This window comes from Aedes albopictus, chromosome 2 (assembly GCF_035046485.1).
Source record: "Aedes albopictus strain Foshan chromosome 2, AalbF5, whole genome shotgun sequence".
In the NCBI taxonomy this organism is placed as follows: domain Eukaryota; kingdom Metazoa; phylum Arthropoda; class Insecta; order Diptera; family Culicidae; genus Aedes; species Aedes albopictus.
Window position 1 is genome coordinate 143,624,856 of NC_085137.1, and position 131,537 is coordinate 143,756,392.

At 39.4% G+C, this 131,537-nt stretch overlaps 1 protein-coding gene across 1 annotated transcript; it reads right to left on the reverse strand.

Annotated features, from left to right (window-relative positions):
- Positions 1-76,509: 76,509 nt before the first annotated feature.
- Positions 76,510-121,674, reverse strand: LOC109398524 (uncharacterized). Its single transcript, XM_062850574.1, has 2 exons — positions 120,755-121,674; positions 76,510-81,424 (listed from the first exon to the last, which is right to left on the reverse strand). Exon 2 carries the CDS (start codon positions 81,406-81,408, stop codon positions 80,254-80,256), a length of 1,155 nt encoding a protein of 384 aa, XP_062706558.1. The 5' UTR covers positions 81,409-81,424; positions 120,755-121,674; the 3' UTR covers positions 76,510-80,253.
- Between the last annotated feature and the right edge of the window lie 9,863 nt (positions 121,675-131,537).

The following is a 131,537-nucleotide window of genomic DNA, read 5'->3' on the forward strand; positions in this document are numbered from 1 at the left end:
CAAACTCTAACGAAGTTCGGTTGAGGTTGGAAGCTTTACCGATTTTTTTCTGTAAAACAAACATAACGGTTGAGATTTCGGTAAAACATTACCGAAGTCGGTGATTTTTTCTTAGTGTGTTGGAAACCTTGTGAATCCGGTGTTTGTTACTTTCAGTAAACATGAAATGACAAGCTCGCGTGTCATGCCTCGAGCCTGTGTGCTTGTCAACAACGCAATAGTTGCTTTGACAATATAGAAAGAGTTGTAACAGACGACGTTCGGCTGGTTCTGAGGCTTTCATGTTGGCTCGCAAGGCCTACAGGAAAACTCTCCGGTCTGTTGAATGATCCGGTTGGAAAAACCTTCATACAAATGTTTCCAGTTTGAGTGAAGTCAGTCGGTTGAATATTTTTTTTTTTGTAAAATCTAAGGATTTCCGAGTGAACGGAATTCGTTTGCCAATTGGCGATTTAACTACCTCTGATATGGAAGTTCTGGAGTTTTTATTCAGTACACACTTCTCTGGATGTGTGGATATCACATCTTCGGATGAACCTGATGTCTTCTCTTGTAACCATGACTCTTTGCCTTCGGCTGGGAGTATTGTAACTATTGAACCGATTAAGTGGTCACGAAATAGTTCCACTCCTTTCAAATCTCCTGGGGCAGATGGATTATATCATGTTTTGCTTCAGAAGGGAAGTATTTGTTTTTAGTTTTGATACAGGTTATGCATATTCACAAATCTTGGCAGGCTATTACTGTAAAGTTTGAATGCTTAGAAATGCTTAGAACGTATTGAGAATCATCACATCCGTGATGTTCATCTGGCAAACGTGCCTCTTCATGTGAACCAACATGCCATCTAATCTTTTAAGTCTCTGACTCTAACGCTCAGGTCCATTTACACAAAGTTGTTTACGATTCCGAGAAATCATTCACTAAAAACAATCTTGCTTGCTCTTCTTAGATATTGCGGGTGCTTTTGACAGCATGCCTTTCGAAGCCATATTGGAAGCTGCACTGAGTCATGGCATATCTCCAATGGTTTCCGTTTCTCAATTGTCAATAACCGATATCTTTTCCGATTTTACGTCAAGCAGTGATTTGGAAATTGAGTGTTTGTGGATGTCAGTGCAAACTGCAAACTGGACAAAATCTCATTTGCCGCAGAGATTTTTAAAAGCACTGTCATCATACTGCTATGCGTTTCAGAGCTTAACGAAACGATTTGCGATCAGCATATTTGAGCGCAACACGGATCCCAGAAATGAATTCCCAAAAAGAAGACGGGCTTCTGATGAGATGAACAGCGTGAGTGGTGCATATCTGTTGCTCTTTGATGCTCTGTGGTTATGGACATCACCGGGCATAACTCGATGACAGAAGTCTCATCCAGGCTCATTGCTGGTAATGTTTTTTTTTACCATTTGAGATGTTGACCAATTCTACGAAATCCGAATTGATTTTTTATTCATACTTATTAGGTCAGTAGCTAGCACGGTAAAGGATGGGCATGTTGTGCAATTCAGAACCCATTGTGATCCACTACCCTGTGCCCAGCAACACCTATCCCAACCTCCACGTGGCTGGAAACTACGAGCAACCTTATGGAAGATCGGGTGGGAACTTTGGTCGTGAGCTGACAGAGAAAAGTGGTTTTCTTCTTCAAACCTGAGCGTCTGTTCCCCAGGCGGAGCGGCTCACAACAGCGTCTGATCCCCATGATAGGGGCGGCTGATCAGGGAAGGACTCTAAGCTCAACTGTGCACTATGGTCCTCCGGAAAGTAGGGGGTTGGTGTCAGCCGTAAAAAACCATTGTAACGGAAAATCAGCAACAGAATAATAAGAACCGACAACGGTACTACCTAGAGCGACTAAAACAATCGGATGTCACCTCAGCATACGCGCAGTATCTCGAGGCCGCATTGCCAGACGAGGGCGAGCTCGATGAGGCCCCTCTAGAGGACTGCTGGGGTACAATCAAAGTAGCCATCAACGAAGCAGCGAAGAGCACCATCGGGTAGGTGGAACGGAATCGACGGAACGAATGGCTCGACGAAGAGTGCAGAACGGTTTTGGAGGAGAAGAACGTAGCGCGGCCGGTAATGCTGCAGCAAGGGACCCGACAGAACGTGGAACGTTACAAAAAGAAGCGGATACAGCAGACCTACCTCTGTCAGGAGAAAATGCGCCGCGTGGAAGAAACGAAGTGTGAAGAAATGGAACTGCTGTGCCGTTCCCAAGAAAACAGAAGTTCTACCAAAAGCTCAACGCATCCCGCAACGGCTTCGTGCCGCGAGCCGAAATGTTGACGGACGGACGTGATCGAAAGGTGGATGCAGCATTTCGATCAACACCTAATGGCGTGGAGAATGTAGGCAAGGGAGACCATGGCAAAGGAGGAAACAACTTCGCCAGTGCAGCGGAGGACCGAAATGAATCAACTCCCACGCTGAGGGAAGATAAGGATGCCATTCATCAGCTCGAAACCAACAAAGCAGCTGGTAAGGATGGTATCGCAGCTAAACTCATCAAGATGGGCCCAGAAAAGTTGGCCACCTGTCTGCATCGGCTGATAGTCAGGATCTGGGAAACCGAACGGCCACCGGAGGAGTGAAAGGAAGGGGTAATCTGCCTCATTCACTGCCACAAACCGTGTAATCTGGAGAAATATTGTTAATTCAGTTTCATCTTGAATTTGATGTAATACTAAATAAATGAAATGAATGCTCCTCAAAATCCCATTGAAATTCAAAAATATCACAAAATTAAGTTTACTTCCTCTTAATTATACTAAATGTCTTTCTATCACATTTGTTGAAGTGAAATTATTTTTTTTTGTTACAATATGGGAACAATTGCAGAATAACTACGCAACACTCGGTAAACTTAACGATGATGAAAAAATGTGATTATCCTCAACTACTTAAGCATACTGTTTTTGCCTTTCCTTATTTTCATCACTTCTGCACCTGAACTCCCGCACTACCGTTAGGAAGGTGAGAAGAGACTTCAGTCACACCACTACCGTTGTGGTTTCGCGCGGAGACTTCTGCACCGACCATGATTCGTAAGCTGCTGCGCTGTTGGTTACTCGTTACCATCAGAACTGTTGTGTTGTGGTTCCACCGCCTATGCCGCCGCCAGCCGCCGTCCCGTAAATCCATTTTATCCTTTGTGCAATCAAACTTAATGATGTTTAATATTAGATTACCAGACGCACTTTTTTCCTGTCCTTCGCTGCCGGCGAGAAGGAAGACAAGGTCCCGTCTGGATGGTGTTGTTACACTATTGTACGGATACACCGGATCCAGCCTGGGGTAAACCAGCTGATGTGCCACTTGAACCCCGGAACGGTCGTCGTTGCCGGTAGTCGTCGTAGGTAGTTATCTTTGGTGTAAACCAGTCAGTGACGAAGTGAAGAGGCGAGAATCCTACTCAAGACTGGTGGTAGGATCAGGTGTTGGAAAAATACCCATCTCAACTAATCTCCTGCGAAGGTTTACGTGAGAGCGTGTTGGAGGACGGTCGAACTCGACCACCTAACTGGAGGGAAAGTTAGTGTTTCTTCCATTATTGTTGGGTGCCTGAGTACTGTTGCAGCCTTGTCATCGTTGCCATCGTCCGATTTGACAAGACACGTTTTATTACCATGGCGAGTGTTGGGTAATTTTATCTCACTTAAGACTATTCCGACATGGAAACGTAGCGCGAAACAAGACCAATATGACGATAGAGAAGTGGTTCTGCTAAACCGAACTAAGCGCCAAAAAGATAATTACGAGATAATTAAGCTTAAAGTTCAACCACTCACAAATAAACAACAGCGGAGATTATTTGAAACTTTTCCGCACACATATAACTTACAAGCCTTCATTAACCATCAGAAATGAAGAATACGTGTAAATTATTTGGAATCATTGATATAATTACATTTTATTTCTTGGTACTTTGCACTCAGTTCACTCTGGCTGATCAAAAACATGAGAAAATGGTTAATAGTTCAGTTTGGCTGAATGTGTTTTTTTGTTTCAGATAAAACCAGTTGGATAGTGAAAAAAATCCCGATTTTTCATCGCCTATCAAATTGAAATCGATATCACTCACAATCCTTTACATGAATCAAAGAGGACGCGTATAATATGGTAGCACGAAGGTCTCAAAACAGTTAGAAATATGAACGGCAGAAGCCCTCCCAGCTCAGCCCTTCCCACCCATGCTTTTTCTTCATAAGCGGTGTATGTGGAGAGGCACAGAGCAAGAGTGATTATGTCAAACGATGTCCTTGCATGCCCTGAGGTCCTGAGATGCGAATGTGGAGCGATTGGTGTACTTCAAATTTATACTGGTCGAAGAAAACCATGAAAATGTTCTGCCAAAGTGCACTAAGTACATAAAAGTTATCAAAAATATGAAAGAGATTTGAACTTGGATCATCTGAGTGATAACCAAGCGCGACACCTCTAGGTCATATTATCTTGCTGAAGGTCAGTCGTTAAGTCTGAATCATGTTCTAAACATTCTTCTCAAGGATGGTTTTCGTGAAAACGTCATTTTTCGATCAGCCAAAGCGAACCAAGTGTTTATTTTTTTTCAAGCTTTATTATTCTAATTAGGCTTGTTGTTCAATGACGGCTCCTGTGTTAAATTACCAGTATGAGGTGTATCGACATAACGCTGGTATTAAAAACCAGTTGGTTTTTGTATTATTGAGAATAAATTGATTCCAAAATGCCTTGGACTTGGTTCGGTCTGGCTGAATGTGATTTGCAAAAATGGCGATCAGCGCCATCGAAACATAATTGGTTCTTCCAACACCCATATTTCTAATTACGTGTTCATTTCTCTCACAGATTGTTTCTATGAGTCGGTTAGAAGTTAGAAATCTGACGGGGATGAGGAGAACATGAAATGTTCATCACCTGGATCACAACTAAAATATTTCGCTGATTCTATCGAATGGTTAACAGTTCACTCTGGTTGGATGCAAAATGATGTTTTGTATGTTCCGCCAAACAGAAATTTTGAATTTACTCCACGAAGAGCTGTCAGAATTACAGTCAGGTTTATTTTTACGCGGTTTTGATTTACGCGGCCGCGTAAATGAAAACTCCATACAAAAAAAAATTTCATCGTCTTATTTTTGCATGATTCGTCGAGAAATGGTGAGACTTTTTTTACGCGGTTTTTCGAAATTTGAACTGAGTTTTTTTTTTACGCGGTACGTATCCCCCGCGTAAAAAAAAAACCTGACTGTACTGCATTTTTACATGGAAGAAGGATCATCAATTTCTTCATCCAATGGTAAAGAATACTCAATTTTTCAAAAAATGGTCTTTGGTTCGGTTTAGCAGAACCCCGACCAATTCATGGTATGTTTTTTTCTTTTATGTATTAAGTATTACCTCATTACATATTATGATAAACACAATTTTGAGCTATACCTCTATTTATAGGGTAAAATATGTGATTTTGGGCTTATTTTTATTGCAAGGGTAAATTGGTCAATTAACATCTAAATTAACGACTCATGCAAAATATTTCGTTTTACAAAATCGAATTTGATAGTTTTAAGCGATTTATGTTAGGTACGATATTTCCCATACAAGTCACCCTCCAAAAGTTGCATGCAAGTTTACTTACTAACTAAAAATACTTAAAGTTATCTAATTTTGTTTGCTAAAACGAAATATTTTGCACGAGTCGTTAATTTAGAAGTTGATTGACCAATTTATCCTTTGGTTGCCTAAAATGAAAATTTCCATACTTGCAATCAAAAAAGCCCAAAATCGCATATTTTGCCCAAAAATTTGAGGTATAGTTCAAAAGTGTGACGTGCTGGAGGAAATCTGAGCCCAGATTTGGATTCAGTGGCCCAAAATCCGTCAGAGACACATACGTTTGCTCTTGAGACAAAAAAAAAAAATGCTGCGCTGTGATTCAGAGATTCTCTCAGAGATTTCTCAAGAAAATTCTCAAGATATTCTTCTGCAAATTCCTCTGGATGGGTTTCTCCGAAAATTCCACCAGGTATTCCTTCAGACCTTTTTTTATGGATTCTTTCAGATTCTTTTCTGGAGATAATGCAGCAATTTTTCCAAAAAATCTCTCCATAATTCCAGCACAAATTACTCTGGAACGGAAAGGAATTCTTCTATGAATACCTGCAGAGGGTTCTCTAGTTCTTCCAGGTATTCTTGCAAAGATTCATTTAAAACATTTTTTGAGAAATAAATGTTGCGGTTCTTTAAAGAATTTGTCCATATTTTTTTTTGTTTCTGCAGGAAATTTCACTAGGCAGTAGGATTTTGTGTACTCTTCTCCCTAAAATTTCTATACAAGTTCTTCTAAGAATTTCTTCAGAGGTTGTTTCCTCAAGGATTCGGATGTTCTTCAGATAACCCTCCAGGGATCCGGCCGCGTAAATGAAAACCGCGTAAAAAAAGACCTGATTGTACTACTCAGTTGACTCACCTTGGTCTTCACCATATCGTGCATCCACAGCTTACGGAGATTGGTTTCACCAACTTGTCCAAAGTGCCTATGCCAGAGTTCGAAGTAATCCGTTTTCGACACCATTGCATTCTGCTCACGATTCCGCAGATGCACGTCCAACTTGTACAACGATTTTCCTCTCGTGCCCGTCGCAACAACTTGATCATTCCTCTCAATCAGGAGTATTCCGTTGACGAAAGTAACTTTCATGCCTTCTTGCTCTACTCTTCTCACAGAAAATAGATTACAGCTCAGCTTGGGAACATATAGCACATTATCCATAACAGCTCTCAGTCGCTTGCCGTCAACCAGCATTTCAGCTCTCACGGTTCCGGCCAGATTCGTTTCCATCGATTCTCCACTTTTGGCTACAGCAATTCGAACGGTTTCCGGTAATTTATGCAGTTCTTCAAAATACACTTCCGAGTTCAGTATATGGTTCTACGCACCGGAGTCTACATACCATTCAATCTGCATTCCGTCTTCAGAGCTTCCAACAACCAATGCTTCTTCATCACACGTGGCCAAAAACGCAATGTCCGCTTCCACACCAATATTCGCCTTACCTCTGGTTTCAAATTTGGGTCGGCGATTGTTCGGTCTACTTACTTGATTGCGGTTCCTTTCGTCCATTGGTATCTCCTTGTATTCCGATCGTTCATGGCCTATTTTTCCGCAGTTGTAGCACTTGAAATTCCATTTCTTGCTCACAATCGCCGACTCCGAGCTTCCGGATGCTTCACCCACATTCTTGTTCGCTCGCCTCGTTTCCTCATCCAGCAGTCGTGTTCGCACGAATTCCAGCGTCAGTCGAACCGGTTCCACAGTGTCCAATGCCGTAACAAGCGCGTCGTACGAAGAAGGTAACGTCAACAGGAGGTAACACATTGCGTCTTGCTCATCTATCTTCGCTCCGCTGGCCTTCAGATCATGTAGCAGCTTGTCAAAATCCAGGAAATGATTCTGTATTCCAACGCCTCCACTCATCTTCATCATCAACAGCTTCCGTCGCAAGAAAATCTGGCTGCCGAAACCTTTCCGTTGAAACACCTTCCGTAGCGTATCCCACATGTCCTTAGCGGTGGCCTTATCCTTCACGTACTCCAAATGACTCTCAGCGATTCGAAGCACGATGGCCGACTTGCACTTCCGATCCCTCTGGAGCCATTCTTCACGTTTAACGGCCTTTTCTATGCGGACTTCTTCGGTATCGGTCACCAAAACTCTTGCAAATGCTTCTTCCTCAATTGATCGTTCCACGTAGTCTATCAAGTTCCACTCTTCCAGCAAAATCTTCATCCGAAACATCCAGTTGTCGATGTTGGCTCCGTTGAACAGCCACTTCTTATCTAAACCGTCCATCTTGGAATTTCCGTTCAGATGAAAATGATAATGCGGGAACCTTTGAAGGAACTTCTTTCCTAGCGGATTTTCAAAAGGAACCAATAGAAATCTTCCTAAAAGAGTCCTTGGAGGAATTTCTAAAAATAATCTTGAAGGAATATCTGAGAGAAGCTTTGGAGAAATTTCCTAAGGAATCCCTGGAAGTTTTTTTCTGATTGAAACTTTGAAAGGATTTCTGAAGGAGTCTGTGCACCATTTCGTGAAGAAATTCTCGAAAAAAATGTTGGCGGGATCTTGAAACTATGATTTTTAGAAGAAATCCCTGAAAGCATTTCCGAAGAATTCCATGGGTGATTTCTGTTAAAAACTCTCCTACGGATTTCAGAAAATTAAAATCCATGGGGGAATTTCCGAGGAAACTTATAGACTTTACTTTTGATGAGTTATTTGAGAAACTCTGAAGGAAATTCTCAAAGAATTTTTGAAGCAAGTTATGAAATATGTAAATGAACTTTCAAGAGGAATTCGTGGAAGATCTTTTAGGAGGGAATTCCAGGAGGTTTGGAGAATTTCTTAAGAGGATTCCAAAGAAGGTTTCATGAAGGAGTCATTAGTTTGGTTTCTTGAGTAATCTCTAGAAAAATGTGGAGAAAATTCCCATTAAAACTATATATTTTCCAAAGAAATCTCAGAAGTTTCCAAAGAAACTCAGAGAAATCTGCAAAAGCATTCCTTGTGGAATTTCTACAATATTCAACAGAAAATTTTCTGAAGAAATGGCAGAAGGATTTTTTTTTTTTTGAGAAATACCTGAAGGTTTTTTTAGGAATCCATACCTGAATGAATCCTTATCTCAAAGAATTTCCGAAGTGATTTTTTAAAGATTTCTCAAGAAATTTATGATGGAACATCATGCCTTCATTTTCGAGTGAAATTTCTGAATTAATGCCAGAAAAAAGAGTAATTTCTTGAAAAAAAATACTGAGTCAATCGTTGACACATTAAGTCCATAGAGAACTTTCAGGAGGAATTTGTGGTAATATTCGCTGAAATATTTATATTATTACTAGCTAATACTAGCCCCCCCCCCTCCGGTTTACTGTCCGAAGGGGCCCAGTAAGTTTTCCGAAGCAAACCCCCGTCAATGCAGTCCCAAAAGGCAGTTCATGGACCAGATATTGGAGGAGCTAATCGGTATAATTCATACAAAAGGTAGTTGTCGTAGGAACATTCTGGGAAAAACATGAAAATTAGAGGCACAGAATGTTGATTAATTGGCAAACAAAAAAAAAACCAGATTAATCCACCTAGTGGTGATAGTGCCTTTCTCGTCGAATATGTACTCATGAACGTTTCGTCGACGTTAGCCAAAATATTCCTGAATCCTGAAAACACTTTACATAGAAAAGCAACAATTTTAACAAAGCCATCATCGATTTTAAAAAATTATTGAAAATTATTCACTTTTATAATTCCGCTATTTGATGTGCAGCTTGCATGGGTTTTGTTAAATTTTACGTTTGACCACTTCCGGCGGGACACCTGGAACCGATTCTGGTTGTCTCAATTATGGTCTGAGACTATGTTTTTGTCAACTGTTCATCGGGTTACCTGAAAAGCCGAAAATTAATGTGATCTGAGGCTATTTTCTTGCTAACCGTTCGGCAAATTTTTGAAAAAGCCGCGATTTTATGCACTATTTTCTTGTTGACCGTTCATCAGATTATCAAAAAACGCCGTTATGGTTTAGTTCCCTTCTATATTTTACCACTTCCGACGCGTTACTCGTCTTGTCACTAGTTCTGGAACACTACCGGTTATCCCAAATATGGTCTGAGATTATTCGTTGGTTAACCGTTTATCTTGTTACGGAATAAGTCATTGATATGTCGCATGTATTGGTTGTCTTTTACATTTCACCATTTCTGGCGGGACACCTGTAATAGGTTCCGTAACACACTGATATGGCTATTTTCTTGCAACTGTTCATCATGTTACCTAAGAAGCCGTGATTTGAAGTATCGCATGCATGGGTTTGGTGTCACTTCCGGCCCGGAATCGGTTGCGGAACACTACCGATACCCGGGTAGAGGCTAATGGCAAACAAAGGACAAAATAATAACTGGTTCTTATATCATATCTCGTTTTGCAGTTCTTCTGTTATTATGAAAAACTTAAAATGGCAAATCAATAGCAAAATATACAATCATAGCAAATCTTGTCATTGAAATGTTATTCATGAATAATGCTAAATAACACATCAATAACAAAAATTACTATCATTGTAAAACTTGCAATTTAGCACCTTTTATAATGAATTGTTCAAAATATCAAAATAATAACATAATTTACATTCCTAGCTAAATTTGCCATTCTTTTGAAATTGTGAGAAATTATTTTTTTATTCTCTCATGAATTTGTATACATTTACATTTACATATACATTTATATACATTAGGTACCATAACATATTTTACTCTTAATATACCATTAACTATTATATTATGTATTTCAAGCATAACTTTTCAATTCGACGTATCTCGCAAAAGTAAACAAATCTGGATTTTTTTCGTTTTGAGTTTTTAATTTCCATAAAATAAAACTGTTTTTACATTGATTGATGAACTTAAATTTTATTGAAGAAAAAAAAAAGAAATAGCTCATTTTACCTTTCTTCTGCTACTTTGAAATAATAACTGAATCTACCATTATTTTAAAATTGAATTTGAACAACTTAACCTACCATTATTTTGATCGCCACATAAACAGCTAAATTTGTTCTTATTCTGTTATCAATAACTCAAGAATGTCATATTTTGTTATTCACCGATAACAGTTAATTTGGGTCTTATTTTGTTATCAATATCTCAATAATAACTTATTTTGTTCTTCAATTTAATCCGCATGCTTTACCATTACTTTGTTATTACAATGGCAAAATAAGTTATTTTTAAGTTTTTCTGCTACCATTCTGTTTTAATGGTAAAATTTGCCATTCTTTTGCCATTAAGCTCTACCCGGGTAGTCTCTTGAATAGTCTGAGCCTATTTGCTTGCTAAAGTTTATAAGGTTATCAAAACAGCCATGGGTTTGGTTCAATTTTATATTTAGCCGCTTTCTGAGGGAAACCCGGAACTACTTTCGGCACTATTGACAGTCCATAATGTGGTAGCCTACTTCCTCAATAACCGGTCTTCAAGTTGTCGAAAAAGCCGTGATTTGATGTGGCGCATGCAAAAGTTTTGTCAACTTTTAAATACGGCCACTTCCGGCGTATTAACACCCGGAACCGGTTCTGACTCACTTCCGTTTCAGATATGGTCTGAGCTTTTTGCTTGCTAACTGCTCATCAGGTTATCGAAAATGCCGCAGTTTGATGTGTCGCATGCATGGGTTTGGATCACTTTTATATTTGACTACTTCCAGCGGGACATCCGGAATCGGTTCCGATACAGTACCGGTTCGGATATGGTCTGAGTCTTTTTTTATGCCAACCTTTCATTGGGTTATCAAAAAAGTCGCGCTTTGATATATCGCATGCATGGATTTGGTTCACTTTTATATTTGGCCACTTCCGGCGGGACATCCGGAACCGATTCCGAAACACAACCGGTTCAGATATGGTCTGAGACTGTTTTCTTGCTAACTGTCCATCAGGTTATCGAAATTGCCGCAATTTGATGTGTCGCATGCATGGATTTGGTTCTCATTCATATTCGGCCACTTCCGGCGGGACATCCGGAACCGGTTCCGGAACACAACCGGTTCAGATATGGTCGGAGACTGTTTTTTTGCCTACTGTTCATCAGGTTATTCAAAATGCCGCAGTTTGATGTGCCGCATGTATGTGTTTGTTACATTTTTATGTATGGCCCCTTCCAAGGGTACTGGTCCGGAATACGTAAATGGCCATAACTCCGGAACGGCTGGACCGATCTGAACCATTTTCAATACGAAACAATGGGACCAGATTCCGCGTCGAATGAACTGTCGGTCATTAAAATCGGTTGAGGTTTACTGCCAAAAAGTGACGTGAGTTTTTTTGTCCACATATATACACACATACACACATACACACATACACACACAGACATCACCTCAATTCGTCGAGCTGAGTTGATTGGTATATGTGACTTGACCCTCCGGGCCTTCTATCAGAAAGTCGTTTTTGGAGTGAACATATAGCCTTTCCAGTACACTTAGTGTACGAGAAAGGCAAAAATGAAATTATGAAAAAAAAACGCATTCTGGTGGGAAACGAACCCCCGACTCCGTATTTGTCAGACCAGTGCTTTAACCAACTAAGCCACGAAACAGGTATCGATTCTGCGGAATAGATAGCCAAACTGACTCCGAAGCCACACCATGAACACTCTTATTTTAACAATTCTCGGATGCTTATTCAAAACGACGTATCAACATAGGATTTGCATGTATTATACGTCGTTTTGAAAAAGTATCCGAGAATTCTATCTCTTTTTCGGCTTAGATGCCAATTTCTCAACACGCTCGCGGTTGTGCTTTCTAATTATACAAGCAAATTGGTTTTATAGTACCGAGACTAACCCTCGCACTCCATACACCTAGGAAACGAAACGTGAGTTTGAATCTCACCAGGATGCGATTTTTTATCACATTTTCATCCCTGAATTTGCCAATTAATCAATATTCTGTGGTTTCTAATTTTCAAGTTCGCTCCGATGTACCCGAACATTGGTAGGTACTTATGCATGTAAAGGGTAACATAGACATGCGTAGAAAGGGGCTGTCCATAAACCACGTGGTCATGGGGGCGGGGGTTCGGCCAATGACTATTTTGTATGGACAAATAAAAAAAATTGTATGGACTAATGACCACGCGGGGGGGGGGGGGGGGGAGGGGGGTGGTTCGAAAAGTCCCAAAAAATGACCACGTGGTTTATGGACAGCCCCAAACTTCTTGAATATTTTTTGGAACGTACTTGATTCAAGTGATGTACACAAAAAATAGTTTTGTAGAAGGAAACCTGTTTTTCTGTTTTACTTTCTCTTTTACTTTCAGTGCTAATTTGTCGCGATCTATGTCCCATAGATGTTTTTGTGGTCGCCATAAATTCTACTTCACGCCACGTACTATTGCAGTATACAGTAATGGAATTTCCACCGCCCTGCATTTCCGAACAGTCAATTTCTACATTCTCTTGTAACTTCTATACATCTTCTCCCATTCAGAGGGAAGTAGTTTTCCACAGCCGGAAGCGAAACGATGACTTTTCTAATTTCGCTAAAAGTGTTTCTAATTCGACCGGAAAAAGGGGACGTTGTCGCCGGCTCTAGTTGGACAGAAAAACTTTAATTAATCGCAGGGGTTGATTCCTTTTATCTCCAAGGCTGGCAACAAATAGCCGAAATAGCTTCTATCTTCAAAAGTTGGGAGACATCTTCGTTAGCAGAAATTCCCCCGGTTGGAATTCTCTGCCTTTGCCGATAGGAATGGCTGCCAAGCATAAAATCAAGTTTTCACTTTCAGCAGTAAGTCAGCTCTTCGGAGCTAATCTGCCCTCGAAAAACGCATTCATCACTTCATTTCCCAAACTCATCAGAATCACCATCGGAATGGAAAAACGAAATTGATGACGAATCATCATCATCCCTTCCGTTTGCAGCCCTTTTTGCCATTTAGGGCTGGTGGTCTCTGCGGAACTGTGTGGTGCGGAGCACTGGGTCTTCCGCCCACCCCACCATGGTCTCGGGCTTCCGAAACAAACCAGTTAGTGGCATTTAGCATTTTGCTTTATTCATTTATTTAACATGATTTATTTCGGTAGCAATATGTTTTTACACTTGAGAGGGTGCCTCACCCTCTGCCGCCGGTCCCTTATTTTTGGCCAATGGCAGCAGTTGGAAAATGATAACTTTTTGCTTTTCGCATCCGGTTCGGTTGGGCTACCGAACTGGGCAGGGGTTCTGTGTAATGTAATGAGGCTGAAGTTTTTTTAAGGTTGGTCCAGCTCTAATTTGCCACGTTGGCTCCCTCAGGTCATTGCAAATAAGTCTTTCTCAGCACAAATTTTCCAGCGGAAAGGATTCCAGTGGCATCCGCAATCTGTGTAAATTGGACCGGAATAAAGCTTGTTGCTGGGCAGAGAGAGAGGAATGTGGTCAAGTAGGTAGGTTGCGATTTGGTGCGCTAATGAAAAGGGTTTTCACTGCTGTAAAAGCTTGATCATTAATTAAAGATGATTGCGATTCAGCAAGCTCTCTCTTCGGGAAAAAGTGATGATTTTCGCACTTGAACGACAGAAACTTGTGCTTTTGAATTTCTATTGAATCTTGCAAATTTCTATTCTATTTTAAATATATTTAAACATTCGCTAAATTTTTCGTTTGATAAGTAGATAATTTTAAAATTATGTTGACCGATAAAAGGAAACTATTGCCGGGGCCGTGGCGCAATTGGTCACACGTTTGCTTCATACGCAGATGGTCATGGATTCGATCCCAGCCCCGGCACTTTCGTCAGTTGCTCTTTCACCCTGACAGCAGCTGACACTGACTCTCTTCTGAGCTCATGGCTTAAATGGACACGGATATTTGGACATCGGTGAACGGCAACCCATAATGGACCCCCAATCGCACTGGAAATAGGAACAACCAACAGCCACACATCAACATCCTCGTGCTCATCATTCTACCACGATAAAATAGAAAGTGAAAGCAGCGCAATGACAACCAGTTCGATTATAGTTACAAATAGAATAGAATACGCTGTACAAAGTGTAAGTACTGCTTCCAATAGAAATCGCTCACGCAGTGCGGACAATAGAGCTGTAAATTAGATTAAGTGATTGAAGAATAAAAAACCCAGATTAATCCACCTAGTGGTGGTAGTGCCTTTCTCGTCGAATATGTACTCATGATCTTTCCGTCGACGTTTGCCGATCCTGAGAATACTTATACGCTCAATACAATTTATGTTAAATTTGATCTTATGAAAAAAAATGCAGAAAAGGGAAATTTTTCATTCAATATTAAATTGCAATGAGAAGAGCGAGGGCTCAACCAGCCGCACCCAAATTGCCCAAGTAACACAGCTTGCTATATCATAGTTTAAAATACACGTTTCATACAAGTTCTGTTGTATTTTTCGTGCATTATTAACGTTATATTGAACACTTATATATTCAAAACAGCGCAAAAAATGGCGGCTTATAAAACATCTTTCAGGTTATATAAGATGTATCCCAATACACTAATAGTACTTATAAATGCGTTCCGTCCAGCTTTCATGTATTGATTAGCTCAAATTAAGATATTTGTCAATAAAAAAGCTTGTAAAATGCTTTAATAATACAATTATATTCATTGGCTTTAATTAAGTCACTTCAACGTTATATAACGGATGCACAACTTTTATATAACATATCACATGCATAAGTTGTACTTAGGCTATATGAAGGTAATATAACCTACGGGTATCATTTATTTAACAAACCATTTTTGATAGAAACTATGGATACGTACACTACGTAACAATTGGCAAAACAAAAGTGAAAATATACTCTTGCAAATTTGGAATAAAAATTAAGTGATATGTGGGAATGACCAAGTATGACATTTCGAAACCAATTCTCATAAAAGTTATGACATTGCATTGTCAACACTCAATAACAGTAGAGACATTCCACTTGCGGTTCGAGATTTATGGTGAAACAGTGGATTTAACTCATCCAAAATTCAACCGCCATTGCATTTAATTGTAAATTATAAGTTGAACCTACTAAATGGTACGGTTTGATGAAATCTTTTTCTCAATCCACACGAAAAGCAATATGGCAGCTCCTCTATGTGGCTAACAGTGCCGTTCAAAAATATTAAGATCAATTTCAATTTCAAACAAAGTCAGAAATATAAATTAATCTTAACCAGCCAGCCGCTCACTACTGGCTATGACTCAAGTAAGATTGAAAAATATGTAGTCAACATAAAAATAGTTTTCTTTGGTTCATAAAAAAAACAAGAGAAATGTTCCAATTTGTTACATATTTTTATTTGTGTATACATACTTTTGATCGGTACTGTAATCTGAACAAAATATACGAAACATTTGTCAACAATTTCAGTGTTTGGGTTTAGAAATAAGTTGAGATTACGCTTAAATTACATTCCGATCGCAACTCCACAACAGCTTGTGGAAGACAGTTTTAACAGCATTGATAATACATCAAAAATACATGTTTTCAACCGTACTACACATTAGCCATATTTTTGTTTAAGGAAAATCTTTACAACGTCAAAATAACTTATATATAACTACGTTCATAACAACACAACAGCTGTCAAAATATCATAACATTGCCAACAGTAAGTTAGTACAGTAGGTTAACCTCACTATCGTTGCAAGTTGGTTACGGTGGTTTATCGGAGGATTATAGTTAACGGAGGACTTCGGATGGTCCATGTTTACGAAGAATTACGAAGCCGTAATCAGATCTCTGAGACGTGGTCCTGAGTGGAGGGTTTCATACCAGCTGGAGGTTGAATGTGCGTTACCATCAACAGCAGCTGCAATCAATACCCGCAGTGCCGGCAATGTGAAATTGGTTCTCTTCGATTCATTCTAGAAAACGAGATCAACAAAATCTTGCTGGAGGACAGCTTACAGTTTGTTTTGGAAGGTTGATATGACTAGAGCGGCCAAATAGATTGAGGCAGCTGCTTTAGTTTTGCGTAAATTGACCAGATTTTACAATATTTTCGCTGTTTGGGCGACGGAGTTCATATCGTAGGATTAGGTTATACGATAAATGGATCGTTGATGATGGCCCGACTAAGAAGCAATCACTGGTCGCAAGAATAAAACACGGCATATTGTGATTATTCTTGAAAATTTAACTGGGTCTTAAAACAACTGCCTTGAACCGCTCACCGTCTATGCGCCTGTGAAACGGAAAAGTTATCAGAATTAGCATCCTAAAAATTCCCTAGCCAATTACAAATAGCTTCTTCTTGTTTTACGTTATAGTGTTGTGACATGATTGCATTATTTCGTGTGTTGGATTATTTTGTTGTTTAATTGTAATATAAAGGTATTTTATGCGTGGAATCCCAAATGATATTTTTGGGAGCTGTTTGTTATCGCCTAACATATTTAGAGCTAGATTCTAACACAAGATGTATTATGAATCGCTTATAATATGCTTAAAAAACATCTTTCAAAATTAAAATATCTAAAGATGTTTTCTGTGTTACTTGGGTGTGCACAGTAATTTGAGACGCAAAAGGAGATTGGAAAAAAAATTATTCAGTGTTGATGCGACAAATTATAATTTTCCCATGATAAGTTGATCTATTCTACTTTATATGTACACCGCACAGAGGTCTAGTTTTGGGAAAAGCTTACAGAAACTCAATTTTTGAACATGTATCTCATGGGTTACAGTATATCGAGCACTCGTCTATAATGTCATGATCATTGAATAGCTTTTAAAGAATTTGAAAATATTGATGTTGTATCTTGTTACGATACTGATTAGCTGCTGATTGAAAATATTGCATTTTTGATAATGAAAATAAACGAGTTTAAACGAGTGCGAAAAGCTGCCAAAACATAAGCACTATGGGTAATAAGTATATAGTAAAATGGTATGAAATAAAGTTATTTTGTTCGGACTTCGTTCGAAGAAATCGAAAAATGATGAAAATGCCATAAAAATGAAATTGAGATCTTAAAAATACTGAAACCTTATTCATTTAGGCTAAAACTACAGACCCTTTGTAGGTCGTTACCACAATATTTAAGCTCTGAATCAATTTAGAATTCAGTAGACACGTTCAGTTTTATGTTGTTTAGGATTGTTTAAAGTATAAATGCTTCAACTTTAGTTTTGACAATAATATAGCCTAATTGAAATTGGCTCAATTTTACCCCTTCTAGGGGTCCTGTTATCTCAAATTTTGTCTGAGACAATTTTCTTGCTAATCGTTCATCAGGTTACTGAAAATGCTGCTGTTTGATGTGTCGCATGCATGAGTTTGATTCATTCTTATATTTGGACACTTCCGGTTGAACATCCGGAACCGGTTCTGGAACACCACCGGTTCCGCTATGGTTAGAGACTAGTTTCTTGTTTACCTTTTATTATGTTATCAAAAAAGCCGCTCTCTGATGTGTTGTATGCATGGGTTTGATTCACTTTTATATTTGGCCACTTCCGCCGAGACATCCGGAAACGGTTCCGGAAGACTACCGGTTCAGATATGGTCTAAAACTGTTTTCCTACTAACCGTTCATCAGGTTAACGAAAATGCCGCTGTTTGATATGTCGCATGCATGAGTTTGGTTCACTATTATATTTGGCCACTTCCGGCAATACATCTGCAACCGGTTCCGGAACCCTACCGGTTCAGATATTGTCTGATATTATTTCCGGATAATCGTTCATCAGGTTACCGAAAATGCCGCTGTTTAATGTGTCGCATGAATGGGTTGTGTTTACTTTTATATTTGGCCACTTCCGGCGGGGCTTCCGGAACTGGTTCCGGAACATTACTGGTTCAGATATTGTCTTAGCATATTTTCCTGCTTACCGTTCATCAGATAATCGAAAATGCCGTGGTTTGATGGGTCGCATGCATGGGTTTGTTGCATTTTCATGTCTGGCCCCTTCCAGGGGTACCGGTCCGGAACACCTAAAGGGCCATAACTCCGGAACGGCTGGATCGATCTGAACCATTTTCAATAGGAAACAATAGGACAAGATTACGCGTCGAATGAACCGTCGGTCATTAAAATCGGTTGAGGTTTACTGCCAAAAAGTGATGTGAGTTTTTTTGTCCACACACATACACACATGCACACACACACATACACACAGACATCACCTCAATTCGTCGAGCTGAATGATTGGTATGTATGACTTGACCCTCCGGGCCTTCTATCAAAAAGTCATTTTTGAAGTGAACATATAGCCTTTCCAGTACACTTATTGTACGAGAAAGGCAAAAAGATGGAAGTTGCGTATGCTTTAAAAAAAACCCAGATTAATCCACCTAGTGGTGATAGTGCCTTTCTCGTCGAATATGTACTCAAGAGCCATAAGTCGAAGTGTTCTTGAGTTCTGAGAATACTCTAGAACGGAACATATCAAATTTTCTTTTGTCGCAGTGCTCGTTGACTTATCAATGGAGAAGCAGAGTTGATAAATAATTAATGTATTTGATGAAAAAATCGGATTTGGTAGGAAAATTTCTGGAGGACTGGGGATTTGGGGCATAATGGACACCCTAAGCAAATGAGTACGTTAGGCCTGATAACAGAGTAAAACTTAACATATTATCAGTTGACTTACAACTTCAGTTTGTTTCCTACGTATTTCAATCATTTACAGCAGGTAGAATGTCTTTATTGTGAAGAAATAATTAATTGTAAATCGTGTGTTTTTTAGGGCTGGCAGTGAAGGTACGGGGCGAAATGGACACTCATCGGGGCATCCCTGCATATTTTATGCTAACTTTTTGATTACATCGATCAGTTAAGTAATTTTCCCACGGAGATCGACACCACAGATAAAATACTCCATCTTAGACAAGTTTACGTAACATCAAAGTTAATTAAATATACTTTAGGCTAAAATAATCCAATTGATTTTTTTCCAAACACTCTTAAACGCCTAAGAGTATGCAATGCGCGTACATCCATTCGTAGTTGCCAGTGTTCATTTCGCCCCAAATCAACTACAACATTGAAATTTCTATTTTGAGTAAATTCTAATCACAAATAAAATACTTTATCCATTGCTAAATCTACGTATACATGCAGATAAGGTAGCAATTCACTTGTTTTTATGGCGGACACACTCATAATAGCTTATTTGCTGCTGCGTTGAAATTATAAGAATTTCACCATATGAAAGACATATTTCAATTTCAATGATATTTAGGTTATTTTGGAGGCATATGAATGGTACTTTTTGAAAAATAGAACGATGACTGACTTGTTTCTTTACACTTATACATTAAAAGTACAGCATAAAAGTCAACGGTTTTGACAAAAATAGAGGTGTCCATTTCGCCCCGGGTGTCCATTATGCCCCGATCTCCCCTCTTTATTTGTGCCCTTCCTCAAAATGATGAATTCCGAATAAAATTTCCTAGGGGGACCCTTCTTGACTTAAGAGAAAATCGAAATTTGTGTCAGCCTTATTCAGAAAAGCAACAATTATATCGAAGCCATAATCGAATTTGGAAACTTACTGATGGCTCATATTCCGAAGTTATGTATCATGTTAAACGTATAAGCAGAGCTGAAAAATATCAAACCTCTCAGTTGACTGCTTGACCACCTTCACTAGCACTGGATGCCGATCATTATCAAGATATATCGGCAAATTTTTTTCTGCACACTTTAGCCTTTATTTTATGGTTATAAGATTTATGTAAAATTTGACAAAAAAGTGCGAGCTAGTAAAATTTCTCATAAAAAAACCATTCAAATTCCAACCGTGTGACAGAGCGCAAGGGCTCAACCAGTTGCATCAAAATTGTGTGTAGTAATTTCAATCGCAAAAGGGGATTGATGCTATAAAATTAAAATTTCCCCATTCATCGTTGATTCCTCCTACTGTATAATTACGTCTCAGGAATCTAAAATGGTGTGATTTGACAAGATCGCTTTAATTTTTATTAAGATTTTGTTCTTTTACGCATATTTATCGCTTGCATTGATTTTGTTCACCTTCGTAATTTCAGCGATGCATCCATTTCTGTAACACTGCTGGTAATCTTAGGTGTGGTCAGAGACTATTTTCTTGCTGCCCGTTTATCTGATAATCCAACATCTTTGATGATTTGATGTTGCGTATGCATGGGTTTGGTTCACTTTTTTAACTGGCCACTTCCGGCGGGACACCTGGAACCGGTTCCGGAACACAACCGGTTCAGGTATGTTATTTGTGGATTGATTGGTAATTATCGGTGACAAATATTGGAAACAGCTTGTTAAGCGTTACGCGTTTCGACTTACTATTCTTCGGTCATCGCCAGACGCATTCAGTTGGATTCACCCCTTCAACTTCGTCAGTTAGTATATAAGCGGTTCAGATATGGTCTGAAACTATTTTCCTGCTTACCGTTCATCTGGTTATCGATAAAGCTGCTATGTGGTGTGTCACATGCATAGATTTGATTCAGTTTTTTAATTGGTCACTTCCGAAGGGATACCTGGAACCGGTTCCGGAACACAACCGGTTCAAATAAGGTATGAAATTTTTTCCTGCTAACCATTCATCTGGTTATCGAAAAAGCTGCTCTTTGATGTATCGCATTAGCCTGGTACACGGTTTATATGGGAAAATACAAAAAATGGAAAAACTCAAGTTCCTGTATACTTTTTGAGTTTCACTTTGGTCCCATATCAACTGTGCAAAATTTCAAATCGATCGGAAAAACTATATTTTAGCGCCCGCCATTCTTAGTTTTTCATACGATTTACTATGGGGAAATTTTACTCCCGCAAAGAAAAATCGCTAGGAGTCACCCCTAGATCCCTAAAAATAAGTCGACGAATGATTTCTGTAGAATACTTTACTAGGAATCAGACCTCCGAAGACAGCAAATCGATGCGACGTTCGTGAAAAAAGTTATAAGGCCTCACCCGACCGATAAAATAACGAGATTTTATTATTTATTGTTATTCCTTACATGTTAAACAGCGTTTGCATGCCATTCGGTTTTCAATCAATAACTTTTTCCACATGCCTCAGATCGCTTTGCGGTCTTCGGAGGGTTGGTTCCTCGTAAAATTTCCAACAGAAATCATTCATCGATTTATTTTTAGGGGTTAAGGGGCAACCTGTGGCGATTTTTCTTTGAAACAGTGATTTTCCCCATACTAAATCGTATGAAAACTTAAAATGGCTGGCGCTAAAATATAGTTTCTCCGATCGATCTGAAATTTTGCACAGTTGATATGGGACCAAAATGGAACTCGAAAAGTGTACAGGAGTAAAATGTCTTTTTGTGTCCCACGCTAGTATCGCATGCATGGGTTCGGTTCACTTTTTTTAATTGGCCACTTCCGGCGGGACACCTGGAACCGGTTTCGGAACACAACCGGTTCAGATAAGGTATTTTCCTGCTTACCGTTCATCTGGTTATCGAAAAATCTGCTCTTTGATGCTTCGCATTCATGGGTTTGGTTCACTTTTTTATTGGCCATTTCTTGCGGAACACCTGGAACCGGTTGCGGAACACAACCGGTTCAGATACGGTATGAAACTATTTTCCTGCTCACCGTTCATCTGGTTATCGAAAAAGCCGCTCTTTGATGCGTCGCATGCATAGGTTTTGGTTCAATTTTTAATTGGCCACTTCCGGCAGGACACCCGGAACCGGTTCCGGAACACTACCGGTACAAACATGGTCTGAAACTACTTTCCTGCTTACCATTCAACGCTTATCGAAAAAGCCGCTCTTTGATGTGTCACATGCATGGGTTATGTTCACTTTTATTTTTGGCCACTTCCAGCAGGACACCCGGAACCGGTTCCGGAACACTACCGGTTCAGATATAGTCTGAGACTATTTTCCCACTTCCCGTTCATCAGATAATCGAAAATGCCGTGGTTTGATGGGTCGCATGCATGGGTTTGTTTCATTTTCATATTTGGCCCCTTCCTGGGGTACCGATCCGGAACACCTAAATGGCCATAACTCCGGAACGGCTGGACCGATCCGAACCATTTTCAATAGGAAACAATGGGACCAGAGTCCGCGTCGAATGAACCGTCGGTCGTTAAAATCGGTTGATGTTTACTATCTAAAAGTTAGGTGACCTTTTTTGTACACACACACACACATACGCACACACATACATACACACACACACACATACACACACACAGACATCATCTCAACTCGTCGAGCTGAGTCGATTGGTATATAACACTTGACCCCTCCGGAGGCTCTATCAAATTTTCGTTTTTGGAGTGAACATATAGCCTTTCGGTACACCTTGGTGTACGAGAAAGGCAAAAATGGAAACTACCAGAGTATCAGACGAAAAATAGTTAACAATCTCAGATATTCTAACTTGCCTTTACCAGTGGCACATGCGATGGAAGCAAAAAGATGTAAATTATCAATAACCTGTCCCTGTTGTACTGATATCGACGATAGAGCTCCACGTTGGAGATCCAATTGTAAGGCCACCATGCACGAATTATATACCGCATGCATCTATTGCTGAAAACCTACAGCCGTTGAGTGTTCTTCACTGATACATACCAGGTTTCACTAGCGTATTGCAGCACAGATTTCACGTTCGAGTTGAAAATTCGGATTTTGGTGCGTCGACTAATCTGGTTGTTTTTTCATACATTTCTTAACCTCGCAAAAGCAGCCTTTGCCTTCTTGATCCGTGCACCTATGTCAATCTTGGTGCCACCATCGGACGCCATTTGGCTACCAAGATATTGGAAGCTTTCAACATTCTCCACTGATTGCCCAGCTACCGTAAAGCTGGAAGGGTTGACCGTGTTCACATCCAACGATTTGGTCTTGTTGACGTTGATGGTAAGATCTGCCGCTGAGGAGCGATTGGCAAGATCATTGGGTTTGCTCTGCATATCAGAGCGCCGTTGAGCTAGGAGAGCAACGTCATCAGCCAGTTCGAAGTCATTTAGGTGCTCCATGGAGGTGCCGTCGGAGAGTTGTATCAATCTTCTCTTGTATCCGGTTAAGGATCACTTTGCAGAGGACTTTGAGAACGATACACAGTAACATGATGCCCCGCCAGTTATCGCAAACAGTCAGGTCACCCTTTTTGGGTACCTTTACTAAGACGCCTTGCATCCAGTCGGCCGAAAATGTCGCGGTTTCCCATATGTTGCAGAATAATTGATGCTACGGGGTCAGCTTTGAGCATCTCAGCTGATATGCGATCGACCCCTGAGGCTCTGTTCGATTTCACGCTACGGAAATACACGCTAAGGTTTCCAAAGTGCTCGAACCAGCGTTTCAACTGGTCAGCCGGGTCGGTCAGTAATTGTCCAGACGTGTCTTTAACGGGCATCGCAGCATTCATCTTGGTCCCACTAAGGCGGCGTGAGACATCGTAGAGGAGACGGATGTCGCCTGTGTTTGCGGCTTTCTCACCTTCGTCGGCTAGGGAGTCCGCCCACGCTCTTTTGTCCCGTCTACATGAGCGTTTCACTTCCTTCTCGAGAGCCGAATAGCGCTGACGGGCTACGGCTTTGGCTCCTCGTGTTTTCGCTCGCTCTATCGCGGCTTTGGCGTTCCTTCGCTCCTCTATCTTCCTCCAGGTATCATCTGTGATCCACTGCTTTCTTCGGGTGCGTAGTGCACCCAAATTATTCTCGCCGGTGGCGATGTAGGCGTTCTTGATGGCGCTCCATTGATCTTCTATGCTTCCACCTTCTGGAATATTCGCAACACGGTTCTCTATCTCCTCGACGAAGGACCTTTTCACAGAAGCGTCTTCCAGTCGGCGTGTGTTGAACCGGCGCCCGATTTTCTCCTCCTGTCGCTGGATCCTGGCAATGCGCAGTCGGATCTCGCCGATTAAGAGATGATGGTCGGACGCAATGTTGGCGCTACGTTTGTTCCGCACATCAAGAAGGCTCCGTCTCCATTTTCGGCTGATGCAGATGTGGTCGATTTGGTTTTCCGTGACGCCATCACGGGAAACCCATGTCACTTTGTGCACTGGTCGATGAGGAAAGAGCGATCCCCCAACCAACATATCATTGTTGCCACAAAAGTCTGCAAACAGCTCTTCGTTTTCGCTCATTTCTCCGAGACCATGGCGTCCCATGACGTGCTCATAGTCCGAGTTGTCGGAACCAACCTTCGCGTTGAAGTCGCCCATGAGGATCTTGATATCACCTTTCGGAATCTTGTCCACGACAGCATTTAGTTGGCTGTAAAAGTTCTCTTTGTCTTGCATTTTGGCAGCATCGATTGTCGCGTAACATTGGATCATGGTAAGGTTTCGAACCCGTGTTCTGAATCTGGCTACAAGGGGCTGTTCATAAGCCACGTAGACCAAAACTTGGACATCGCAGACCCCCCCCCTTCCCCCTCTTAGACTCTTGTCCATACAAAAATTTTGAAATTTGTATGGAGCGTAGACTTTGGCCAGATCCCCCCTCACCCCAAAAAGTATACGTGGTTTATGAACGACCCCCAAGTATCCTATCATTAATAGGTTCCCACTTCATGGGCGTGAGCGCTGAGCAGGAAACCAACTCCACGGTGGCGAAGAGCGTGTTCACCTCGTAGGCCAGAGTATAGCAGAATTTGACCCGACGCCAAACTGTGTTCACCAAAGTTCGGCCAACGGACTTCGCTCAGTCCTAGGATCTCAAGCTTCATACGGCATGCCTCATTGGCTAGTTGTGCCAGTTTACCCTGCTGGGCTAGAGTTAATACAATCCAAGTACATACCAATTCTTGTCCGTTGTTTCGCGCTAAAAGTCGTTGCCGTTGAATCAGTTCGTAATCTTTCATTTTCAGTTTCTGTAACGATTTTTATTTGGTTTCGGAAACAGTAGGCTGTTGGCCTAAGGTCCCCTCCCCACCGTGGTGGGGCTGCCACCTTTGGTATAGCTTCCGGTGGAGGAGCATTTCATACTCAGCCGCTGGATGCTAGAACAGACGCTGTTTGAGCCGCACCTCCTTGGTGAACAGACGCTCGAGACGTACCTCCTCAATCTAGCTGAAGTCAGAAGGCTGTCAGTGCCTAGGCTGCACTACCAGCTAAGCACACAACTCTTAGCTGGCGGTCTTTGTCATCGCTTGACCCGTGGAAGCATGAGGTAGGAACCTGGAAAAACTACGAAGATTCGTTTAATATTACCAACGAAATTAAAACACAAATAAAAAACAATTGATGATGGTCAAACAGTGAGCCCACCAACACTGGATGAGGTAAACAGCGTTAGGCTAAGAACAAAATCTCGTGTGTACTTCAAGCGTAACACCAATGAATCCATCACATTCTTTTTAAGATGTGGGAGGATGGAGAACTGATCATCTTGGTTGAAACTGGTTGGTCTGTCTGAAATGTCCAGTCTACAAAAAGGGGACTGACTATTTTATAAATGATTTTTGAATGCTAGAAAATTTGAGCTTCATTTCACTTTCAAGCACTAAACCACAACTAAGAAAACGATTATAAAAACATCATGGAATTGAAAACTTAAACCATACTTCTATCCAACCACCTTTTTTCATACAACGATAATTTTCTCAGTCCTAAAAATAAAAGAAAATATCCCGCGGTAATCCAATCGGATTCACCTTTTCCAGCGGCTACGATTGAGCTGCTTTATGTCACCGATATCGGCAACCAATAAACCATAAACAAAATCCATTTAGGGCGGGATTAGTTTTTGATTCCTTTCCACGTTTCGCACTGGCCACTCCGTTGTTTGGTCCAGTCCGAAATGCCCATTTTGCACTTTTCCACCCACAAAATCTCTTTATCGCAACAAATAGACTGTGTAATAATTGAAAATTTTCTCTGGCGGGAAACTCCCTCCCTGTCCCCGGTGGCATGAGATCAGTTTGCAGTGGGCCGTGAAACTGAACTGGACCCAGCATCATACCTCCGTCGTCGTTCGCTGCTGTTACTGGAAAGAGAATGTCCTTTCGCAGTTTGGGTTGAACACGGTGGAGCGTTGGCGGCGGTGGTGGCACTAAGCCTCACGGTTGGATGGTCAAGTGGTGGTGAGCCAAGAAAAATCGACTGGCAAAACTGTCGACGATGAAAATGGATCGAAGAAGTTTGTTCCGAAAAACACATCCGAGTCGAAAGTTGTTGGTTCTGCGTTCACCGGATGGATGAGGCCCCCGGTCCGGATGGGTGACAGAGCACCAGATAGCTGGTTTATGCGAAAGCAGTAGATATATCTAGTGCACTGACGTAGGTAAGACGGGTGCGACATCCACGTCCTGCCTGGATGTGACGAGGTAGAGCTTATCTGCTGTGAAACGGTTTGGAAAAATATCGGAAAAATGAAATTGACCATTGCTCTTCGTCGGTTGGCTACTCTCACTCAAAGTAGATACCTAGTACTGAACTGCTGATGACGGCGAAGCTTAGAGAGGGATTGCTTGTTTTGAGAATACTGGGATGACCGCCACTCGTCGAACCATCCCCAGTGACTCTTGGACACTCGACAGTGGTGACTTCAGTGTTGCTCGCTCAAAAGTCCCCAGTTTACAACTGTCGACCGGGTGCGTCCCTTTCTTGAAATGGAGCAATTTTTCAAGCTCCATAGGGAGTATTTCAACTCGAAAATGGTCATTGCGCTGTGACGGGCTGACTGCGAAGAGCAAAGAACACTTCCCTTCACTTCGGCAGCTTCGGTCAGGTCCCCATCGTTCCCAACATGAAGAGATCGCCATAAATATCTTATTCGTTATCTGGCTCTTTTCAACGGGCAGTAGCAGTTCTTCCGACCAACCGGTCCAGTCTGGAAGCTGGGGATTTACTTTCATTATTTATTTCCCTTTCTGCTGCCTTTACTGGCACCGCGTCACACCAAGTCCCACCGGGATGAAAAACGGAAACTAAAGCGCCTCTAGTCCTCCTCCTGGCTGAGAGAAAAAGAGTTATTTTCGTTGAATCTGTAAAGTCCCTTTTCTCGAACAGGCTAAGCCTTCTCTCTGCCAGTTCGCTTTTTTTCTCATGGCATCGCAAACGTAACAACTTTTCTAATTCGTTTGATTTAAGTCGGGCTCTGGAAAAATAGAAATGGAGGAGATTTCCGGAAATGGCCGCATGAAAAGTTAAACCAACACGTAGACAAATATATAATGAATTTGTATTATTACCCTATTGAATCCGTCGCCAGATTTAATGCCATTGACTTTCGGAACTTTTTTTCAAATGTTGAGAGCATAAGCCTGACAATAATATCTTCGATACGAAAAAACGCAAAAAAATAATTAATAAATAAATAACCGAATACGGATTTTCCTCAAAATCTATGCGAGATACCCAACTTCGGGAGTTGGAAACTGTAAAGCGCATCTTGGTGTGAATCAAATGCACAACTTCCAAAGTGTCATTTTGAAATATATCTCCTTTTTGTAAACTTCGGTCGAATCTCTATAGAAATAACTTATTATTATTATTGTTATTATTATTATTATTTCTTTAGATTTATTAAATAATTCTTGACGAAATCTTTTAAGTAATACCTCGAGGGATATCTGAAGAAAAAGTGAATATTACTCAAAAAATATCCTCAAAAATTCTTAAGAAATTTATGAAGGAATTTCTATGGAATATATCTGGAGAAATTTCCGAATGAATTTCTGAAAAAATCCGAGGAGAAATTCCTACAGGTATCCTTGGAGGAAATCCGGGATGTTTTTTTGGAAAAATACGTAAAAGAATATCCGGAAGAATCTCTGCAAAAAAAAATCTGGCTCGTGATTCCACCATTGAGGAAATTTCTGGAGATGTTCCTTCGGGAAACACCAGTAGAGCCAAAGATGAAATCCCTGGAGAAAATCCCGAAAGATTTCCTTAAAGAGTTGGTGATGAAATATTCACATGAATTCCTGTAGAAATCTCTGGAAGAATGATCAAGTAAATTTAAAGAAAAAATCTTTGGTAAATTTTCTAAATAAAATTCTGAAGCATTTTCTGAAGCATTTTCTAAACAAATCCCTAGAAGATTTTCCGAACGTTTGTTCAAATCGCTGGAGAAATTTTCGAAGGGATCCATTGAAGCAGTAAGGAATTCTTAATTCTTCCTCATTTCTTAAGAGAAATTTGTGGAGATTGAATCCCTGAAAAGACTACTAGATTTATGGAATTCATCTAAAAATTTCTGAACGAATCACATATGAAGTTTCAAAGCAATCCATGCCAGATTTTCATAGATTTTTTAAATTTCCTTGGAAGATTATCTGAAAGCAATCTTTAGTGGATTTTTAAAAGTTTTTATACAGCAGTTTTAGTCCTTGGAAGGTTATGCATGGATGATTTACTGAAGATTTCTTTAGAAAAAAACATAAGAAAGAATGTCTACAGTAATTTCTGAAGTCATTAGGAATTGGTAGAAGATTTTACAAAAAAAGCCATGTAGATTCGTTTAAAGAATTTATGGGAAAACTTCTGAAAGAAACTTTTCAGAAATTTGTAGGAATCTGTGGAGGACTTTTAAAAGAATCCCTGGTAGAATTATAAAAGAATACCTAGAGGTATTTCAAATGGAGTCTCTTGAAGAGTTTCTTGAAGAATCCCCGGAAGATTTTTTAAAGAAATCACTGGAAAAAAATCTGAAGGAATTCGTGAAAGATTTTCCCAAAAAACCTGAGGGTTGATTTTCGACAAAATCTTTAAGGTATTTTCTAAAGGAATCCACGCAGGAATTACTGAGGAAATCTATTGAAGGGGTTTTCAAGGAATCCTCGGGAAATTTCTGAAAAATTCTGATTAACTCTAAAGAAATGTGTGAAGGAATTTGTAAAGAAATTCATAGAGGTATTTCAGAACAAACCTATTAAAAAAATCGTAAAATTTCTTCAAAAGCATTTTCAAAAGTAAAAAAAAATCGAATAAATTTATGAAGGATTTGTTGAAAGATTTTCTGGAGAAATTTTTGTAGGGAATTCTGGAAGATTTTCAGTTAGAATCCCTGGAGGAATTTTTATAAAATTTATGGAATAGTTTGTAAAGGAATTCTTAAAGATTTATTTGGAGAGGAAAGCCTGCAGAAAACTCTAAAGAAATTTTTGAAAATATTATTAAAAGAAACTCACAGAGGAATTTCTCAAGCATCTTCTAAAACCTGTAAAGAAAATTTATCGAGGAACTTCGAACTTTGATGACCTGCAAGACTTTAACTGTGTCTTAATATTAAAAAAAACACCTAATACGTAATATCGTCTACCCCCGTTGATTTGAACGACATCTCATGCAATCCAACGGGGTTCATTTTTTACTTTGAACTTCTAGTAACCCTGTGGGCATCGAAAAACATACTGATGGTTACCCATTTTGCTGTTTTGTTTTGATTCTGCGTTCCGTTTCACCCCGTTCCATGAGCAGAATGACGTTTGAACAATTTTTAGTTTGAACGATGTGCAGATTAACGGGGGTCAAATTAAAAAGTAAAAGACGGTACGGCGATTAGCGTGGGGTATGACTTTTTCAACAGGAATTGAATCATTTTGATATTTGGCATATGATATCCTACAAAAATACCGGAATTTTCAATTATTGAACGCTTAGAGCGCCACATAGCGGAAAAAAAAACTTTAGATTACCGTTGCCTTTGGGAAACCGAAACAATAGAATCAGGAGGTAACACTTGGCATTTTTTTTAATTTTAAATTTTTCGATAAGTCAGGCCAAAAATGGTACACTTAGCCTTTTTGGATTGTTTTACCAAATGTTGGATTTCTCGGCTATGCAGTCATCAAACTCCTTGGAACGACAACGAAAATCTAAGAGAAAATCTAAAAGAAAAACTGCCTAATTGAATACTCCAGTACAGTGCCAACAAAATAAGTGAAAATAATTTTCAAACTAACACTGAACAGCCTGCAACGACATGCTCGATCGTTTCTCCTACTGAATTGCACTTCCTGTAGCGGTCCTCCACGTCTTCGTGCAATATGTACCGCCGATAGTTCTTCGTCGCAATTACCCGGTCCTGGATGGCTACCATGAAACCTTCTGTTTCCGAGAAGAGGTCACCCCGCACCAGCCACGCGTTCGACGCCGCCTTATCGATGTACTCGAGCCCCAGTTGATGGGGGTGCGTCCCATGCAACTCCTTCTGCTTCCACGCTACGATCATCTCGTCAACGGTCTTGATGTCGCAGTTCAGCTGGTAATCCTCCTGCGCCAGATGCAGGGCGCTGTAACCGTGGTCAGCTTCACATACAGTGCGATACATTTCATGACGGTTCTGGCTTTCTATGAAATATGCCCGCAACCGCTGGATCTGGGAGACACATAGTGCCTGGATATTGGTGACGCCTCTTCCTCCTACTGCGCGAGTAAACAATTCGAGCAGTGATATGCCTTTTTAAAAAACACAACTACTCTACTCGCTAGTCTAAAAAGAACTGAACTTTATTTTCCTAACAGCTTTAACTACAATTCAAACTGCTTAATTGCACTTATCACCGTCGTCGATGTCGTCGATGTCGTCATCCGCTCCACGCGTGCCGTCAGCAATTCACGTTGCCCCGGTTCTTATGTTTTTGTTGCCACCTTGCAACATATGAATGGTCAGCAATCACCGTCGTCGTTACTGGTCAACGTCCGGCTAGCTCGGCAGCTAACTCGCGTGACAGGGTGACTCTCTCGATGGACGACTTTGGATAGCGCATGCGGTGCTTGGTGAACGCAACTCGTACTGCTCGTTCTAACGCCTCGAGGTCAGTCTTAGTCCACTTCACCACCCCAAAGCTGTAGGTCAACAGTGGCACAGCAAACGTGTTGATCGCCTTTATCTTGTTGCCGGCTGCTCCTCAGAACACAGTTGACACGATGCAAGAACTTGTCCTGCAGTTCCTTTTTGATCGCTGTGTGGCGAATACCTCTCAGTTGCAGGAAACCGAGGTATTTGTACGCTTCGCCTTCAACCATATTCCGAATCTCCTCCTGTTCGTTGACGCGGAAACAGCTGGCGTCCACTACTTGGCCCCGGCGAAGTACTGACTGACTGACTGACCGACATTTGTCAATTCCAAATTCCATCCTGATGTCGTTGCTGAACACCTTCACAAGCTGCAACAGTTGAGGCTGCATCACTGATTCCGCAAACAGCTTCAGGTCGTCCATAAAGAAGATGTGGGTTATTCTTGTAATCCTTCCCCCACTTTTCAGTTGGTAGCCATAGTTGCATTGGTTGAGTGCTCTGCTGAGGGGGCTCATCGCAAGGCAGAACCATAGCGGACTAAAGGTATCGCCTTGAAATATCCCCGTCCTGATGCTGAGAGTTCTGGACCGCAACACAGCTGTTCCGTCCGTATTTGTAGGGACGTGCTCCACATCCCCATAACGTGTTGCATCAACCTGATGACGTTCCCGTCTAGCTTGTACAACTGCAGTACCTTAAGGGTACGAGTGCGGTACTGAGTCGTACGCCTTCTTGTAGTCGATGTACGCCATGCTCATGTTCCTCTGCTTTTCGATGGCTTCCCGATCAGAAAGGCATAACAAAAACATAACATAATTATATTAACGGTTGATATCTATATCAAGGTTTGTTATATTTTGATATATTTGTTGGAATCGGTACGAAAACTAGTTTATATTATTTCAAGGTTCTAACAAAGTCAGTTACAATAAATGAATATGTGATTTGATCATCATTACATCAACATTATAACAAAATTAGTAATAATTTTTAAAATGCAATGTGTAACTAATCAATTTTTTTTGGTAATGTTTAGTGCGAAAATTAACCGCTGTATGGCGCCATTGTGTTTAGAAAATACACAATTGTTGATATATTTTATTATATGAACTACCAAAAAAGCTCATGTCTTCATCAAATTTGTACAGAAAGCTTATGACTTTGGAAGGTGGAAAATGAGGTAAGCAACTCCACCATTACGTGATGATATTGGGTACTTTTAAATGTTTCTTATCATGATCCAGATCACCTGCACAGTTCGTATGTTCAGCAAAGTTGTTCATGATTCTTGAAATTCTCGAATGGTGTAAAATTGTATACCCAGAGATGAGCCAGCCTAGGGCTGCAAATCTTTTTAATAAAGATAATAATAATAATAATAATAATAATAATAATAATAATAATAATATTGTATGCACAATTTCACTACTACGAGCTATTTGATATGTAAATCTCATTATTCTGCTGTCCTAGGAAGTTAGGATCATCACTCATCAGCGAAGTTGTCTAGAAGTCCTTGGCTCTCAAGTGGAAAATGTTATATGTAATTGAACTGCGGCGTTTACATTTGTTTAGAGGATTGTGTACATGTCTTACAGGTTGAATGTTTATTATGTATAGCAACGGAGAACTTTCAGGGAATATTTCGAGAGATAATAAAAGTATTTCTCTTGTAGGTCTTCTAGGGAGCTCACTAGAAGTTCTTCCAGAGATCTCTCCGAGAGTTTTCTCAACGATTCCTACATGAATTCTTACTGACGATTGTCTAGTCAAATATTCAAATATTTCTCCAAAAGTTCTTAACTAGATTTCCCCTAGAGTTCCTCTAGAAATTGTGGTTGGAGAATTCTTCAGCTACTTCTCCAAGGATTTCTTAAGAAAGGCTTCCGATAATTCCTACAAAAAATTAATCTAAATATTCCTATGGTAATTCCTCCAAGGAACTCCTCTAGAGATTTTTTCCAAAAATTTTCAAAGGTTTCCTTCAGGAATTTCTGCAAAAAATCCATAAGAAATTCCTCCACGTATTCTTCCGGGTAATCCTCTAAGGAATTCTTCAACAATTCCTCCATGACTTTTTCCATGACCTCCTTTTTGCATTCTTCAAAGAACTTTGCCCCAAGGATTTGTTGGAAGATTAGTTCATATACATGTTGAGATCCCAAGTAAACCACTCCTATGAACCATCATCTCTGATCATGTAACACGAAACCAATTCACCAATTACATTTCACCGACCAGATTACGTCACCTTTGATCTGTCGGAGCTCTCAACTTAAACTACTAATATGAATTCAATTGTACAGTATACAGATCATTCGTGATAAGGATTTCCCGCAAGGTTTAACTTAAGTTTTAAACCCAAAATATATTTCCTCCCTTAAGAATTTCTTCAGAGAATCCAAAAGGGAGATTCTTTAAAACATTCTTAGCCAATTACTTCAGCCTATGCATCAAAAATTCCTTAAAGGATTCTCCATCAGGGAAAATCCATCAAAAATTCTGAAGGATCTCAGTAATTAATTAAGTTCTAGTTTTAAAGTTAAACTTTTCAATCCAATTCCAATTTCTTCGAAATTTCTTAGTATGTGGTCACTCAGTCTCTGTTGTGAATATCACTACAATTAACTACAGCTTTTTACCGCATAGATAATCTGTGTATGCATATCTGCCGATTGAAATAGTTATGTACTAGCAAATTAAGTGAAGTTGTTTTGTTAAAGTTAATAAAATATTCAGTTCAACAGCGAAAGGAAGTGTTTTGATATCCCTTTGGATTCCCTGAACGCTCTGTGTTCGAAAACAAATTACTTCAAGTATTTATCAAAAGGTTTCTTTACAAATTTTATCGACAATTACACCAATGACTCATTATGGAAATGCTTTTTTCTATCCTTTTAAAAATTCCTTCATAAATTCCTCTCCAAGGGAATATTCCTGCAAGAATTTGCGGTGGGTATTCCTACTGAAACATTCATCACTTAAGCGCCATAATACTACTGAAAAACTTTGCAGAAGGAATATCATTAATTAACCCTAAAAGGGATACCTTCATGGCCTCAGTTTCGTCACCTCGCTGAGTGTGTTCCATCAAAGACGAGCTCTGAAAGGCGCCTGGGGTCCAATGGACCCCAGGTATCCCTTTTAGGGTTAATAATAATGAAATAAAACATGCCAAAAAACGCTTTAAACATTTAAATAAACGCTGGCGCAACTAGTCCTTAGTAACACACTTTTCACTATTTGAAAGTCATTAGCTATCCGTTAATCTTAGTTAACTTAGTTAATAACACGAAGATATAATTGCTATCAACTGTATTAAAACAGTTTCGTGTGACGTCCATTAGCGTAGGTACAGCGATGTGGGCTCCAGCTCCGAAGTAGTGAACGCTGGCTCTAGTGCACAACGAGCGCACACGACATTGAAGCTGTGGGACTAAATGGGCTGTAGTAACGTGCATGGTGACGTCATAACTGGGTATGATGACGTCATACTTTCCCTCTCCGGTAAGTTGGATCAGCGAGTCTATTTATAGAGGAGCTACCAATATGAAGAACCATTTCAGCATATATCGCCCCTCACTTTAAGTGCTGTGATGGCCTCACTGGTAAAAACGACGAGCTCCTGTTCTAGGTTCAAGCCGTCGTAGGTTCGAATCCCTGGGTTTTATGTATACTATGTGGAGAAGTTTTTTGATGCCAGTAACTTTTTACTAAAAATAAAATTTCACTCTAAAAATTGACTACCCATAAATGAGTTAATTTTTACACTATTTAATTTTTACCCAATATATTTATAACTGCTTTATAACAACATGTGATATAATTTGATTGATTTTTTATATCTCATTTTGTTATAAGCTTGTTATAATTGTATCAAGACCTGTTATAATTATGTTAAGACTAGAGCAATTTTAGTTATAATTTTTGTTATTTTAACACCTAACCGGCGAATTTTATAACTCATTCTGTTATGAAAAATCTTTGAAATAAATAACTAAATCGGTTATAATTTTGTTATGCCTTTCTGATCGGGTTGACCCACAATGACTGCGTCTATGATGATGACCTGGTCTTTGCAGCCTTGAGTGTTTTTGCGATACCCTTTTTGTTCCTCAGTCAACGCGTTGTTGGCATCGCAGTGGGCTTGTATCCTCCTCGCTATTATCGACGACAGCACTTTGTACAGACTTGAAAGGCACGTTATTGGTCTGTGTTTTGCTGGGTCAGCTGTGTTTTGGTCCTTCGGCAGAAGATAAGTGATACCCCTGGTAGTGAACTCTGGTAGCTGCGTGGGGTCTTCTAGCACCATGTTGAAGCATTCCGCCATCCGCCCGTGAATCGTCGTGAGTTTTTTATACCAAAAAATGTGCACGAAATCGGGTCCGGGTCTGGTATACCGGGTATCCTCACGTATATCCTGGGCGGTTACTACGACCGCGGTCATGTCTTCAACTCCATTACACTGTCGCTCTTCTTCTGCTAACCACATCCCATCGTCGCTGTGATGGACAGGGTTCTCCCATAGATTTTCCCAGAACTGTGTGACGTCGCCAATCTCCGGAAGGCCCTGGTCATAATCAGGCTTTCAATGCACACAATATATTAAAATATTTAAGTGACTTTTCTGGAGCAATTGACCCCAGAGAAGATTTTGAAAGAATCCCTGGAGGAATTTTCAGGAAATTTTCGAATAAATCCTCGGAAGATTGTTTGCACAGTATGCCTGAAGGAACAACGGTAAGAATTTCCATTATCCCTACTTATGAATATAGCGATACGGATTTAAACTAGCTGTATACATATAATTAAAGTAATAGGCGTACAAAGCAAGAGAAAAACAATAGCCGCAACACAGGGCCTTCTGCTTACGAATCAAAATCCTTATTAATCCAACTAGCAGTGCACAATGGTCTGAATCCACGTTTTAGCAGGAAAAAAATCCGTATCTCTGTTTTCGTTAATTTTAGGCATTTGGTGTCCTCAGAGAAGTTGTTTGAATTTGTTTGCTGCATCTTTTCCAAAAATTTTTGATTAGGGTGGTCCGTGTCTTAACTCAAATCTGAAATAGAACTTTTAAATTTCAAGTCATACGCGATCGAGTTCTTCAGCAAAGTTGTAGGCACTGCTATTTTGAGCAACTTTGCCGAATACGCCGTTTATCTAGCTCTTAAATTGAACATAGTAGGTCAATTTTAAGTTTTGACTTAGGGTGAGCCCCCCAAAAACGGTTTTTTTTGCAATAACTTTTTTATTAGATTTTTTTCGAAGATGTGAGCTTCGAAGCATTTGAAGAGCAAGTAATGACACATATTTGTTCTGAACATTGCACGTTGCTAGGTCTTGTCATTCAAATGTTATGGGTAATTTTGACTTAAAATCAACGATGTCTTTAAATGCTTATATCTCTAGGAGCTGGTAAAATAAAAAAAAGTTCTTTAAGCGGCATTTGGAAGGTCACATGTAAAGCCAAATTTGGAGAAAATATTACAAGAACGTTATTTTTTAAATTGGAATAAATCGACTCCAAAAATCCCCTTAAAAATTGAAAAAACTACTTATAACTCATACAATTTCAAAGATAGAGGCAAACTGTCTTCGGAAAAAATGTAGGTTTTTACCATGCCTACAAGTTCTCCATACACGATTTTTTTTGCAAAACGTGAAACAAAAGCTTGAAATTGATAATTTGGTTCTTAGGGGTACATGCTATGTTTTTCTAGGAAATCAGAACGATTATATTCTTTAAAAACAAATGATCAATTTCCAGCTTTTGTTTCACGTTTTACAAAAAAGTCGTATATGGGAAACTTTTAGGTATGGTTAAAACCCACATTTTTTCCGAAGACAGTTTGAGTCTATCTTTAAAATTGTATGAGTTATAAGTAGTTTTTCGTTTTTTTCAACGGGATTTTTGGAGTCGATTTATTTCAATTTAAAAAATAACGTTCTTGTAATATTTGCTCCACATTTGGCTTTATATGTGACCTTCCAAATGCCGCTTAAAGAACTTTTTTTATTTTACCAACTCCATGAGATATAAGCATTTGAAGACATCATTGTTTTTAAGTCAAAATTTCCCATAACATTTGAATGGCAAGACCAAGCAACATGCAATGTTCAGAACAAATATGCGTCATTACTTGCTCTTCAAATGCTTCGAAGCTCACATCTTCGAAAAAAATCTAATAAAAAAGTTATTGCGAAAAAACCGTTTTTGGGGGGCTCACCCTAAGTCAAAACTTAAAATTGACCTACTATGTTCAATTTAAGAGCTAGATAAACGGCGTATTCAGCAAAGTTGCTCGAAATAGCATTACCTACAACTTTTCTGAAGAACTCGATCGCGTATGAATTAAAATTAAAAAAATATTTTCCAGATTTGAGTTAGGACGAGGACCACCCTAATCAAAAATTTTTGGAAAAGATGCAGCAAACAAATGCAAACAACTTCTCTGAAGACACCAAACGCCTAAAATTAACGAAAACAGAGATACGGATTTTTTTCCTGCTAAAACGTGGATTCGGACCATTGTGCAGTGGTAGTGGATTAGTGCCTTTCTCGTGCCATAAACCATTTCATCATCATGAATTTTATGAATTGATTGAGGTACGAGGTATGACAATTAGTGTGCTGTCGGACTCTGGACGGGTCGGTCTTTGGCCGACCTATCATGGTAATGTGACCGTGGCACCCTACAGATGTAAATTTCTCGATTTTTTTTTTGCTTAGGTTAACCACCGGAGCACCTGAATTTATTTTCACAATTCAAAGATCAATTTGTTCATCAAACGGGAAATGTGGCGTCCATGGGAGCCGAAGTGATAAATGAATCACCCGGCAGTTTTCTACTCTTCTGTTGGTTCTGTTTCTCCGTGACTCGTTGAGTTGAACGGTTCACGAAGGACTACGAAGAATATACCGTAATTCGGGGTAACATTGATCAACATTTTCGATCTTTCTTGAATAACTATCTACATCACACGATACACAATACAACAACGAAATGTGTATTGTGTATCGTGTGATGTACAACGTTCTGTTTTCGCCTCGTATTTGATTGGCAGTTTTTGCAGTTCACATGCAGTAAAAATTGAACAAAGTGTTCTACGTTCATTAAGATCCGCCATTAGCACATTTGCAATAACTCAATTTACTACGAAGGGCCGGTGATAGTGCAATTCAGCGTATTTTGTTTCTGCAATAGCCGTGGTAACAACTTGCAAAACAATGGCGAACATAAGAGATTGCAAAAAAAAATGCTCTGCAAGCATCGACACAAATATCGATATCTTTACCATCTGCGAAGGTAAATGTGCCGGCTTTTTTCACGCACATTGTGCCGAGTCTGTAATAAACGTACTCACGGTTAATGTGGTCTGGATGTGTGACCCGTGCATTCAAAAGTTCCACAATATGCGAGATAGCATTCTACCTCACTCAAGTCAGCAAATTGCTAGGGGCATCTGGGGTAATACGCACTGTCGAGGCAAAACGCACCCCCTTTGTTTTTCAGGGATTATCAGTTTTAGAGCTTTGAAACCTTATCAGTCTAATAGAACGTCTTAATAAATGGGCATCTGGAAAATTTCACATATCTGCGTTACGTAACTAGTGAGAAAAATGAAAAAAATTGAAAACCACGATTTTGATGTAATTTTCCCGATCGTTTGTCGAATGATTTGATGGTGAAAACCGACCCAACATTTAATGCTGTTGTGTTTATTCAGTTCATTGAGGGCAATGCTAAGCATAGGAAAAATAACTTAAATAGTAATCTACGTAAATTATATGTTTTAAACTATTTTATTTTTTTCTATTGATTGGGGCAATATGCACTCCATTGGTTGGGGCAAAACGCACCTATAGAAAACAAGCTGTAATAATATCTATGAGTGCTCTGTAAGTAATCGCAAACAAAATTGAGCTATTGTTTGTCTTAAAACCTTATAAAACATGCATTTTGTCTAAGAAGTAAAAAGATTTCTAAACTCGACAGTGCATCTTGCCTCAATGTTGTGGTGCGTCTTGCCCCTTTGTTTGAGTGCATCCTGCCCCATTGTTGTAGTGCATTTTACCCCGAGCAAGGGTGCATACTGCCCCGCATAAACATACGAAGCCGTAATGTTAGTCTTTACAAAAAACGTTATTTTCAAGAGCTGAACTGTATTAAGGCTGAAATTTCGTTTGGTTTCTCTTAGAATGAAAGTATATGCAATGAATGCATGCATTAAACCAATAAATTATTGCCTTTTTATATGCATTTGGAAGCATCTTCCTTAAGTGGTGCGTATTACCCCAGAATCCCCTACTGCTAAATCGATCGAGGAAGAAGTGATGGACCTGAAGAGTACGGTTGCGGATATTCTGCAGACTCTCTCCAAAGTCATACCTGCAGCCTCTCCAACAAATGCGAATATTCATCATGTTCATCATTCGACTCCGAACTCAACGCGTGCGCACAGAAAGACGAATACAAGTGTTGCTGATGAGACCAACGCAGGTAGCAATGTGGATTTACAGCCATCATCGTGTGATACGGAAGGCGAGAATTTCTCATTATTCCTCTCCAACATTGACGTTAGTGTCACAGAGCAAGACATCCAAAAAAACTTAGCTCCAAAATGGTATAATCGTAGGACTGTGGATTTCGCATCGTTTAGGATAGTACTAGACAGCAAATGGAAATCTCGTGCCTTAGATCCTTGTACTTGGCCAATCAATGTTAAAATTAGAGAATTCATCAATAGACATAACGATACTTGGAGACCTGTAATATGCTAAAATTGATTGTTTTTCAATGTGCGCGTTTATGTGAGTTGATGTATGCTAGTTTTGTATTTCCAATATGTTGATGCTTGTGAAATCTGTGTTGAAAATGTTGTGTAATATTTTTTTTTGTATATTGTATCAGTTGATGTTGTATTATTTTTAAGATATTCAATAAGACTAACAAAGTCAGTTGAATTATTTGAATAAATAAATAAATAAATAAATCTTGTCGAAGAAAACGTTACATGTTTTAAATTTCAAACTCTACATAGCATTTAACATTGTAATTTCCACTTGGCTAGGTTAGCCTTAACAAACATCAAGCAACTGACATCAGAACATCTTTCCCATTGAAGCGTCCCGTTACTTGGGGTTCTTCTATACTATTCTACACAAGGATGTGATATCTCTTTAAATTACAATGTCCGTGTTTCCGTCATTATCTATATTGATTTAACCGTAAGATTTACACCACTACTTAGCTACTACATTCACTTTTTACACTTCACGCTTTACAACTACTGTTTTTTTCTGAACTGCCCCGAACTGAACTATTACTTTGAAACTGACCTTTTCTGAACCGAACAACGGTCTCGCAGACTGCCTTTGAACTGAACAAACTGAACCTTCGCGTTGAAACTGAACTCTCTGAACCGAACAACGGTCTCGCAGACTGCCTTTGAACTCAACAGCTCTGTTCTTCAACAACTCTAACGTCGAACCCCCCGATTGAAGCCAAAGCCTCAGTATTTATAGCCTAAATTTCCTAGCAAGAAGTCACGAAAATTTCTAACGTTGCCCAAACCATCTTGGGCGTGTCCAAAAACCATCGATGCCAAAAATAAAAAAGCTAAAAGTTAAAAACTCTATCTATCCTACTCGTTCTCATCATGATTACCATCCCCGCCTGACTTGGCCGTGTTTGAACAGAACCTATGAAAATTTTATTCCCAAGTCTAAATCTCCTAGCCACGCCTGACTTTGGCGTGTTTGAGCAAAACCTATTAAAATCTTATCCCCAAGTCCAAATCTCCTAGCCACGCCTGACTTTGGCGTGTTTGAGCAAAACCTATTAAAATCTTATCCCCAAGTCCAAATCTCCTAGCCACGCCTGACTTGGGCGTTTTTTTTTTTTTTGTTTGAGCAAACCGCTATGAAAATCTTAACCCCAAGTCTAAATCTCCTAGCCACGCCTGACTTGGGCGTTTTTTTTTTTTTGAGCAAACCACTATGAAAATCTTAACACCGAAACCACGCCTGACTTGGGCGTATCCAAAGTCGACCCCCATCATTGCCATCTTCGTCAACATCATCGTTATTATCATCATCATTATCATCATCATTATCATCATCATCATCATCATCATTCTTAGCCCCATCATCTTTCGGACTTGGCACCCAATTCTTCAAAACAATTGTTATTCAAATGTACCCTTGCTTGTGCACAATGAACCCTAGCCGGACCCCGGTCACGGATGTTGGTTGAAATTGTACTCCACATTCTTTTACTCGAAGTCAAAACAAAATCGAGTACAAAACAATTCCGGCGCCCCTATGCCGCCAATACGGTTTCGATTTTCAACATTCCTTTTACGGTTCACCGGGGTTCAAAAATCGAACCAAGTGAAAACAATCACGGCTACCTGAAACCATGCTCGGCAGATACAGTGCATCGATTTCAAAACCAAAACAATCTAGGCTACCTGAAACCGCGCCTTGATTTCAAAACAAAAAACAATATAGGCTGCCTAAAGCCATATGCGGCCAATACGGCGCCTTGTTTTCGCAACATTCTAGCGCGATCGATAGGATATCCGTTCCATGACATTCCTATCGACGGCCCACCGAGTGTAATCAGAGCTGCACCAAACCAACCGGACCCAACATGTACGATCATGAAAAACAAAACAAACGCATCGCTGCGCGGTCGCTGCCCCGCGAAAACAGGACACCGTACGGATGTTGTTTTGATCAACGTCCAGTACGAAATTTTAGATCAAAAACAAAACCTTTACAGGTTTACAATTGAGCCTTGGAATCGGTCACCGTCAATCAAACCCAGCGACCATTGACCCACCAAGCATATTGTGGATTTACCGGCTCGACTCACGTGTTTGAACACGATCGCACCCGGCCACCACCGGACGATGATGGGTCATAAAAACAAAGTCAGTAACGAATGGTATGTTTCCCGTTGCTTCCAATATACAGCGCGTGAGGTGGGTAGAACCTACCTAGAGCGTAGCTGTTGGTGTAAATTGAAATAAAAACACACCCAGGCAGCTACTCTAACGGGAGTGTGGGGGGGAAATGCATCTTTTTCTTTCACAGTTGAATTGACTTAGAATATCGGAAGGCGTGGGAATATTTAGGTCTATGCACCATGTCAAATATGCTCGTATTGCTAAGTTTTTGATACTGAAACTCATAAAATTAGCCGCCATCTTAAATTTGGGCCATCATATTGGATATTAGGCCACCATCTTAGATATTTTTATCGCCATTTCAGGACTCTGGATATATTTTCCATACCAAATATATGCATATTGTACGTTTTGGAGCCTAACGCTTAAAAACAGCCACTATCTTGAAGTTTGGGCCGCAATATAGGATTTTGGGCCACCGTCTTTGCTATTTTGGTTGCCTTTTTCGGATTGCGGACGTCATGGTTATAGAGCCTAAGCTCCGTAAAACAACTTTCAGCGAGAGTTTTGCTCCACCATCTTTTGAATTTTGAGCCGACATCGTGGATTGTATGGTCTCCATTGATAAACTCCGCACAAATTTCGCATGCTTTACAAAAATCGGTGCAATTTGATGTGACGCATATGATGAGATTGAGTTTAGTTTTATATATATGGCCAGTTCTGCCAGTGCTGGTCCGGATCACTGAAGCGGCCAAAACTCCGAAACGCCTCAAGCGATCTAGACCATCTTTAATAGAAAACACTGCGGTAAAATTTCGGTCGAACTGAGTTGATTGGCATATGTGACTCCACCCATCGAGCCTTCTATCGAAAATTTGGTTTTTGAGTGAACCTTTCAGTATACCAAAGGACGGTGACCATGATAACACCTGCCTCATCGACTATCGATTAGACATCTTCAGGGCTGCCCACAGTCACCTTTTTCCACTGAATTTATCCAAAAATGTCCTTATCGTGACATTCTACAATTCTCTTTTCCTGACGCATTAACACTGCATTGAAGTTAAAATCCAAATCCATCCCCGGCTTTGTCGCCAGCCACCCCTCTCGTGCGTTGTGTCCCTCCCATCCTAATTTCCTCCCCCGATCCGGATGATGAAGCCTTCCACATTGTGTCTGTGTCAGTACTGCATTAAAATTATAAAGGAAAATGATAAAATAAATTTATGTCGGTGCGTTTCCGGCTGAGTTTATCTGGAATGGAAGCGTGTCCCCAGCCCCAGTTCTGCTCGACGACTGACTCCGCCGACACGGATGGTTCTGCCTGCTTCTGCATCCATTTCAGCCATGATAGGACCACCTTCTCTCTACTCTGCTGTACTGTAGTGTAGTCAACCCCTCGGAGTGCCAGAGTCGCGCGTCCGACTACAATAGGATGGGGTACACCAGCAGCCAGCAGACGGTTCTTCTTCTGTTCTGAAGCACACTGACAAACACACAGTAATTAAGATTTTCGTCTGAGTCGTCCTGTTGTTGGTCCTCCAGGCTGCTGTGCTGTGCTGTGCTGGCTGGCTGGTGTCGTCATCGTCAGCGACTTGAGAATATACATCCTCCCGACAGACAACAGACAGATCTCTGCGCTCGGTGTTTTGGTCTTTTTTTTTCTTTTACTGGCAGGGAAGACTTTAGGCAATAAGATTGTTTTAATCCCGTGCGAGCAATTTACTGTCTGAAGAAGATTTTTCGCCCTCGTTGCATTGTTGAAAGATCTTCATAGTCTAGTAGAAATGTTTAGGTGGACTTGAACTGGCAACCCGCTGTAATATCAGAAAAAGGAAGAAAAAGCCGCGCATCGTAATAAATATGTTGTATAATGCCTACAAGAGGATCACCAACACGTTTCAACCAACAACTGAAGATGTCTGTTGAGTGTAGCTGATCTGGCGATACTGGGTTAGTTAGTTTTGTTTGGATATATATCCAGAATTATATAAGTAGCAATGCTTTGTACAACTTCTTTTTTAAATCGCCGAGAAATGATATGTATCTACAAAACTATCGTAACAAGTTATAGCTGAACTTCAAAATTTTCTCCCGTCCGTAGATTTTTTAACAATATAATGTCTTTAACGACTTACTGGAGTTTTTTCAGTAATTAATCATCCAATTTGTCTATGCCTAGTAGCAATCTTGGCATAGCCTGGATCCTGACGAATTCCTTGGAGGTATTTCCAGAGAACTTTCAAATGATGGATTTTTTGGAAATATCCTGGAATTCACTTGAAGGAATTTCTGGACGAATAGCTGGAATGAATTCAGAAAGAAATGTCTGGAGGAATTAAGGATGGAATTTATTGGGGAATTCATGGCGCATTTCCTAGAGAAATTAAGGGAGGAAACCCTGGGAGAATTCTAAAAGAGTCATCAATGGGTGAATTCCTGAAGAATTTCTTGGAGAAACTTCTCTAAACGCTTCTAGCATGTGAGTACTTGCATGTTTGGAGTAAGTCACAGTGACCGTAAAATAATAATATATAGGCTATATTCCTGAAAGAATCGCAGGAAGAATTTCTGAAGAAAATCCTTTGCAAGAGCTGCAGGGGGTATTCTTGATGGATGAATTCCTGAATAAATCTGTGTATGAACTTCTTAATGATTTCTCGGAGACAATTGTAAAAGAATTCCTGAATGATTTCTTGGAGGATTTCCCTCTTAAATTATCATAAATAATTCCAATACAAATTTCTGGAGAAATTCGTCTACAAATCCTTCAAGTAATTCAAAAAATCTTCAGGTAATTCTGGTAAAAAAAATCTACTGAAAAGATGATGGTTGGATTTCTGAAATTTCCGACCGAGCCTGAATAAATTTTTGAAAAGATCCCGAGAAGAATTGCTGAAGAAATCACTACAGGAATTCCTGAAGCAATACCTGAAGGAATTCTTGGAGAAATCCCTAGAGGAATTCCTGCAAGTATACCTGGAGTATACCTTCCCTGGATGAATCCCTGGATGAATTCCTGGAGGAATCCTTAGAGAAATTATGGGAGTCCCTGTAGAAATTTCTGAAAAAAAAAATCACTTGAGGGAGGAATTCCTAAACTAATTTCTGGGGGAATCCTTGGAGGAATTTCTGGACGAACTTCTGGAGGAATCCCTCAAAGACTTCCTGAAGAAAACCCTGGCAGAATTACTATAAAAATCCTCGAAGCAATTCCCAGAGCATTCCCTGGAGGAAATCCTGGAGGAACAACTTTCTAACAGAGAAATTCCTGGCGGAATCACTGAGAAACAATCCTGGGAAACCCCTAGAGGAATTTCTGGTGAAATCGCTAGAGGAATTCTTGGAGGCACCCCTAGATGAATTTCTTAAGTAATAATTGGAGGATTACCTACAGGCACCCCTGGAGAAATTCCTGGTGGAATCGCTAAAGGAATTCTAAGAGGGACCTCTGGAAAAAATCCGGGAGAAATTCCTAGATGAATTCCTAAAGAAATCCCTGGATGAATCTGTGGAGGAATTCCTGCATGAACACCTGGAGGAATTCCAGGAACTTAGGAGGAATGCCTGGAAGAATTTCTAGCCAAATCCCTGGCAGAATTCCAGGAGGAATTCCCTAAAATTAAAATTCCTGAATAAATTCCTAGAGGTAACCCTGGAAAAAACCCTGAAACAAGCCCGTGCACAAAGGGGGGGGGGGGGGGGGGGGGGTTGGTCAGGTTTTTGTGATGAAACCTCTTGAAAAATTACTGAAGCAGTCCCTCGAGAAATTTCTGGAGAAATCCTTGGAAGAATCCCTGAGAGACTTCTTAGAAAAATAGCTAGAGGAATTTCTGTTGAAATCCCTGGAGGAATCCCTAATTTCTGGAGGAACCTCAGGAGAAATGCCTGGAGGAACTGGACAAATTCCTGACGTAATCCCACGAGGAATTTTTGGGGTTATTCCGTGGAACTAGTCCTGGGAGACTTCCAGGTGGAATGTAGAGAAATACTTGGAGAAATTTCTGAAGGAATTTACAGAGATGAATTTCTGGAGAAATCATCGGACGTATTCTTGGAGGAATCTCAAGAAGTATCTTTAGAGGAATCCTCGAAGGAATTCCTGGTTAATTTCTGGAGGGATGCCTGGTGGAAGTCCTGCAGGAATCCGTGAAATAATCCCTAGAGGAATATCTGGAGGAATCCCTGGAGGAGAAATTCCTGGAGGAAACCCTGGGAGCATTCCTACAGGAATATCTGAAAATTTCTAGAAGGAATTTGTGAAGAAATTCTTGAAAGATTTTCTTAAGGAATCCCTGGAAGAATTCTTGAAGAAATTCCTGGGGGAAATACTGTAGGAATTCCCAAAGGAATTCCCGGATTAATTTCTGGAGAAATTGCTGGAGGAATTGCTGAAGAAATACCCGGGCTAATATCTGGAGGTATTCTTGGTGGAATTCCTGGAGGAGTCCCTGGAGAAATGCCTGGATGAAATCCTGGAGGAATGCCTGAATGAATCCCTAGAGAAATACCTAAAGAAATTCCTGGAAAAACTCCAGGAGAAATACCTGTAGGTATTCCTAAAAGGATTCCTAGAGAAATTCCTACAGCAAACCTTAGAGAATTCTCCAGAGGAATTCCTGGAAGATTCCCTGAATAAATTCCATGGTGAATCCCTGGTCGAGTCCCTAGAGGAATTCCTGGATTAATCCCTGTAGGATTTTTTGCAGGACTCCCTGCAGGAATTGCCAGAAGAATCCTGGAACAATTCTGGGAACTTCTGGATGAGTTCCATGAGGAACTCCTGCAGGAATCCCAGGAAGAAACCAAAGGATCAATTACTGAAGGAATTCCAGGAGGAGTTTTGCAGAAATCGCTGAAGTTCTTGAGGAAATTCTGAATGAATCCTTAAAAGAGAACGTAGAGGAAATCTTGGAGGAATCCCTTAGCAGTTTCTGAAGAAACTCCAGGAGGAATCTTGGAATCAATCCCAAGAGCAATTCCTAAGGGAATCTCTGAACAGTTCCTGGAGGAAGTCTTGAATTAATTTCAGGATAAGTATCTAACAGAACTCCAAGAAGAGTTCTTTTTTTATTCTTAATCACTTAACCTAATTTACGGCTCTTTTGTCCACTAGGGTACTACGTGAGCGATTCCAATTGGACGCTGCACTTCCACTTTGTACAGCGCCTATATGTATTCTATTCTATTCTACTTTATTGAACTGGTTGCTTTTGTGCTTCTTTCACTCTTCTACCCTGTCCATGGAAGAATGATGAGCACGATGATGCTGATGTGCGGCTGCTGTTCCTTCTCCAGTCCGATGGGGGGTCCATTATGAGTTGCGGTTCGCCGATATCCAAGTTTCCGGGTCCGTTAGAGCTATATGCTCCGAAGAGGGTCAGGTGCCAGCTGCTCTCGGGGAGAAGAGCAACTGTCGAAAAATTGCAAGTGCCGGGGCTGGGTTCGTACCCATGACCATCCGCTTATGAAGCGAACGTGTGGACCACTGCGCCACGGGACCCAACAAGAAGAGTTCTTGGAGGCGTTTTTTAAATAATACCGGAAGATGTTCCTAAAAGAATCGCAGAAAGAATTCCCGGGTGGAATCTTAGAGGAATTTTTGGAGGAATTTCTGGAGAAACCTCATGAGGAATCCCGGAAGCAATCCTTTTTTTTTATTTTTATCTGTATTAACGAGATTTTTAGCCCTGGGCTAGTTCATCTCGGGACCCACGCTTTACTTCCCTTCCGAAGGAAGAACTCACATTTTGTGAGTTTGTCGGGAGTAGGATTCGATCCCAGGTCCTCGGCGTGATAGTCAAGTGTTCTAACCATCCAACCAGATCCGCTCCGGAAGCAATCCTTTGGGAATCTCAGGAAATGTAGAATTTCTAGTTTCTGGTTCCAGGAAGAATTTCTGTAGGAATCCCTGGATAAAAAAAAGTTTTGTAGGAACAATTGGAAGGACTCCTAAAGGATTTTTTGTACAAAATGTTGAAGCAATTCCTGGCAGAAATACTTCGCAATTTCTAGCGGAATTCTGGAATGTATGGAGAAATTCCTAAAGAAATCTCTGATGGAATATCTTAAAGGATCTGTGGATAAATTCCTGAAGGAGACCGTGAAAATAGCACTGGATAAATCACTGGAGGAACCTCTAAAGATATCCCATGACAAATCCCCGCAAATATGCCTAGAATTCTTGCAGGAATCTCTGGAGGAATCCATGATTGAATGAATGCAAAATTTATAGAGGAATCTCTCATACTCAAATAATTTACGAAACTATAGGAACAAATCTAGCCATTTTTATTCCTCAAAACTGTAACGCCTATTTGCATATTCACATATCGGGCGACCTTGTCGCTTGAAATCAGAGTTTAAAATTTTCATTTTCAATGAGTGAAATTCAATGTGAATTTAGAAAATTCTCAACTGAAGGACCAAAAGAAAATTAATTTTGGTGAATAAATTTTCTCACTTATTCGTTCATGTTTCAGTTACTGATAATTTTCACTGAGAAATATAATTGTACCGTAACTCCCGATCATACTTCCAATCACCTTAAAACTTGTGTATCATGACATATTCATATCAGAAAGAGTGTTCTTCAAGCCATTTGTTAAGGGTGTTGATGTGCGTGGGTGGATGCAGATAGGCCCTACAAAGACAAAAACATGTCTGTTTACGCAAAGCAGATAGGCCCTTTTCAAATGTTCATCTAGATTTTATGACGTGACAGAGAATTGAATGACAAAAGAGAGGCATTCAGCTGACAATGAATGTGGCCAAACACGAATGAAAAAATGAGAATGTAAATCTTCACTTTCAATCTTCGAATTTCTCTGCTTAAAATTCATCTCAAGTCAGGCTCCCCCAGGGCCACCTCCAGAAAAAAAAACCCTAGCTACGCCAATATGCGAGCGGTTTATTTGACTCAAAGTCATGGTAATATTTCTGTGAGACACGCTTTCTAGCTCTCTCGGCAGCAGTTTTGTGTCATTAATTTCTTTAGAAACCACTCCTAAGCTCATCAAGTGCTTATTCGAAGTCCAATGTTGCACTAATCACTCTTTCTTATGATTATGAATCCCCAGCAAGCCAAAAAAAGGAATATCCCTGACAAGCCATTAGCAACTGCTGTGCCACCTACCATCATAATAAATTTTCAGCGACTTAACTCCGAGCGAAACCCATGTCGAGACCAGTATAAATCCAAGTCAAAAGGAAACTCTTTTTTGTTTTAATTTCCTTCTGCCATCGGCGTCGTTTCCGGTGTTCTTCCTAGAACTAATGCAAATGGAAGCAACTGCTACTCCACCGAATCAGACCTGCCAATAACTCATGATCCGAATGTCGTCGGCTAGCTTTTGACCGTCGTCTGTCGTTGGCCGCGACGACGTCGTCAATCCACTTACCTAGGCTACAACTGGAAACCATCGTCGTCTTCATAGAAAGCATTCCCGGTGATAGAGCGCTCGCCGTCCGTCATAGTGGCGGGCATTAGTGCTGGGAGCTCATTTTTTATCCATTCTGGGCTGCATACCGAGACATAGACACGACGACGGACGTCAAGATATGATTTATTCAGGTCGACATAAAGGCTTATGTTGGTTCATAAATTTCCTTCCCCGGTCGTCGTCCGACCTTCGCGAGACTTTGTGTCGTGCTTTGATAGAGGTGGAAGGATTTGTAAGTCCGATGGCTAAGACCAAGCCCACCCGTGGGCTTAATACTACACACGCAACAGCACGTCGTTATCGATTTTTAATTTCGTTATCAACCCATTTTCGCACCGGTCGTTCGTTTCCATGTGAGTAAAATAATGATCGGCCGCCTTTGCGCACCGGTGGTCTCTATTCTCTCCGTACCATCGGGTTTTTGCACTTCTGTAAATCATCGCAATATTTTGTGTATTTCTATGGGGTTATTGCAAATCTTATTCAGTATAATAATTTGTGCTCATGTTATGAAAGACTTCAGTGGGCTGGACACGTAGTGCGAATGTCGGAAGAAAGAATAGCGAAAACAATATTCAGCAGAGAACCCGGTAGAGGTAGGCGACTTCGTGGGCGGTCGCGAACTCGCTGGCTGCACGCGGTTGAAGAAGATCTACGATCCCTACACGTTCGGGGAAACTGGAGGAACATCGCCCAAGACCGACGAAGATGGTGCTCTACTATACGCTCGGCATTGGAGTAAAGTTACTTTGTAGCCAACAAGGTAGGTAGGTAGGTTATGAAAGATGGGGTTTTGGATAAGACTGAAAACTGTTAGTAAAAATTGAATTCAAATAAATAATTCCCTTGGAGATTTGTACCAGTTTTGGTGTGTTTAAAGATATCATTTTCTCAATAATTTATGATTGTATTTAATCCCGGAATTCAAGCAATCTTTTTTTAAATTATATGTTTGTTGCTTACTGTATGACTTGTAGGTTGAATTTTTATCTAAAATAATATCCATCTCTTCAATATTCATGTTGCCTTTCTCGCAAGAAATTTATCTGAATTTGAGATTATGAGCATCTTTTTTTAATAATTAGGTTTATTGAATAATTACATCCCTTGCATTTCCAACACATTTATAACGTAATTGTCTCCTTTACAACTTCGCGTAGGTCAAGATTCTTGAATCCTGGTCATAGTAGAAGCTGTCTTCTAACAGTCTGCGATAAGTTTGCGCAACCTTTTTCCATTAACGTGTATTTTAACATCAGCTAATTCTATACTCAGTCACAACCTTTTAGTTACAAAGCATCACTCGCAAATCTTAATATATATTGCGATCTTTTGGATGCTGGTATAAGAATATTTTGTTGGAAGCAGATTCTATGCGCTTGAAGTAGACTGCGTATTTGTCAAAGTACATAATGAGCCCACTCTCCTTTTTGGCACTTCATACAACAATTGTTGTATTTTAACATCCAACGCCTTGCTTTTTCTATAACGAGGAACCTACAATATGGCAGTCCTGCACACCGCCTATTTTATTTGGTGACAGCTCGACTACATTTTTTAAGATTTTTATCGGTATGATTTAGTTTTTACAAAAAGAAATAACTGTAGTGTTTCTATGATATCTGAGTTGAGTTGGGTACAGTCAATGCATCTTTGGAAAATCGTAACTACTTTTATCTAATCTCATACATACGCGGAATCACCCTGGAAAGCAATCGTGTTACTTTTCTTGTCAATACTGATGCTTGCAGCATATCAGAGATATGACACATGCATCAAAGCGGCCTGGTCTACTGCGTTGTATTTACGCGCAAAGATGATTCTTCGAAATACTTGGAGTACAGAATATTTTATTTCGGCAAGGTACTTCTCGAATTTACAGGGGAGGAAGGATGCGTGGACGGTGAAGTTACCCATTTCGCACACTTTCTTCCTAATGTCTCGTTTATTTAATTTATATTTTTAAATTTATATTTAATAAACCACCCACTGACGACCACCATTTTCAAAAACAGCAATCAAACCAAAACTCTTTTGCCTTTTTGAAATATACACGACAAAACGGAACGCGAGGCACAGCTCTTTCAAAGCGGAGGATCTCAGCCCGGAAAGTGAAGAAAGAAAACCTTGTGGTCACTTATTACCATCAAATAGTTTCTTTTCGGGTTAGAAAATACGCACATCTTCTCACCGGAATCTGCGTCGGATGACGATAATTTTGAAACTTGTCGGAACGAACTTCGCGAGTTATTTATTTGGACATTTTTCTAAATGTGCGAAACTAACTTTACTTGCTGCGTAGAAAACTCGGCTCAAGCATGTACGTGTTAAAACAGCAAAACTTACTGAATCACTATACATTTCTTCAAATATTAGTTTCGAAACGATCGGCCGAATCAAAAACTAAAGGTGCGATTATGAGCAAGCGTAACTATTTTTAAGAGAAAATCAATACATTTTCGATATGCATGATCCTAAAATTGGCGAAGAAGCGAAAACTTTATTCATAACATACTTAAGCTAAGCTAGTCAATTTAAACCTATTATTTTTCTGCGTTTGTATTGTCACTCTATCACAATTCTATGTCAGACAATTTGTTGTGTTATTCGTGTAACGATCTATGATATTGATTGGTTGAAAATTTCAAATATTTGATGCAAACTTAAATAAATTTCTACCTATACAAAACCAGAAAATCATTCTCTAGAAACTATATACCTGGCAACAAATCCATACTCATGTTCTTTCGTCTCCTCTTTACGCTACCCAGAGAGCTAAACGCGAGAGAGCGCACGAGCCTACAGATAGAGACCGTACTTTGCGTGTCTCTATATTCTAAGCCCTGCTACGAACCGTACGTAAACTTTTCGCTTTCGAGCCCTGCTTAGCAGCGACCGGTGCGGTTCGCTTCTTTGTTCGGGGCTCTTATTAACGTTAAAACGCTTGATTGAGCCCATGAGTGGGCTTGGTCTAATGGCGTTGTTCTTGGAGGGAGTGTTTCTACCTTCTTCAAGATCCGAGCCGCAATTGATGGATGGTGTTTCGTGGAGTTGATTTATTCATGGATGTGAAGTGTTTAAACTTTTGAACTTCAAATTGAAGAAAGCGTATTTTTCACAGAATGCTCTTGTTCTGAAAACGAACATACCTAAAAATATTTATTTGCATTACATCACATTTATGCTAAAACATAATCAACAATATTTCACCTCATCCTCAATACTTGGTTTACAACTGTCGCATTCCATCCTCAATCATGCCCAATGTTCGCCAGGTTACGTTCTTCAGGGTCCACACATCTAACACGTTGTGCTCCTCGCTTTCTTGTCCCAATCGCATCGGATTTTTTTTTTCAAAATGCCATGCTTACCAAAACTTTCCGGCTTTGTCTACCCACTGTACTCTGGGTTTGCCGAAAAGTGCAGCGAGCTCGTGGTGCGGATTGAATCTTGATAGCAGTTTTTTTCTGGAGTCCATAGTAGGCACGACTTGGAGATTTGAAGATGCATGCACGTAATTCACTACTTACGTTATGGCCAGCCGTTGGCAAGGAAACGTGGTAGATGAATTCCTCCCAGGGACAAACCCGTGCCTGGGGGGAAGGGGGTTTTGGGTGAACCAATCCCCCCTCCCATTACTGACGTTTCATTCAATAGGCGCCGCTCCGCCTTTTGCCGAAAATAGGAAAAACCCCTCCCTTGCCGCCTTGTCACTGAACGGGCCTACATGACTATGCTGAGGGAGGCGGGTTCAATTCCCGGTTGGTCCAGGACCTATTTGTAAAATAAATTTCCTAGACTTCCTTGGACGTAGAGTATCTTCATGCCTGGCACACGATGTACATGCAGGTCAAGCGCTCGGTTAGTAACTGTGGACTGGATGTGGTAATAGAAATCTTAGCTGAGAAGCATGCTTCGACCAAGTGAGGACATTACACCGAGAGGAAGAAGAAGACGAATAAGAGGAAAGATAAGAAGAAGAAGAAGAAAAAGAAGAAGAAGAAGAAGAGAATAAGAAGAAGAAGAATAATAATTCCTCCATCACCTCGAAAGTATGCCAAAGTCCATCTAAGGATTTCTCCAAGAATTTCATCTGTGAAGCCTTTCAAAGTTCCATTTCAGAATTCGTCCAGAAATGCTATTTAAGGTGAAACTGGAAGCATTTCCACATTTTTTTGGTTTTTGATTTTTTATAAAATACCGAAGCAATATTTTCAAAATCGGTTTTCGTACACGTGTCGAGTATGAATCGAGGTATCTTCTGATTTTTTTGAGGTGAAAATGTTTTCCATGTTTGTTGTAGTTGGAGGAAATGCCAATGCAGAGCCCGTAGCTTCCGGGAAGATAAGCTCAGCTCCCTGGGTTAGTGGGTTGGTGTCAGGCCCTGCGAGCCAGCCGTAAAAAAGACTAGCACCGGAAAATCAACAAGAGAAGAATGCGAACCAATACCAATGGCGACGATCACAGCGACGAAAAGGGACTTGCAATCGGAAGCTCGGTACGTGGAACTGCAGCTCTCAATTTCATCGGGAGCACCCGCATACTCGCCGATATACTGAAGGACCGCGGGTTCGGAATCGTAGCGCTGCTGGTGTGTTGGACAGGATCCATGGTGCGAACGTTTAGAGGTAATCATACCATCTACCAGAGTTGCGGCAACACACGTGAGTTGGGAACAGCTTTTATAGTGATGGGCGACATGCAGAGGCGCGTGATCGGTTGGTGGCCGATCGACGAAAGAATGTGCAGGTTGAGGATCAAGGGCCGATTCTTCAACATTAGCATAATAAACGTGTACAGCCCTCACTCCGGAAGCACTGATGACGACAAAGACGCATTTTACGCGCAGCTCGAACGCGAGTACGACCGCTGCCCAAGCCACAACGTCAAGATCATCATAGGGGATCTAAACGCTCAGGTAGGCCAGGAGGAGGAATTCAGTTCAGCGCCCACCAGCTGACGAACGAAAATGGTCTACGCCTCATCGATTTCGCCGCCTCCAAGAACATGGCCATTCGTAGCACCTTCTTCCAGCACAGCCTTCCGTATCGTTACACCTGGAGATCACCACAACAAACGGAATCGCAAAACGACCACGTTCTGATTGATGGACGGCACTTCTCCGACATTATCGACGTCAGGACCTATCGTGGCGCTAATATCGACTCTGATCACTACCTGGTGATGGTTAAACTGCGCCCAAAACTCTCCGTTATTAACAACGTATATTACCGGCGGCCGCCCCGGTACGATCTAGAGCGACTGAAGCAACCGGATGTCGCCACCGCATACGCGCAGAATCTCGAGGCAGCGTTGCCGGACGAGGGTGTGCTCGATGTGGCCCCTCTAGAGGACTGCTGGAGTACAGTCAAAGCAGCCATCAACAACGCAGCCGAGAGCACTATCGGGTACGTAGAACGGAGTCGACGAAACGATTGGTTCGACGAGGAGTGCAGAGCGGTTCTGGAGGAGAAGAATGCAGCGCGGGCGGTAATGCTGCAGCATGGAACCCGACAGAATGTGGAGCGATACAGACAGAAGCGAAAGCAGCAGACCCGTCTCTTTCGGGAGAAAAAGCGCCGCCTGGAAGAAGCGGAGTGCGAGGAAATAGAACTGCTGTGCCGTTCACAAGAAACACGTAAGTTCTACCAGAAGCTCAACGCATCCCGCAAAGGCTACGTGCCGCAAGCCGAAATCTGCAGCGATAAGGACGGGAGCCTCCTGACAGACACACGTGCGGTGATCGAAAGGTGGAAGCCGCACTTCAACGAGCATCTGAATGGCGAAGAGAATGTAGGCACGGAGGACCAAGGCAGCGGAGGAAATTACTATGTTGGTGCAGCAGAGGACGGGAACAAACCAACTCCCACGCTGAGGGAAGTTAAAGATGCATCCATCAGCTTAAAAACAACAAAGCGGCTGGTAAGGACGGTAACGCAGCAGAACTCATCAAGATGGGCCCGGAAAAGTTGGCCACCTGTCTGCACCAGTTAGTAGTCAAGATCTGGGAAACCGAACAGCTACCGGAGGAGTGGAAGGTAGGGATAATCTGTCCCATCCACAAGAAAGGCGACAAGTTAATGTGCGAGAACTTTTGAGCGATCACCATTTTGAATGCCGCCTACAAAGTGCTCTTCCAGATCATCTTCCATCATCTTTCACCTACAGTAAATGAGTTCGTGGGAAGTTACCAAGCCGGTTTCATCGACGGCCGGTCGACAACGGACCAGATCTTCACCGTACGGCAAATCCTCCAGAAATGCCGTGAATACCAGGTCCCAACGCACCGCCTGTTCATCGACTTCAAAGCGGCATACGACAGTATCGACCGCACAGAACTATGGAAAATCATGGACGAGAACAGCTTTCCCGGGAAGCTTACCAGACTGATAAGTGCAACGATGGACGGTGTGCAAAACACGGTAAGGATTCCGGGTGAACTATCCAGTTCATTCGAATCTCGACGGGAACTTCGACAAGGTGATGGACTTTCTTGCCTACTATTCAACATCGCGCTGGAAGGTGTTATGCGACGAGCCGGACTCAACAGCCGGGGTACGATCTTTACGAAATCCGGCCAATTTGTCTGTTTTGTGGATGACATGGATATTATTGCTAGAACATTTGGAACGGTGGTAGAACTGTACACCCGCCTGAAACGTGAAGCAGGTCGGACTGGTCGTGAAACCGGCTAAGACAAAGTACATGCTGCTAGGTGGAAATGCGCGAGACAGGACAAGCCTTGGAAGCGATGTTGCGATAGATGGGGAATGGGGATATTTTAGAGGTGGTAGAAGAATTCATCTTCATTCGGTTCCTTGCTAACGGCTGACAATAACGTGAGCCGTGAAATACAAAGACGCATTATCACAGTGGATGTGGTCAAAAAAGATTCACCCCCGCACCAAATGTACCATGTACAGTACAAGACGCTAATAAGACCGGTGGTTCTCTACGGACACGAGACATGGACGATGCTCAAGGAGGATCTGCAAACACTCGGAGTTTTCGAGCGACGCGTGCTAAAAGGACGATCTACGGCGGCGTGCAGGAGAACGGTATGTGGCAAAGTAGGATGAACCACGAGCTCGTTGCACTCTACGGTGAACCCAACATCCTGAAAGTGGCTAAAGCTGGACGGATACGGTGGGCAGGGCATGTTGCAAGAATGCCGTACAACAACCCTGCAAAGTAGGTGTTTGCTAGCCATCCGATTGGTACTAGAAGGCATGGAGCGCAGAGAGCACGATGGGCGGACCGGGTGGAGCGTGATCTGGCGAGCGTTGGGCGAGACCAACGTTGGAGAGCTGCAGCTGCAAATCGAGTACCGTCAAGGCGCCATTCACCGTGGGGGCTCCATTCACCGTGTGTCTTCGAATATTTTTTCATTATTTCCATATTATGATTGAATGATATGACAACTTCCCTTCAATTTCACCAATACAACACTAATGTATTGTTACCATGTCAAAACGCTCATTAGAAACATTTAAAAGTATCATTTTGACACTAAAGTGTGTTTACATGAAGCGGATTTCTGCTCGTTCACTGCATCCATAGTGAAAAAACGAAAACTGCGCTAAGGTGATTTAAGCGATAAACTAAATGTAGTAACGTTTTTATTCCACCAAGAAGCAATTGAATTCACATATCAGGTATGTATTTTGCATTACCGAAGTAAGTTTAACAAGAATGTACGATTACTCGTACTTTTTAAGTGAAACAAAAAGGCACGGTAAATGGGTACCCTAAAAATCAATGGTCTCCATTCACCGTGTCCCATATTGCCCCATATATCTAGAGTTTTGAACATTCGTTTGTCTAATTAAATCTTGCAAGTTATTACTTGCAATGAATTTAAACGAAGAAAATTCCCTTGCCTGGGTTGTTTTGATCATTTTTAAACAAAGTAGAATAAAATTTCTCATACACGGTGAATGGGTCCCTACTACCACGGAATTAGGCGACCCTACTACCCTTTACTAATTGTACTATATCACCAAATTTTGTGAAAAATTTTCTACTTCTGTGGATATTGCTTTAATTTTAACCTATAATGAAGGCAATTAAAAGCGGCACCAACAATGTTTATAAGACTGGTGTCAAATGACAGCCCTTATTTGCCCCGAATCCTCTTAGATCCACGGTGAATGGTGCCTTGACGGTATTATGGCGGCAAATTGTTGATTCAGTGTTATCATGAATTTGATAATGATGAACCTGAGCTTGTTAGGGGAATATCTGTAAGTAAAACACTGAAGACGACCTTACAGTTGAGGTCGAAATACGTATCTGTCCAAGTATGCAAATTTTAAGTGGAATTCAAAGAAACAGAAGTTAACATGATGAATTTGATCTTGAACTAAATAAATGAAAAATGTTGAGATTCCTTGAAGAAATTCTTGAAAAATTTCAGGATGGATTCCTGTATTTACATTCATGAAGCAATTTCTGAAGTTTTTTCTGGAGAAATTCCTGGATATTTCATAAGATGTCTTGAGAATGAGTGTTTTAGAGAATTTCTGAAGTGAAGGCATGTTTTGATGGATCCTCTGAATACCTGAGAGAACTGAAGAATCTTCTCGAGATACTCCTAGAATTATTTCTTGAAAACATCCTTGAGCACTCTGAAAAAACTCTTGAAAATTCACCACTGAAATGTCTGAGAGAATTCCTGGAGGTCTGAATAAATCCTAAAATGAATTTATTCTCGGAGAAGTCCTTGCAGGAACTCCTACTTTTTAGAATTTTCAACAGCGATTTCTGGAGAAATGACAAAGAATGATTCGTGGAGAAATTTAAAATAAATATCTGAGGAAATCTCTGGAGTAATTCTTAATGGCAGATAATTTTATTGCCCTTTTCTAGCTATATCCTGGTATGTCTGAAATAGACGAAAAAAATCAAATTTCGAAGACTTAAAGCCTGTATCCGCAATAATCGGGATACAGAAACACAGCTGTTACTGTGCAACGGATACATTAGAATAACTCAAATTTGGTCGAATAACATCTTAAGATGTGTTGATTACACCTACAAAATTTAATGTGAATCGGTGCAGTACTTTTTAACCCTTATGTGGCCTACTGGGTACCCGGGTACCCAGCGCCCATTTGAAAAGCACGGTGTAGAAAAAAGCAAAAAATTTGTCGGACACATAACGGTTAATGTAGCAATAAAAGAGTAGAACGTGCGCGATTTGATTTTGTACAGCCCCTAGTTTTGCTTGTCAGCACTGTAACTTTTGAATTTGGCAAAGAAAATGGCTGAAATTTTGAATACAAACATCTCAATCTACATTTGTTGCACAGGCAAAATTTCAAAAATATCGATACCCTATCAACAATTTTATAGTCGAAACATGTATTGGGACTAAACGTGATTTTAGGCCCTCAGACAGCAATTAGTCATCACCCTTTATTGTTTCGACTGTACTTTTGAAAGTACTATACCAATAATCATCAAATTTTGCAGGCGTATATTATGCCTACCTACCTACCTACATAATAGACTACCTTCTGTGAAAATTTCATGAAAATTGGCAGAGAAATTCAATAGTTATGAGTAGGCAAACATCGCACATGAAAAGCACGAAAAATTTTCACAAACACTCACCCCTACCAACATCAGTAACTTCCATACCAATTGATAAAAGTTGATGAAATTTTACAAGAAAGTGTCTCACACCAAAAAAATCTCAATTTTAAGGGCGACTTCAATGAAGAACAGACGTAATCTACCATGCCATAAACTAAAAATTGACTGAATTTTGAGTTACTTTTGATGCGATCGTTACAACGTACATGGTCAAATGAATATTGTGTCATTATGAGAAGAATGCGCTCATTTAAAAGTATTGACGTTCAATATTCTGTGATATGAAACTCAAATTTACACGATCCACGACACAAACACGGTGCATGCGCTGACGAAACGTCAAACTAGTTTATCAGCTTGTGTGGCTCGCAAATGGTGTGTCTATTTGTTTACATTGATTTTGGAGTTTAGTTTGTACCAATTATTGTGCGTTTAAGTTTCTGGTGAACATTGAATGTTATCCTATATTGTGAAAAACAACCAGTAGCAAAGGAATCGATCGAATTGGAAGAACATCAAGTGCTAGACGCTGTACCCTGATTTCCTGCAGTCGAAAAGTCCATGTTCCAGCTGGCCTTTACGCAAAAACAGTACAGTGAATATGATAAATAAATTGCTATGAATTTAAGTAAAACAAAGTGTTTTTTGATTCTGCCGGTAAACTAAGAAACTGGGTGGGATGGGAATCCCGTGCGGGTGAAATGTTTGTATGGATTGGGAGTAAAAAATATCGGGTTCAAGTTTGAGGTTATGTCGACGAGAAAAACGGTGCTGTAAAATTACTGCGCTGCATAGTTTTTGCCTCGTGTAAAAATAAAGTCTAACTTATTTTTGTGTCATTTTGCTCGCTGCTATATGTCGGCGTTGAATGACACAATATTACACGATTTTTTTCGAAGTGCGTAAGTATCATAACTGCTAACGCAATTTGAAAATTATCATCACAGAACTTTGAACTGTAGCGTAAAAGAACCATCTACTATGCGAATGAAAATTGGTCATGATTGTACAAAATTCTTAATACCACGTCTGTTTGTTTTTCATCCACAGTTAAAAGTATTACACCGATTTTTATGAAATTTGGCACAAATAATAAACATACACCAAAGAATTCTCAGTCAATTATTTGGTCCATTTTAACGAATCATTACAGAGCTACAGCCGTACTTCTGTTTCCCGATTATTGCAGATACAGGCTTTAGTATGTGACGAATTAAGAGATAAATATGTGAAAAACTTTAAAAAATTACCACTTGTTATCGTAACATGTTCTGTGGCTTAGCTGGTTAAAGCGCCGGACTAGCGATAGGGAATCATGGGTTCGAATCCCACCAAAACAAGTGGATTTTTTTCACAAATTCATTCTCTTGGAATTTGAGGAACAATCATTCAATCTTATTATTTTAAACCTTCAGGACGCGCGCTGTTGTAAAAAGTACAACTCTACCAAAAAACCTCGCTTATCGTATACAGCGCTAGTGCAGTGCAGTTTTGGTTACTTGAGCGCGCGCGTCCTGAAATGTAGTATATTTTTTACATGATATGGAAGCTAATCAAATAATTAGTAATTGAAATCCAATTGTCTATGAGACATTGGGCGAGGTTCAAGAATAAACTCAATCATGGTTGATCGGTGCTTAATTAGACGAGAATTAGATAAAAACACTAAATCTGTTAGTACACAGGGTTATATATTTATCCAAAGAGAAACCAATGCTCAAACATCTTGTTTGACTCGATCGAATTTTCATTAGTATCAAACTGATGTTAACACGGTAAGAATTCTGCACGCTCGATGTAAGGGAAAAATCCATTAACTATTCAACATCCCAATCAACATGATCAGAAATGTTTTTCCTTTGAAATCACAATGCTGTCAGTGTTGATTTCAGAACCAAAACAAACCCACCGGAGAAATTAACAGAAAATCACTTAGATTTGCACTACTGTATAAAGCAGTACGATCCAAAGTGAAAAGCTATTGGTTTGGTAATGACTGTTTTGGGCATGAAAGTAAATATAGATGACAGGCGGTAGAAACTGTTTCTCTTCGATATGCAGTTCTCTAACAGATGTGAAGTAGTGTAGTGGGAAAACAGATGATCGTAAATCTCAAGGTCCTCGTATCGAATCTGGGTGTGGTAAACACTTTTTTTTTAGTTCTAGTTTTGTAATCAAAACATTGTCAACAACGAATAGAAGTGAATTTCCATTTAAATGTTCTTTTTCGAATGATATTTGATTGATAACAAACTGATTAGACAGTAGTGCGAATTCAAGTGCCAATCAGGTCATATCAGAGTGCAGATTTTTTACCGTGTTGTTTCTTGAGTTCTTTCCTTGGCAAATATTTGACTCTGTGTACTACAGGCCAAACAGTTTTGATAACACAGCGCAACATTTTTTTGTCTCAAGAGCAAACTTATGTGTCTCTGACAGATTTTGGGCTACTGAATCCGAATCCGGGCTCAGATTTGCGCCAGTACGTCACAATTTTGAGCTATACCTCAATTTATAGGGCAAAATATGCGATTTTGGGCTTTTTTGACAGCAAGCCATTAAGCAAGGAAATATTTTTTTAAGCAATCAAAAGGATTATTGGTCAATTAACATCTAAATTAACGACTCATGCAAAATATTTCGTTTAACCTAATCAAATTTGATAGATTTTAGCATTTTAAGTTAGTATGAAAACTTGCATGCAACTTTTGGAGGGTGACTTGTATGGGAAATATCGTACCTAACATAAATCGCTTTAAACTATGAAATTTGATTAGGTAAAACGAAATATTTTGCATGAGTCGTTAATTTAGATGATAATTGATCAATAAACCTTTTGATTGCTTAAAAAAAATATTTCCTTGCTTAATGACTTGCTGTCAAAAAAGCCCAAAATCGCATATTTTGCCCTATAAACTGAGGTATAGCTCAAAATTGTGACGTGTTTGAGCAAATCTGAGCCCGGATTCGGATTCAGCGGCCCAAAATCCTTCAGAGACACATAAGTTTGCTCTTGAGACAGACAAAAAGTAAATTTTTGTTACGCTGTGTAATCAGATTAGCTTTTTTGAATGTGATTGACAACTTACCCTCCTCTGAGCACATGTTCTAACAAAACCGTATAATTTGACGACGACCAGGATGATGCCAATGTACTCCGGATAGATTAATTAGGAACAACAGCATCACGTGTTCTTCGTTTTATTTCTAATGAAGTAGAAAAGATGCTACAGCAATAGTACCTAAATGAGAAAAACGATTCATAGACTCTGTACAAACACACACTCAGCCAAATAAACCTAAGATTATCAAAAGGTCTAACTTATGAAATGTTCTTTAAACAATTCATAACGATTAGGATGAATTTCATAAGGTCGCTTTATGAACAATTCATAACGATTAGGATGAATTTCATAAGGTCGATTTATGGCGCAGAATCGACTCAAAGCTTGGTTTTCATACGCATTGAGCAACACGATATTCTCAAGTGTCGTAATGTCGATAACCGTGTGGATTGGGCACGAGCTCAGTGATCTCAACGTTCATGGATCAATTTCAGTCTACATTATCTTACGATGTTTCTGCTCTTTTCATATGTTTGTTCTTATGTAATTAGGTCATACCAAGCATCATGGACGGTATTCTTATGGCATCCATACTATGGCTAAATTTTAAAAGGTATTTTGATGAATTTCGATAGTTTATTTCGCTGAGAATAAAAAAAAAAACAATGCAGTACTTATTACTAAGCAATTGTAACACAATTAACTGTTAGAATTTCGGACAGAATAAATAACAACGACTCAACAGTTTCAGTTATTTAAAATAATTTTCTGTTTATTGTTTCGTTCATACGCCTTGCATTCCAGTTAGTTGACTCCGACCAACTGAACCATCACAAAATTTGTCACCTCAAACCTATCCATGTGGTTTTCATTTTCGCCATTTTTTTCTATCGTACACCGTTCTGAACTTTCCAGTACATAACTATATCAATAACATTCCTCCTACTATAATCGAATGACTGCTACTAGTTCGGTAGCACACCATTCATAGGTGATACATAGTCTTTCTCGCTTATCTACTCGATACCACAAGCATTATTGTTGTATATTCTTCGTGAGCAACATTTGCCAACTACCAGCAGAGTATTTAGTAGGTTCAAGTTTTTGTTTTGTTAGAAAATAAGCATTCAGTGTGTTTTTGTTGTCATTTGATAGATTGTATTGTGTAGAAAAAAGCACGCCCTCGTAAGGTGGAAAAGCTTGTTCTGTGTAGGTTTCTCCATGCGTCACTTATGCTTGTGACAATTCGTTCTGTTTCGTCATCATTATCATCAAAATTAGATATGCTCTTATTCATGATCATTTGCTATGTGCTTATCTGTTTTTACTATTATTTAATGGTTAATTATTGTTTTGTACATTTGTCTTTGTTTTAAGTGTTATTTGAGAATGTTCTGCCTCATTTTACAGTTTCAAGCGTATCAACGTAACTCCTATGTTCAAATAGAATTGCAACTGATGAATCAATCAACTGAAATAGAAAACTTTTGATTAGATATGTTCGTTCATTTTTTGCATTGTTTATTTTTGTCATACATAATTCATGCATAAGTTTTCCTACTAATCTACAGCAAATTTACACATGTCTTCGATGTTCGAATTTTCTACAGTTTTTTTGAAGAATTGTTTCAGTTCCAGACTAAAGTATGCTCTATTTACAAAACTTTTTCCCATTTCTCTTCGAGACGGAAGGCAAAATAAATCTCCATCTAACCTAGTTTGTCTCGCGGCACAGCAAGCAGCGCAATCTTCTCTCTACATAATTGGGTACAAGCTATTTACATCTCTATTACCGTGGATCTCACGACGTGGGGAGGAAAAACGCGAATGTGTACTTTTGTTCGCGCTGATGACTTATTTCCTTTTTGCTGGTTGCTTGCTACTATTACTGCCCGGGTTGCGCTCGTTATCGTTTAGTAAGGGAAGTTGAGTCCTGATTCGTAGAAAGGGGGAGAGGAGGAGAGAACGAGACGGCTAGAAAGAATAATGACATACCCTGCGTCTCATTACACTAATGAGTAGCAAACTAGCTGCAGGTCGTCGTCGTCGTCGGTTGGATTTGCACTGAGTTGAACCGAGTAGTGAATGAACACAACAGCTGCCTACTAGCCAACTAGCAGCAGCGTCGCTGGTACAATTTTGAAAGGGTAAGCTCAACTCAAGTGTCAAGTGTAGCAAAGTTTTAAGTGATTCTTGAACAACACAACAACGGAACGAAAGCGAGTGTGTGACTGGAATAGGGATGAAAACAGTTGGAAAATTGGCACTCTTGATGTTGCTACTGCTGGAATAGGAATTTGTGGAAAACTAGATTTTTCTTTAGCTCTGTGCCTTACACTTGGCTTCAGGGCTGAAGCGATGAACTGTTTTTGAAAAGTATGGTTTAAAATCAATTGCTCTGTTGACATTGATGCAAAGTAGAAATCTACTTCGTAATTTGCGCTAATTCCCGTCATATTAGACGGAAAATAGCCAATAATTACACAGCGCAACATTTTTTTTTGTCTCAAGAGCAAACTTACAGTATCGGACCATAAAAATGCACCAAAGCCGTTTTCTCATACAAACTAGTCATCTTTAGATTGCCATATCACAGTTATTTCTCAACCGATTGTTTTATATTTTCTGTGACGAACTGCAAAACATGTCAATTATTATTAACTGATCAGTACGCTGATAAATGTACATATTTGTAAATAGTTTGAATTTGTTAATATCATCTAGAATTAAGGAACCCTAAATTTAAACAACACATTACTGAATTTGTACCCGTCACCACAATAACACACCACACTGTACCTAATGAACCAACCCATCCCATAAGCACAGACGAAGAATTGAAATTGTAAAACACCCAACCCAACAGAACAATATAGACCTCCAAAGCAAACGGTAGCTATCCCGTGTTTCTCTCGATCGTTCTTTCCCGCGAATAAAGACAAGTGCTGTGTGGAGCAAATAGAATCGAGTTTTTTCCCCTTCCGAAACCGTAACCGTATCTGCAGTGGCCAACGGTGGCAATAAAACGGTCAAACATTCGTCGGTCGTGCGTGCATGCTTTGATCGCAGTGATCGTATCGTCACGATTTTAGTGTGGACTCGTGAAGCCCACATGTGTGCAGTGCAGAACGGTGATACATGTGGTGTCTCCCTGGTAATATTTCTTGTTCCCGTGATTTGGCGCACCGCTGTTGCTACAGCGGACAAGTAAAACCTCCGGTGGCCGGCAATTTGAGCTCCACGCTCGAACATTAACTATTGAAAAAGTTCGGTAATAACTATTGATACAAAAGTTACAGATATGTTGAATTTTGACAAAAAAAATGCACCAAGACATAAAATGTTATAGCAAAAAATGGTTACGTCATTTCATGGTGTCTTCAATAAATATGTTCCCTATGTGATGACGAATAAATTTGCTGAAGAGACCAACATAATTTAGCTTTAGGATTTTTTGTTACAAGATTTTCGGTCTTGGTGCATTTTTATTGTCAAAATTCAACCGTCTGTAATTATTGCATCAATAGTTATCACACAACTTTTTGAATAGTTTTTGAAAATTGAAATGTTTTGTAGTTCGTTACGGAAAAATGAAAACAATCGGTTAGGAAATAACTAAGGTATGACAATCTAAAGTTGACTAGTTTATATGGGAAAACGGCTTTGGTACATTTTTATTGTCCGATACTGTATGTGTCTCGGACAGATTTTGGGCCGCTGAATCCGAATCCGGGCTCAGATTTGCTCCAGCACGTCAGAATTTTGAGCTATACCTCAATTTATAGGGCAAAATATGCGATTTTGGGCGTTTTTGACTGCCAGTCATTAAGCATAGAAATATTTGTTTTAAACAACCAAAAGGTAAATTGGTCAATTAAAATCTAAACTAACGACTCATGCAAAATATTTCGTTTTACCAGATAAAATTTGATAGTTTTAAGCGATTAATGTAAGGTACGATATTTCCCATACAAGTCACCCTCCAAAAGTTGCATGCAAGTTTACTTACTAACCTAAAATGCTTAAATCTATCAAATTTGATTTGGTAAAATAAAATATTTTGCATGAGTCGTTAACTTAGAAGTTAATTGACCAATTTACCTTGTGACTGCTTAAAAAAATATTTCCATGCTTGATGGCTGGCAGTCAAAAAAAGCCCAAAATCACATATTTTTCCCTATAAATTGGCGTATAGCTCAAAATTGTGACGTGCTGGAGCAAATCTGAGACCGGATTCGGATTCAGCGGCCCAAAATCTGTCAGAGACACATAAGTTTGCTCTTGAGACAGACCAAAAGTTGATTTTTGTTACGCGGGGTACAGATATTCCTATTTACCTATGCCAATTGACTGTAGCGCCGAAAATTGAATATTTAAGCAAAATTTCACTTGACTTACGAGTTGACAAATTTTTTGACAGTTATTCCTACTGAGATTCATTCAAAAATATATAGATTTCACTGGGGATTTTCATAGAAATTTCTTTATGGATTCAATCAAAAATTTATATTAAAATTTCTTTTGAAATTTCGTCAGGGATAGCTTAAAAAATATATCCAGAGATTGCTTCACATCATAAAAGATTTTTTCAGATATTTCAGCAAAGAAAATTAAAAGTTTTTTATGAGTTTTACAGATCAGGGTTGAAAAAATCTCATTCAATTGAATGAATTTCTGCTGAACTGAATGCTTTTGACACTCATTTTCAGCTCCGCTGTGAGATACTTGAAAGTGAACGCAGAAAAATTCAACTACTTTGTGGAGGTAAATGACTGCACCATCATCAACACACGCTCTGCGCTGATGGATGCTTCATGTCAACACCGGCCGCATGAATGCGACCCACCCATAAGCAAGCGTGGTGAATTTTTGTCGTTTGAGTGCCGGTCACAGGAAAAATGTTGCTTTTGAACCTCGCCGTCTCCCCAGTGTGAGCGACGAGAGAATTTTTATTCTCTTTTCAATTGCCTCCGTGAAGGACAGGGGCTTTAACGTCAGAAGCGGTGTGGTGAAAAGACAAAAACAAAAACTCACGTTCGTTGGGAGCTTCGGAATTTTTGCAATCGTGTTACAGATATTCCTTTATTTTTCTTTAAATAATACAGAGAATTCTTCGGAAATTATTCCAAGGATTCCTTCAAGAATCTCTGCAGAAGTTCGTTTAGGAATTACTCATGAAATTCTTACAAGGTTTTTTTTAGGAAATTGCTTCTGTGGTTCTATCAGAAAAAACCTCGTAGGTTTCCTTCAGTGACTCCTGCAGAAGTTGTTTAGAAATTCTTCCGCGGATGTTGAGAAGTTTTTCCAGAAATTGCATAAAAAAGAAATTTGAAGACATCCCTAAATAACTTTCTTCCCTCAATGGAATTCTTGAAGAATTTCCTCGATAAATTTCTGAAGAATTCCTGGAGGATTTTCTGAAAGAAACCTTGTAGTTCCCGTAAATACCTATGAAGAATTTCTCAGAAGAATTCCTTATTCAACTTCTAATAGGATTGATACATAAAAATCACTTGGAAATTTCTAAAATAAATCCCGCAGAACCACGGAAAAAAAAATTAAAAAAAAATGTTGAAGTAATCTTTTGAAGAGTACCTGAAAGAACTGGAAATCCTGAAGAAAGGCCTGAATAAATCCAAAGCTTGATAAATATCTAACGGAATTTCTGGAGGAGCTTTTAAAAAAATCTGTAGAAGTTTCAGGAGACATTCTTCTTTGTCTTAACGAGATTTTCATCCAGAGGCTTGTCGAGAAACTTCTAGAGGAACTTCCGGAATAATATCTTGGGAATTTTGAAGAGACATTTTCAAATAGTTGCCTACGAGAATCCCCGAATATATGTAGTACTAGCTGAAGGAAGCTTTGGAGAAATTCCAACAATAATGTCTGAAAGAATTAGTGAACAATTTTTGAATTTGTTCAGGAAATCTCTAGAGGAATTAGAGGAAACAATCAGCGTATCCCCTTTCTTGAATTTCTTGAAAAATTTCTAGTAAAATTCCAGGAGAAATCCCGAAGAAATCTCCTAGAGAAAAATCAATAATATTCCTGGAGGACCAAACACAAGCACAGACTTCTGTACATAGCAAAAATTTCTGAAAATTTCACCCGACGAAAATAATTTTTGACATATAAATGTTTATTTCATCTTACTGAATTTAACATTAAACAATTTCTTGTATGGAATGTTGTACGCGAAATTCATACTCAGCAAGCTGTAAATTTAAAAACTGATGTAAAAATGCGTGCGATATGACGGGGAACTTTTGTTACAGGTTATATAATGTTACATTTATTAACTGTGTAGCAATCTTTTATTGAATTTCTTAAGAAATCTGGAAAGAATCTCAGAAGCATTTTCTGGAGAAACCAGTAAACTAGTTTTTATAATGATCTTTTGGGATTTTTTTTAAACTCTTGAAAAAGAACAACGTCACGCAAAATTTGTAATGGAATTCCTGAAGAAAACTCTAATGCAGTACATGGAAATGGATACATTCTTAAAGAATTCTTGGAGGAATCTTTGAAGAACTCTTGTGAAACGCATATAATGAATTCTTGCAAGAATGCCTCTTCCATGATAATTACAGAAAAATGTCAGGGGCTGAAAGTCTCTTTAATAAAGAAAAATCAGTCAATCAATCAAAAATGTCATGTAAAAATAACACAAGTTTACAAAATAAAACGAAGCTCGTGAACTTCTATCAACGACCAAAATTTTTAAGCAGTGCTTTTAGTGCTGATTTCGAAACCGTGCCTTAAAAAAAAATAGAAAACAGTTTTAGTTCAGAGTTTAAGTTCAATATCAAGTTTCACAACTTTTTAAAATATGGAATTATCTAAAATTCAAATATCTTGCGTTTTATTCAGCTAATTTTAAATCTTTTTCCATAAATAAAAAGCTATTTAAATATAATACCTTTCGATCTTCTGAACGCAGGTTTTGCGACAGATAGATGAAATTCAAGAAATTGACTGGTTTAAGGGACGATCGCCTTTAATTTTAGCAAAATTTCCAAAAATATGTGAAGAAATGTATTTTTTCAATAAGAAAAAAACAATTTAAAAACTCTTTTTCAACGTTCATTTTTTTGCTAGAAAAAATTGAACAAAAATCTATTTCAAATCATCACCCTTGTATGGAAAGTCGAATAAATTTCCGTTTTGCTGTATTTTTTTCCTTTGCGTTTTCGAACTCAGGGCATGATTCTACACCAAGATTGATCATCAGTTTACCGAGTTCAAAAATGCTGTAAACTAGGAAGGAATGATTCTCAAATAAGAACAATACTAAAGTCATTTCCAAAGGGGCGTTCCACTATAGGGGGTGCTGATATTTGGAAAGTTTTGATTTTAACATGACAGCACTGCGCCCGTCGATGCTACTCCAGTATCCCCAGACCAGCTTCACTTACACAAAGAGAATGAGATTATCTGCCGGGGACTACCAGGCATCTTAAGTGTGTGAGTGTTGGTGATCTTCTATTTTTAGGCGACAATGGCGCCTGCCACATCAGGTTGCACGTCAATGTGGAGAAGGGGATCGAAGTGCAATCGTTTGTGTCTACAGCAGATCGAATATACCTCTACATCTGCATAAATTCATGCGGACGTCGGAGTGTTGATGGGATATGGTTGGTGTAGGGTTATTACATTGGTGCGTGGATGCCAGGCGTAAGGTGATAGTTTAGTTTAGAGGCGCGTTATCCTCCATTCGGGACATTTGTGCAGTCAAAGTTGAGTGGATTGAACTCACTATTGGGTACTTTCGTTTCACCATGTTCAAGTTGAAGTGACAAGATGCCAGTAGAGTCAGATATATTAGCCACACAATGCTGGGCTGCGATGCAACTTTGTGTCCAAGCGAAAAGAAGAGAAACCGATCATGTTACAGGGGATGGCCAAAATGTTTGGGATAGGCAACTTTTTTTCTCCCACAAAAAAAATTCAACATGCTGTAACTTTTCATAGAGTGCATCAAAAAATCTCAAATTCTGACTGTTTGTCAACCTATTACATGTGCATCATTGGTACAAATTTGGGCTCGATTGATTAATATTTCACGAAGTTAGAACCGTTCGGGTAAAACACTATTTTTTAGACAACTCATTTTTGAGTTGTCATATCTCGGAAACCAGTGAACCGAATTGAATGAAATTTTGAACGTACACTAACAATATGTAAATGCTTCACAAACTATTAAAACATACGTACTTTTAAAACGTTGGAAAAAGTTATCATGGATAGACACTTTTTGGATTTTTCTCGAAAAAATGTAATTTTTTCACATCAATGTCAATAAATTTTAGTGTTGATATCCAAAGATTTTCTACTTCTGTTCTCAATTTATCTCTAATCAGATATATCAGAGCCTAATTAGATTGAAGTAAGAAAACATTTAATATTTTTTGGGTGGTATTGTAAATTTGACTTATTTTCCTCTATATTGGTAAAAATTTCAACCCGGTATAACTTAATTCGCCGTGAGAAAATATTACATTTAATAACGTCGTATTAATTATCAATATATTGTTGATAAACGTTAAAAAAATCATTCAATTCGGTTCACTGGTTTCCGAGATATGACAGCTCAAAAAATAGTTGTCTAAAAAATAGTGTTTTACCCGATCGGTTCTAACTTCACGAAAAGTTGATCAATCGAGCTCAAATGTGTACCAATGAAGCACATATAATAGGTTGACAAACAGTCAAAATTTGAGATATTTTGATGCACTCTATGAAAAGTTACAGAATGTTGATTTTTTTTTGTGGGAGAAAAAAAGTTGCCTATCCCAAACATTTTGGCCATCCCCTGTACTTTAGTCCTTATTTAAACTCAATCTAGAAATGTTCCAGAAAGTTTATTGTAACTTAATGATCTCCATCACATTTTCCATCGTTTTGTAAAATTACAAGTTGACTCCATCATGTAGCTTGTGTACAATAATTCGTACAACTTATTCTTCCATGAAAATTCGATTGGAGTTGAATGGAAAGCTGAGCGGTGAGCATGAGCATGAGAGATGAACATTTTAGAACTTTTGTGTAATTGTACAGGCAAATCAAAAATGCTCAATTTAAGAACATGGATATTTTTGCGTTGCTTCGTTGAATTGTTCTATTGCAATCAGCACGCAAGTCGAATTATTTCTATCAGAGAAGCTCATTTTCTGCGTCATTACCGTTGGAGCTTCCACTTCTAAAAAGATCCACCTACCTACACAGAGCATTACACACTCCCCAGCAAAAAGTAAGCCCAGCATCGCAATTACGACGCATTTCCTCGGGGTTGGCAGGCACAGCGCGCATCCAACAGCAGCTACCTGCTACCAACTCAGCGATGCCTAGCTGCTAGGAGGAAGAAGGTTGCTAAACTTTCACGTAGTTGTGCAATTAGCGTCAGATTCCGGTTCTCGCAGCAGCAGCACAAGTCAGTCAGTAGGTTGCTACTCCTGGGTCCCAGTGCCGTGCTGCTTTCTGCGAAAAGATAATAATTGCACCTGCAAAAGTCACGACCAACACACAAGGCGCACCCGTGTTACATGCACTTATCGCTCATTTCCCCTGAAGCTCCCGCTTTCCCTGAAGCTCTTTATTTCCGGTGAGGACGTGTTTGTGCTGCACATTGGCCCGGGGTTCTCTGACGACGACAACGGGATGGCTGTGTTGGGACTTCAGCCAGAGCCTGAATGGGATTCACCTAGTGCACGGGGTGGCATAGTGGGAAATTGCACCTATGCTACTTGTAGCGGTGTGTATGTGCTGATGACGGTGGGTTCAGAACAAAAGAGTGAACTTATTTCCCGGCGGGGAACAGGTATACTGACTGGTACGTACGTGGATGTGGATTGTGTAGAGTGGCATTTTTATTTCTGCGCTGTTGCCTTTTCTCGGAGGTGGTTCATGAGATTGCAGCTGGGCGGCTTAAAGGATTTTCGTCATCGGCCGTGATAGGGCTGTAGTCTTAGGTGCCACCTAATGTTTTCAGGCCAAAAAATTGAGTTGGCTCCTAAGCCTTCGTAAAAAAAAAAATAACGCTTCCGAGAATCTTGTATAAGTTCAAGGAGACCGTGCAGTTTTGGGAAAATAAAAATGACTGTATTAGATTTGTTCCTAGCTACGTAAAATATATATTCTTCCAGAAATTCGCTATAAAAACTCTTCTGAGATTCCCAAAGGAATTTCTCATAAAATTGCTTCCGGGATTCCTCCGAGAATTCCTCCAGCGATTCACTTGGGAATTTCTTCTGTGGTTCTTTCAGGAACAACTTCCAGGATTATTTAAAAAAACGCCAGAAACTCAGAAACTCCTCCAGAACTTTTAGCAATTTTCCATATCAATTACTCTTGGGATTGTTTCCGGGATTTCTCTTGAGATTTCTTCAGGAACTTCTCCAGGGATGCCTTCAGGAGCTGCTACAGGGATTTCTCCAAAAGTTCCTCTACGTACTTTTTTTTGGATTCCTTCAGGATTTCCTCAAGCTATTTCTTCAGAACTTTTTCCTTGGATTTCTTCAGAAACTCCTTTTGGAATTCCCTCAGAAATTGAAGAAGAATTGTTTCAGGATTCCTCTAGAGATTCCTCTAGGAATTCCTGCAGTGGTTCCTTCAAGTATTCCTCTTGAGATACCTCAAGGAATTCCCACGAAAATCCTCCAGAAATTCCTCCAGGGATTCCTCTAGGAATTTTTCCTCCAGGAATTTTTCCGGGGAATCTATCTGCAAGTTCTCCAGTGATTCTTCAAGAAAACCCTCCAGAAATTTTTCAGGTATTTCTCTAGGAATTATTTCAGGGATTTCTCATGGAATTCATGCAGGGATTCCTTCAGGAGTTCCTTTGAGGATTTCTCAAGAAATTTCTCTAGAGATTTCTCCAGGACTCCTTACAGGCATGTCTCCAGGAACTTCTTCAGCGGTTCCTCCATGCGTTTCTTCATGAGTTGTTCTAGAGAATATTCTAGGGATTGCTCTAGGAATTCCTCCAGCAATTCTTTTAAGAATTCCATCTGGCATTTTCTCTAGATTTTTTCCAATAATTGCCCCAGGGATTCTTCCAAGAGGTTCTCTAGAAATTTCTCCAAGGATTCCTCCAGGATTTTCTCAAGAGAACTCCTCCAGGAACAGGAATACTTTTATGAACTCAACAATAATTTACCGCAGGATTTTCTTGAGAAATTTCCTACAGTTATTCCATCAGAAATCACTACGGAAATTTCTCCATGAATTTCTCCACGAAATCCTCCTGGGATTTTTTTAGAAAATCCCCCAGGAATTCTTCTCGGAGTTTATCCAGGCATTGGAATAATGGAATAATTCCTTCAGGAATTCCTGAATAAAATTCTCCTGAGATTTTTTTAAAGAATTCCTTCAAGCATTTCTTAAGGAATAATTCAGAAAATCCTGTGGGTATTCATTCATAAATTCCATAAGGAATTGCTCTCAGAATTTATCCAGGCATTATTCCAGGATTTCATCCAGGCATTTTTCCAGAAATTCCTTCAGAAATTATTTCGAAGTTTTTTCAGTAATTTCTCAAGAATTTTTTTTTTCAAGGTATTCCTCCGGGAATTCTTCGAGAATTTCCTCTAGGAATTCCTCCAGAGATTTCTCCTGGGAACAATTTACGGATTTCTCCAGGAATTCCTTCAGGGAATCCTCTTAAGATTCTTCCAGAGATTCCTTCAGGAATTCCTTCGATGATTCCTCAAGTAAGGCTGATACAAATTTATTTTTGACTTTTTGTCCCCCCCCTTCAAAATTTTTTGGCTGGATTTCGCATTTTGAGGGGGCAGATGAAAAATATTTATCAAAATATCGGGTTTTGCTGAAAATTCTTTAACAAATCCGATGAGTTTTTAATATTTTTCAGAATAAATGTTTTATTATTTTTGTCCCCCCCCTCTCGACCGGCCAAAGAGTGGTGGGACAAAAAGTGAAATAAATATTTGTAACGGCCTAATTCATCCAGATATTCCTCCAAGAACTCCTCCTGAAATTCCTCCAGAAATTCTTCTGGGACTGCCTCTAGGAATTTCTTCAGAAATTACTCCAGGGATTCCTCTTAGAATTCCTGAAGTGATTCCTATGATTTCTTCCAGGAATAGTTCCTTGGAATAACCTTAAGAATTTCTCCAGAATTTCCTCCTCGGGTTTTTCCAAGAATTTCTCAAGACGTTTCTACAAAAATTTCTCCATGGGATTACTCCCCGAATTCATCTTGAGAATCCTCCAGGGATTACTTAAGGATTTCTCCATGGAATTCATCTAGGGATTCCTCCAGGGTTTCCATCTGGTACTTCTGCAGGAAATCCTCCAGGAATTCTTTTATGAATTCCTCCACGGATTCATCCAGGGATTTCTCTAGGAATTCATCTAAACATTGCTCAAAATTTCTCTAGAGATTCCACCAGAAATTCATCTAGGAATTTATCCTGGAATTGCTTCAAGCATTCCTCCAGGTATACTTTCAGAAATTTCTCGAGGAAATTCTCCAGGAATTCCGCCAAAAGTTCTTCCAGGATTTTCTCCAAAGATTCGTCTAGGAATTGCTTTAGGGATTTTCCCAGGAATCGCTCCAGGGATTTCTCTAAGAATTCCTCTAGGGATTCCTCCATGAATTCGGCCAAAACTTCCTCCAAGTATTTCTCCAGAAATTTTCTAGGAATTCCTCTTGGGAATCCTCAAGCGATATCTTCAGAAATATCTCCAGCGACTCCTCCCATAATTACTCTAAGGATTCCTCCAGGAATTCATCCAGGGAATCCTCCAGGTATACTTTCAGAAATTCCTCATAAATTAACGCCAGGCATACCTGCAGGAATTCCTTTAGAGATTACTCCAGGAATTCCTGCAGTGATTTCTCCGGAAAATTCTCTCTGGATCTGTTCAAAAATTTATTCTCGAGCTCGAGCAGAAATTTCAGAAATCCGTTCATAATATTTTCCAGGGACTCACCCAAGATTTTTTCCAGAATTACCTGAAGATTTGTTTAATTACTTGAATAATTTCTGGAGGAAATCCCCCAGTGCATTGTGTTGGAATACTTTGAGATAATCTTAGAGGGATACATGAATTAGGAAATTCTCCAAGAAGTCATCCAGGAACTCTTTCAATTGTCTTCTAGAAATACTAAGGAAGTTCATCCACAGATTTGTTCAGGAATCCATGAATTCCTTCAAGAATATCCCTACAGCTCATACAAAGGAGTTCCTTCAGAAATTTGTCCTTTGTTTCATTCAGGGTTGTTATTCTTTTACAATCACCGTGACTTATTTTAAACATATAAGTACTTACATGCTGGATGCGATGTAAGACATTTCTCCAGGAAATTTCAGGAATACAGGAATTCATCCAGGGTTTTCACCAGAAATTACTTAGAAAATGCTCTATGAATTCTTCTAGGATATTTTTTCTTAAATTCTTCCAGACATTTTTTTAATACATTCCAGCAATTCATTCAGGTATTCCAGGTATTCCATCATTTGAGAGTGCTCCGAAAATACCTCCATGATTTTTATGAAATTTTCTCCAGGGATTGCTTTTAGAAATTCCTATAATGACACCTCGAGAGTTTCCTCCAGTAAAAGTTTTAAGGCTTTTCCGAAAATACATTCAAAAATTCTTCCAAGGATCCTTCCGGGAATACATCAATTGACATTTATGTAAGATTATGTTCTGAGATGATTATATCCTGTGCAGGAGTATATGATACTGTTTTTAGAGAAATTTCCACAAGTATGTACTCGGAACAATACAACTGAAAGTTTATCCTTAGAGGAATAGTGATTCAGGTTATTTCAAGATTGCTAATAAGTATAGACAAATTGGTCGATTAATTCTGAAAAAAACTCCAGTTAGTCATAAAAGACATTATGTATACATTTTCAAAAAAAAAATCTTCGTACGGGTTTTCATTGTGTTCTCCTGGAGAAAATTTTGTAGGAAGTCATGAAGAAATATCTGGTTTAGTCCTTAAGGACAGACTTGTTAGAATCCCAAAATGGCCACCACAATGGCCGTATTTTGCACCTACTCGCGATTTCGAAAGCACAAATCTCTTCGTTAACAAAAGCAGCGCACCTGAGCTTCTTATTTTAAGCTAAGGGGCTGTCCATAAACCACGTGGTCATTTTTTTGGGACTTTTCAACCCCCCCCCCCCCCGCGTGGTCATTTGACCATACAAAAATTTTTATTTGCCCATACAAAATGGTCATTGGCCGAACCACCCCCCCCCCCTCATGACCACGTGGTTTATGGACAGCCCCTAATTACAAGTGAGCAAGAACAGAATAATACAATGCACTGTTGTTTGAAGCTTGCTTCTTGAGATTTGTGCGTCTAAAGTTCTGATGCACTGTGGAAGCGGGATTTCAAAACGTTTGTCCTTAAAAGAGTTAGTAGTTTTTGAAAGAGTTCAGCCACAGACAAACAGACGTAACACCTTGAACGATTTTCATGGAAATCCATCGCCCAGTTTACACTACCATCACCTGGTGGAAAAGTTGCACGAATCACTGTGTTGTGCAATATCGTCAACAGAAGGCGCTAGTGTGAAACGTCAAACGCATGAGAATACGATGCGCGCGCCTCTGGTTGTGAAAGCCACAACTATGAAAATTTAAAATGATCGTTAAAAGCGTGATCGATGGAAATTTCGCAAGTGTTACGTCTGTTTGTCTGTGGTTCTGCTATGATTTTGGTACGATTGTTTTGGGATAGTTAGGAGTTTCAATAACTTCTGCAGGAATTCCATTGCAAATTCTACCAGCATCTTTTTTCTACACGATACTTGAATTCCACAAAGAAGTACCTAACAATATTTTGCATTTATCCTGCTAGAGGTTCTTTGGGATACCAATCAAAGAATTTCTTTGGGGCCTGCCCTCCCTCCCCGGTTTTTCTTTAGCTACGGTAATGGTTGTAGGGTCACCATAGTCCATATCGTATTCAAAATTTGTTAAATTGTGTGCAGCAAAATGAACGGGCCTTTTTTTTTAATGTTGACTTGCAATCTTCCAAAATCGACAACACCAACTCGCATAGAGAAGGTTCTCTAGTGAAGTAAATAATCAAGCTAACATCACCAGTTCGACTCGCAAGAGGACGTTGTAAGCCTATCGTCAACTTCGGTAAAAGTACGGACGTCTATTCTCTTCTCAGTAAGCAAACCGAGCAGTGCCGCGCATCCCTGCGTATTCCATTGCACAAAGTATCAAATTAAACACCCGAGCATTGTGTTCTGCAGCCTGCTGTTGTTGGTGGCGGTAACCATTCTTCTAATTTTGTGACGACAAACGGTGGCAGCGGACGAGTACGGTGATGATGACGACGATGATGATGATTGCGTGCTCTTGTTCTATAGGGTTGGTGAGGTCGTGCTCTGCAACGACAACGATGCGATGGTTAACTACCGAACCAGTCAGTAGTGACACTGAATGTGAACTCTTTGTCGTGTGTCTCATTCTGCCATCGTCGTCATTTGTGTCCCATTTGGACCTGCCATCCAGTAGTCAGTACGTCCCAACTCCCGAAATGGGTTGATTGAGGCGATTACGAAAAATGATGATGTTGCTACTGGTTCTGTGGTGACGGATATGATGAAGGTTCATTAGGGATGCGCCTCTGCATCTAGCTGTTCCGAGGAACTGACTGCGTTTGGAAGAGTGCATCACGTCGGTCGTAGTTATACTGTGGTTTGGAAGAGTTGAAATGGCAGTGGATCAAATGTGATGAATTAGTTGGCTTCCGTTTGCGGTCTGGCCAGGATTGGCTTCTAAGTGTTTCTCACGGGGGACAGATTAGAGGTTGAACGTGGTTAAAGGGTATCTGCTTAGAACCTAATGGTGCAATGGTGCTGTTTGGGAGCCTGATTTATTGATTGAGGCTGTCCAGTCCACGCACCAGTACGAATCAATTTTTTTGGAACTTTTGCACAAGATCCTCTTAAAATTCTTCTGAAAGTTATCAGAAGATTTCACCTGGAAGAATTCATCCGGAGTTATCTATCGGGAGTTATCTTGAAACTCCTCCTTTTTTTTCAAGAGCTCCTCCGGAATTTTCGGTAAATTGTCCAGAAACTTTGCCGCACAATTCAATATGGTAGTAGGGAAAGTTTCTAGGCCAACGTTGAGTTACATATGTTCAGAAAACACCCCATGATGATTAGAACAATGCAGCATAAGTTCCTCTATTATTCAAGGAAATCATATACCGTCAAGACGTCATTCACCGTGGGGGCTCCATTCACCGTGTGCCTTCGAATATTTTTTCATTATTTCCATATTATGATTGAATCACAATTGAATGATATGACAATTTCCCTTCAATTTCACCAACACAACATTGTATGCCCCCACGGTGAATGGCGCTCTGACGGTACATACGTATTTGTTCGAAGGCTTCTATGGAAATCCCTGGAAGTATTCTCGAAGGTATCTTTGACCAAGATATTTTGAACTCCTACAAATTGCTCTGAATGGTGCTTTAAACGAAGTTTAAGTTTTCCTAAGAAATCTAAAGTGTATTCAAAGTCTGCCTGAAGTCAAATGGACGCTGAACTATTTTCTGAAGGATCCCTAGGACATGCTCCTGTATGAATTCTGGGACAATCTGTAAAGAAATCTCATTAACCCTGAATTGACTTGATTGATAATTGAACCCCTGGTTGAATTGACGCAAGAAAAATTTACGGAGGTACCTACTTCTGAAAGGATTCCTGGAAAACTCTTTCAGAAAAAAATCTCATAAAAAGTTTTAGAAAGAAATACCGAAGAAATTCCTGGAGAAAATTTGGGGAAATTCTATAAGGAACTCTTGAAGAATTTACCAGATGATCTTTTGAAGGAATTTTTGTAATACATTTCCTAATGATAGTTGACGTTGCTACAGGTTCGACTCTGGGATTCTTTGATAGTTTTCCTTTGAGTTCTTGGGATATTAAACATTCTTGAACCATCGAAGTCTACATTGACGATTGTTGTTTTCAAATGACATTAAACTCGAGATATGATTCACATATTGACCTCATAGGTCATCGGATACATCTTTAGAACATCTGTAGCCCTTGTAATACTGTTTATATTTTCTGAATCTCTCGATGGATTGTCCGAATCCGTCCTAACAAAATATGATTTCTCGATATAATCATCACGGATGATTTTCAATTATTTTATCGTTCTTAATTGCACCAATACTTGAAAATCTGTAAAATGTTTGTTATGTCTACGTACTGCAAACAATTTGGATGATCTGATTGAAGTCATGTCTTGACTTCAGAGAATCGTTGGTTGACTACAATGAGAGTTATTTGCACGCTGAAAACAGCGGTTCGAACAGAAGAAAGTAAGTTCCTCAACTAGATTCCTGAGTACCCGGGATGACCTAGTTGAAGTCAAGTCTTGAGTTCATTGAGCTGTAGATAAACTGTAATCACATATTTTATCTATGTAGAAGCTCTGTGCACTACTTAAACCCATATTTTATTATGTGTCAATAAAAAGGTCTCTCGAAACTGTTCCTAGGAAAATTTGATGATCTAAGCGAAGTCCAATGTATTAGGTATACGAAAACCCCGTACGAAGGGGGGAGGGGGGTCTAAAGTTCCCAACTTTTGCGTGACGTACTAAATGGATGCCCCATATTAGTTTCTGGAGCTAACCGATGTTTTCCGCTTGCAAATAATTGTCTGAATGTTGTCCATCTATGGTTCTCTGAAGTCAAGGAATGACGTTAATCAGATCGTCTAAATTGTTTGCTGTACGTTGACATAACAAACATTTTACAGATTTTCAAGTTTTGGTGCAATTAAGAGCGATAAAAATAATTGAAAATCATTCGAATCCATACCGAGAACGTATAACCTCTCTGCTACGATTCAACAACACCCATCACAGAAGAAGAGCCCAACAAAGATCATCGTGACGGAACTGTGTCTCAACCAGTTCACAGGAAACCCATCTTCCAGCCGGTCTCTCCTCTATCCACCCCCGCCCCCTACGCGCACCCATGAAATTTACACATTATCCGTTTTGCCAAAGCTGGTTAAATAATTCTGTGAGCTACTACCGGTTCCATTGTGGCTTCCACTATTACTACCATTGTTGCTGCTGCCGCTGCCATTGGAACTGCTGCTGCTTCCGTTGCTGCCGCTGGGATTATTATTCTGTATTTGCTGATTATCTAAATTATTAGCTGAAGCGCTACTAGCACCGCAACCGTCGTCGTTCGGCAAGGGATCCAAAATGTTGGAGCTTCCGGGACCTTTGCCGGCAAACTGATGCGATGTCGTCGTCGTCGTCGTCGACGGCTGATGATGATGACCCAACAAGGATAACGACGACGACGGCAACTGGCTGTGCGATTGATGATGATGTTGTAGCTGCTGGTGATATGGCGAATTATTAATCATATTTATGTTGTTTGCTGACGAGGCCGCCGTGCTGGGAACCGAGGACCACGTTCCGTCGTACTTGGACTTGATGAACAATGGCTGCTCGGTTGAACGTCCATTATCGCCGAAATTGAGTTTATTATCCTTATTGTAGCCTATTTTGTTGTATTTTGTCGTTCGCTTGATGGTGCCGAAGAGGGGCGTATGTGGAACGCTTACACTGGCCCCGGAGGACGACGCCGGAAGTAGATTACTGCTGCTGTTTGCGTTGAGATTACTCACGCTGGAGCCGCCATATGGTGACCCGGGAAGGCCAGGCGAGGCCGATGCCACCGAGGTCTGGCTGTGGCCCAGGTTGTTCATCATGTCGGCCATCCGGTTTTCGATGATGTTCATCTTCTGGCTCTTCATGCTGCCCCCGTACGAGCCCCCGGGCCGCTTCGGTTCCACCCCAGCAGCTCCGATGGACCCGTTGGGCGGTTGATGCAATTGTTGCTGATGGCGCAGTTGATGTTGATTTATGAAATTATTGTAATGGCAGCTCGTCGGGGCCGAGTAGACATTTTTCCCATCGAATTGATTCTGGGCGAACATCGGTGCACCGGATGGCACTGACGGCGTCCCGTTGGAACTGGTGCCAATGCCGGCGACGTGATTGCCAGTTGAGCGACCGACCAGGGTGGTGGAAGCATACGCACCGTAGTTATCGTAGGAGGGTGATCCACCGAGGTCGTTTTTGAAGGATGAGCAACCGGCCACCTCGGCGTAGTCGGGCATGTTCAGGGGAGACAACCTGGAAGATGAAAAGATATTGGAAAAAAATAGTTGTTAGCAAAAATTGTTACAGATGTAGTAACTTTATGGATTTGTATAAATATTATAGGACTTTTGTATCCGCAGCAGTTTAACCATTAGTGTTTAGGATAATGTAGGATCATGCTGTGGGTGACAGGTTCGATTTCCGGTCGTTCTAGAAACTTTTCGTCATGGACATTTCTAGCTTCCTTGGGCATAGAGTATCTTCGTGCCTGCCACACTTTATACACATGCAAAATGGTCATTATCAGAGGATACTTTAAGTTAACCCTCGAGCAGTCGCGTCTTCGACTACCTGCAACGGCATCACGTTCCACAGTGGTCCAGATTTGAAAATACGTGGCAAAAATTGCCAAATCATAGTAGTCTGCTAGTTTTAGCCTAAATTATTATAGCTTGAAAATGGCTCTTCCAGTCTTGACAAAAATCAAATACAGCTATTTAATCTTGTCCGACGTTTCGGTCTCATTTAGGACCTTCTTCAGGGACTCAATTATTGCCGAGTCCCTGAAGAAGGTCCTAAATGAGACCGAAACGTCGGACAAGATTAAATAGCTGTATTTGATTTTTGTCAAGACTGGAAGAGCCATTTTCAAGCTAAAATCTATCACAGTCGAATCCAAAAAGTAAATTATTATATTGAAACATTATTGAACTCTCATTTTCACATTAATGGCATTTTCATTATTTTTCGATTTCTTCGAACGAATTCCGAACAAAATTGCTCTTTTCCATACAATTTGGCTATACACATATCATTATTGGGCTAATGTTTTGGCAGCTCATGGCAGCTGCGATTTTCCTTAATCAATTCTGCATACTTAGACGTGCGTTTGAACCGAATATCTGCACGGGGAGTAGCTGGGAGCGATTTTTTAGTCACTTTGAAGTTAAAGTATAATAATTTCTCGTACTAATAATATGTGATGTTATTTTGAAGTCAAAAGTTATATTTTGATCCCTTTTTCCATTGCAGGTGCCTAATATACACAAGATCTTACGAATAAACTTCTGGATGACATAGAATTACTTATATTATTAGACTTTTGTAGTGGTTGAACTTGCTTGTGTTCTTTATCAAAAAATTAGCAATTTTTCATCAGCAGCTATTTAGTGTTGTAAAAAGAAACAAAATCATGATTTCCAATTTATTTAAAACACAGCCAACGCTTCTGATATTGTAGATGAATGATCGATATACTGAAACCCATTTAAGAGAAGTTTAAAAATTGAGTTTTTGCCAGCTTTTCTCAAAATTGGACCATTGTGCGTTCACACTGTGAATCACAAGCGTGCATTTTTCATGGTGCGTGTACTCAGTACACGACGCGACCGCTCCCGGGTTAATTAACATGGAAGTGCTAAAAGAACATTTCAGCTACATACTATTATCGGTGCTGCAGTCTTAAGGAATCAAAACGACTGTTTTAGATTTGTCCCGACGTTTCGACTCCCATTCGAGTCTTCTTCAAGGGCAAATTCTGATTAGTTGTTTAGAATGGACATACCGACTAATCAGAATTTTCCCTTGAAGAATACTCGAATCGGAGTCGAAATGTCGGGAAAAATCTAAAACAGTCGTTTTGATTTTCCAAGATTGCAGCGCTGATAAAATTAGCTGAAATCACACATATCAGTCGAACTATTTCAAGTACCGCTAATGGTACACTTTGCATCAGGCTTTGTTACAGTTTGGACGTTACGCTACAGAATATATAAAAATTGGCTGGTATTTGTATACCGGGATGTGTCTTGACCCATCCGTATTTGCATAACTCTTTTGACTTTGCACTGGCCTAGGGTTCAACGTATTGGTGAGAAAAAAATTAACAGTCGGAAGGTCATCCCGGTCGAGCTCAACGATACAGCAGTTTAACTTCAGCACGACTTGGCGTCCAACATCGCCATTATCTTCGAAGGTACAGTCAGGATTCGTTATACACGGTGCCACCCACTTTACGGCCACCGTGATTACACTGCTGTCTTTCAACCAATTCAGTTAATTTTTGGAAGGTAATTAGCTTACGATATGCCGAAACAACATACACAGTTCAAAATTGTTACATCGAGTTCACTGTAACAAAATGACCTCCATCGCTTTCATCACAATTCTTCATCGGATTGTAAAATTAAAGGTTGTCTGCAGCATGGAGCTTGCTTACAACTTTGCGTGCAAGGAATCCTCTTATATAAAATCGAATAAAATGAAATGGAATGGACAGACATGTCAGAATCTCAAAATGGCCGACTCTGGGACCTACTCACGATTTCGAGAGCACATTTTTTTCGTAAACAAAACCAGCGCACCTGATCTCCCGAGCAGAGGAGCATATCAAAATAATAACAACGGAATCATAAAACCTGTTTTTATATATTGATTTGTTATTATTAACTTATTGAAGTTTTACCGCTCCATAACATGTTTTGTTGGACAATCATATTTTGTTATGATCGTGCTATTGGTATATATTCTTTACATTACATTTCAATAACATGTTTTGTTGTAGCATATGTTCATAATAACTAAACTGTTATTGGGACTGTAAAAATATTTGATCTTTAATAGCACAACAATAACAAGCTTTGCAATCAAAACCAAGGTTGCGACCATTCATTTGCAAAGATTTACATTCATTTGCTATTATCTCAGTTCAGAAGCATGCTGTCGAAAAAACAATGTATGGATGAATTTAACCTTGTAGTTTTATCTGAAAGTTTGCATGCTTCTGAACTGAGATAATAGCAAATGAATGTAAATTTTTGCAAATGAATGGTTGCAACCTTGATCAAAACTACACCATTTGAGATTAACGTTGTTCACAGTAATCCGTGAGGAACTGATGAGAAAATACAATTTCTCAGCCTTTTGTTTTATAAGCACTTTGATTTTTTTTTTTTGTCTGTATTAACGAGATTTTTAACCCTAGGCTAGTTCATCTCGGCGCACTTTGATAAGTATACCTGTTTTTTTTTTAGTTTCAATCGGGTACGAGTATGTATATAGAAATTACAACAGAGTATTGGCCATTTTACATTTTGGATCAGCTGAGCCAGTCACCAAGAAGAAAAACTTGATTATTTTTAGACATTTTATTTTTATTGCTTTTGCTGCATCGCAACTTTGATTTTGATATTATAACTCATTGTGTTTTGTGATTGTTTTCAAAAACTTATTTATTTCAAAATTTGTTATTGAATATTTTATAAATTCGCTATTATCAAGTTGTTATTGAAACTAACAAAACGTGTTATTTAACTGGTCTTCCAGGAACATTTCAGCATCTGCAGACATTCCTATCAGTGTATCGCTCAACTCCAAATCGATACACATCCTGCAGAAGTATTTCTCGGAAAACCGGTACGCACCACTTTCGACCTTTTGAAGAAGCCTGCTCTTGTAGTCCGGCTGCCAAGAACCTCACACAGTTCAATCGCCGGCATACAGCAATCTAGCGTGACTTCAAATAAGATGACCTGGTGCACGTTGAGCAGCATTTCCGAAATACGAAGTCATGTACGAATCATGAATCAAGTCATGGTTTGACTGAAGTATGTATTTCTGTGACGTTCTGTGCGGAGATCGAGAGTTCCAAGATGGCTGTCGACATCCCACGACATTTTCTGAGAGGGGGAGATGTAGCAGCCATCACCTCCCAAGTAACACAACTAGCTGAATAACAGTTTCTTAAGCTAAAGTTTGCTTAAGAGTAGTTTGTTCCACTCTTGTACAGCAAAAATGTTTGTTGGGCTGTCAATGGGTGATTCTAGACTATATTTAAAATGTCATTATAGCCAACTACCAACCAAGACAAAAGCAGTAAACTCTACACTGAGAGGATTTTTCGTATATTATTTATAAGTGAAACTACATAGATTTTTGCAATTTGTGGTCATAAATAAATAATATGATAGAGAAACATAAACATTATACGGTGTAACACTTATGAAAGCTGTATTTCAAAACAAATGAATCATATTTGCCGCGTTTTATAAATTTTATGTGTGAGCGTTATGATTTTTATTGGCCATTCGAATACAACGTTTATAGGTGGGGACCAAATAAATATTATGATTAATATTAATATTTTTTATTCGTAATTGTTTTGATTTAGTTTTTATTTTATTAACTTAATCTGATTTTGATACAAAGATATTTGATGGTGTAGTTGCCGAGGTGATTGCTGCCGTTTTCGCTTTCGTTTTACTCCCAAATCCGAAACCGTTCGAAGCGATGATGTTGGCGTCGAGGATGGGGTTAAAGTTATTATGTTGGCCAACGAATGCAGTGTTTGGTGATGAATCATGCAGTGGTGAGTGGTCTCTGGAAGTTAATAAGCTAATTAAATCAATGCAAGTAGGAAATATACATTGTAATTACTCTGTGAAAATGTAGTGGAACCAGTCTTGTTAGCGATCACAGTCTTTGACACCTTTTCGTCGATATTCGGCTGCCTTTGTCTCCAACATTCGCAACACAAGCGATCAAACTACTGTACGGAACAAAAATGTCGAATGAATGCGCTTGATCACGATTGCGTCTTCGGGAGATGGTTCGGTTTTTGTTATTCCTGTCATTCCCATAAAGAGAGCTGTTTTCGATAAATGTATGTGTCGTAATCGATTTATCACACACGAATAAACTAATATTATACCAATCTTAATCATAATTGGCTGAAATCTTTCAAAACGCTGGAATTAGATAAATGTCATCGTGTCAGACGATGATGATTTGATCCACTTTTCTGTTTATTGATCTTCGTTCTGCCGCTCGTGTTGTGTGTAAGAGGTAACAAACAACGAATGAAACAAAGCAAGCTGATACCCGACCGCGGCAACGAAACGAAGGTAGTGAAAAGTGTCGAATGTTTACAAGCCTGAGTGGAACTTTCCCGGAGAACAAGTCGGAGACAATCAAATAGCTAACGAACGTGACTTCATCGTGATGAAATCGTTCAAGTTTGAGGAAGTCCTAGAATTCGTTCCGACCTAGGTTCCGATTGTCTGCCGAGATTCCGACTCACTTCGATCTTTTCCTAATTCTTCCATCCTTGAGGGAACCGGGTTTGATGTTCACCAGTACCAGCCGGTTAAAGCTGCCAGCATGTCGAATATTTCGCACTTTGGCGCTGAATCTTCTGCGGTGCACGATGTTGCCCCTACTGAGGTCAAAAGAGTAAAATCAACTTATATTTACCTGCGCGAGCTAATATTCAGCTCCTCAACTTTCTAGCGGTAACTGTCGTTGGGGATTCGAACTGGCCAAACATAAGAATTATGTTTGAAACCTTAAAATTTTTTATCATAGCAAGGCACAAATACTTTTTATGCTTAACCAAATATAAAGGTGATAAATCAGGGGTATACATTTTATGAGTATCCAAATTAAAAAGGGTATCATCATGTTTATAATCACACATTTAAAAATAATCCTTCCAACGTCTTATAAATTGTAAAAGTGACAGTCTTATAAGATTAAAGTTTGCAATTTTGTCAGTGTAGATCATAGCAGCTTGTTTTGTGGGCTTTGTGACCGTGCCGTTAGATGCATCAGTCGTCTAACAGAATAGGGTTTCGACTAACTTGGGCACCCGCACCAATTCCCGGCCAAACAAATCAAAATATCACTTGCCGCATATTTTCCAAACGTACTTCCGCAGGTGATCATCTTCCGCAACATTTCCGCAACGGGAGCCACAGTCAATCAGCTAAACGTTCACTATTAAGCCGCACAAGTGCTCAAAACAAATATTACACACCGACGAGTGCACTTCGTCAGCACAAAGATGGGTGCCAGTGGCTTCCCATTTGATTTTGTTTGAAGTTCGGCACTGGTGCCGGGAATTGGCGCTAGACAAGGTGCAGTAAACTCGTTCAAAATCAACTTTCCGGCAGAAAATCTTCACAACAATCACTGTTAGCACGCACAAGTTCACGCAATAAGGCATCTGATTCAGATGGACGAAGTGGACGAAAACGGTCGTTTCGTTGTGAATTTAGGTTATGCACAATTTTGTTTACCTGAGGTGCCGAGAATGGGGTCAAAAACTCTACTCTCCACTGGACCACTCGGTGTTTCATTAGTATGGGACACGCTTGTATGGAAAAAATAAATCCTCGCTCCAGTTGACTTTTTAGATCCCATTTAGGTCCCATATGAGCTGTACAAAGTTTCAGCGCAATCGGTGAAACTATAATTTAGCGCAAGCGGTTTAAAGTTTGCATAGGATTTACTATGGGAAAACTTTCAAACAAAAAATTCCAGAGGTCGCTCTTTGTCTCCTTAATTCACATCAATCAATGCTTCTTGTAGGAAAATCATTTATGAAACTTTCCTTCGAAGACCGCAAAACGATTGAATGCTTGTGGAAAAAGTTATTGATTTAGGGTAAAAGGGTATAATGCGCCCCACCGGGGCAAAACGCCCCTCTTCATTTTCTAGCGATTCAAGCGCTTTTCGTATGCGTGATCGATTAGAAATCTCAAATATTGAAGAATCATTGCCATCAAGCTGGTCCGTTAGTGGATTGGTACAGAAAAGCAATAAAAATATCAAAAAGTCTGATCTCAATCGAGTCTATTGGCGTAATATTTTACCTCTTGTGAGCTGACTTCATTGTAAACGAAGCTAGTTCTGTTCGCTTGTGTTACTTTGCAACTTTTATGCAGTTAACCTTTTCCTTCCCACGACTTTGAACGGCTATATCTATGCCAAAAAAGCGTTTCCGAAAAAAGTGGTAGAACAAAAGTTATTGCAAATTGGCTAAATTTTTCGAAATCAATGAAAAAAAATTTGGTTGTAAATCAATAGGTTTTTAATTGTTTATCAATAGTTCAACTATTGAAACAAGTAGGTAGTAGTTGGGTTAACCTTATGAGGTTATAACCATATTCTAAAAAATATTGCATCATATTCATCTAATTCCGTTTGTCCGGAGTTCGTCGAAAATCGATGGTGCTCTAGAGCAACCATGGGAAGTAGAGGGTTAAACACTTGTTGAAAGACCCTCCTAGGATAAGCATGTGGTGGAATTATCCCCTGGGACAGTTTTATCACGGGGCTGGACGTTTTTCTTTTGATGGGGCGTATTGCCCCGTTTGTTTTGAAAAGGCAAATTTTGGAACGTTTTCGAAAAACGTTTCAAAGCTTCCATAGCCACCTCTCCAAAGGCAAAGTTCGCATGCAATACTTCACTAACTTCAGTAACAACGATTTGCCCCCCCCCCCCCCCCCTCATGACCACGTGGTTTATGGACAGCCCCTAACAGATCTTGGAGTGCGTGCGCAGGACGAAAGACTTCCACACCCTAATCTCCAAAAGATTGAAGAGGAGCTTAGCCGGTTGAAAAACAACAAATCCGCTGGAGCAGATCAACGACCAAGCGAGCTTCTAAAATACGGTGGAGAAGCACTGGTGAGAGCACTACACTAGGTCATTACCGAAATTTGGGAGGAGGAAGTTTTACCGGAGGAGTGGATGGAAAGAATGGTGTGTCCCATCTACAAAAAGGGCTATAAGTTGGATTGCGGGAACTATCGCGCGATCACACTACTGAGCCGCGCCTATCACTACTCTATGCCGCCGTCTATCACCGATTGCAAGAGAATTCGTGGGGCAATATCAGGCTGGATTTATGCGTGAACGCGCTACAACGGACCAGATGTTCGCCATCCGCCAGGTGTTGCGGAAATGCAGCGAATACAACGTGCCACACATCACTTGTTCATCGATTTCAAATCGGCGTATGATACAATCGATCGAGAGCAGCTATGGCAGATTATGCACGAATATGGATTCCCGGATAAACTGATACGATTGATTAAGGCGGCGATGGATCGAGTGATGTGCGTAGTTCGAGTATCAGGGACATTCTCGAGTCCCTTCGAATCTCGCAGAGGGTTACGGCAAGGTGATGGTCTTTCGTGCTTGCTGTTCAACATTGCTTTAGAGGGTGTAATTGAACGATTTTCACGAAGTCCGTTCAGCTGCTTGGTTTCGCTGATGATTTTGATATTATGGCGGAAACGTACATCCGACTAAAGAGTGAAGCCAGGCGAATCGGATTAGTCATTAATGTGTCGAAGACAAAGTACATGATGGCAAAGGGTTCCAGGGAGGAATCACCGCGCCCGCCACCCCGAATTTATATCGACGGTGATGAAATCGAGGCGGTTGAAGAATTCGTGTACTTGGGCTTACTGGTGACCGCCAACAACGACACAAGCAGATAAATTCAGAGGCGCATTCTGGCAGGAAATCATGCTTTCTTTGGACTCCGCAGAACTATACGATCGAATAAAGTCCGCCGTAACACGAAGTTGACTATTTACAAGACGCTGATTAGACCGGTAGTCCTCTATGGGCACGAAACATGGACCCTACGTGCAGAGGACCAACGCGACCTTGGAGTTTTTGAACGGAAGGTGTTGCGTACCACCTACGGCGGAGTGCAGATGGAAGACGGGACTTGGAGAAGGCGAATAAACCATGAGGCGAGCTGCATCAGCTGCTGAGAGAAGCAACCATCCTCCATACCGAGAAAATCGGGATGATACGGTGTGCGTTATTGAGAGTCATCCGACCGGTACAAGAAGACGTGGAGCGCAGCGAGCTGTGTGGGTCGACCAAGTGGAGGACGATCTACGGACCCTACGCAGAGTGCGGAACTGGAGACAAACAGCCATGGACCGAGTGGAATGGAGACGGCTACTATGTACAGCAGAGGACACTCAGGCTCGTTTCCAACATATCCATTAATCCAATTATCTGGCTCATGTTTTTGCCCAACAATACCATTTCAACTCGTTTTAACTCTTAAACTCTAATGTTTTCAAATCCAGTTACCGGAATTGAGTGATAAAACTTAATTAGCTATTCGGTTGTCTATCCCAGCCATTTCGTGCGTCTAAGCATCTGATCTGAAGCCATTTCCCTTCAGCGAAACCTTCTTCAGTCCGCAATTCTATCCCATTTCGTCCATTCCGTCGTCGTTCCGCGGCGTTACGTTGGATTGGAAGGCCCGTGGGCGGCGGTCCCACTTGGGGAATAAAATAAAGCGGTGCTCCATTCCCGAGCCAACAAAAGTGTTAATTTCGTATGTGCGGAGTGGCAATTAATTTTTATGTTTCACATTTAGCACCGGAACTGTGTGAAACCCATGCAGCCGAGCACTAGAAGAAGTTCCATCTCCGTCACGCCGTCGTCGTTGTGGGGAATCGTCGATGTAGTTGATATTGGCCAAGCACTGTTGGTGTTCCCCGGCGGTCACCCAAGGGAGCTGTGTGGGTTTGCTGAAGAATTCCGTTGATTGTCCAAGCTTGTCAGGTCGATCGGTGGCACTAGGGTTGAGCGTCGTGAGCATTGTAACGTCATAAATGCAAACCAACAGGGAACCACTCCAGAGCAGCAGAGCAAACACATCAAAAGTGTTTCCATATTGTCGAGCTACGGCAGTGAGCGTGAATTAGCGTTCCATCACGTGCGGTTTCGTGACAGAGATGGAAAATCACGCCCCACGCCGCGCCACTAGTGACAGTCAGGCAATATGGTGGAGTCCAACGAGGACACCAACCTATTCCCCTAATGAGATAGTAGCTCTGTAATGTTGCTATCAACTATCATCAGCATGCCGGCGGTGGTGGTGGTGACCAGCAAGCCAGCAACACGACGAAGGGAGAAACCAGCACGCAGGTCAAATGGGATGGAGTAAAGGTTGCACTGATTGCATCGCTATTTTCCCGACTGAAACGTCGAGTGGTCGTCGTCGGTCGGTGCTTGCCTTGTAAACGCTTCTGTCACGTATCACTTGTTATGGTGTTGTACAGCAGAGTGCTGTTGGTGTTGGCCTTTGATGCTAGTTTTATTGGGTAATTTTGAACATTGCTTTTGTGTACATGTGTACAAGATTGATGTTTACTCACGGTGTTAATTCGCACTTACGTGAGGTGACTAATTATCGTAATGAATATTGTATTAAAAGTTGTTCATCGATTGGAGGTTTGTATTGGATTGTATTTTTGATGCAATACGTTTGGTACAGCTGATTGTTTCCATTATTTTCATGTAGGTTTATTTGATGTATGCTGAGAAACACTAATTTATATATCATAACTGATTTTCAAGGAATGGTAAAGGCTGTATGTTGCGTAATTCAGATTTCATTGAGATCTATCCCTACATCCGCGTGGCGAATAACTTCCAGGGAGATTGGATAACCAACCCCGGTGGGATCTTCAGACAGGGAAAGGACTCATAAAAGCGTCTGATCCCAATGTTAGGGCGGCTCCGAGTGCCAGGGAAGGACTCTAAGGTCAGTTGAGCACTACGGTCCTCCGGAAGGCAAGGGGTTGGTGTCCGGTCCTACGTGGTCCCCCCCCCCCTTTGGCCGCCTGATTTTTTCAATCCGAGCCAACTCAAAGATTATCAACAATTAAAAAAATATCTCAAAAAATAAACTTTTATAAAAATTAGGGTTTTTATCCACAATCAAACCTTTTTTACTCGAGAATCATAGAAAATTTCGCCAAAAATTTCTCCAAGATAACTACTTCAATCATATCATATAATTTTACCAATTAACAAGCTTGGTTGAATGGCTAAATTTTGTGATGTTTATTCATACCAGAACACTGGGGCCAAAACACAGGGGTTCCTTAAGGAGCTCCTCCACGATCTCTTCAAGATTTCTCTAAGAATTCTATCTGCAATTCCTTCAGGAATTCTTACTGATATTCCTCCAGGCATTTCTCAAGGGATTCTTCTCCGAATTTCTTCAGAGATTCGTCCAGGAATTATTCCAGGGACTCCTCTGGGAACTGCTGCCCCTTAAAAATCATCCAGGGATTCCTTCAGAAATGCCTCTAGATATTCTTCCTGGAATTCTTCTGGAGATTTCTCCAGGAGCATTTCTAGAGACTCCTCTGTTAATCCCTACAAGCATTCCCCTAGGGTATCCTACGGGGATTGCTCCAAAAATTTCTGCAGGGCTTAACTCGGGAATTGCTTCTGTGATTCTTTCTGGAACAACTTATTTTTTTTTAAGATTCTCCCAAGAACTCTTCTTAGGATTTCTTCATAAATTCATCCCTGCATTATTTTAACAATTTCCTCCGGGAATAATTTCAGTACATCGTTCAGGAACTTCCAGGGATTCACTTAGGAATTCCTCTTGAAATTGCTTCCGCGGTTCCTTCAGGAGTTTCTTCAGGAACTATGCTAAGGATTCCTCCAGAAATTCTCAAAAAATCCATCTGAGATTTCTTCAGGATTGCAGGATTCCTCCTTGGATTCACAGCGTAACAAAAATTAACCTTTGGTCTGTCACAAGAGCAAACTTATGTGTCTCTGACAGATTTTGGGCCGCTGAATCCGAATCCGGGCTCAGATTTGCTCCAGCACGTCACAATTTTGAGCTATACCTCAATTTATAGGGCAAAATATGCGATTTTGGGCATTTTTGACTACAGGCCATTAAGCATGGAAATATTTTTTTTAGGCAATCAAAAGGTAAATTGGCCAATTAACATCTAAATTAACGACTCATGCAAAATATTTCGTTTTACCAAATCAATTTGGCAGTTTTAAGCGATTTATGTTAGGTACGATATTTCCCATACAAGTCACCCTCCAGAAGTTGCATGCAAGTTTACATACTAACATAAAATGTTTAAATCTATCAAATTTGATTTTGTGGAACAAAATATTTTGCATGAGTCGTTAATTTAGATGTTAATTGAATAATTTACCATTTGCTTGCTGAAAAAAAATATTCCTATGCTTAATGGCTTGCAGTCAAAAAAGCTCAAAATCGCATATTTTGCCCCATAAATTGAGGTATAGCTCAAAATTGTGACGTGCTGGAGCAAATCTGCGCCCGGATTCGGATTCAGCGACTCAAAAACTGTCAGAGACACATAAGTTTGCTCTTGAAACAAAAAAATGTTGCACTGTGTTATTACAGAGATTTCACTGGGATTTTTTTCAGCGATTCCTCCAGGAATTCCACAAGATATTCCTCCAGGAATTGCTTCAAGGACTCCTTGGATTGCTTCTGGAATTCTTTCTGGGATTCCTCCAGAAATTTACGCAGGCATTTCCCCAGGAATTAAACAAGGAATTCCCTATTAAATTATGCTAGCAATTCAGGGATTCCTTCAGATTTTTTTTCAGAATTTTCTCTAGGAATACCTACTGGAATTTTACCAGGAATTCCTCCAAGAAGTCTTCCAGATCTTCCTCCAGAAACTGCTGCAAGGATTCCTCCAGGAATTCCGCTGAAATTTCTCCAGGAGCCTCTTCAGGGATTTTTTCACGAATTTCTCCAATGATTCCCCAGGGATTCCTTCAGAAATTCCTCCAGGAATTAGCCCAACAATTTCCTCAGGAATTCCTCCAGGAACTTCTCTAGGAATTCATCCAGGAAATACTCCTGGATATCCATTAGAAATTATGTCAGCAATTTCTCTAAGATTTCTTCCAGAAATTTTTCTGGGGATTTTTTTTAGAAATTCATTTATTAAATTCTTCAGGAAAAATTCTTCAGGAATATCATCAGGAATTTTTCAGGGATTCCTCTAGGCATTTATCCAGGAATGTATCCTGAGATTCCTTCATAGGGATTTTCACAGGGATTCCACCAGGAAGTTCTTTGAAGATTTCTCCAAGAAATCCTCCAGAAGTTCCCGTAATACCTTTAGGAATTGTTCAGGAAATTCCCCTGGAGATTACTCTAGAAGTACATCTAGTTATTTTTTCAAGAATGCCTCCAGAGATTCCACCAGGAATTCCATCATGGATTCCTCCAGAAATTCCCACAAGAATACCTTTAGGAATTCCTCCAGGCATTCCTCCAGGACATTATCAAGAAATTTATCCAGAAACTCCTCCAGGGATAACCCCAGGAATTTTTTTACAGGAACTCCTTCAAATATTTCTCCAGGAATTGCTCCTGGAGATCCTTCAGAAATTATGTCAGCAATTCCTCTAGGGATTCCTCCAGGTATTTCTCCAGGAATTACTCCTGAGATTCCATCTGGAATAGCTTCAGGGATCCAGAAATTTCTCCAGGAAAACCTCCAGAAGTTCCTCCAAGGATTCTTTTAGGTAATCCTCTAGGAATATCTTCAGAATTTTTTCCAGGAAATTCTCCAGGAAAATATTTAGGAATCTCCCGTATTCCTCTAAAGATGCCTCTAGAAATTCATCCAGTATTTTTTTTTCAAGAATTCCTCTAGAGATTCCTCAAACAATTCCCACAGGAATACCTACAGAAGTTCCTCCAGGCATTCCTACAGGATTTTATCCAGAAGTTTTTCCAGGAACTTATCCAAGAATTCCTCCAGGAAAACCCCAGGAATTTCTTCAGGAAATCCTCCGGGAATTGCTCCTGGATATCCTTTACAAATTGTATCAGCAATTCCTTTCTTTTGGGATTTCTGCAGAGATTCTTCCAGTAAGTTCCCCAGGAAAACTTTCAGGAATTTTTCAGGGAATCCTCCAAACATTCCTCCATAGATTCCTCCAGGGATTGCTTCATGGATTCCTCCAGGGATTCTCCCACGAATATCTCCAAGGATATTCCCAGAGATTCCTCCAGAGAATCCTCCAGAAATTCATCGAAGGGTTCTTCCAGGAAATCCTCTTAAAATTTCTCAAGGGATTTTATCAGAAATTTCTCCAGCAATTCCTCCCAGAAATCCTCTGGAGATTTCTTCAGGAATTTTTGTTGGTCATCTATCTGCACCGGTCGATAGTCAGGATCTGGGAAACCGAACCGCCACTGGATGAGTGAAAGGAAGGGGTAATCTGCCCCATTCACAATAAAGGCCACCATTTGGAATATGAGAACTTCAGGACGATCACTATTTTGAATGCTGCCTACAAAGTGCTATCCCAGATCATCTTCCGTCGTCTGTCACCTAAAACGAATGAGTTCGTGGGAAGTCATCAAGCCGGCTTCATCGACGGCTGGCAATGGAGAAGATCTTCACCGTACGGAAAATCCTCCAGACATGCCGTGAAAATCAGGTCCCAACGCATCACCTGTTCATCAACTGCAAAGTGACATACGGCAGTATCGACCGCACAGAGCTTTGGAGAATCATGGACGAAAACTGCTTTCCTAGGAAGCTGACTAGACTGATTAAAGTAACGATGGACAGTGTGCACAACTGCGTAAGGGATTCGGGTGAACTATGCAGCTTATTCGAATCTCAACGGGGACTGCGACAAGGTGACGGACTCTCGTGCCTACTCTTCAACATCGCTCTGGAAGGTGTGATGCGACGAGCCGGGCTTAACAGCCGGGGAACGATTTTCACGAAATCCGGTCAATTTGTGTGCTTCGCGGACGACATGCACAATATCGCCAGAACATTTGGAACGGTGGCATAGCTGTACAACCGCCTGAAACGCGTTGCAGCCATGAGCCAAGTGTTGTGGCCTAGTATTGTTGAACATAAATGTATGTATGTAGGTTATTGTAAATAATAATTATCATGTTGTGTAAATAAATGTATATGTGTAACAAACATATAAAATACATGGTTTTATGAAAGAATTCCAGTTTACATTGAAGCTTGTAGAAAGGACCAACAATCACGAATGAACTAAAATACCTCAATCACAAACATTATCATCGCAATCGGTGCGACAACGAACGAATAACAGTGGCAAAAACGGCCCTAACGTCACTGAAGATTTATGATCCCTCTACCCACATGTTCATACACTGGAACACGCCGAACAAAAAAAAAAGAGCGAAACGCTCTGGAATGATGACTCAAACGATAAAAACGTTACGACGATGAAGGCCGCGACAAACGACCATTGCGCGTTCGTTGCCACCATAATGTGTTCCTGGTTTGTCCAGCAGCAGCAGCAGCGGGAGAATCCTGGCCAACATAAATAATGCTCCGACAGCAAAAACAACGAACGCGAACGACGTACATATACATAAAAAGTGGACAAATGTGCCATGTAGTTACTTCATGCGTATACAGACGATAGAGCTGATGCCAGCCATCCATCGGCGCTCTTCACGGGGTAACCAATGGAAGGATTGTGCTCAGCCTCAGGGTAAGGATAGCGTCCATTCGCGGGATGATTGTTTCACAGTTTTTGGATTTGATACGGTTAAGGAAGAGTGTGTTCTGATAGGATTATTTGTGTTTTTGAAAAAAAAAATGTGAAATTCCTTCAAACATCGTAACGCATCGTAGGTGGATGAAATCTGGCTTGAAACGGTACTCTCAACAGCTAGATTTGCGAAGGCGCTGTCCATAAGCTACTTAATTTTGGACATCCCAGAGCACACCCCTTCGCTCTCGTAGACTTTTTGAAATTTATACGGACCGTAGACTCCTCTTCCCTTCTAACAGTCCACGTAGTTTATGGACGGGCCAAATCTTGTACAGTACATAGTAAGTAAACTTAACTTAGCCTAGGCAAGTGTCTAGCAGCACAGCGCAGCGTCAGTAGGCTCTTATGCTGAAGGATGCGGTTCAAACCTAATATGTTTCCACAAGACCAGTAAAAAAAAGATTGATTATGATGAACCTGAAAGAGTTATTTATGCAACAAATTGCAACTTAACCCTTTATAAGGTAGTGGCAACTTTATTGCCACCTTATACACATATTTTTTTCTGTTCGTATAGATAATTTTTACAACTTCTGTTTTAACTGATGGACACATTAGGCCATTGTGAACACTCATGATTTTTTTGAGCCATAACAAATATGAATGGGCTTTTTAGAACAAAATGTCTCTCCAAAAACTGCCATTTTTGAGTGCATGAAGGTTTATAAGCTCGAAATGTTATTATGGTGAGCGAATTGAAAATCTTATGATGGGGAATGAAAGGCCTGTGTTCCTTTTACTTGTGGACAAAATTTCAACTTGATTGGTTCATTACTTTTAAAAACTCAGCCTTTTGAAAAAATGTACTATAATAAATGGGCATGTACTAAAATTGCCATATCATCCAAAATAATTGACCAATCGAGTTCAAATCCACACAAGTAACTCATGAATATTAGGGCATTAACCTGTCAAAAATCAGCATGATTGATAAACGCATCACAAAATAACAACATTTTAAACTTTGTTGACAAAAAGTTGAAATTTTGACCAATTTTTTTCATACAAAATCGACCATCGATTTTTTTTTTAATAAAAACGTTTTTGTTCATTACACCACATTTACTTTATATTCCAATGTAGAACGAGTGGATTCCGTGCCTGGTTCTCTCAGCCTAATAAAGGGTTAATGATTTTTGCAGCACGAGTCGTACATTTATCCAACGAGGTTTACGAGTTGGATGAATGCGATGAGTGCTGGAAAAATCGAGTTTTGCAACGAGTTGCATACAATTTCAAAACAGAAATTACAAAAAGTAAGGTTTGAGCACGATTTTTTCTAGGTTACACACTTCTGCAGATTGAAGTACGACTTAGTATCATGGTCAATCAACGTCATTTAACATGCAGTTCGTCCTACTATTGATTTCACACGCGAAAATGAATGACAGAATATGTTGGCAAAACCGAAGTACTTTTCAGCACTTTTGTTTAAATGAACGTTTCACAACGTAATGGCAAAAAGTTTATTTTTTCTACATTTATTACGAGAAAGTCATTCTCTGGTCTCCACAAATTTAACAGAAACGTTCACAGACACTTTGAACTGTTGTTATGCAAGTGTGTTTGGAGTTAAGTGTAAACTACGGATCCTTAATCCAACTGATGTGACAAGAATTGTTTTGTTTTTGAAGATCATTTAATCGCAATCTCATGAAGTAGAGTTGGAGCAGTTCAGTGTAAGTAGTGGTGGTCAAGCCAGTCAGAAACAAGATGCCGCTTTTGTCTGTGTCGTGTTCACTGGATATTGAAATGAATATTCATCGGTGAGCTCGTTCCATATTATTAAAACAATTAACATGAAGGTAAATGACCGATTTTATCACCCTCGCCAAAACGTAATATATGGTTTTCCAGTTTCTACGATCAAGTACAGAGTATCATGATAAACTCATTGTAAAAAAAAATAGTCGCCTTTAAATACCTCGGGCTGATATTTGATCCCTTTCTGAAATAGAACACACATAACGAGAATCTTTCTAGTGATTTCAATATATGATCTCTGTTTGGGGTTCTGCTGCGAAAAACAAGTTGAAACCATTTCAATCTAACAGAACCGTTGCATTGGGATTGTATACAATAAGGACAGGTTGTTTTCAACAAAAACGTTATATACAGAAGCTGATCTTACAATACAATTCTATTATAGCCTTAAAAGAAATTCAAACAGTCTGCAATATACATAATCTTTTGCACAATCAAAAAACACATACCATAACTGTGTATTGTCGCAACGTGATTACCTACATTACAGTCGTAATACAGTACAACTTATCTCGATGTAGAACCGAGGCTGGAAAAAAATCTTTTAACTACTATGGAAAAACTCGCTATAACTTATTGCCATCCAGCATAAAGAACCTACTAAGCTTCCAGAAGTTCAAACAACTTGTTAAAAGTCATGTGGAAGCAGATATTCGACAATTTATTTTATAAATTAATGATAAATCTAGTATTGTTAGTAACTTAACCGCCCAATATCCTTTTAAAAGAGGAAAAGTCCTCACTAGGGATATCATCAATCACGTCCTCCTAGCACCGTTATGGTCCACTTAATTCACGACGCGCCTACAAAAATCACTACAAATCTATAAAACTGGCAATCCAAGGTGGTAATCACTTCAAAGCACCGCGCAATACATGAGGACTTTAGATGATATCAGGACAGTTTAGGCAATGGTTGTGGAAGATGTTACGGAAAAGAAGTTACCTGTTTGTTTGTTTGTTATCTAAAAAAAATCCCATAAAACCAGAAACCTCTGAGTTTGTGCCTAACATATTGATGTTTAAAGGTGGTGCAAACGCCTCAATCTTATCTAATCTAATCTAATCTAATGTAAACGCCAGTACGAGAAAGCATCCAGGAAAATAATAGGGTTAGATTACGCCCAATTATTTTTCTTGTCAGTATTGATGCTTGCGGCATATCAAAAATATGACACAAGCGTCAAAGCGGCCAGGCCTACTGCGTTGCATTTACCGCAGAGATGATTCTTTGAAATGCGTGGACATTAGAAGGTTACGCCTTGAATGGCTACTTCATTCGTCAAAGCAATTCTCGAATCTACAGGGGTGGAAGGATGCGTGGACATACCGTACCAAACGCTCCAGATTCAAATTTTATTGGTAATGTGGTGAATATCAAATGTTTCATATTGGAAAGATCTCACCCATGTGTAATGCAACGTATGCAATCCTTTGATGTGCTGCCGATTCTGTTGAGAGTTTCCTCCGCCTTTTCGATTCACGACAGCTTCTTGAACACAAATATTACAATTCTAACATTTCAAAAACACGCCGCTTTTATAACTTCAAAACGCTTTTTCCGGCTATGCGCTGCACGATTCAATTCAAATTCAAACACACTATCCCTAGAAATGGGACACTTCGAAAAAAAAAAATGACTTTTCTTCTTCGATTTTGTCTGTAGTCACATCGTTAACCACTCACATAACACAATAGTTTCGAAATCATTTCAGATTATATTTGTACTTTTTTTAACTTCAAATAGTTTTAATTAATAGATTTTCGCGAAAACAAGCGGAGAAAAATTCTTCTGTCACGAAAACACGTCCACTCGCGAGCAAGGCTTACTACGATCTCCTGAAGGTGGTGCAAACGCCTCAAAGCTAAATATTCGAGTGATAAAAAGATGCTTCAACTTTAGTTGCCATAACATTCTCAAATTTCGTCCGATTTTTAATCTCTCAGCATGGGTTTTTTAATCTTCCATAACTCACGCGATTGGCCACCACCGCCAGCACCACGCGTATGCTGAATACAAAAAGCGAGATTTTTTTAAACGTTTTGTACAAAACACAACAGCGCGATCACTCGAGGCGTAAACACTTTTTTTTAGTAAACTTGTAGAACACGATAATTTTCCAAAATCTCATTGAACTTTAGTTTTTTGAGGTTTTCTTTTTTCACTAAAAATTTATACTTTGGGGTACGCCAATTCTTAAGCTTTGTAGCCTCATTCTTCAGTGAAAACTCGTGTTTTGCATGGATTTCGGAAAATAACAATAACATTTTTGCATGTAAAGTTTATTCAGAACATTTTTGAAACCAAAATTTTTACACACTCATGCTGAAAGATTTAAAATTGGTGGTGTCCAGCCATTTGGCCGAATGGGTCGTTTGTCCGAATGCCGTTTGGCAGAATTATGATCAAAAGAATTCAGTGAAAGTTTCTTACATTTCCACTGGAAATATTATCATTAGAAATATTTCCTTCTTTTAATCATAGCATTTTTTTCAATATTTTGAAGAGATTCATGAAAATAGTTCGAATATCGGTTGAAAATTGATGAAGTTATTTTCATTACTCAAACATTTAACTTTTAAGAGTTTGCGCCACTTTTTTATTTTCAATATTTTTACCTCAAAGTCAGAGGTTTCTTTTTTTCTATGATTTGATCCCACAAGAGGCAAACGTTTAGAATTTATTCTAATGATCAATCAACTGTTTGGTGAAACTGATTATGTTTGACTATGCAGCCATTTATTGAACAAACGACGTTCTTTATTTGCCCGACGTTTCGACACGGGGTTTGTGTCTTCCTCAGGGGGTAAATATTTGTATCGTTATTTGTCCTATGTTTGGTCTAACTGTAACTGTCGGGTTTAGCGGTTTTAGGTACATGACTTCGAAATTTCTATTTTTTTTCCCCGCACAACTTGTACTGCCCATTGATATGCGCCATTGGGCAGTACAAGTTGTCATCCAATATTCCAACAGTACAGACATTGCTTCAGGGATCCACCAGTAGGTCGACTTCAGAGGCACGTTGGGAAAATTGAGCCAAAATTTTCCGAGGAATGGCTACGTTGATTCCTCCAGTATTCCTTTAGGGCATTCTCAAACTTTCTCTAGGGTTCTTTCTGGGAATCCTAAGAAATTCCTTAAGGACTTCCTTCGGGGAACCCCAGTAGAATTGCTTCGAGGTTTTGTCCAAGAATTTGGCACGCGTTCTGAAGAGTTAAGCGATTCCTGATTTATTTTCAGGGATTTGATTTTTTAAGTAATTCCTCCGAGGATTTCTCCTGAAATTCCATTCTATGGAGAATTCCATCATAAATTCTTCTGGGAATTCTCCCTTTCTTTCTGTCAGGATTGTACTCTGATATTATTCCAGGAATTCCTTCGGAAAATCCTCCGCGCATTCTTTGAGAGTATCCGTCAAACATTTTCCGGAAATTCCTTCAGGAATTTTTCTTGGAAATTCTTCAAGAAATACATTTTGAAATTCTTTCAAAACTTCTTTCAGATTTTTTAAAGGAATTTATTCAGGAAATTCCCCTAAGAATCCTTTCGAAGATCCCTCCAGGCATTTTTCCAAAAATTGCTTCCGTAATGTATTCTGGAATTCTCCCAGGGACTCCTACGTGGTTTAAAGATTTTCTTAAAGGATTCTACCAGGAATTCCTTCGAGGATCCTTTCAGAATTCATTCCTAAATTCCTCCGGGGAGTGCGCCATTACATCGAGAATTCCTCCAAGAGGGTATTCTGAAATTCTTCCAGAAATTTTTTCGGGCTTTTCTCCAATAATGTTAAGGATATTCCACCAGACATTTTCCGGGAATAGCTTCAGGAATCTCTATGTGGTTTTAAAAAGGTTTTCTTGAGAGTTTCTTTCGAGGACTTCAGGGATTTCCCCATCATTTTTTTCTGGATCTCCCTCGAGAAATCCATTCTGAAATACCTTCAGGAATTTTTCCGCATATTTTACAGGAATTCCTGTGAAGACTCCTCCAGGATTTTTTCCGTGAATTTCTTCAGCAACGTATTCTTGAATTCTTCCAGGAATTCACTCGTGGTTTTTTAACGAATCTCTTCAGGGTTTCCACCAGGAATTTCTTCGAGGATTCTCACAGGAATTCATTCAGGGATCTCCAGGAAATCCTTGGAGGATTCTTCCTGGAATTCCTTCGGGGATTTTTGCAGAAATTCATCTAGAAATTTTCCGGGAATTCCGTCAAAAGTATATTCTGGATTTTTTCTGAGTTCCTTTGAGGATCGCTCCAGGAGTTTCTTCGGGAACTCCTCCAGGCATTTGCAAGTACTTTAACAGAAATTCTGGTAATCTTCCAGGAGTTCCTTCAAAAATTTTGAAGGAATTCCTGTATGGGTTCTCCCGGGAATATATTCTGGAGTTTTTTCAGGGATGCCATCGTGGTTTGAAGGAGTTCTTTTGCAGATTCCACCTTAAATTCCTCCAGGTAAAATTCAAGGATTCTTCTGAAAATTTCTACAAAAGATTTTTCTAGGCATTCATTTGTGGCATATTACAGGATTTTTCCGGTCCTTCCTCTAGGCATCAAGAAATCTTCTCTCGAAATATATTCTGGATTTCTACAGAAAATCCTTTGGGTTTTTGAGAAGAAATTTCTATAGGTATTTCTCCAGGGAAGGAATTAAATCGAGGACTTTCGGAGTTCCTTTCGAAGATTTATTCAAAAAATCCTTCAGGTATTTCTCTAGCTATTCTTCCATCGGAGATTACTCCAGGCAAATTATCGGGAATTTTTTCAGAAATATATTCTGGATTAGACGTGTGCGCCGAACATTCGGCGTGAACTTGGCGTGCATCGACGTGGGGCTTCTTAAACAACTACGAACAAAGTTAACTATTTTCTAATGATTGGATTACAACAAGTGGACATCTAGATATGTGCTGCTGCAGATTTTTTTTGGTTTTGATGATGGTAGCCATTCTGAGAAGGGATACGCCGATCAGCGTGCGGTTTTCACGCCGCCGCCGCCGCCGATTGCCACGCCGACACGCCGATGCTTCCTGGATCGGCTTCAAAGAACAAAACCATAAACTTTTTCCACCAGTGCATGGGTATGACACTCCTTTACCAATTCCCGTTTAAAAAATATAGTATATTTGATTCTTGTTGACTTGGGAAGCCGCACGCCGATTCACGCCGATTTCTCATCGGCACGGCGCGGCGCGGTGGCGCACACGTCTATTCAGGATTTCTTCTAAGAATTTTTTTGGGATTTTTAAGGGAAATCGTGCAGAGATTCTTCAAAAAAATTCTTAGTGAAATTCTCCAGAAATTCTTTCTAGGATGCTTCTAGAAAAAATCTGTTGGGAATGACCGAATGAATTCATTAGGGGTTATTTAAGAAATGCCTAAGTTATTTTTTCAGGAATTCCTTCGAAGAGTCTTCCAACATTTATATTAGGATTCTTCAGGAGTTCATGCGGCAGATCGACATAGAATCACGTTGAGTGCTCCTTCAAGAACTGTTTCAATGACTCATCTAGTGGTTTCTTCGAGAATTCCTTCAGATATTCTTCCAGAAATTTATTCGGGTATAAGTCTGAAGCTTTTCATTTGAAAATTCCTTCGGGAATTTCTACGAAAAATATGTACTTCATTATATTTTCAGTTCTGCTTGAAATAACAATCTCAACAAATAACAGTAAGGTGGTTTTAAGAGACTCCAATGTAATACCCGCAATGTGAGAAGCAATGAGGTTATTCAGATTCCCTATTATACTGTTCTCTATGCGCTTAACCCCATTGTCTCTTCATTTAAACGCTTTGCCCGATCAAATTACCTAGCGACGAATTTACAGTACTGGCCAAAATTATAGGCAGTGATGGTGATACGATGTTTAGGTTGATAAATCTCCCTTTGAAATAGCTTTATTCAAATGCAATAATTTTGGTATTATTGTTTATTGATCACAAAATATAATTGCATTGTTTCCAACATGAGGTGAAACTTAACGAAAGAGAACGAATTTAATTCTTGAATTTGGTCGAAAATTGTCTGGCCAAAATTATAGGCACTTAAGACCTTCTTAAGAAAGTTTGATGTTCTATCTCAGACGTTAATAATAAAAATCATCAGGATTCTCAAATATTCTGTTTAGCAGAACTGTTAGTACGGTTTAGAATCGAGATCACTAATCTATGAGTTTATTTTTTGGTGTGTTTTATAAAATGTCCATGACAGGTATGACGAGATTCTTGTGATCTCTAGTTTCTAAATTTGAAGTTAACAGTAAATGTCCTCCAACCGTGTCTAAATGATTTTAAGTTTGGATAAGAGGGCAACCCATCCAGAATTGGAACTCCTAGGCATTGTAATGGATTAGTTTTGATTGTGTGGCATTAAAATTTATTATTTTGAATAGTGAGGTGAAACGTTGGCTTGTTCGAAATACCTGTAGCCATCATTACGACCAAAGTTCTAATTGAGATATTTCTCGCGAACATTGAAAATGGTTCTGACATATCAAATGGCATTCAGTCTACCTTTCTATGAAACCGGCAGTCCAGCTTTTATTGAAGAATTTCAGTCTTACACACTGTTTGTATCCAGTCCCACTTGTCGTTGTAAGTTATATAGCTACTCAAAAAAGCTTTGTCCAGTTCGATGCAACAAACAAATTACCAACGCCTCGAATGAAGCCGAAAATATGTCTATTGGAACAAAATACAATGGTGTCATGTTGTTTTGATTGATTTTATCGCTTTCGAAGAAATTCACTGGAATATAGGGTGTCTGTTAGGTGTAATCTTAGCATCCAAGCACGATTGCAAAAAGGTGGAGTAGTAATAGTGTGTGGGATATATTTTCTGCACAAGATATTGATCCCCTGATTTTATATAAGGGTATGCTGAATGCCAAACGATATATCATCACCCTATCTATTGTCTAGGATAAACACTTTGATGAAAACTTTAGTTATAATGGTGATAAATGGTACTTCCAGTAAGACAATGATTCATATCACATGTTGAAATATCAATTCTTTGGTTTCAAAGCCATGAATTTCCTGTCCCAGCTTAATCGCCAACTAGCCTAGACAACAATCGTATTGAGAACACTTGAAGAATATTGATCATCAGTTGTAAAATTATCAAACTAAAAATTGCCAGGTACTCGTTGGAGCTTTCATAGGTATTTGATCAAAATACACCAAACGCCAATGGCCTTAACTAGTGATCCCGATTCCAAACCGTGTCAAAAGAACATTGAAAGCTCGAGGAAGTATTATAACCTCAATTTTAAGTAGATACAGAAAAAAGATATCACATTGTCTTTAGCAGGTTCACATAGTGCCTATAATTTTGGCCAGGTAGTTTTTGACCAATTTCAATATTTTTAATTTCATAGATCGTAACAGTCGAACTCTCCTTATCCGATTTCATTTTCTTCATTGATAATCGCTCAAAGTAAGAAACGTTGTATTGTTATTACGTAGTCAATAAACAATAATACAACAATTATTGCATTTGAATAAAGCTATCTCAAAGGGAGATTCATCCACCTAATCATCGTATCATCGCCACTGCCTATAATTTTGGCCAGTACTGTATGTACCAGTAATCAGTTTAGCGCTCGTGTGAGCACACTCAATCAAAGTTCTCCAACCGACTAGGTTTATTGACCAATAAAGCCGATTGATGGGCCCCCAAATAGTAGGTAAAAGTTCCGCTATAATTTTCGCGAACAAAAGCACCAATCCTCTGGCAACCATTTCCGGAATTGGGTCAACGCAACAAGCGGCGACGCACAGTGGGATCATTCTGAAAAAAGACGATCAAAACCTCTAAGAGCCGTTAGATGACATTTTAGCATATAGGTGTCTTTGGAAGATGTGTTCAGAAAAATCTTCTCTATTTTTATGCATATTCACTGTATGGTAAAACTGTAGGGTGAACCCGAGCAAAATAATATTTTTTCAAAATAATTTTTTAGAGGGTAGATGTCTTCAGCAAAGTTGTAGAACAAGTAATTTCAAGTATCTTTGCTGAAGATACCATATAGTTTGGAGTTCATTTTTTGGGAGAAAATATGAAAGTTTAAAAAACAACTTTAAAATCAGTTTTTTGAACTTTTCCATGATTATATCGTAAAATTTCAACGTGATATGTTCTACAAGTTTGTAGATACTACTGGAATACACTATCTTGCCAAAGACACCAACTCTGTAAAATTAAAAATTGCTCCAGTAAACCATTTTTTTTTGAAAATTTTTCACTATTTTCACTATTGAATATTTTTTGAATAGGCACTTTTTGGCAGCCGTGCTATCAAAATTTCAATGCTTTATCATGTCCAGAATAGACCAAAATTGACTTAACAATCGGGTTTGATAAGGCACATTGATTTCTGATGCTATTTTCATAGTCATTTTTCAAAGAAAATATTAACAAATTTCATTCTAATTAATTAATACAAACTGAAAATTCACGAAAACTTTTCGACATTAATATTTGTTAATCCAAATAGTATTCTTGTTGAAATAGTCTACATTTCTAACACTGTGGTTGACTTTACATTGAATATACGACAACAAATATTGCTTTTTAAATTTTTAGATGAGTTTTTAATACCAAATCAAAACTGTGTTTTTTATCATTTTTTTTATTGTAATTCCCAATGCATTTGTTTATGTTAAAATACGTACATTAATCAATCAACTAAAACAATGCAATGATAACATTTTCATTTGCTATGTTAACATTATAACTTTGGTTAAAAAACTAAAAAGGCGAAAATATAATGAATGCCTCTACAAGTTTTATGTTAAAAATAAAAAAAAATAAAATAAAACGAGTGAAACATTGTTACATCACATTGAAATAGCCAGTATCTGTTAGAGATATTCTAGGTGGTAAATCTTACGTCATGATGAAAATTCTTCACAGATATTTTATTGAAATTGGTTATGCTGTTTGATACTCTTTAAAATTTATTTTTTCCAGTTTTCAAGAACTGCGTCGGTTAGGTCGATTCCTGTCCATGATTTTCAAAATTCCTTCGTCGTAGACATATTACCTTGGTTCATCCCTTGACAAATCCGCATCAAAATCACGGCTCGATTATGGATACTCTTCCGAAGGAGACTTTAGTTTTAAATTTATATTATAACGATTTTTTGAAAACATAAAAAGGTTTTGTGCCTTTTTGAGAAAGATTTCGTAGATGAGAAAATCACTTAAAGAGCCTTTTCCCTCTTTCAAAATTTGTAGTTCAAAATAAATGACACTAACAGTTGAAATAGTCTACATTTATTTAACTTGTTTTTTTTTTTATTCAGAATTACTACTTGGATGAGCTAAAAATAATATCGAAAGGATGTCTGAGATTTGTGAATATTTTCTTTGAAAATTACTATTAAAATAGCTTCAGATATCAAAGTGCCTTATCAGACCCGATTGTTAAGTCAATTTTGGTCTATTCTGGACATAATGAACCATCGAAATTTTGACAGCACGGCTGCCAAAAAGTACCTACTCAAAAAATATTTAATAGTGACTTTTTAACTCATCTAAAAATTTAAAAAGCAATATTTTTTGTCGGGTATTCAATGTAAAGTCAACCAAAGTGTTAGAAATGTTGACTATTTCAACAAGAATACTATTTTGATTAACAAATATTAATGTCGAAAAGTTTTCGTGATTTTTCAGTTTGTATTAAATGATTTGTATGAAATTTGTGAATATTTTCTTTGAAAAATGACTATTAAAATAGCATCAGAAATCAAAGTGCCTTATCAGACCCGATTGTTAGGTCACTTTTGGTCTATTCTGGACATGATAAAGCATTGAAATTTTGATAGCACGGCTGCCAAAAAGTGCCTATTCAAAAAATATTCAATAGTGAAAACAGTGAAAAATTTTCAAAAAATTGATTTATTGGAGCAATTTTCAACTTTACAGAGTTGGTGTCTTCAGCAAGATAGTGTATTCTAGTAGTACCTACAAACTTGTAGAACATATCACGTTGAAATTTTTTGATATAATCATGGAAAAGTTCAAAAAACTGATTTTGAGGTTGTTTTTTAAACTTTTATATTTTCTCCATAAAAATGAAGTCCAAGCTATATGGTGTCTTCAGCAAAGTTACTTGAAATTACTTGTTCTACAACTTTGCTGAAGACATCTACCCTCTAAAAAATTATTTTGAAAAAATATTTTTTTGCTCGGGTTCACCCTACAGTTTTACCATACAGTGAATATGCATAAAAATAGAGAAGATTTTTCTGAACATATCTTCCAAAGACACCTATATGCTAAAATGTCATCTAACGGCTCTTAGAGGTTTTGATCGTCTTTTTTCAGAATGATCCCACTGTGCGACGCTGCGCTGCGCTGTGCCGAATGCGGGAAACCTCTAAGCTCATTATTCGTCATTTTACATTGTACCAGCCAGCAGCGTGACTCGTTCATTTGCTCTCCGAGCATGAGCAGACAACTTTTAATGACACCTCCGCAGAAACCACAATCCTATTTCATGATAGCTGTTTGCCGCCCCTCCCCAGCACCTCCCCCGCACCGAAAGCGAAAGACAACTCTTTGGTGTAACCAACTAACGACGGCACCACACCGCAGTCGTCGCAATGCATTGTGAATATTGTGATGACGATAAAAGTTTGCCACACGAAAATTTTCGCATTCCGGTATCGTTGAAGGGAAGAAAAAAACAATCATTAGCAAGCATTAGAGGGAGCTTTTACTATTTAACCGCCCTCGCCGCCCGCGTAGGAAGCGACCCAAAGCATGTTCGAATGCTCACATTTTCACCATCATCAACCGGGGGCTGGCTGTAGAACCTTTCGGTGCTGCAACAACTGTTGGAAGGGCTGAGTGTCGTTTGAACTGGTACGGCGGTGGCAGGGTATATGTATTATTGTTGTTTTGTCGGTTGGGAAAATGTGCAAACTTTTGTATTTGCCCGTTTTGGGCGTTCGGGGGAAAGAATGCTTCTTCAGGCTCCATTACAGTTTGCGACAAGGGCTTCTGGAGAACTGTGTCAGTTGCAACCGACTGTATTGTAAAGCTCTTAGCTCAGTTTCTGAAATTTGCAGGAACTAGGGCTTATGTTGTCACTAGTGAAATATATCAATGTAAAGCAGCTTGCTGTGGCTTCGAGATCTTCGGCTGCCATAAAACTACGAAAATACGTTTGAATTTCGAAATCCATTTTTATCAATACGAAATCAACCGAAATTTTATCCAAGATTACCTCAACATTTTCATCGTGAACTCCTTCGAACACTTCCACGGTTTTTTACACAGTTCCGCTAAGGATCTTTCCGAGCTTCCTTCTGTTATTTCTATCGGCGTTCTTCGTTGATTTCATCCTTGGATTTTTGCTTGAGTTGCTTACACGATTTTTCTAGTAGCTCCTTCCAGAGTTTCTAGAACAGCTTTATAGCCCGAATTTGTCAGAGATTCTCCCATGTTGAATCCGATGATTTTCCGAGTATTTTTCCTGCAGTTCTTTCCGAGAGTTCTCTAGAATTTCCCTGTGGGACTTCGCTTTAGGTTTCTTCCAAAGGTTCTCCTACAGGTTTGCTAAAAATCCTCTCACCCTTTCTTTCAGAGGTGTACAAAAAGTTTTGTCTGGATTACCGTAATCTGGGAGGGAAGTTGATCACTTTCCCTCTATTCTTTAGGATAAAATCAGATACAATACATATGACTCCAAACAAATATTTTTAAAACATGTACTGAGTGGACCTGTTTCAAGCTCTGTAAACGAAATTGTTACAAGAAAATACTACATTTTGTAAAAAAAATACTGAAATGGCCAAATTTGAAAACTTTCAATCCGAGGTGAAGTTGATCAACTAATAGCATAACATTCTTAGAATGGGAAATTATTGAACGGGCTAAATTTGATTATGCTGAATCTTTAGAAATTCTTAAAATTCAAGTGCTCTTTTTGGAGTTATACCTGTGATGTGTTAGAACCAGAGTTGCGTAATATCAGTCTTGTCAGGTGACTACCGAGTTTCTCTTGAGATTTATCCAGAGTTTTGTGTAGCCATTCATCCCGATTCTCAGCTTAGTATTCTATGCGCACTTACACAGTTATTATCTGAGATCTTCATCTGCCAATGACCATTTTGCAAGTGTATATCGTGTGGCAAGCAGGAAAGAACTCTTATAGAAAAAGACAATTACACCGTCTTCACCCAGTTGCCCAGTGGAGAATTTTTGGACGAAAAATTTTCTCTGACTGGAGCGGGAATCGAACCCACACTCTAAGGCTTACGAGACACCTAAACGACTGATGCCGCTAACCGCTTGGCCACAAAGCCCACAGCAGTGTTCTAGTAAGTCAAGGAAATTCTCATTACGAAAAGCTCTTGTACCGATCGCAAATCGAAAACGTCATGCTCCTGCTGAATAACAGTTGCGGCTATCTACCCAGGTAACAATTTGATACTGTACAAACGTTTCTCAAACTATTTTAAATCAGCTTTCTTTGAACAAAAGCTGAGCACAAGAGGTACAATTATTTATTCTGCTCCTAAACATCTAATTTTGGTGATTTCATTCAACATTTAGCTGATTTGAGGCTCATTGGAAGGCTGATTTAAAGCTTAATATGCGCCTAATCAGTAATCAATTAAATTATTTATGTAATTGTGTAAAAATAAAATAAAAACACTTTCTTGAGCCTATTTTTGCCATTAGCTGCGTCTATTTCCAGAAGAGATGTTTAGGAATGTATAAATTAATCTGTGGGAAAACTGGGAACTGAACTCCGACCTCCTGATTTATAGTCACTAACCTTAGCACCTACACCACACACAATTGTAAACATATCCTCGAAAACAAGAGCATTACTTGTTGTGTCTGAATAGTCAAGACCATAAGTTTAACTAAGTCTGTATTGAGGCTTAGGAAGCGATGTGGACTTTACGAAAACCATGCTTGGGCCAGCTGTCAAAAATTATTTGATTAAAGGTTGAACAACAGATGATTAATTCTGCAACATGTTGGTGTATGTCTCAGAGCTGGTTACCCAGATGAATAATATTCTATTCTATTATATTCAGCCATTGACACCATTAACCAGCTATTGTTCAGCTAATAGTCTCACTGTCCAGAATTCATTGTTACTTGAGTAGGGCCTCAAACAGCTCTGGGGGTTTTATCCAAGTTTTTACCCAGAAGTTCTTGCAGGAATGCTTTCAATGTCCTTTTCGAGGTGTAACCCTGAGTTCCTTGCTGAATTTCTCGCTGTTCTCCTCTCAAAATTTCACCTTAGAGATGGAAATGTTTGAGAGGGAGAATTTTTCGCAAGATTCCGGATGTTCAGAGATTTATGCTAAAGCTGACTTGAAAAATGCATCCCAGATTTTCTACCGTAATCTCTATTGGCATTCAGATAGAATCCTGACATATCTCACAAGGGAGCGTCCATAAATTACATCACGCATTTTTAATCCCCCCTCCCCCTCTCCACTATGTCACACTTTTTGTATGAGACCTCTGAAGTTTTTGTATGGGTTGTCACACATTACTGAAACCCCCCCCCCCCCCTCAAGGTAATTTATGGATGTTCCCCAAGGAATTCCTAAGGAAATCCCAGAATTAATCGAACTCCAAGAAGAGAGCTCCTGCAAAAATCTAAAGATAAACTCTTGTAAGACCTTCAAGGGAACCTTTGAATGCACACATTTCGTTAGAGATATCGACTGCAACATCTCGAAAATCACAGAAAAAAATCCCAAGAAAAGCTCGATATGCAAAATCCAGGATCTCTTGGAGAACTGTGGGGGGAATCTCACGTGAAACTCTGGGAGCAAATTCATGAAAACCCTTGTGAAAACCTGTAAAAATTCTTGAAACTTGGTCAAAGAAGACGCCAGTGATCTATTTTTTGTGGAAACTTCCAAAAATTCATCCAGTTTCATATACAAATTTCTCCAGAGAGCACTCCTGGAGTTTCACCAGAGATTCCTTTGGGATTTTTTTTTCAGATTTTATACCAGGAATCGCTGGGACAGTTTCCTCACGAATTCCAGCAGAAATATCTGAACGAGTTCGAGAAATATATCCTGAAATTCATTGAGCAAAATTTGGAGGAATTTTAGGCAAAATTTTCGGAAAGATATGTGGAGGAATTTTTGAACCAATTCTTGGTGGAATTCCGTAAGAAAATGTGGTGGAATTCTTGGAAGAATCTCTGATTTACTTCTTTAAAGAATACCTAGAGTATCTTTGAAGAAGTTTCTGAATGAATTACTGGTTGCATTTTTGAAGACACTTGTGGAAAATTTCACAGTAGAATCTCCAGAGTAGTTAAAAAAAAAACCAGAAGAAATTTCGGATTGTATTCCTTAAGTAATTTCTTAAAGGATATCTGGAAGAATTTCTCAAGCAATTTTCCGATGAAGTTCTGGATGAATTAGTTTAGGAATTGTGGTGAATCTCTTGGAATCTGATTCCTAGAAAGATTCCCAGAGAAATTCTTGAAAGCATCTCTGAAGGAACTCCTTCTCGAACAGAAAATATTAGCAACTGGATAACATATGCAAAAGCGGATAACAAAATGATCACAAATTCTGTTACATATTTATAATTCGTTTGATAATTGAGATTGTTATCATTTAAGAGCTAACATAACAAAAATAATAACTCAAATTTACTCCTCCAGTACGAAATTGATAAGAATTTAAGTTATTACGGTAAAATAGAAAAAAAAAATCCAACGGGGTTGCGGTGGTTCCGACCGCCGCAGTCCTACCGCAAATGTCAAAATGCTCGATGCACGCTAAGAAGCATTCACTCAGGTGATTGCTATAAAATTAAAAAATAATGTTTTTTTTTTTAATTTTCGGTTTATGTAATCGCAATTAATGCTGCAATATGTAAATTGTTTTTAAACTACATTAGGTGTAGTTTCAGCACTTTTGAATTATAAGACCCTTATTTTTGGCCCCGGAACCTCTCGGCTCGGTTTCAGAGGGAAACCGGCCCAAAACCCCAGGCTGCTGGTCTGAGCCGGCGGCAGCCTCTGGGGTGTGCTCTCACGGCCTCTTCTGGAACCGGGTCTCAGGGCGAACGGACGAAGGGGGAGTTTTCGGAGTGCAGAATCCTAAATAATAGCAATACTCACAGTTAAACGGTTTATTGTAGATCCGTATAAACGCCGACCCTGGGCAGACACGCTTCTCTGACGATGCGGATGACTTCGGTGGCGGGCGGCGGGGCGACGACGGTGGCAGCTTGGAGCCGTGGCGGTGGCAACGGTGGGGAGCAGTCCGGGTTTCCAGTATCGAGCGCTCGGTCCGGGGATGGCTTCGGCCCGAGGTGATCCAACTGGGGTTGCCGGGATCGGGGAGACAGACCTTCGGGTGCGTGGATTGGCCGGCTGTCGACGGCCGGGCGTGAAACGTTGGGTGATGGCGGCGACCGGAGGAAATGTTCTTTGCGTGGCCGATAGCAGGTGACCAGGCCGGTGGTGGAGCTTCGGACACGTGGAACTGCCGGAGCTTGGGACCAAAAGGGCCGGCTTTCGACGGCCAGGCACTGAACGAATGGCCGGGATGGCGATGGCTTCGGACACGTGGAATAGATCTTCAGTCCGAGTTGGACGACTTGCGACGACCGAGCCTCGATCGGCTGGTTGCGAAGGTGATACGAACCGGCCGGAAGATGGCTGACCGCGAGGGTGATACGAGCGCCGAAAATGAAAAGGAGGGGCACGGCCCTCGATGATCCCGGGCCACGAGGTTTCGCACTGGGCCGTAATACGGTGGACGATGGAGTGTCGGGCTCGCGCCCGATCGTGATCTAAGGGTGCCCACGGAGGTCCCGTGAGGCAAATTCCACTCTTCACAGCCTTGCAACTGGCCTACTTTTTGCTTCGCTTGGCCAACACACACTTTTTCCTCACCAAAACGTGGCAGGATTACGGGAGGGTTATAGTGTCCGATATCTTTCACCGCTTTCTTTTGCTGCTGTCTAACAACTCTCTCGGGTCCTCCTTTTCCGCCTCCACCCAGTTGCGGTTCAGTGGAGACAGCCACCCACCGTACTCAGGCGGGATATCCCCATACGCGTGCGCATCACCGTCCAGGCGCGGAAAACAAAACGACCGTTGGAGTTTGCGCCACCTTCACATTAGTTTCCCTAAATTCCCGCACTCATCAAACTAATATTTTACGGCAAATGTTACCCACCGGTAACAGAATGCAGTTAAACACCATTAAACATAATTTAAATTTTTGCCAATTTATTTTAGTTGCAAGGTTGTGTGCATACTTTTTAAAGCGTGCAGTGGTTTGACGTTTGCGGAATAGGTCTTCTTTGTCTTCTTTACTTCGTCAGGTTGGATGATTTCTCTGGACAAGCAATCATATATTCAGCGGCTATTTGTCTTCGACCTCTTCAGTGGAAATATTGATTGTCCAGCTCTTCTTGGTGAAATTCCGTTGAACGTCCCACCACGGCGATTCCGTAGCTCATCTTTTTTGACAATTCCTCTGCATAGGACAAATTATGGTCAAAACAGTCCTTTTTGTGCGTGCTTAAGTGCTTTTGATGTGGTTAGTGTTAACTTTGATTTCAACATGTCAAAATTAGAATTTAAGAGTAGTATTAGGAATATATGATAATCAAACAATCTGTGCGTCCATGACGAAGATAGTGATTAAATAAATACAGTGATAGACATTCGTTTAGCCGAGGCCAAAAAATTTTCAAAAAAGTGTCAGGGAACTCATACAAAAGATTTTATGATTATTTTTTTTTATCGTAGTGATAGTATATCTAGTACTGTTTTATAAAAATGTGATACACCACACTTACATATACACTGAAAAAAAATGAGGGTAAAAACCCTTCAAATGTCATTTTTTGCCTAGACATTCGTTTAGCCGAAATACATTTTTTAGAATTATATAATAAAAAACTAACAAATTTCGAAAAATATCCAACAACATCATTTTGTATGGTGACCTGCATTATAGCTCGACTTGTAAATCACGAATTAGATCGTTTTTGGAAGTGTTGCCATATTAATTTTGCAAGCATCTTATATAAACATGTCATAATATTGTAAATGTTTCCAAATTGAGATTTGATGTAGTTATTTTTATCGGAAGTGTTTCAAAAGAATCAAATGAAAGTTTCATGACGAGTGCAGGTTGAAATTTTACGAAAAACAATGCTTTTAACAGAAAAAAAATAACGCAAACCGTAAAAAAACACGTATTTAAGTATTGTTTTGATGAAATATGATGGTTTCACTTGCATAAATCACAGCGTTTACTACTATTACGTCTTCTAATAGCTCCCAATATCTTCAAGACTGTACCCTGGCTGAAATAAAAGACATTGGACGGCTCACATTTTGAGAAATCGCACCGAAAGTATTCACATTTCTAGCATAAACTACTTGTTTCATAATTTAGACATTCTTTTCAAATAAATCATGTTAAAAATGAATGTGGTTCACAACTAAGACTCATTTCTAATATATTTCTTCAGATTGAATGAAATAAGCCAATTGTTTGACCATATGATGCATTTTTGTATGAGCATCTGCTTTTAAATAAACAGGGTAAAAAATTCTGACACTTCTTGAAGTTCTTTCACTTAGCAGTCTTCAAACTCATTTAGTAATGCTAGTATCAAACAGGTTTACTCCACAGGTATTAGGGCACGTCTTTATTTCAACGCAGAACTATTTATTTAAGCTTTTATCAATCCCATTTTAAGGATTAACCAACCAAAAACCAATATACTTAATTTTTTCATTACATTTTATGCAATAATTTGAACATTTCTAACAATTATTCTGTGCCAAAACTGCTAATCTAGCTTACGTTTGAGTGTTTACAGAAATCATTTTTCTTAAATAAATTTGTTTATCATCGCTTCTCCTTAGCGGGACATTTTTTTTATAAAATTTCTCTGAATTTCACAAATAAATAAACTTTTATGGTCAAGTATCTTGCTAACACGTCATAAACTAAATGCCTTGGGGTATATCCTCGAAATATACTCACGAAATTGCCAAAAATCTATTGAAAACCAATTTTTCATTTACCTCGGCTAAACGAATGTCTAGGCAAAAATGACATTTGAAGGGTTTTAACCCTCGTTTTTGTTTCAGTGTATATGTATCACATTTTTATAAAACAGTACTAGGTATACTATCACTACAATAAAAAAGTTTTATCATAAAATCTTTTGTATGAGTTTCCAGACACTTTTTTGGAAATTTTTTGGTCTCGGCTAAACGAATGACTATCACTGTATTGAATAACAAAATATCCCAAGTAACATTTTAAGTTTTGATCGGCTCTACAAGAGATGTTCATGACCAATTTTATATAACTTGCAATAAAACTGATTTATACATCAAAGCCTCTTGATAACCTCTTTAACAGCATCTTCCGGCTAAGTGGACCACTCTCGGAGAGCTTTTGCAAATCGCATTAAGAGTAGCAATAAAACCGTTTTAAAACCTAGTTAAAAAAATTCCCATTCTCGATTGTTGTTGTTTTTTTTTCAACAAAAACTTTGACAGCTCAAGATGCAGAGAAGCTTCTTCGATGGCACGTAAAGTTTAGGACGATACATCATTCGTAAGTAGAAGTCATAGTCATTTCAAAGTAATATTTTAGTTGTTATTGTGTTGGTAGGCTTATGCGCATTCAATTTTACCGTGAATATTGGGGTTGCAGAATCATAAAATTAATGCGTTTCAAAAATAGTGAATATTATCATCTTGGAATGAAATAAATCAATTTGTTTATTTAGTAAAACTATCTCGAATTACAAGAAAACTCAGCAGAGAGAGTTTATTCATGTGAGCATGTTATGGAAATGGTCACAAACTATCAATTCATTGCTAATTTGAGCAAAATTAACTATTTTCCATTAACGTTAGCTATTTCTTCGATATGGCGACGACCATAATCAGCGAAAATAAAACGAAAGCAAGTTTACTTTTATGATGACCGCAATAAACCTAGCAGTGTCGTAGTTCTGCTTTTCCACCAACAGATGTCGTTACTAATCGAACGGATCGCCATCTGTTGAGAGTTTTAACAGTTTTATTGTGGTAATAAAGATTGCCAGAAGGTTTACATATCGGAAAGTTCTGTTTACTCTTAAAATCTGTCTTTATGGATATCTGCAAGTGTGTATACTATAAAACTTTTTATCAATGGTTTTCATCAAAGCAGTAATAAAACTGTAAGTTTTCATTATTGCTGTAATAAAACCCTAATAAAAATCAAAGAAAACCAGTCAGTAATGAAATTGTTACTTGGGAATATCATATCTTGTTATAAAAATGTGCATTTTTTCGATAGCTTCATGATGTAATATCAAAACATGTTCTTCAGTTATTTCATAGCTAAATCAACAAACACCACATCAATACCAAACATTGCTCAAATACCTCCAATTATTATTGTTAAGTTCTGATAACATTTTGAAGAATAACATTGTAATAACAGTTTTAGGTATTAGAGCACAGGTTGTTCTTTGCATGGTATTTATTAGGTATTCCCTGCCGCTCAGGTTTTTACAGGCTGGCATATCTGAAAGATTTTTTAAAGAAATCTTTTGAAGTATTCTTGATTCGAATTCCTACTATCTTGCATTAGAAATCTTTGGTAAAAACTCTGCACGAGTTTTGGAAGGAATTCCTAGTATGGTAGGATATTTTGGAAAATAACTGGTGAAGGAATTGCTGAAGAAATTTCTAACAAAATATCTCAGAGTACTCGTGGAAAAAAACTTATGGATGAATCTGATGAAAAATCTTGAGAATTTGTGGACATTTGTGGACAGACTTCTGAAGAGCGACCTTTAGAGATTTTTTTTGGAGGAATCTCAGGAGAAATTCTCAGATGAATCTCTGAAACTACTATTAGAGGAATTCTGGCGAGAATCTCTTTAGAATTCCAAGAGGATCCTGTGAACGAAATCAATACAAAATGTATGGCAGGTTCTACGAAAAATCACCTGTGTAAAACCCTTCAAAGCATCTCTAATTCCAGGCATTGCTATTTTGTTCCCGGAATCTTCAACTTTTTCAAAAATCCCTGATAAACCTGCAGACATCGTCAGGAATCGCCAGCTTTTCCTCATAGCAGGTACCTTACCCTTGGAAATTTCAGCTTCTTGTCCTCTTACTCTCATTTTTGGATTATCCAGTTTTTATTGAAATCATAAGCTTGCTGCAAGAGTCTGCAGTTTCATTCTTGAAGCCCTATAACTGGACCCGGTTTCTGCGAAAACACCACCTTATCTTTCGTATCACCAACATGTTTCTAGAATCTTCAGCTGCATCTAAAAAAAAAATTAAGAGTTTCTCTAGAATCTCTGACTTTCTGCTAGAATTGAGTCATTTGTTCCAAGGAGCTTAAGCGGAGTTTCGGAGGCATTTCAGGAAGTTTCAGAGGATTTTTGATGGGTTTCAGAGACTTTACAGAGACGCTACATCGATGTTTTCGTCAGTTTCGGAGGATTTTATGTGCAGTACATGGGGTCCGACGCGGTTTAAGGGGGATTTTAAAGTCATTTCAAGAAGCTTCGGAGGATTTTCGGTGGGCTTCATAGATGTTACGGAGGCGTTACATATGCGTTTTCAGGAGTTCCGGGGTTTCAGTGGGTTCCAATAGGTTACGCACCTAAACAGACCCTTCGAAACCCCCAGAAACACCCTTGAAGCCCTGAACCCACTGAAAATTGTCCAGAGTTCCTTGAAATCCAGTCGGATCCCTTGTAACGTACGTGAGACCCTCCGAAACCCCCGAAGCCCCTCTAAAGCTTCTTGAGGTGCCTCAAAAATCTCCCTGAAATCCCCTCGGACCCGGGGTTACAGGATTTCATGGAGAGCATGTCGAGAAGCTTCAGAGGGGTTTCGGAGGTTTCGGAGGGTCTCGGGTACGTTACAAGGGATCCGACTGGATTTCAGGGAACTCTGGACAATTTTCAGTGAGTTCAGGGCTTCAGCGGGGGTTCCAGAGGGTCTTTTTGGGTGCATAACCCTCTGGAACCCAGAGAAACTCCGGAACTCTTGAAAACGCATATGTAACGCCTCCGTAACATCTCTCCCAAGCAACACACATGTTATATAAGAGTTACGACAGCGCAAGTTTTGGTTATATAGAAGTTGATTCGACGTTATTTTAACATTGTGTTAGAATTACGTCAAATAAACTTCTCTACAACCAAAACTTGCGCTGCCGTAACTGTTATATAACATGTGTGTTGCTTGGGCTGAAGCCCACCGAAAATCCTCCGAAGCTTCTTGAAATGGCTTTAAAATCCCCCTAAACCCCGTCGGACCCCGTGTACTGCACTTAAACTATCCGATACCTCCGAAGACGCCTCTGTAACGTCTCTGAAACTCGCCGAAAATCTTCTGAATGTTCCTGTAATGCCTCTGAAACCCCCCCCCTAAAACCGCTTGAACCCCATGTAATGCTCCTGAAACATCCTGCAACCCACTTAAGTGCCTCTGAAACCTCCCTGAAACGTCCTGTAGCCCCTTGAAACGCCTCTGAAATGTCCCAAGAAGCCCCCTGAGACATCCTGGAACCCCTGAAAACCCTGAAACCTTTTGACATCTACCGTGACTTGATTTTTTTACGAAGTTATTTGAAACAATGCGTTTTTACGGCTTTTACCTTTAGTGTAATTAGACATCAGATTGATTGTGGGTTGCAAAACAATACTTCAACTTCGTACGACGGAATTATGATCAATACCCTGTGTTGGCCTAGCCCATTAGGCCAGCGCGCATGTCTGTCACCATTAGATCTCTACAGTATTAGCAGCCTGACAGTGCGAGTGATAGAGGAGTGGCAGGTATTCACCTGTCACCGGGTGAGTGATAAGGCAAAATAAATTAGAAAGCTTGCAAAGTATAGTAGTGAATTCCTTAATTAAATTTGCTTAAATCTAAATGAAATAGTACGTGAAATGAACTTAAACCTAGTGAATTGAAATATTAAAGTTATTCTCAATATATACAAGCTGACTAGGTGAGGATTATTGACTTAAAATTATGAATATTAGCTAACCTAAATTTGTGAATAATCCAGGTCAGATTTACATTGAACCGGACTACGATCAATGAATCGGTCCATATTGTAATAGCATCTGTTTTTGAACAATAGCTACTGAAATCGGTAATCAATCTCCACGTAGCATGTGTGCGATATGTAAATATTCACTAAATCAAACACAATTATAATATGAAATGAATCTAAATGTCCTCCCATAGGAAAATTATATCCTTCCCAAACACAACGGATCACGTGTTTTCATTTCCGTTCCGGAGGATTATAATTTTGGAAATTCCCGTTGGATAAAATCCAACACCCTGCCTTAAACATATATAACACGTTCATATTCGACTCACCTTTCGTAGTCGGGCAGCGGCAGCGTGGGAGCACTCGACACGGCTGCATAGTCCGTAATGGCTTCCTTGGTGATTTCGGACGCCTGCCGCCAAACGCCGCCTCCGGGATCGATCCACACCCCGTTCGGATTCAGCGGAAGCGTCGGGAATTTGCGTACCGTTCCGATTGCGTGATTTCCTGTAGGATGGATCAGAAAAAAAAAACAGAACGGAAAAACGACATTGCGTTAGACTAGAACCAGAATGGGAAGCATCGAAAACCGGTTCAATCATTCATTCTTGGGAAAGGTGTGTGTGTCGGCTGGAGACTCCAGCCGACGATTCTCTTCGGTAATAAAACACATTGGCAGAGGTAATATTTCCTCGTTGAATTGTGCAAATCTCAGCAAAACAAGCACCCGGGAACCGTTTGGCCATTGTAAAAGCGGAAAATTTATGCGATGGGGTTTGCATGCTCAGGCCTCCAAACGCCGGGCTCTACCACCTAACTGTCTGAAATAGAGCACGTGACGCCCTGGGCGGAAAGGTTTCCAGGTGTACCTACCTTTGGGGAGGTGCAGCAAATATACGCACGTACCCATGGTGCTAGAACCGTGACGACATGCACGTTTAGGAATACACTAAATGGTACACTGGGAATACAACGTGCTTCATCGAACTTGACTGCGGTGCTGGAAACTATGGACGGATTTTTTTTTTGACTTTCAAAGTAACGTCGGGGAGCCTGGCTCTTTCGCACACAAGTAAGAGATTAGTAGGAAGTTTTCCAATTTCAGCTGACAGGCCGTAAAGCAATAACTCTAAAATGCCTTGACAGGCGCTGAAACTGAATCATAAATCTTGGAAAAGAGTTGTGCGTGAACATCAGTGAGTGTGTGGAAATATTATTTTGCAAAAGGTGAGAGGTCGTAAAATTTCATTCGGGAGCTAGTTGCTTGCTACAAACAGGGAGAAATTCAGACACCCTAAATGCGTGACCGACACGCAACTTTAGTTTATCATACGTAGCTAACCGTGTAGACAAAATGTTTCTACTTCTACAGTAAACTAGCTGATCCGGCAAACGTTATAATGCCTGCCATAAACATTCTGTATGATACATTTAAAAATTGTCTATATTTAGTTATAGAAAAAGCTTTCTTATGGTTAACAACAATTGTAGTCCTTCTGAATAGAACAATTGAATTTTGTAATTAAAATATCTTGAACTTAATGGGTTAGTGAAGAATGGAATCATTTGGTTCTGTAATATATACACTACCCGTCATAAGTATTCCAATAATACTGCATCACATTGACTCCTTTCGATATCTCCAAAACCTGAGCACTTACAAGGATGCTATCTTCAGCAAAGTTATTCAGAAGTCCAAAAGCAACAGCTTTTCTGAAGGTGATATTTTTATAGGTGTTCTGGTTTTAGAGATACCGAGGTGAGTCAGGATGATGCAATATTGTTGCAATCCTTTTTGTGACTCTATACTTATGATGGTTAGTGTAGCTTTCTTTTCGAATAGCGTGAAATTGGTAGAATAAGGTTACTAATGGCACTGCGATTTTATATTGAATACCTAAAGCTTCAAAAGCGTGGTCTCTTGGGTAATCTCATGCCCCAAGAAACAGAAGTAGCTGAATAACAGTTGCTTAAGCTAAAGTTTGCTTAAGAGTGGTTTGTTCCACTCTTATACAGCAAAAATGTTTGTTGGGGCAGCAGTTTGGATTGAATGCATTAGAACCATTTCAAATAACATCTAACTGCATTTGAAAGAAACTTATCACGCAAAACAACTTTGTAGAACGGTTTGAAAATTCTCCAAAATATATACAAAAAGTTAAAACAAACTAACTGATTTTGTGGAGTCGTTCACAATAAATGACCCATATCTCTAAAAATTGAGCAAAAACAACAAAAGTTTATTCGACAAGTTTTTTTTTCTACAGCTTTACTGAATGCATTTTCACTTAGCATGACCACACGGAACTACAAATCAACCCAAATTTAAGTTGTTTTGACGCAATCCCGGTCTTCCGTGGAATAACTCAAATTTGCGTCAAACAGCGAAAGTGGTGAGTGAGTAGTTCTCGTTTGAGAGCGGCAAAAAAATTAACCCACTGGTAAGTTATTTTCACCCAACGGAGGCCTCAAATGACGCAAATTTGGGTTAACTCAAGAAAACCCAAATTTGGCTTCTTCCACGGAAGAGCAGCGGATGCGTCGGTGCTTCTCTCTTTGTTTTTGACAACATTGCGGTGGGGCGAGGGAGAAAACAACCCAACTTTGAGTTAAAACTAAAAGCAGTTTAGCCAAATTTGAGTTTTTAAAACTTATTCTTTGGGTTTTAATATTTTTCCGTGCATGCTGTGCAGACTTTTGTACTATTGTCCGCTTCAGGCGGAAAGCAAAGAATGGATCATCCGATCAGTCCATGTTTCTTCTTTTAAGAAACGTTCTTCTTTTAAAAAACGTAATCTAGTCTGTAAAAAAAAAAAGAGTCAGCGCCGTTATGTGAAGTGACGGACTATACAAAGTGTGCTTTAGAGAATAATACGCTGGTTGTCTGTGTATTTCGACGTCAAACAAATCACAAAAGCAAGCTCGCACTAATTTGGACGATTAACTGCAAAGCTTTCGCACAATTCTGATCTTTGGCTACCACACGAACGAACCACCCCTGGCGGAAATATTTTCGGCTCTAACACACGCGTGCCATAAACTAGCTGTATATGTAATGTGTTCTTACATTTGCACCAATGCGAATGCTTAAAAACCGCGACTTCGATTTGGTGCACCGCTACACGACACCGGCACAGAATGATAAAATGTGGAAAAAGAACGAATACTCGCGCGCTGACCGGGTGGCTTTACGAAACTCTGCATCTTCACTTATGGAAAAATCGAATTTCACGCTAACTTCTAGGTGGATTATTCACATCTATCTATATATATATAAAAATGCAGTGGCATACGTGGGACCGCGCATAACCTGCGAACGGAAGGTGTAATTTTGGTCGTCTTAGTTTTTTCTGTTAGTTTTCACCCAAGGAAGGTTTATGAGCCAAAAAACATTGAAAATTTGAGAGTTTTTGAAAATCGATCTTCCATACATTTTGACCGGGGACTTGGTCTTGGCTAGAAACTTGAAACGTCAAAAACGCAGTAGGCAAGACAAAGTTTGCCGGGTTCAGCTAGTTAGAGATATTTTCAAAAGAAGGGTTTCACCATACCAAATAACTTCATCGAGTGTCTTCGAGACACTAAATCTCTAAAATCAACTTTTCAGGTTCAAAATAATTAAGATCATAGGCGCCAAATTGTGAAGTAGTTGGGGGGTGGCAAAGCTATCCAAAATTGAGCAATATTCAACTTTTTCCAGCTCAATGCACTAGTTTTCACGTGAATATGACTTAACTAGATGAACTGTGTCGATATTATCCGAATTTCATTGATTTATGATCACAAAAAATGGGTCTCATAAAACAGTGTGCGATAGAAGCAATAGAAAAGTCAAATTAAAGATATCGGAAATTTATCTTTTACTATGGGAGCGTAGTATTTTAGGGGGGAGGGGAGTCTGGGATTGTGTAACGAACCATGTATTAGGTATGGGAAAATATGCAACGAGGGGGGAGGGTGGGAGTTAAAAATCGGCCAAAAATGCTACGTCATTAAGTTGAATATAGACCGAAGCCACACCTTGAATTTTCAAAAGCACAAATCTGAAGAACTAAGTATCACACTAACCTGAAAAGTTGATCGATTGGTCACCACCAGCGGGTGACCAATCGGTCAACTTTTCAGTTCGTAGCGATGTTTGGTTTCTCAGATTTGTGCTTTCGAAAATTCAAGGTGTGGCTTCGTTCTATATTCATCTTAATGGACGCTCCCTATCCAGAATATTTGTGAATTGCCTCTGTGTTTACTTAAGATTTTTGCTAAAGAAATAAGATAACCACCTTCGGTGCCTCATTTTTCAAAAATGTATATTACCCTCAAAAAAGTAAGAAAAAGTATATTGGCAATTTTTCAGTTTCATGATTGATGTTTATTGCAAGATTTTTTTTCCAAACTTGTACATTTTTAATGCACTCTCCTGATATAACAAAATCACCCACATGAATTTTCGAAACTTATTGAGCCCTCACAACCGAAAGAATAAATAGGTAACCCTTGTTTACTTTATATGTTATTTGTGTCATATAGATCTCCTTTATAGTGTAGGGAATTTCTTCTTATAAATATGAACAATAGCTCATTTGAAGTTTGTGTGCCCTTTTCTATATGAGATGCGTGCGTCTTTATTTGTACAGAACATCTACGTAAGGGGGTATCTTCCAGGGATTTCATAACAAATTACTCCGTGGAAAAATGTAATGCTTCAGGGATAGCGGAAATTTATTCAGGAATTTCTTACCAATTTTTTCTCTCTAGGGATTTTTTTTTAATTGTTCAGAGTCCCTACTGGTATTTTTTCGGAAACATTGCTGAAACTCTCCTTAAATATTTCAGAGATTTCTTTGGAAGGATTCCTACAGAACATTTCTAAGAAATTTCTTGATGTACTCTATTAAAAATCCTTAGATTCACTTGGCTTCAAAAATTCTTCTAAGAATTCCTTCAGAAATACCACTTAAGATTTCTCTAGAAATTAATTGAGAAGATCTAGCATGAATCTTCAGAAATGCACTCATATTTTTTTCTAATTTTCAAAATTTGATTTGGAAAACTTTTAATAGATTTTTTTAGTAGTCACTCAAAAATATAACTATCAGAAAACTTCCCATGCCCCAATGGTCGGAAAAAAAGTAAAGTTCGGCCAAAATTTTTTTTGTTATACAGTATTTTCATTATTTCAAAGGGGATATTCAAAAATTGATCATTACAAATATATATGACACTTTCATCAGATCGAGGGAGGGGGATAAAATAATGAAGCATTTAATCTGAAAAATATTAAAAACTCAGCGGATCAGTTAAAAAAATTGGCAAGAGCCGATATTTTGATAAATATTTTTTGTCTGCCCCCTCAAAATGTAATATCCAGCCAAAATAGCAGCACGTTATTTCATTAATATTAATAACTTAAAAATTTTATGGCTATATCGGTCTTTTTCTACTCATAGTGTAAGGGAGTAGAGATCAAAGTGGATAATGAAATGATAGATATGATAGTATTCGCTAGGTTGCGAACAAGTGTGAAAATTTGTAAAAGGTGAAATTATAGGCAAGTAGGCCATGTATTGAACGAATACATCGAATGCGTGAAACTTCTGCCGTACGACCTGTGCTTTTAAACAGATCGGCTTGGTTGGTAGTTCATACCACCTTACCAAGACTGGCAAAAGTTCCAGACACCTGACTGAGTATGTATTGTTCTGTTTTCGTCACAAGTTCTATCGATCGGTAGCTTTTATGCAATTTACACTCCGTTCATAGGGGTATGCTTAAATCGCGGCGTGTTCTTCCTATTAGTTTTTTCGATCTTATTGGATAGAAAATTTTTCTTTCGAACGAATACAATTCATGGCCTACTTGCCTAATTTTACCCTCTATAAGTTTTCACACTTGTTCGCTACCTAGCGAATACTATAATATCTATCATTTCATTATCCACTTTGATCTATACTCCCTTACACTCATAGGCGTCAACTTAGAGGGGGGGCAAGCATGGTTTTGCCCCCCCCAATATTTGACGTTTTTATCGATTTTCCCATACAAAAAATCAGTAAAACAAGGCTTTGCCCCCTCAATAATTTGACCAAGTTGGCGCGTCTGCTTACACTATGAATAGAAAAAGACCGATATAGCCATAAAATTATTAAGTTATTAATAGAATACGGTCGATAAATCAGAATATGAAATAATATTAATAATTGTTTGATGCAGTAATCCCCATTTTTTTTCTGTTCGGGTGAGCCACTGCGACCAGTATTTTGATCTTTTGTGGCATTACCCGTATCCTTAGTATTTAGTGCATGTCGTACTACTCCATTGTCATTGAGAGGCAATGAAGCATCGATTTCTGTACAGTTCCTGTTTTATTATCCCAGAGGTGTAAGAAATCGATTGCGATGAAAAGGTTCCGTTATCATAGAGATTTTAATCTCAGTGAAAGAGCGCCCCTAATCAAACACAATCCATTTGCATTCTGAGAAAAACAAAACGGTGGTACTGATATTTATCCATGCATCGGAACTCTAGCTCCATCCATGTATTGCTTAGTTTAGTCCCAGGACAACAAAGAAAAACCCGGGACTTTAGGCTAGTTGCAAAACTCTGTCAAATTAGAGAATGTGTTCTGCAATAAGAATGCACGTGAGTCCTTGAATTACCAGAACTTAACAGTCCTTGATATGTTAGTACGCAATCAGATACGTAAAGCATGTTTGTTTTCCTAACATCAAGTGTAGTTTCGGGTAGGCAAAGTCCGATTCTTTAACTATCAGTAAGGCAGAATAAATGCAATTTTAGAAACTGTCACCAGTAACAAGGACTTTGTACCATGAATCCTTATTACCAAAACACATTACCCCAACTTGACAAACCGGATGTCACTAGGGTTCGGTTTGGTAGATCTTGAACCGTAACGCAACACATAAAGGCGATCTACCAACGTTACGGGCTCCGTTAAAGATCGAGCATATTTTAAACCCCCTCAACCATTCATCCATCAGCACGGGTCGCCTGACACCTTGGATTGGGGTTCCCTGTTTAGTGGACTTTTACCCCCGGAACAGGTGGTCCGTAGTGTTATTCTTAGCCAATTGAGACAACCGCTACCGACACTACACAGCTATCTAGGCTGATCGGGAAAATAAGTTAACATTGATGATTAACTTCATATGGACCCGAACAGCCGGAAGTAAACCCCATATTTGAAGTTTTTTTTTATAAGAAATTCAATTAAATGATCAACTTATACTTGAATTCAAAAAAAAATTTAAACGCTTATATGGAGTCCTAAGCAGAATGTTTAAGATGTATTATTCGAAATTGCGGCGACACGTGATGACACGAACAGTTTTTTTAACCTAAAAAATAACAAAATTTCTAAGGTACAGAGAAGTGTTGTGAAATATTATTTTGTACCATACGTGCATATAAACTGTCCAATGACAAGATTTTTATAATGGATACATAGATAGGGTGACGAAGGGTATTATCGGCAGGTTTGTTCTCTTCGTCATGGGGGTTTTTGTGGGTCGAATTGCCTGAAATTTGGGCATATAACTCAGCTTGGTTGGGAAGGATTTGAGGCCAACTCCGAGACCAACAGGTTTCATAAAAACCCTCATGACGAAGAGAACAAAACTGCCGAAAATACGTAAGTTCCCCTATTTTCCATTCTCAAAACATCAATATTTTACTTTTTTCGAATGATTTATTATCCATTTTTGTGACTCAGGTCACTCTAAAAAAAAAAGACACTACACCGTCTTCAATCAGAGGTTGTACAGACTGAACAAGCACTAACATGAGACAAAGGCCATTTATTTAATAAGCCTTCTATGGACTTAGGGAATTCTACTAGAGATTTTACTGAAATATGACAAGCCTTTTCTTCAGAATTTCCGAAGTTCATTTGGAAATTCTTTCAGATTTCCAGGAATTTATTCTGATATTTCCCCAGGAGTTTTTAATACAATTCTGTTTTCTCCCAGGACTCCTTCTTAATTTGTTTTTATGTTCTCCAAGAAATTTTCTCTGGAATTCTACTAGTGTTCAATGTTAAGATTCTTCAATGCTGTAAGAGTTTTTATTTTTGGTGATTATAACTATTTCATTTTATAATAGTAGTTTACGCAACAAGGTGCAGAATGACGATTTTTACAGCACGAGTCGTACATTTATCCAACGAGGCTTGCCGAGTTGGATAATTACGACGAGTGCTGGAAAAATCGAGTTCTGCACCGAGTTGCGTACAACGTTTTTTGCAATTTCTTAAATTACCCTTGAGGATAGTTTTAAACAAAACTTTTTCATCAAACTGCACACTGATGTTCAAAGCCATGTTTAAGACAATCTGATCATAACAGGTTATATTGCGCAGTGGTCACAATTTTTCAAAACTGCGTCCAGAAAGCATCAAGAAGTCGATCAAAACTGAAAACAGTGCTGTAATGGTTCATAACGCAACGCAAATCAGTGCTGTAATGAACCATTACAGCACTGTTGATTTGGTGTGGGAAAGTAGGCCTTTTCCTGTCAGATTTGCGTGAGGTAAAACAGCCTATTACGATGAGAATTTGCAAAAATAAACTTACATATTAGTGTACGATTTCCTCTATCTACAAAAGAAGCTCCACGTTTCCAACTCATCTGATTTCACATAGCAGTGTTACCAGTTTCACCGAGCTCATCAATTTCTATCACAACAATCTCCCACCCCCACTTACCCCGGTGAAACTAGTAATCAAATAAATTTTCGCTCATTGCCTAATTCACTCTGTACAACGTTGCTATGCAAGTGAGCTATGTTCAACAAATATGGTCTTCGAAATCAAACGCTAACTGACTTATCATAATTTCCCTATGTTTTATAAGCAGCAACGTTCTGCATAAAATCTGTGATGTCAGCACTTCCTCCGGGAACATACACCACGAATAACTTTTCTATCGTAACAAAATTACATTACGTGTACTAAGTTCACGGGTTTCGTATCCACTACCTAACAGCATTGTTGCTGACTTGCTTCTAACTCAGTTCAGAAGCATGCTATCAAAAATTACTTTTTTTAGATTGTAGTTTAATCTAAAAGTTTGCCGAATAAAGTAAAAGTCACTGACGCATACCAAAGTTGTGAGAGAGCTGTGAGTACCAGGTGAGTAAAATTCGTGTAATTTATACTCACCTTGTACTCACAGCTGTCTCACGGTTTTGGTATGCGTCTGCGACCTATACTTTATTCGACAAACTTATAGATTAAACTACAATATAAAACCCCTTCAAACTTAATTTTTTGATAGCATGCTTCTGGACTGAGATAGAAGCAACTGAGTATAACTTTTTGCAAGTGAGTATTCCCAACACTGCCTAATAGCTTCTGTTTTGTTTGGAGATCCGTGCTCTGCACACGTCCAAAACCATACAGGGGATAGACAAAATGATCGGGACAGCCAAAATTTTCACTTCTCAAAAAAATTTAAAATAGCCGTAACTTATCAAAAAGTGCATCAAATATTCTCAAATTTTCACTGTAAGTTGATCAACCAGTTGTGTATCAGATGACAAAATTGGAAAAGATCAGACTATTCTGTACGAAGTTATAAAGATTCTAGAAAAAGGTATAATTATCCGAAAGCCAACTTTGAGCTGTTACATCTCCGGACTTCATGAACCGAATGCAATGAAATTTTGACCATTTATGACTAATATAGTGAGCTTTGAAAAACTTTTGACTTAACTTAAAATTCTTAACACGGAAGAAAATTATAACGATTAGGGTATTTTTCTAATAAAATTCCAAATTTTCTAAAATTTTAACATCGTTTCAAAATTCAAGATGCTAATTATAGTTCATTTAAAATCCCTCTAATTGTTCCGAATACAGATATGTTTTGAAAGAAAGTAACTCCATAGGCGACAATTTATTGAAAAAGTAACAGGAAGTATATAAAAAATAGACCGATTTACTAAAAAATCATAAAATTAATGAAATCGCTATAATTTTTTCTCTTGTTAATAATTTCAAGTTGAGTCAAACGTTTTTCAGAGCTCATTACAAGTCATAAATAGACAAAATTCCATTGCAATCGGTTCATTGAACCCGGAAATATACACGCAGAAAAATAAATTGTAAACACAATTAAATTCTCAACCAATTTTTTAGTTTAATATAGCGACAAACTGATTTCTAGTTTAAACTGGACTGTTATAATGTTTGATAATACAAACATTTTCATTTGACGAAATTTTTGACAGTTTGTTGAAACAAACAGAGATATGGTATTTTCAACATGAAATAATGGATTGATTCAAACGACTGCACTTTTGCCACTAACAAACCCGGAATGGGATTGTGTTGGTGACGGCAGCAACTGCGGTAGCTCGGAAATCTATTTTTAGACCGTCGGTAAGCGGATGGGGAGGAGAACGACTTAAAAAAGACAAAAAAGGCGAAACCGACCAACTTTTTGTGCATGCTGTCGTGAGCACCTGCGCGTTATCCACCACGGCCAAAGCTGCATTTGGAAGTTGGCGTGATGGATTTGCTACACCTTCTTCGTTGTGGCGATGTTGGGGTAAGCATTTTAAAGATGTGTGAGTGCTTTCGGACCATATTTATGGTTTTTATTTTGTTAAAACAAATTAATTTTTTGACATTATATGAAATGATGGTAGTCGGTTGTTTTTATCGATAAACTCTAAATGCAAACAAAGAAATATAACTTTGGAATAAGTAAATTCTCAGTTTTAAAATCAACCATGCGTTTTATTGTTTTAAACAAGCGCCATTTTTCTGCGAGTAAAAGCTCAAAGTTGGTTAACGGATAATTCTTTCTTATTCTAAAATGCTTATAACTTCGTGCGGAATAGCCCGATCTTTCCCAAATTTTGTCCACTGATCCATAACTAGTTGATTATTTTGCAGTGAAAATTTGAGAATATTTGATGCACTTTTCGAAAAGTTACAGCTTATTGGACAATTTTTGAAAAGTAAAAATTTTGCCTGTCCCGATCATTTTGTCTATCCCCTGTATATCCACTTTTCGATACTATACATGTCATTAATTTTGACACTATTGTTTCGATCAGCACCGCTCTCACGACAAACGTACCCCGTATCA

Coding starts and splice junctions, on each gene's coding strand:
- LOC109398524 (XM_062850574.1), bottom strand. CDS start 81,408: ATGCCCGACTACGCCGAGGTGGCCGGTTGCTCATCCTTCAAAAACGAC.